General features: G+C 56.4%; 5 protein-coding genes and 1 long non-coding RNA gene across 20 annotated transcripts; 3 read left to right on the top strand and 3 right to left on the bottom strand.

The window, feature by feature from the left end:
- The first annotated feature begins 14,105 nt into the window (after window positions 1–14,105).
- Window positions 14,106–45,131, top strand: TOP1MT (DNA topoisomerase I mitochondrial). 6 transcript variants are annotated; one of them, XM_054497913.2, is made up of 14 exons: window positions 14,106–14,269; window positions 17,637–17,752; window positions 19,576–19,697; window positions 22,821–22,943; window positions 23,612–23,799; window positions 24,504–24,648; window positions 24,991–25,134; window positions 26,033–26,218; window positions 29,506–29,574; window positions 29,769–29,883; window positions 31,827–31,954; window positions 32,132–32,226; window positions 37,665–37,814; window positions 38,341–38,533. In XM_054497913.2, exons 1-14 carry the CDS (start codon window positions 14,148–14,150, stop codon window positions 38,441–38,443), a joined length of 1,806 nt encoding a protein of 601 aa, XP_054353888.2. In that variant the 5' UTR covers window positions 14,106–14,147; the 3' UTR covers window positions 38,444–38,533. The 6 variants fall into 6 exon arrangements, with proteins under 6 accessions (XP_054353888.2, XP_063525245.1, XP_063525244.1 ...); XM_054497912.2 differs by having other exon boundaries at window positions 14,259–14,574; XM_063669172.1 differs by lacking the exons at window positions 14,106–14,269; window positions 38,341–38,533 and adding exons at window positions 14,422–14,574; window positions 41,752–45,131.
- Window positions 45,132–47,204: 2,073 nt separating this feature from the next.
- On the bottom strand, window positions 47,205–55,863 carry ZNF696 (zinc finger protein 696). 2 transcript variants are annotated; one of them, XM_054497918.2, is made up of 3 exons: window positions 55,757–55,863; window positions 53,545–53,638; window positions 47,205–50,887 (listed from the first exon to the last, which is right to left on the bottom strand). In XM_054497918.2, exons 1-3 carry the CDS (start codon window positions 55,772–55,774, stop codon window positions 49,827–49,829), a joined length of 1,173 nt encoding a protein of 390 aa, XP_054353893.2. In that variant the 5' UTR covers window positions 55,775–55,863; the 3' UTR covers window positions 47,205–49,826. The 2 variants fall into 2 exon arrangements, with proteins under 2 accessions (XP_054353893.2, XP_063525246.1); XM_063669176.1 differs by lacking the exon at window positions 55,757–55,863 and adding an exon at window positions 54,837–54,871.
- An 8,123-nt stretch (window positions 55,864–63,986) lies between these two features.
- LOC134740053 (uncharacterized) lies at window positions 63,987–65,524 on the top strand. The gene is made up of 2 exons (XR_010127313.1): window positions 63,987–64,803; window positions 65,170–65,524. It is a non-coding gene; the product is annotated as an uncharacterized LOC134740053 (long non-coding RNA).
- A 3,192-nt stretch (window positions 65,525–68,716) lies between these two features.
- Window positions 68,717–77,554, bottom strand: GLI4 (GLI family zinc finger 4). Its single transcript, XM_054498575.2, has 3 exons — window positions 76,115–77,554; window positions 70,843–70,941; window positions 68,717–69,749 (listed from the first exon to the last, which is right to left on the bottom strand). Exons 1-3 carry the CDS (start codon window positions 76,236–76,238, stop codon window positions 68,842–68,844), a joined length of 1,131 nt encoding a protein of 376 aa, XP_054354550.1. The 5' UTR covers window positions 76,239–77,554; the 3' UTR covers window positions 68,717–68,841.
- Window positions 77,555–77,868: 314 nt separating this feature from the next.
- Window positions 77,869–87,342, top strand: LOC134739975 (uncharacterized). Its single transcript, XM_063668489.1, has 4 exons — window positions 77,869–77,891; window positions 77,980–78,491; window positions 82,214–82,410; window positions 82,853–87,342. Exons 1-4 carry the CDS (start codon window positions 77,869–77,871, stop codon window positions 83,303–83,305), a joined length of 1,185 nt encoding a protein of 394 aa, XP_063524559.1. The 3' UTR covers window positions 83,306–87,342.
- Window positions 82,825–94,820, bottom strand: ZFP41 (ZFP41 zinc finger protein). 9 transcript variants are annotated; one of them, XM_063669167.1, is made up of 4 exons: window positions 93,325–94,820; window positions 89,793–90,498; window positions 89,571–89,699; window positions 82,825–85,515 (listed from the first exon to the last, which is right to left on the bottom strand). In XM_063669167.1, exon 1 carries the CDS (start codon window positions 94,818–94,820, stop codon window positions 94,224–94,226), a length of 597 nt encoding a protein of 198 aa, XP_063525237.1. In that variant the 3' UTR covers window positions 82,825–85,515; window positions 89,571–89,699; window positions 89,793–90,498; window positions 93,325–94,223. The 9 variants fall into 9 exon arrangements, with proteins under 9 accessions (XP_063525237.1, XP_063525233.1, XP_063525236.1 ...); XM_063669163.1 differs by having other exon boundaries at window positions 90,447–90,498; XM_063669170.1 differs by lacking the exon at window positions 82,825–85,515 and adding an exon at window positions 86,570–86,995.
- Window positions 94,821–119,018: the final 24,198 nt, after the last annotated feature.

The following is a 119,018-nucleotide window of genomic DNA, read 5'->3' as shown; positions in this document are numbered from 1 at the left end:
GTCTCTACTAAAAATACAAAAATTAGCTGGGTGTGATGATGTGCGCCTGTAATCCCAGCTACTCAGGAGGCTGAGGCTGAAGAATTACTTGAACCCACGAGGCAGAGGTTGCAGTGAGCCGAGATCGTGCCAGTGTACTCCAACCTGGGTGACAAAGCAAGACTCTGTCTCAAAAGAAAGAAAGAAAGTGTAGAGATGAATCTCTAAACAAAATGTTTTATTTGGAAAAACAGAATTGCAGTTCAGGCATACACACAGACCAAAGTGGTCTTTGGTCCCAAGAACGAAGAGCATGCTGGGGGGTTTATTGGAAAGAGAAATGTTCCCTGTTGTTTTGAAAGAAAACACATTGGCACTAGTGAAGTTTTGGGGAGCTGGCAAGCTCAGATGGGTGAAAGACACAGTCGGTAAACCTAGTCTTTGAGTCAGGTAGGTTGTTCCGGCAGCCATTAGGTACATACGCCTGGTCGTAAGGTTGCAGCAGGTCATTTCTGCATTTAGACTTGTGGGGGGCGGGGGGCGGGGAGGGTGGAGGGGGGCTCTGGGAGCAGGTGCCGTGTGCCTGAGAGCTTTTCCTGGGTCCCTCGACTCTGATTTGGTTGGGTGTGGTAGAAAAAGCTCAATTTGTATGATGAGTTTTCATAAGCTGTTCTCTCTCTGTGTGTGCTTGAGATTTTCTGCAATGAAACATTAAACAGAAGAGACTCCTGGCCCGCCTGTTGGCCTCTGGTGGGTAGTTTTGTGGTGAGGAGCTGAGAACCTGCCTCCTGAGGAGAGGCTCCTCAGGTGATTTGGCTGCTGCCCTGGAGACCACGGTTCTGCCCTCTAAGCCAGCTACGAGCGTTCTGTGCAGGTGTTAAGCAACGCCTGGTCATAGCTCACAGTTCTGTAGGTCAGATGCTAAAGTGGGTTTGGCAGGATTCTCAGCTTAGGGTGAGATGGGGTGCGCTGAGCCAGGGTGCATTGGCCGGGCTGGGCTCCTGCCTCAAGTCACCAGGCTCCTGGGAGTTGGGTCAGTCCCTGTAGCTGTGGAACCAAGGGCTGTTTTCTTGCTGGCTGTCAGCTGGGGTCTGTTCTCCCGTACCCCTCCATTTGGCCCTTCATCCTCACAGCCAGCAGAGGCACCCGAATCCAGTCTCTGACTCTCCCTGTCACCACCTGGAGGAAACTGCTTTTCAGTGGCTCATGGGGCTAGATCAGGCCCACCTGGAGGGCCCCCCACCCCCACCCCCCCGGCTGTCAGTGAGTACAGGAGTGACACAGGGTGAAATGTGCTGGTCTTCTTAGGACCCTCCTGCCACACCCCTGCAGGGCACCCCTTTACGTGGCAGGATTAACAGGCTACACAGCTGGGCTTGTGGGGGGGGTCAGTGGGGGGGATGTCTGTCAGGTAAGTGTGGGACAGAAGGGCCACAGAGTCACGTGGAGTCCTGAGCCGAAGCTGCGGCTCAGGGCATGAGGTCCTGGGCCCTCTCAAAGCTGTGACTGGGTTTTTTGTCAATTCTCTTATTGCCCCGAGTGGTCTCATGGCCTTACCACTCCTCGTGCTGTCCTCTGTGTGGACATTTTCTTGTGATTTTCTCACATGTCTGCTGCTCACTATTTGTGACAATGACTGAGGGACTTTGGAGCAGGGAGCTGGTGGGAGTGTCTCTGGATGGGGCGGGCCTGGGTTTACCAGTGGGCTTTGTCCTGACTGGGGCCTCTCCAGGGTGGTAGGGCATATGGGGCAGGACTTTCCAACTCCAGGAACTCCACTCTTAGCACAGAAGGAGGCCCTGGGTGGAGGTTCCCTCCGGCTTGCAAGGCTGCTGTGGGATGCAGAGGCCCTGGTCAGGCCCCACATCTCCTGGGCACCTTCCATGGCAGCCACCCCTTCTCACCCTCCTCAGCGTGGGGAGACCCCTGGCTGCTGCAGCTGCGTCACAGAGGAGCCTGCTGAGCTCCAGGTACCCGTCTTCACCTCGATGCCTGAGCTTTGAGGCCTGGCCTGCTGTGGGGATCGAAGCGGTGGTCCCGCACAGCCCACCTTGGACTGAGGGTGGCTCTGCCCTCTCTCCCATTGTGCTTTATAAAGTTCCTGGATTGTTTCAACTCTTCCCACTGGCTAGCTGGCTGCTGTGGTTTCAATGTTCCTTCTAAAACTCAGGTTGCAATTTAGTTGCCATTTGTAATACTTAATACTAAATAGTAACTACTTTTAAGAGGTGAGGCCTGGCTAGGCATGCCTGTAATTCTAGCACTTTGGGAGGCCGAGGCGGGTGGATCACTTGAGGTCAGGAGTTCGAGACCAGCCTGGCCAACATATAGTGAAACCCCGTCTCTACTAAAAAATACAAAAATTAACCAGGCGCGGTGGCTCATGCCTGTAATCCCAGCACTTTGAGAGGCCAAGGCGGGCGGATTACGAGGTCAGCAGATCAAGACCATCATGGCTAACATGGTGAAACCCCATCTCTACTAAAAATACAAAAAAGTTAGTTGGGCATGGTGGCAGGTGCCTGTAGTCCCAGCTACTTGGGAGGCTGAGGCAGGAGAATGGCGTGAACCCAGGAGGCAGAACTTGCAGTGAGCAGAGATCGTGCCACTGCACCCCAGCCTGGGAGACAGAGCGAGACTCTGTCTCAAAAACAAAACAAAACAAAAATTAGCCGGGTATGGTGGCGCATGCCTGTAATCCCACCTGCTTGGGAGACTGAGGCAGGAGAATCGCTTGAACCTGGGAGGCGGAGGTTGCAGTGAGCCAAGATCGTACCACTGCACTCCAGCCTGGGCAACAGAGCAAGACTCCATCTCTCAAAATAAATAAATAAATAAATAAATAAGTGAGGCTTTTGAAAGGTGATTTGGCTCTACCCTCATGAATGGACAATGTTGTTATCTTGAGAGTAGATTTCTTACCATGGGAGTTGGTTCCTAATCAAAATCGTGAGTTTGCTCAGTATCCTCCCTCTGCCCTGTGCGCTAGTTCATCTTCTGCCCCTGGGGTAATGCAGCAAGAAGGTCCTTGCCATATGCAGCTTCTTGATCTTGGCCTTCTCAGCCTCTGGTGAGCCAGATAAATTTGTGTTCTTTATAAATTGCCCAGTCTGTGCTATTTGTTACAGCAGCAGAAGATGGACTAAAATACATCCTCCTTCCTTCTCTTTTTCTCTTTTTCTCTTTTTTAAGATGAGGTCTTGCCGTGTTGCCCAGGCTGGTTTCCAATTCCCGGGCTCTAGTGATCCTCCCACTTCAGCCTCCCGAGTAGCTGGGACTACAAGCATGCTGCCACACCCAGCACAGCCCCCTTTCTTATTCTCTTGTGCTGCTTTTTTTGTTTAAAATACATCTTTTTAAAAAAAATCCTTTTGTGGGATCTTGGCAAGGGAAAGCAAATTTGAGGGGCAATACCTAGTCCAAGAACCAAGTTTCTGGGTGTCTCAATATCCCATTAGTTGGGTGGTAAAAGTGCCCTGTGAAGATAACCCCTCTGGGTGTTCTGTTCCTGCATTGCCTGTGAGGAGTTTGGAGCAGCCTCATATTTAGGAACCTGGCATTTCCTCCTCACTCCTGAGCTTCAGGAGGCCTGGCATTGCCTTCGGAGCTGTTCTGGAGGTGAAACAAACCCTTGGCCAAGAGCCAGAAGAGCTTCCCATTCTCCTGGCCTCTGGAGTCACACAGGAGCACTTTGTGAGGAGTGAACTTTACAGACACATTATCTACACGTGATAAATTGTACTCGTTGACAGTGACCATTGGATGAGTTTTGGCAGAATTGTCCCTCTGCAAAGCCACTGCCACACTCAGAATACAGACATGTCCACACACACTTGACCATCACCCCTGCCCCCAGCATCTCCCTGGTTATGATTTCTGCAGCTGTTTCCTGCTGGTGCCGATAGGGCAGAATCAGACCCCTCCACGGTCTACCCCATTACCAATGGGTTGTTAGATGACGGTTTGTTTGAAAAGCAATGCAATAATAAATGCTTCGTGGGATTTCAATTTAGAGAAAGTGTTGATGATTTGGATTTTTCCATTTTACTGATGACTGACTTTATCAGTATAGTTTAAGTGTGAATTACTTTATCTCTTCTCTGTGTTCTGGTACTATGTAATGCGTTCTTGTATATTTTATGAAAGCCCTGAGTTGGTGCTAAACTTTTCTACTAAATTAATGCAAGCCTTATCTGTATTTGCATTTAAAACAGTGAAAAACTCTCTGCTGCAGTGCCAGCCAGAGGTGTGGGGGTATAGCCCGAGAGGCTCTGTTCCACGTGGGGTGTGAGTGACACCTCCCAGCCGCGCATGGCAGCAGGAGCTGGAGGGGCCAGTCTGCTTCTTTCTGTCTGTGTAGAGTTTGCAACTGTGTCCTCCAGAGACCAGCAGACGCCTCGGGCTGGCATTGCTGGGCTCCTGTGCCTAGTGCTGGTTCAGACCTTTCAGCCACCAGGGATGCCCTGTGGACCTGCCTCCTGCAGGGCTCTGCCAGGTCAGGCATGGGGTGACCTTGGCTGCCAGTGGGCTTGTGGGCTCTGCCTCTCAGTGCGTGGCTCTGCCCAGTACGGGTAAGCTCCTCGAGAAGAACTGGCTGGTGCCTGCAGTGTGGTGCGTGTCTGTGTTTGGGGACCGGGATCTGTCTATGGGGAGTCTCCCACGGGTACCCTTTTTACAAGCCCCGGTGCTGGCCCAGGTGGAGCCAGAATTGTGTCATTGAGTTGGGATGAGGTAGAGAATGAGTTACCTTTTCTTTTTTTTTGAGATGGAGTCTCGCTCTGTCGCCCAGGCTGGAGTGCAGTGGCGCCATCTCAGCTCACTGCAAGCTCCGCCTCCCGGGTTCACGCCATTCTCCTGCCTCAGCCTCTCCGAGTAGCTGAGACTACAGGCGCCCGCCACCACGCCCGGCTAATATTTTGTATTTTTAGTAGAGATGGGGTTTCACCGTGGTCTCGATCTCCTGACCTCGTGATCTGCCCGCCTCAGCCTCCCAAAGTGCTGGGATTACAAGCGTGAGCCACCGTGCCCTGCCAATGAGTTACCTTTTAACATGGCCCCTGGGTCTCTTATCACTTAAAACTTTAACGTTTCCTTCTTTCCGATTTTTCTACCCCAGACTGCAGCCTGTGCTGATGACTGTGGCTGTGATGAATTCGTGCCTGTGACCACAGCAGCTCTGCAGGTGCTGGGTGGGCTCCTCCCGTGGCGCCTGTCCTCCCGTGGCGCCCGTCCATTGTGTCCCCTGCTTGGCCTTGTTCACTGTTGCTCACCTCGCTCAGCTGAGGTCGCTCCTCCTCCGCTGTTTGGTGTCTTTGCCAGTTAATCACCCTTAGGTGCTGGGCCCTGCACTTACGGACAACATGGAGCCTGGCTTGTTGACAGGACAGTGTCTGCGCCTCTCCATCTGTACCCCCCACGACAGGGGTTACTGGGGAGGGGGCATCTGGGAGTGACAGGGATCGCTGTGGGGTCCAAGTGACCATCAGCTGTCCCTGTAGCTGGGGAATGGTGCTGCGCAGTGGGCGGATGGCACAGTGAGCAGCCGCGGGTCCTCACTGAGTAAGGGAGCGGCTGGGGAGTGGGGAGCCTTGCCTTCGTCTCCTGGGTGGGCATGGGGCTGGGGGAGTCACGGAGACCTGGAGGACCAGCTGCTGCTGGCCAGTGCGGGGTGGTGTCTCAGGGCCAGCCCAAAGCCTCCTGAGCTTCTGCCACTGCTCCTGAGTGCTTCCTAGCCTGTCCCTCTGGTGTACCCCGTCCTCCTTCTTCCTCAGGCAAGAGGGCTGGGCTGGGGCAGAGGGGGCCTCTCATGGCCTCCCTGTGGGATTCTAGGCCTCTGCAGTCAGCACATCCCAAGAGGAGCGTGGATGTCTGCCGCCCTTCCCTCCCTAGTCCTCTCGTTTCGGTGAAGTGGCTCCTTCTGTCTTCTCAAGCACAGACCTTGGTGTCATCTTTGAGGGCCCCATCCTTGAGGGCCTAGATTCCACGTGAAATCCATCTATGAATCCTGCTTTCCAGCTGTGTTACAACAGGGCCTCCTCTCATCTTTCTCGGCTGGCCCAGGCCTCTGCCTCCGTAGGGCTCTAACATGATTTTCAGAAATCTCACAGGTTTTTCCTTGCAAGGCGCGTGTTTCACTGTGTCTCCCGTCTGCATGGATGTGGGCATGTGTTGTGATGTTCAGATGATGGAGAGAGAGCAGCCGTAGTGTGAAGTGTGAGTGAGGATGGGCAGTCAGCTGATGAGTGGGCAGGCTCAGACCGGGGTGCTTGATGCCCCCATAATCTCCTTGGGGTTCCCGGGGACAGCGCCTCTGACCCAGCGTGCAGCCCGAGGTGGGCCTTGTGCCATTCCCACTTAAGCGAAGTGTCTGTTCCTCTCTCTGTTCAATGTGGGTTTTGTTTCTGAATATATTTTCTCACACTTCTTCTTCAAAAATTACAAGGCCACAAGGGCTGAAATCAAGAAGCCATTTTCCAAATTGATGATTTCTGAACTGCTGTGGTGTTGGTGGGGACAGAGATGGGCCTAGAGGGGACCTGGGAACTGCCTTTTACTGCCCGCCCACTCTTCCCGGGGGCCGGGAGTTGCCTGAGATGTGTTCGCAGCTTCTGGCCTCAGGCGGGGACTTCCCACCACCAGCTGGTGCTGTGCTCAGAGTCAGAGGCTCCTTGATGCCCCAGCGTGTGGGTCACCAGCAGCTTTGCCAGGTGTACTTTTTAAAAATGAGAAAAAAGGGTCATTAAGAGCTTGGGAGGCTTCCATGAGGTTGTTTTGACTCTCTATTGTTAAAATGGCAACCCTAAATGAGCTGCAGAGTTGCATATTTATGTATAAATTTGTATTCTAGATTTGCACAGATCACCAAGCCAGTGAAGACCAATAACCATGAAAAGCCACCGAAGAAAAAAGGCCAAGTCGGCATCTTAAATAGTAAATAGAGGTGTGAATGTGATTCTGATGAGCAACTTCACAGGCACTGATGCCTGGCAAATGCTTATTCTTGCAGATATGAGAAAACAACAAACGAACTTAGTGTCTGATTTTCTTCTAAGATTTTATTGTGAAATAAGCAGGCCGGGCGTGGTGGCTCGCACCTATAATCCTAGCACTTTAGGAGGTGGAGGTGGGTGGATCACCTGAGGTCAGGAATTTGAGACCATCCTGGCTAACATGGTGAAACCCTGTCTCTACTAAAAATCCAAAATTAGCTGGGTGTGGTGGTTGGGAGGCTGGGGCAGGAGAATCGCTTGAACCCAGGAGGCAGAGGTTGCAGTGAGCCGAGATCACACCACTGCACTCCAGCCTGGGTCACAGAGCGAGACTCTGTCTCTAATAATAATAATAATAATAATAATAATAATAGAGTGAGACTCTGTCTCTAATAATAATAATAAGAAGAAGAAGAAGGGGAAGAAAGAAAGAAAAAGGAGGAAGAAGGAGGAAGAAGAAGGAAGAAGGAGGAGGAGGAGGAAGCAGTGGATGGGGCAGTGGTGTCGGAATAGTGCAAGAAGAAGAAGGAAGAAGAAGAAAGCAGTGGATGGGGCAGTGGTGTCAGGATAGTGCTCTGTGACCTTCCCTTTCTGGTGTTTTGTGCCTAGGTCAGGGTGGACGCTGGCAGCGTGGCCTGTTGCGGCCTGTACCTGCTCCGGAGTTGGGAACAGCCCCAAGCTGACCCCTGACCCTTTTGTTCATTGCCCTTGGTTTCTGCTCCTGACAGAGGCCACAAGGGCTGAGATCAAGAAGCCATTTTCCAAAGCTCAGTTAAAAGCATCTGTTAGGCCCATGAAGGGCAGTCGTTGCTGGGGTGGGGAAGGTGAACCTTCCCTCCTCCTCTGGCGTCTCTGGGCGGGTATGTTGGTAGCCCTGTGGCTCCTCTCATGGTGTGTGCTCTTTATTCTGAGCAAGGTCCCAAGGCCACACGGAGGTTCCTGCAGACGAGATGAAGATGGCCCTTGGTGGATGTGCCCGGGGTCCTGACACCCAGGAGAAGAGTTAGAAGGACACGGCCCTGCAGGCGGTGCCCAGCCAGAAGGGGGCTCTGGAAGAGGACCTGGACTGTGAGCTCACAAACACTGGCCGGGTCAAGGGCTTTGTGGAAGAGAGGTACAAACCGAGAAAAAAGAAAGAATATCCGAAGAGAAAGGGGAGAAAGGGCTTCAGGACAGACGTGTGGGGAGATGCACTGGGGCGGCAGCACGAGAAGGGGGTGGCGGGGACGCGAGGAGCAGGCCTGAGACCCTCAGCTGTGGGGAGCGGAAGAAGGCAGGGGCCGCGGTGGGAGCTGGGGAGGAGTGTACTCTGGGTGGCAGGGATAGACAGAGCGGCCCCCACAGGAGAGGTGCGAAGCGTGGCCATGAGCAGGTGCACAGTGAGGGCATGGTGCTCACCCCAGCACAGAGGACGAGCCGGGGCCACACTGAGGAGAAAGGAGAGTTACGGGCCAGGAGACGAGCACAGAACGAGGATGAGGAGGAAAAAGAAGTGTGGGTGGGAACAACCAAGAAAGAAGAAAGTGACAAATTAGGTAGTGGCATAAAAGTGGGACAGGAGGCCTTGGTTTCCAGAAAAGAAAAGAAGAGGGAGACAGACAAAGCTGGGGAAGAAGGGACTCGAATACCAAAGAAATGAAAATTAAAAGCTCAGGACCTGGAGGAAGACAGACAAGTGCAGTGTGGGAGTGAGCTGGACAGGACACCACTGCCAATGAGGGACCTCGCCATTGCCCTGGGGCAAAGGGCGACTGGGAGGTGGGGGGCCTGGTGAAGAAGCCCCAAGAAGAGAAAGCTTGGGGCAGCCGGAAGCCAGCCAGAAGCAGACAGAAGTGGAAGGAGGAGGAGCCAGTTGATGCTGGGGTGTCCAGAGGGAAAGAAGAAAAACGGCCAGGAGGCAGCTAAGCCATAGGAGGAGAGCCAGAAAGGCTGGGAGAAGGCCGAAGGCAGCAGGTGGAAATGGTATGTACCCCAGTCCGCCCCTTCTCTCCCTCCATGTCCTGACGGGGTGGTGGGAATGCTGTGTAGACCAGTGCTGGGACGGGGGGAATGCTGTGTAGACCAGTGCTGGCCTGCCTCCCTTCCCTGTGCCTGGTGGGGGAGGGTGGGAATGCCATTGTAGACCAGTGCTGAGAGGGGAGGAATGCTGTGTAGACCAGCGCAGGCCCACCTCCCCTCCCTGTCTCTGGTGGGGGAGGGTGGGAATGCCGTTGTAGACCACTGCTGGGAGTGGGGGAATGCTGTGTAGATCAGCCCTGGGAGCAGGGGAATGCTGTGTAGACCAGCGCAGGCCCACCTCCCCTCCCTGTCCCCGGTGGGGGAGGGTGGGAATGCTGTGTAGACCAGTGCTGGGAGTGTGGGAATGCTGTATAGACCAGTGCTGGCCTTTGCCTGCCCACTGTAGGTTGCCAGGGAGCCTGGGTGCCCCCCAGAGTGCCCTCTTGCATCGGCAGCTTTGAGCTGTGGGTTGTAGGGTACTGGGAGCAGCCAGCAGTAAGTGAGTGAGTGCTGTGTGTCTGGCATTGCTTTTGGTCAGTCCTCTATGAAGTAGGTACTGCTATGTCCATTTTTCGATGAGGAAACTGAGGTACAAAAGGGTTAAGTAACCGGCCCAAGGTCACACGGCCACAAGTGGGCCACACTACAGTTGTAGCCGTCACCCCTGCTCTGTGCTGTACGCAGCCACGAGCTGCGCAGCTCTCCCAGTGGAGACGTGCTGGGGGTGTGACACGCACGCCTGCTTTGAGAAGAACGATGTGTACCATCGCATTAGCATATTATGTTGAAATGACAGTATTTTGGTTGAAATAGTTGGAAATAAGTATATCATTAAGGTCAAAGTCACTGTTTCTTTTGCAGTGTGGCTTCTGGATGGGGTAAACTCCACCGCTGCTCGCAGCTGTGTCTGCTGGACAGCGCTGCCTCCCACCTGGGCAGTCCCTGCATAGCCTTGGAGCTCCGGCTTCGGGTGGGAAAGGTCTTTATGGGTATCAGCTCCTGCATTCAGCACCTGTTTGATTCTGGGAAAATTCTTTAAATTTTCTAAGCCTAGTTTCTCTCATGCAAAACAGGGGTCCTCCTACCTGCTGTGAGGAAGAGTGCGTGAAGCCCTGTCTCCGCTCCCTTGGGCAACCCCTGAGTGGCCTGGGGAAGAAGAGGGCACAAGGGGAGGAGGCCGCCAACCCCAGGAATATTGGCAGACAGTTCATAGAAACCCCTTCTGGTCTGCAGGCCCAGACTCCCCAACTGTGTCTCTGGCCTTGTGCAGTGGGTGCCACTTTTCCATGCCCTCCCCAGCATGTTGACTGCAGCCACCCAGGTGTGAGGTGACCTCACTGTGGGTTGGATTTGCATTTCTCCCATGGCTGATGATTGTGGGCATCTTTTTACAGGATTGTTGGCCTTTTGTATCTCGTCTTTGGAGAAATGTCTATTTAGATTATTTATCCCCCTTTTTTAAATTAACATTTTTTTTTTTTTTTGAGACGGAGTCTCACTCTGTTGCCCAGGCTGGAGTGCAATGGTGCGATCTCAGCTCACCACAACCTCCACCTCCCAGGTTCAAGTGATTCTCCTGTTTCAGCCTCCCGAGTAGCTGGGATTACAGGCATGCGCCACCACACCTGGCTAATTTTGAATTTTTAGTAGAGACGGGATTTCTCCATGTTGGTCAGGCTGGTCCTGAACTCCCGACCTCAGGTGATCCGCCCACCTCAGCCTCCCAAAGTGCTGAGATTACAGGTGTGAGCCACCAAGCCCAGCCCAAAAAAAATTTTTTTTAAAGAGATGGAGCCTGTTGTTCAGGCTGGAGTGCAGTAGCCTGATCATAGCTCACTGCAGTCTTGAACTCCTGGGTTTAAGCAATCCTCCCACTCAGCCCCCTGAGTAGCTAGGACTACTGTAGCAGGACAGGTTGCAGACAAAACCTCTCGGACACCGGTTTTAGGGAATAAGAGGTTTTAATCAGCTGGGAGCATCAGTAGAATCGCTTCTCAAGATCTGGGCTCCCCGAAGTCCAGATTCCTGTCCCTTTTAAGGGCTTACAACTCTAAACGGTCCATGTGAAAGGGCCGTGATACATTGTGCAAGCGGGGGCTATGTAACTGGGGCCGCATGCACTGGTGATCAGAACAGAACCAAACAGGGAGTTACACAGTGCTTCCTCATACAATGTCTGGAATCTATAGATAACATAAGCGATTAGGTCAGGGTTCGATCTTTAACTACCAGGCCTGGGGTGTGGTGCCGGGCTGTTTTACTATTGAATTTCACTTCTGCCTTTTCTTTAACTCCTACTTTTTCTTTTCTTTGAGGCAGAAATTAGGCAGAAGACAATATGAGAGGTGGTCTTCTCCCTTATTACAGGCGTACACCATCATGCCTGGCTAATTTAAAAATCTTCAGTACAGATGGGGTCTTGCTGTGTTGCCCGGGCCAGTTTTGAAGTTTTGAAATCACCAAGTATGAATCCTCCAACTTTGTTAGTCTTTTTCAGACATTGTTTTGGCTATTCTGGGTCCCTTGTATTTCCCTGTGAATTTTAGGATCAGGTTGTCAATTTCTGTAAAAACGCCAGCTGGAATTTAGTGGAGATTGTATTGAGTTTTTAGATCAGTTTGGGGAGTATTGCTGTCTTTTTTTTTTTGCGACGGAGTCTCGCTCTGTTGCCCACGCTGGAGTGTAGTAGCGCGATCTCGGCTCACTGCAAGCTCTGCCTCCTGGGTTCACGGCATTCTCCTGCCTCAGCCTCCCAAGTAGCTGGGACTACAGGCGCCCACCATCATGCCGGGCTAATTTTTTTAGCAGAGACGGGGTTTCACCGTTTTAGCCAGGATGGTCTCGATCTGACCTCGTGATCCACCCGCCTTGGCCTCCCAAAGTGCTGGGATGACAGGCGTGAGCCACCGTGCCCAGCCAATGCTGTCTTAACCATATGAAATCATCCAGCCCATGAACATGGGATGGCTGCTCATTTATTTAGGCTGTCTTTAATTTCTTTGGGAAATGTTTTACAGTTTTCGGAGTATAAGCTTGATACTTCCTTTGTTAAATTTATTGTGCAGGATTTTATTTTTTGATGCTACAGTAAATTATTTTCTTAATTTCATTTTCAGTTTGTGTATGGCTACTGGTTAGAAATAAAACTCATGTTTGCATATTGATATTGTACCCTACAATTGTGCTGAATTCATCTATTAGCTCTACTAGTTTTTGTGGATTCTTTTTTTAAATTTTATTTTCTATAGAGATAGGGTCTCACTATGTTGCCCAGGCTGGTCTTGAATTGGCTCAAGTGATCCACTTGTTTTGACCTCCCAAAGTGCTTGGATTACAGGCATGAGCTATGGTGCTCAGCCAATTTTTGTGGATTCTTTGGGATTTTCTATATACAAGATTATGCCACCTGCAAATAGACATAATTTACTTCTTTCTTTCTGATCTGGGTGTCTTATTTCATCTGCTTGCCTGTTTGCTCGGTTAGAGCCTCTGGTACCATGTTGAGAGGCAGTGGTGAGAGTGGACATCCTCGTCTTATTCTTGATTTCAGCGGGAGCGTCCAGTCTTTCTTCTGGCATATGAGGTTAGCTGTGGGGTTTTGTAGATGCCGCTTTTCAGGTTAAGTTTCCTTCTGTTCTGTTCTTGAGTGGGTTTTCCATTCTGTTTATCATGAAATGGTGCTGGATTTGTCTGCTGCTTTTTCTGCATCTATTGAGAAATCTTAGGGTTTTTGTCCTGCCACACTCCCTCTTACAAAACCTGAAGAACCAACTGGGCATAGTGGCTCACACCAGAAATCCCAGCACTTTGGGAGGCCGAGGTACTTGAGCCCAGGAGTTTGAGACCAGCCGGGGCAACATAGGGAGACCCCATCTCTACAAAAAGTAAAAAACAAAAAATCAAAAACCCTTAGAAACCTGAACTGGAAAACACATTGACCTCAGGATTCTGTTGAAGGAATGGTGGGCCTGGGCCAAGGCCCTCTTCTGGTTTGTAGAAAGGGTTATCTGAAAAAATATGCATCACTGTTCCGCAGCCCCTGGGAGGAGGTGGCCCACCCAGGAGTCAGCTGCTGTGTCCTGGTGTGTGTGTACCTTCAGTTGCTGAGCTGCTCATTCTGAAATGATGGGACACCTACCAGGTCTGCCTGGGCCCTGAGAGCCAGCAAGTGCAGCCCTCGGTCTCTGCCCATGGCTTCCAGCAGCTAGATGACATGGACACTGAGTCAGTTGGTGGCAGGGGAGGGTCGCTGAGGGCATGTGGTGGCAGCCCGGACTCCTTTCCTGCCTGCGTCCACTGCATTCCCACCAACGGTCACAGTGAGAGTGCGGAATGCATGTGAATTCATCTGCTTCCCACGGTCCTGGTGTCAGGATTTTACCGGGGAAGACCAAGGCTGCAGTGCTGCCAGAGGTGAGCAGTGTGGCCTGTTGTGGCTCAGGGCCTGCCGCCAAGTGCTGGTCTAGAGGTTTTGCCCCTTGGCCATGCTCCCCAGTGAAGACACGGGGGTTAAACCCTGGTCAGGGTCAGCAGTCACGCTGGGGACTGAGTGCAGGAAGGAGGCTCCAGCTGTGCCTGGTCTCTGGTCTCTTTGGGAGTGAGAGGCTGGTTGGCAGGGATGATTTCACAGGACTTCCTGTGACCTTTGTCCAGAGGCACCACCTCTGAGGGGCTGCTGTGGGCTGGATAGCAGGTGCTTCTGCTGGTTTCTGTGTCCTGGAAGTGCTGCTGTTTGTAGGGGATGAGGTAGGGGGCCATCTGAGCCTGTGAGGTCCCTTCTCCCGAGCAGCAGAGCATGTACTTAGGAAGGACCTGCCAGGTGCCCCTGCCCTCAGAGGCTCTGGGAGAGAGCTGTGTGCAAGCCCTGGGCAGGAGTTCACTGGCCTGGTCGTGTGAGCTGTGGGGCATCCTGACAGCCAGCCCTGTGCTGCAGAGGTCAGTGGGACTGGGTTTGGATCTAGGTCCCCGCCCCAGCGTGAAGGGGCGCGGCGCTGGACCACGAAGGCAGGGAAACCGGGGGGAGGCCGGCAGGACAGTCAGTGGTCCCGCTGCCGCAACCTCGTGCAGGCTTAGACCGCCCAGCCTTGGGATGAGCGCCGCTGGGGGCGGAGGCCGCGCTCGGGGGCGGGGCCGGCCGCCGGGGCGGGGCCCAGCTTGTCGCCCTTTCCCAGAGGCTGGCAGATGCGCGTGGTGCGGCTGCTGCGGCTCCGGGCGGCTCTGACGCTGCTCGGGGAGGTCCCCCGCCGCCCGGCCTCCCGGGGTGTCCCGGACTCGCGCAGGACGCAGAAGGGCAGTGGAGCCAGGTAAGGTGGCCCAGTGAGCAGGGGCGAGGGCCCTGAGCACCGGGCTGGGGTAGGTCCAGAAAGGGGAGTGACAGACCTCGTGGGACGGCCTTGCCCTGCTTCCGGTTTTCCCAAAAGTCGGGCCAGGAGAGCATGCGTGCCGCGGTGTGACCGGCCCGCCTCCTGCCTGGGATGTACAGGCCCCGCCATGACGTCGCCCCTGCTTCCCCAGGCACCACCCCACCAACCCTATTTGGGGAAATCTCCCCTTTTTTTTTCCGCTTGTGGTTTCATCATTTGTGTAGCTGTGCCTGGGCCTCAACACGGTAGGGTTTGGTTAGGTACTTTATAAAAAGCTTATGTTGCTGTGCGTGGTCTTCTGAGACCCGCTCTTTCCTGGAGTCGGTTCCCGGGTTGTCTCCAGGACCGATTCTGCATGACCGCGGGCACTCACTGTCATATCTACATCACCCGGCACACGCCGCATGGATCCAGTGGCCCTGGTGGCCGTTGGTGGTCCCAGGCGCTTTCCTGGGGGACATGTGAGAAGCCCTGCCGGCGCATACTGGGCCTGGGGTAGCCGCATGGGGATGGGTCTCTGCGCATGAAATGCTGGAGGTTTCCGAAGAGCTGGAGAGTTGACAGCCTCACTGGTGCGTGGGAGATCCTGCAGGAGTTCCCGCCAGTTCTCGCGGTTTACCATCATTCACTTAATGCTTCCAGCGTGGCATGTCTCTGTGACCTGGTGGTGCGCTATCAGCATACCCATTCACAGCTGAGGGCCTGCACAGCTACCCAAGGCCATGCTGCAGAAATGTCCTGTCTGCCTGCAGGAGCTTGGGACCCAAAGAGAGCCCAGATGGGGGAGGGTGTCTTGGGAGGAGGGAGTTCTGGCCTGCGTGTGGAGCTGGGGCTGGCTGTGGGCCCTGCACTGAGGCATATCTCTCCCAGGGTGCACAGGCAGGTAGGTGCTCTCCAAAAAGTGCTGCTGAGCTGCAGTCGCCTGGGTGGGACAGGTGGGTTTGGAGCAAGGTCTCTGGCTTTGAAAGCCAGCTTGCGTCTGATGGTGGTGCTTGGTACCCTGATCTCTGCAGGGGTGAAAGAATGTCACTACAACGTGCAGCCCTCAGTTGGGCTTGAGTGCACACGCAGCGCTGCAGCCCTGCCTGGCCGCTGGCCAGCAAGTTGTTTCACCTCAGTGTCTTCATCTCACTACCCTAGAGGCTTTGTGAAGAATTTGGCAGTCAGGGTTACTGTCAGTCAGTTCTTTATTTTTATTTTTATTATTATTTTTTGAGACAAAGTCTTGCCCTGTCACCCAGGCTGGAGTGCAGTGGTACAATTTCAACTCACTGCAACCTCTGCTTCCTGGGTTCAAGTGATTATCCTGCCTCAGCCTCCTGAGTAGCTGGGATTACAGGCGCCCGCCACCATGCCTAGCTAATTTTTGTATTTTTAGCAGAGACGGGGGTTTTGCCATTTTGGCCAGGCAGGTCTCCAACTCCTGGCCTCAAGTGATCCGCCCGCCTCGGCCTCCCAGAGTGCTGGTATTACAGGCGTGAGTCACTGCGCCTGGCTCTTATCAGTTAGTTCTGAGATACATGTGGTTTCACATTTTCTCACACCCGACATGATCCATCTTCCCTTATTCTCTAAGAAGGCGTTGTCTAGGTTTGCATCCTTCAGGGCACTTAGTGGTGCAGCCTCCTATCAGCCCCACCCTAGACATGCTGTATTAGGGCTGGTGGGCTCTCTTGAACTCCTAAAACCTGTAAGAAAGGTGAGGCTGGTCTCACCTGACGTGGAAAAGCTCTGCAGAGTCAGCAGAATCCCCCTCCGCCCGACTCTCCCTCCAGACTCCAGCTGCCTGCAGTATCTGCCAGCTAGTTTTTTTGTACTTTTGCCATGTTGGCCAGGCTGGCCTTGAGCTCCTGAGCCTGCTTCAGCCTCCCAAAGTGCTGGGATTACAGGCGTGAGCCACTGTGCCCGGCTCCACCCTGGAAGGTTCTTGAGCCCATTAACTTCTCCCTACTTTATCAGCTCCGTCTCTACCTCTTCTAACCTTGCCCATTCCCTCCTCTGAAGAAACAGCCAGAAAGACCCTTTCAGAAATGTCTGTCGCACATGCTTTCCCCTCTCAGACCCTTCAGAGACTTCCCGTTGCTCTGAAGACACTCATCCCAGCCGACCAGGCCCACCAGGCCCCCAACAGCACTACCTGGGTGGGGTCACGTGCAGGTCTCCTGGCTCTGGCAGGTGGGGGTGTGCTCTGGAACCTTCTGTCCTTGTGCTTCTGGGGGAGGCTCAGAAGGCGTGCCCATCTCACTCTTCTCCATTCTGATGGCGCTCCCACCCTCCCGCTAAAGCCTCTCCCACTGAGGCCTTTGCACTGGCCATCCTGGGTGCTGGACTTGCTCTTTCCGCAGGCCTGCTGACTGAGCCTGCCCACTGCCTGCCAGCCACGCCCCGTCTCGCTCCTCTTCTCCCAGGCCCATCTCAGTGTCTAGGTTCAGTTGAGCCCTTCGTATGGATGGGTTTTGGTGATCTGCATCCACAGGACCCAGTGCAGTGCTGGCTCAGGGCAGGCTTGGGCTTGCCTGGAGCCTCAGTGGATAGATGATGACTGGCCTGGAGAGTTAGGATGGGCTGTAGTCGCCACGCTGGCTGTGTCCCCTCAACCCCCCAACCCCCAACCTCCAGAGCTGGGCTTGCCAGGAGGGGGCGCCCTGGGGAGGGGGACCTTGGCAGGGAGCCCCGTGGAGCCTCATTGTGTTAGTGCCTTACAAAAAGGAGCCCTTCCTTGAAAACCCCTGAGGCTTCTGGCTTCAGGGCCTGCCCTCCCTGCCCAGCCTCCTCCACCCTGCCCGATCCTCTGTGGGCAGCGGTCCTGCGCCCTGCTGTGGTGCCTCTCCACTGGCTGCACTGCTGGCCCCCCGCTCACCCAGCTCCTCGGAGGCAGGGCTCTCTCCTAAGCAGCCAGGTCCTTTATTTAGCAAATGAAACGGTCCCATGGAGAGGTTCCCGAGGATTCTAGACCGGCTCTGAAGGGACCCAACTGGGGAGAGGCCCTAGAGCCTGGGAGAGGCACGTTGCCTTTCCCGCTTAGCTGGGCTTGGTGGGATCCGTGACTCAACAGCACACGGGCCTCTGCGGGTGGGGGCATGGGTGGGTGCACGGGCACGGGGTCTGAGGTCAGGTGGGGTTGCCTCCCTCTGCAGGCCTTGTTTTCCTCCCCCGTGAGGTGGAGGCCACACTGCTCGCCTGCCGTGGGGTGGAGGCCACACTGCTCGCCTGCTAGGAGCCACAGGGAGGGGCTACCGTGGGAGCGGGGAAGAGGCTCATGCAGGGCCTGGCCCAGGAGAGTGACACGTCCTGTCTCCATCTTTAGGTGGGAGGAGGAGAAGCACGAAGACGGGGTGAAGTGGAGGCAGCTGGAGCACAAGGGCCCGTACTTCGCACCCCCATACGAGCCCCTTCCCGATGGAGTGCGTTTCTTCTATGACGGTAAGGATGCAGGGAGCCGCTCCTCCCCAGCCTGCGCTTGGCTCCCTGGCCGTGGGCTCCTGGTGGGCATCCGGCTCACTCCCTCAGCCCCGCTGCAGGTTTCGGCTATGAGCGCTCTGTGCCTTCTTCTTGCAGGTGATGCGTGGGGGCTGCTGACCGACTGACCCATGCTCAGAGGGCAGCAGTTCGGGGGCTCCTGTCCCTGCCTTTCCTGCTGAGCCTGCACTGGCTGTACCTGTTGTGTCCAGGACCCTCTGGGCAAGGCCCACCTCCCCTTCCTCCCCCTGCACCACTGTGTTCCCTGTGTGTTCTGAGTATACACAGTACGTACACTGTGTGTAGGCAGTCACTTGACCCCAGCTTGTGATTCTCAGCAAGAAGCGGAGCCTGTGGTTGACATGAGCACTGAGCCACCCTCAGAGGCAGGACCCCAGGGCTCTGGGTCATCAGGGCCCACACACCCCTCCTGCCCTTGAGCCCTCCTCTCTACCCCAGGGCCGAGGAGCTTCGGCTTGGCTCTTGTGCTGCTGATTTTAGCTGCTTCAGCCCATTTTCTTCATCTCTGCTAGAAGGCATCCTTCTAAGAAAAGCAAACCTCTTCTCCCCCAGGGTGGGCCCCCACGCCATGCTGTGCCCCTCGAGCCAGTCCTCCTGTGGGCCCCCTGCCCAGTCACATGCACACCTGAGTTCGCTGAGCTCCTTTGATGCAATTTTTTGTTCAAAGCCTGTTTTTCCGAGCTGGACTGGAGCTTCCACACATGCACACCTGAGTTCGCTGAGCTCCTTTGATGAAATGTTTTGTTCAAAGCCTGTTTCTCCGAAGCAATACTGGAGCTTCCACAGGGACAGAGGTTCTAGCTGTGCCTGTGGGGGCTGCCCATGGGAGGCCATGGGGCCTTACTAGTGTCTTGTGCTGTGACCCTGGCCTGGTGTAGTGGCCGCCTCACCTGCCCCACAGCGGCCCTGCAGGACCTCCCTGGCCAGGAGGGACGTGGCAGGCGAGGGCTGCCTGTGCAGGGCCATGGTGGACAGTCCGGGGAGCAGTGGTGTTGCGTGGGGCCCAGTGGGGCCAAGCCTCCACAGAGGGGCAGCGGGAGCTGAGCCCCTCGGGCCTGTGCTGCTGGCCTCGGGGCCTCTCGTCCTCTGTCCTGAGAAACTAGTTTGGGGAAGGATTGCTGCTGTTTATCAGGAATGCCTTCTTCCTTGTTACCAAATGATTACACATTTATTTCTCTAAAATCTTCTTATGAAAGCTTTTCAGACGTGCAGTTGAAAGAATTCCTGGTGAACACCCTCGTTCCCGCCACGAGCCTCTCACTCTGCTCGCCTGGTCCCAGCTCACCCCCCGCATCTCTAAACCACACTGATCTTACAATAAAATGCAGGGAATGGTGGGACAGAGGCCGGCAGAGTTGTAAAATGTTACACCTACAGTTATTCAGTTTTCTGCTTTGAAGCCTTAACTTTTATTTTGCTTGTGTAATTTTGTGGAAATTGCTGTGTTTTAAAATTGTACGTGTTCCATTTTCATGTAATATAAATGTAGTAGCAAAGTTAAGTACTAAAGGAGGAGAAATCAGTAGCGCCTGAAATCTTCTGCAGCATTCTCACGACCCACTCCAAGATCACTGTGGTTGTCACCTCCACGCAGGTTGATTGTCGTGTGTCATGCAGAACATGCTTCTGAACTTACACAATAAGGCCTAGCTTCTTGTTTTTGGCATAGTACGCACGAAAGCGTAGTTTAAAGCAATGAAGTCATGTCAGCTGGAGGCCGAGCCTGTGGCCGCTCTCTCATGCGATGTGTCTTTGGATGCCTGCAGGAAAGCCTGTGAGATTGAGCGTGGTAGCGGAGGAGGTCGCCACTTTTTATGGGAGGATGTTAGATCATGAGTACACAACAAAGGAGGTTTTCCGGAAGAACTTCTTCAATGACTGGCGAAAGGTAGGTACCCTGGGCGGCCGCCACAGCTGTCCTGGACCTGGCTGGCCAGGCGCCTGCGGTTCTGCAGTGCTGCCTCTGGACGCCCCTTGCAAGTTCTCAGTGGCCCCTGTGTGACCACTCACAGGTGCGATCATGGCTCTTTGCAGCTTCGAGCTCCTGGGCTCAAGCCATCCTCCTGTCTCAGCCTCCTGAGTAGCTGGTACCATAGGCGGTACCAGTGTGTCCAGCCTAGTTCACCTCAGACCTTTCCCTTCCCAGGCAGGCTGTGGGTGTGGAGCCTGATTTGTGGTCGCTTTACCCCATGGACCACTGAAAGGACAGGGGTCTGGCATAGAAGGAGAGTGGAGGAGGCCGCATGCCATTTCCCAGCCCCCAGGAAGACACGTTTGGCGAGAAGCTGTTTGGAGGGAAGGGTGCTGCCTCAAGGTTTTTTCCTTGCTCATTTTCAAGGTGACTGCCCTTCGCCCACGGCCTGACTGGTTTTATGTATGTGCCGCGGGCTCTGTGCCCTCCGGGGTTTCTGTCTGCACCACACCTGCGAGGCTCGCCCCTGACTTGCTTGTCCCGCAGCATCTGCCTGGCTCTGGCTGGGTCGCGTTTCCTCTGTTGTGTGACTCATGCTAGTCCATTTCCCTATTCGTGGGTGTTCGATTAATTCCTGTTTTAGGCCTTTGCATGTGTAAACCTGCCATGAACATTCCCACATGGGTGAGGGCACATACGTGTGAGTTGCCTCTGACAGGACTTGGGGTGAAATTGCTGGGTCACGGGCTACACGTGTGTCCAGCTTACTAGAAACACCAGGCTGAACCGTCCACACGCCTGCCACGGGTGTGAGGCACCTTTCTAGTGGGCACAAAGTGACACCTCACCGTGGGTGGGGTTTGCATTTCCCTAATGACTAGTGATATTAAGCATCTTTTGGTGTACCGATGTGTCATTTCACTATTTTCTTTCGTGAACTTTTGTCTGTTTAAAAAATTGAGTTGCTTGCATATTCCTCGCTAATTTATCGAAGTTCTAAAAACGCATTCTGGATGCGGGTTCTTTGTTGGATGCACGTGCTGTGAATATCATCTCCCAGACTTTGCCTTTTTGCTTCTCAGTGAGGTCTCCAAACAGAAAATCGTAACTTAGTTATTCAGTTTATCGATCTTTTATGGTGAGTACTTTTGTGTCCTGTTTTAAGTCCATTATCAGAAATATGATTTGCAAAAATCTTTTACGGTGTTTGTAGTTTCTATTTGCGTTCTCTTAACAACGTCTTTGGAAGGTCAGGAGTTCGGAATACTGATGAGGTCCCACATTTCGTGTTTTGTCACAGGTTGTGCTTTTGTTGTTTTGTCTAAGAAATCTGCTGAATTCAGCAGCACAGAGATTTCCTCCTGTGTTTTTCCTAGAAGTTTCGGTTTTAGGTTCCCATCGAGGTCGGCTTGGTTTAGGTGCAACTCTGAGTTAATTGTGGTTACGGTGTGGGGTAGAGGCCGAGGCTTGTGCTTTGCATGTGGGTGTCTGACTGTCCCGAGCCAGCTGCTGGAGCCTGTGCTTCCTTGTCCCCTGTGTGGGCTCCGCTTCTGGACCCTCTTCCTCTGTCCTGATGCCACCCCCCTGCCTGTCACGACAGCTTTGTGAGGTGGCGCCAGCTGCCCGGCGTCCTCATTGTCCCCCTGGTCAGCACTTCTTTCAGTCACTAGCAGAGCTAGGAAGGGAGGCAGTGTCACACAGCAGCAGAACAGGAGTGGGTGGCAGATCCGACGGCCCCGGGAGACACAGGGACGGACCCTGAGCCCGTGGTTGTGGCCGAGCAGGGCTCCATCCCGGTACAGATGGTGTCGTACCTGAGCTCCTCGGAAGAGGCGAATCGTCCCCATCCCACAGCGAGACACGTTTAGCAGCAGCTCCTGAGGTCTCACATGCCTAAGTGGCCGAGCCTGGACTGGGACCGTGAGCTGGTGCCCGCAAGCCTGGGCTTTTGGCCATGGGCTGTGCAGAGTTTTTGTTGTGTAGGAAATGAAAGGAGAAACAGTTGCCTGTGATCTGCGGCTCTCCCTCAGGTCAGTGTCTCCTGTTCCCGTGTCCTGGCTTTTCCTGGGCACTAGTTTTTGTGTGAGTGTGATCAGTGTGCATGTAATGTTTTCCCCACTTAGCATTTTATCCTGTTTAGTCTCCACACGGGTAGATCATCATCGAGCTGTTTTCTGCTGCGCTTTCCAAAATTCACCTTGAAACTGAATCCCAGCACCACAGGACAGAGGGAGGGCCTTTAGGAGCTGATTGGGCTGTGAGGACTCCGCCTTGCTGCAGCCCTTAGGATTAATTTAGGGCCTTAGGGCAGGGCTGGGTGGAATTAGCTGGGCCCCTTCTAGCTTCTGTCCCCCTCCACTGTGTGAGGACAGCCTTCAGGGCACCCTCTCAGAAGCAGGGACTGGGCCCTCCATAGATGTCAAATGCTGGGACCCTGATCCTAGCCTTCCAGACCCCAGAGCCGTGACTGTGATTTATAACTGACCAGTCCCCGAGGTTTTGTTGCAGCAGCACGTATGGACTGAGACTTTGCCCTTGGTAATCCCGTCACATTCACCAAATGAGCTCCCGACCATTTATCCTGCTCTGTCCGGTCATGGAGTTTCTGCAGTTGCCCTTAGTGCCGTCGTCATCCTGGTTTTCATACCGGAGAGTTTATTTAGGATGGATCTCAAAGTGGAATTACTGGGTCAAAGGTTTTAGCCAGTTTTACTACCGACTTGTTGTGAAGTTGCTTTTGGAGAACTGTGCCCTCAGCTGCCCCACCCCACTCCACGCCTGCAATAACAGAACCAGCTCTATCTGTGGGGTCTGCGGGGAGAGGCTCTATTCACGGGGCCGCAGGACTGTGTGCACGTTCTGCCTGTCACACGCATGCCTCCGTCAGACATGGTGAGAGCGCGTTTCTGTCCGTCAGACATGGTGAGAGCGCGTGTCTGTCCGTCAGACATGGTGAGAGCGCGTGTCTGTCCGTCAGACGTGGTGAGAGCGCGTGTCTGTCCGTCAGACGTGGTGAGAGCGCGTGTCTGTCCTTCAGACGTGGTGAGAGCGCGTCTGTCCTTCAGACGTGGTGAGAGCGTGTGTCTGTGGTTTGTGCAGGAAATGACGGTGGAAGAGAGGGAAGTCATCAAGAGCCTGGACAAGTGTGACTTCACGGAGATCCACAGATACTTTGTGGACAAGGCCGCAGCCCGGAAAGTCCTGACCAGGGAGGAGAAGCAGGTCGGGCTGCCTCGAGCGTTGTGTGACCTGAAGTGGCCCCTGGGAATGAGAGGCCGGCCTGGCCCAAAGGCTGAGAAAGGCCTGTGGCCTTAGAGAAGCCCCTTCTCACAAAGCTGCTCTTTTCTCGTCAGCCTTAGTGCCCCTGCGTGTGCTTAAGTGTTGTTCCGCTTCCCCAGAGCACATTTGAGAGTAAACCTGGTTTGAAATGGATAATTTACCATCATTGATCAAGGGTGGGTTCCCAGACGGGCCGTGGGCTGAGGGCGGGGCTTGTGCGGGCCAGTCGGCTTCTTGCTGTTCTGTGCCATGCGCCTCCCTACATCTAACAGGAACCTGCCGTGCTGTGATGTCCACGTGACCTTCTCAGGGATCCCCTTAGCCCTCCTCCTCCATGGTGGGCAGCCACGCTCCCTCCACCTGCCTTTACTGCTCAGGCCTAAAACAGCCGAAGCCTGTGCAGGGGCCGGGGAGTCCAGGCCATGGCTCTCGGTGCCCCCTGCAAGCCCACCTGCACTGTCCCCTGCCCCTGCGACCTCCATGGATTGTGAAGGGCTTTGAGGGTCCAGCTGAGTTAGCCAGAGCAGGGTGGTCCCGGGTTAGCAACAAGAGACTGAGGCCTGTTCTCTTCTCTTCACTGCTAATATCCACTGACTGTTTTATTAACTCAGAAGCTAAAAGAAGAGGCAGAAAAACTTCAGCAAGAGTTCGGCTACTGTATTTTAGATGGTCACCGAGAAAAAATAGGCAATTTCAAGATTGAGCCGCCTGGCTTGTTCCGTGGCCGTGGAGACCATCCCAAGATGGGGATGTTGAAGCGAAGGATCATGCCAGAGGATGTGGTTATCAACTGCAGCAGGTGTGTGGCCGGGTGGGCAGCAGGCGGGCGCTGGACCCCCGCCACCTGGGTGAGGCTGGCTTTTCTTCACCTCCTGGGAGAGGGAGGCACACCGAGAAACGTGTGGTTGGTGACCCCCACACCATTCCTGTGGAGCTCAGCCTGCGGGTGTGGCCGGGCAAGGGCGGCCCTCCCAGGGTGCTTCCCACGGGGTCGGAAGTCCTCGCCTTGCAGTGGCTGAGACTTTCTCCCGCCAAGGACACCTCCGTGTGGTTTTCATATCCCACACCGTCTGGATGACCCAGTAGCATTAGGTGTTTTGAACTTATTGGAGGGACATTCCAAGTGGTGGAGAGGGGACCGCTGGGCCGCGTGTTGTACTGTGTGACAGCAGCGTGGAGTAGGAACCCTGCCTGCAGGACCCCCAGTGGCCAGGCTGTGTGGAGCAGGGCACTCGTCGTCCCAGTTGGTGCTGAGAGGTCCGTGCAGAGCAGTGCCGTGCTTGGGTGGCCACCCAGCCTCCTGGTGCACTGTGGTCTTCCTGTGTGTGCAGAGGGTAGACTGAGCAGCTGCTTTTGTCTGAGCTGCCAGGCAGACCACCTCTGATGCTGGACTCGGTCAGGAGCCTAGCCACCACGTGGGATGGTTGACCAGAGCAGCTCCTTTTGCTTGCATTCCAGAGAAAAAGGTCTCCAAGTTATGTTTGGGTCATTGTTCTGCTGCAGGGACTCGAAGATCCCCGAGCCGCCGGCGGGGCACCAGTGGAAGGAGGTGCGCTCTGATAACACTGTCACGTGGCTGGCAGCGTGGACCGAGAGCGTTCAGAACTCCATCAAGTACATCATGCTGAACCCTTGCTCGAAGCTGAAGGTGAGCGCAGGGCTTGGCAGGGTGTTTCCTCCCCGGGAGGTCCCCCTGAGGATGCCGGCAGGGAGGTGAGTAAACTGGGCGCCGGCAGAGGCTTCTGAGATGGGCTGGGAGTCGGCCAGCCCGCGCTGAGGTCATGCTGTGCCAGCAGCCACAAACGCCAAAGCCAGGAGTGGGCATGGGTGCTCACTGCCAGCGTCACCCAGCTGGATTTGCTGCCCCAGCCCCTGACCACACCACCACCTAGTGGAGAAGCGCGAGGTTTGGGGGAGGGAGAGTTGACAGCCTCCTCCATTATTTAACAGGAATGCAAATGTTTTCTTTCCTGTTATTTTCTTCGTTTAGGGGGAGAAAGCTTGGCAGAAGTTTGAAACAGCTCGACGCCTGCGGGGATTTGTGGACGAGATCCGCTCCCAGTACCAGGCTGACTGGAAGTCTCGGGAAATGAAGACGAGACAGCGGGCGGTGGCCCTGTATTTCATCGATAAGGTACGCGGCCTTCTCGCTTCCTGGCGGCTCTTCGTCCTGGTTCTCCTGGCGAGGACGCCCAGTTGGATGGTGCAGTGTGGCGACGTGGGCCTGTGTGTGGGGTGGAACCTCATTCTGATGGGAGTGTGTGTGCATGTGCACACGTGTGTGGGTGTGAACGTGTGTGTAGGGTGTGCATGTGCATTGTGTGTGTGTGCACTTGTGTGGGGGGCGTGCACGTGTGTGTGTGCACGTGTGTGTGTGGCTTGCCTGTGTGTGGCATGCCTGTGTGTGTGGCTTGTGTGTGTGGTGTGCATGTGTGTGTGTGCATGTGTGTGTGTGCATGTGTGTGTGTGGCGTGCCTGTGTGTGGCATGCCTGTGTGTGTGGCGTGTCTGTGTGTGGCGTGTCTGTGTGTGGCGTGTCTGTGTGTGTGGCGTGTCTGTGTGTGTGGCGTGCCTGTGTGTGGCGTGTCTGTGTGTGGCGTGCATGTGTGTGTGGCGTGCATGTGTGTGTGGCGTGTCTGTGTGTGGCGTGCCTGTGTGTGGCGTGTCTGTGTGTGGCGTGCCTGTGTGTGGCGTGCGTGTGTGTGGCGTGTGTGTGGCGTGCCTGTGTGTGGCGTGCCTGTGTGTGGCGTGCCTGTGTGTGGCGTGCCTGTGTGTGTGGCGTGTCTGTGTGTGGCGTGTCTGTGTGTGTGGCGTGTCTGTGTGTGGCGTGTCTGTGTGTGTGGCGTGTCTGTGTGTGGCGTGTCTGTGTGTGTGGCGTGTCTGTGTGTGGCGTGCGTGTGTGTGGCGTGTCTGTGTGTGGCGTGCCTGTGTGTGTGGCGTGTCTGTGTGTGGCGTGTCTGTGTGTGTGGCATGTCTGTGTGTGTGGTGTGCATGTGCACGCACCACCCATTTTGACCATTCCCCACCAACTAGCTGGCGCTGAGAGCAGGAAACGAGAAGGAGGACGGTGAGGTGGCTGACACCGTGGGCTGCTGTTCCCTCCGCGTGGAGCACGTCCAGCTGCACCCAGAGGCCGATGGCTGCCAACATGTGGTGGAATTTGACTTCCTGGGAAAGGACTGCATCCGCTACTACAACAGAGTGCCAGTGGAGAAGCCTGTGAGTGCCCTCGCGCTGGCTGCCCCTGCTACGTGACATGTATTTGCTCTGGATGTCTTTGGGGGCGTGCCGGAGCTGCTGTGGGGTCTGTGGCCCGTTTGCCACCGCCTGTCTGCTGGGTGAGGCCTGCTGTGCTGGGGCTGATCAGGGTGAAGATGAAGGAGAGGCTGTGCACCACGGTAGACCCAAGGGGTCACAAGGGAACTGGTCAGGGGCTGAGCAGGGCGCGTGTGTCACGCCAGCTTCGTCTCCTGCCCCCAGGCCGGAGCATCTCCCAGGGCTGCTGGAGGAAGGCACTGCAGACCCAGTGGTTTAACCACAGACGTTTATTGTTGCTCAGCCCTGGGGGCCAGAGTCCAAGTCAAGGTGCTGGCAGAGCCGCATCCCACCCACACTCGGGGAGGATCCTCCTGCCTTCCCAGCATCTGGTGGGGCTGTGGATCCTGGATGTCCTTGGCCTGAGGCCGCCTCACCCCAGTCTCTGCCTCCATTGTCACATGGCCATCTTCTCCCTGCGTCTCTGCCTCTGTGTGTTCTCACAAGGACTCTGTCGTATTGGAGTTAGGGCCCACCTCACTCTTTCTATGACTTCATCTTACCAGTCTCTAAAGACCCTATTTCTAAATAAGGTCAAGTTCTGGCCAGGCATGGTGGTGCACTCCTGTAATCCCAGTGCTTTGGGAGGCTGGGGTGGAAGGATCACTTGAGCCCAGGAGTTTGAGACCACCTGGGCAACATGATGAGACCCTGTCTCTAAAATAATAATTTAAAAAAACAGCCAGGCATGGTGACTCACGCCTGTAATCCCAGCACTTTGGGAGGCCAAGGCAGGCGGATCACGAGGTCAGGAGATTGAGACCATCCTGGCTAACATGGTGAAACCTCGTCTCTACTAAAAATCCAAAAATTAGCCCGGCGTGGTGGCGGGCGCCTGTAGTCCCAACTACTCGGGAGGCTGAGGCAGGAGAATGGCGTGAACCTGGGAGGCGGAGCTTGCAGTGAGCCGAGATCGTGCCACTGCCCTCCAGCCTGAGTGATAGAGCGAGACTCCGTCTCAAAAATTAAAAATAAAAATTAGCTGTGCATGATGGTGCATGCTTGTGGTCCCAGTTACTCCAGAGGCTGAGGTGGGAGGATCGCTTGAGCCTGGGAGGTTGAGGCTGCAGTAAGCCTTGATCACTCCACTGCACTCCTGCCTGGGCGACAAAATGAGAGCCTGTCTTTTTAAAATTTTTTTTCTTTTTTCGAGACAGTGTCTCGCACTGTTGCCCAGGCTGGAGTACAGCGGTGCGATCTCGGCTCACTGCAACCTCTGCCTCCTGGATTCAAGCGATTCTCCTGCCTCAGCCTCCCGAGTAGCTGGGATTACAGGTGCCTGCCACCACGCTCAGCTAACTTTTGTATTCTTAGTAGAGACAGGGTTTCACCATGTTGGCCAGGCTTGTGTTGAACTCTTGACCTCGTGATCCACCTGCCTCAGCCTCCCAGAGTGCTGGCATTACAGGCATGAGCCACTGTGGCTGGCCGAGACTGTGTCTTAAAAAAAAAAAAGGTTACATTCTGAGGTTCTGGTGAGGATATGAATTTGGGGAACACTTTTCACCCCAGTACACCTGGGAGGGGCTGCCCTCTTTCCTCTGCTGCAGGGGCTAGTGGCTGCCCACCACCCCCACAACCCCTCGCTCCACCAGCATCGATGCCCAGAGGGATGAGTGTGGTCGGGAAGGGCTGGGTAAATCTCTGGTCTCCAGGCTGGCTTGAAGGAAGATTGGAATCTGGGGAGCATCCTCACCTTTGAATGGCTGTCCTGAAGAGTCACGGTGTCCCCTGTCTGGGTGGGCGCCACATCGTAGTGATGTTGGACAGATCCACGTACGAACTCCCTGCACCTCAAAAGCACAAATGTGACTCAGGCTGGGCTCAAGGCCCACGCCTGTAGTCCAGACACCTTGGGAGGGCTAGGTGGGTGGGTTGCTGGAGCCCAGGAGTTGGAGGCTGCAGTGAGCTATGATCATGCCACTGCACTCCAGCCCAGGTGACAGAGCCAGACCTAGTCTCTTAAAAAAAAAAAAAAAAAAGAAAAAAAATTAATGTGACCCAACCGTAAGATGGAGTGGAGCCGTTCAAAAACAGAGATGGAAGTTTGGGGACAGGTGTTGAGGGCAGCAGAGAAACAGGAGTCCCTGGCAGGGCCAGGCCTCAGGCAGTCTGGTTGGGAAGTCAATCCTAAGGAATGAATTAATCGGAGGTAGGAGACAGAAGCCAACACACAAAAGGAAGAGGCGAGGAGGTGCTCACCACAGCGCCCCTGCCGTGGTGAAGCGTTGGCCGCGGTGCAGGCCTGGGCGGGGAGTCGCACTCTGTCCAGACAGAGGACTAGCCAGCCATTTACAGTGCTGTCAAGGGGAGCACTCAGTAACGGAATGCATGTGATGTAAAGAAAAAGGCAGGATATAAAGCCTCGTCAAGATCAGCGGTGTGAAACCAAATGTGTAGAGGAAGATGAGGGAAGAAGCCAGAAGTTGGGAGCTGTGGGCCAGGGCTTCCCGCTGTGTCCTGGCCTGTGGGTTTGTAGAATGGGGTTCCTCAGCCGTGGTGCCAGGCTGGTGAGGGGGCCAGTTGGGGGTGCGGGGCCTCCTGCCCATGTCTGGTGAGGGAGGGCTGCCATGCTGGTGCTGCAGAGAGCAGTGCAGAGGCCACGGCAACCTTCGCCCTGGAGCCGATGCACAGTGCTCAGGGAGGCCACCTGCCACTTGTAGGAGGACCAGCAGGTGAAACCGAGGGGAGGGCAAGCATGGGTGCAGGTGCAGGCTGGCATTTCCTCGGAGCAGGGTTGGTCTCTCCAGAAGGGAATTAGTGTCCTCTCCCCAAAGGGACTGGTAGAGGGAGGTTGGACACAGGCACCCCAAAGGCCCTGAGGTCCTGTGATGTCAGATGAGTGTCCCATGACATTACAAGGGTGTGGGCTCACCTGGTGGAAATCCGGCATTGGTGGAAAAAGGAGCCGGGGACTCCTGGCCACCTGCGGTGGTCACCCAGGGGGTTTGCAGGGCAGGAGTCACACCCACCTCCTGAGCACGCCACCTGTGCACGTGGTAGCGGTGACTGCCGCACTGGAGGGCGGGGGCCGTGTCGGGGGAGGATGCTGACAGGTGACAGCGATGCTGCTCGGGCCACCTTCCTCAGGGAAGCCTCCCGTGGGCTCCCAGGCTCTGCGTAGATGCCCTTCGGGTCCTCACTGGATTCGAGTTTTTTCTGTCCTCTGAAATTCCTTCTTTCTCCTTCAGGTGTACAAGAACTTACAGCTCTTTATGGAGAACAAGGACCCCCGGGACGACCTCTTCGACAGGCTGACCGTAAGCCGGCTCGTGTTTCCTCAGCAGTGGGTGGCAGCAGGACCCAGCGAGAGGGCGTGGGCGCTGAGTCTGGCTCCATCTCTCATAGCAAGGCCCAGGGTTTTGTCCTGATCCAACAAATGCCCTTTCCTTCCCGCGGGAGGCTGGGATGGCCACGCAAAACCAAGTAATTATAGAGACCATTTCCTCCCCAGACGACCAGCCTGAACAAGCACCTCCAGGAGCTGATGGATGGGCTGACGGCCAAGGTGTTCCGGACCTACAACGCCTCCATCACTCTGCAGGAGCAGCTGCGGGCCCTGACGCGCGGTGAGCAGGCCCCATACCCACACTCAGTGTGGGGGAGCATGGCCCCTGCCCCAGGCAGGGCTCCCTGGCTGGCCCTTGTTGAGTGAGCTTCGGGGTGGGGCCGCTTCTTTGGGAAATGGGCTGAGGTGGTGGGCTGGCTGCTTGGCGGCCTGGGTGGCCAGAGTCCTGGGGAGGAGGAGGGAGGTTCTGGCTCTTGGGACCCCAGGCATCCCAGCCATGTACTCTCTGCGGGGTGGCCCCTACTGCTGAGCCCTACTCAGGACCCCGTGGCCAGGCATTGTTCTTTGGCTGCATTCCAGCCAGGTGCTTCCTGTGGAGTGGCCCCTGCTGCTGAGCCGTACTCAGGCCCCATGGCCTGGTGGTGTTCCTCGGCTGCATCCCAGCAACGTGCTCCCTGTGGGGTGGCTGCTGCTGCTGAGCACTAGTCAGGCCCCCGTGGCCAGGCCTGGGGTTGTTCTTCAGCTTCTCCTCAGGGTTCTTTCTTGAAGGCCCAGGAGGCCTCTGCACTTTCCAGTGGTTCTGCCCCTCCCGCCCTCAGCTGTCTGAGCACCCCGACCTCTGGGCCTCTGTCCACAGCCCTGTCTCAGCTTTAGGGCCCTCTGCTCGTTGTCCCTTGCCATCAACCTGGGGATGCCGTCTAAGCTTGGCGAGGGCCTCTCCTCCCTCTGCCCTTGGCGCTGCCCCTGCTCCGTGATGCCCGGGCTGTTGCGTGATGTCCGGGCTGTTGCGTGATGCCTGGGCTGTTGCGTGATGTCTGGGCTGTTGCGTGATGTCCGGGCAGATTGGACGTGCAGACTCTGTCCAGAGGGTACCTCCCACACCAGTGCCCACCACGCTCCCCAAGCAGGGCTTCCTGGAGGAGGCGCCGAGGCCGGGTGTTCAGGGGCGCTGATGCTTGGCATGTGTTTTGTGTGCACCCATGGGCCTCAGAGGCCGGTGCTGTGCTGCCCTGGGGACACCCTTGGAGCTGGGGCAGCGTTGGGGCTGTGGGGATGTGGAGGAGCTAGCTGGCATCCAGGTGAGAGCCCCAGCAGAGGAGACGCCCCCTCCACCGAGGGAGGCAGAAGATTCTGGGTGAGGGCGTAGGGGCCGAGGCCGAGCCTGGGAGAGGAAACGAAGGTGCTGGGCCCACTGCGGATGCGCTTCCAGAGCTAGGTGGGCCATGCAGGAGGGGCATGAAGGAGTGGCCGCTCCCGTAGGTGCCTTGGGGCTAGTGCTTATGTTCTCTGAACCTCGTTCCTGACTGGAAAATGGAGACAACATGGTACCTTGAGGGGATGTCGCCAGGGGAAGCTGGGTGCTGGGGACTTGTGACAGACAGGGACTCCAAAGGCGCGCCAGGGGAAGCTGGGTGCTGGGGACTTGTGACAGACAGGGACTCCAAAGGCGCGCCAGGGGAAGCTGGGTGCTGGGGACTTGTGACAGACAGGGACCCACAGACTCGCCAGGGGAAGCCAGGTGCTGGGGACTTGTGACAGGCAGGGACCCACAGACTCGCCAGAGGAAGCCGGGTGCTGGGGACTTGTGACAGGCAGGGACCCCAAAGATGTGCCAGGGGAAGCCGGGTGCTGGGGACTTGTGACAGGCAGGGACCCCAAAGATGCGCCAGGGGAAGCCGGGTGCTGGGGACTTGTGACAGGCAGACTCACCTTTCTAGGCGGCTGGGCCTCCTCCTCGCCATGGGGCCTGGGAAGGCCCAGGTGGTGCTACCTGTGCTGTGGCCCCACCTGAGGCCTTGTTGTGGTTAAAGACGCTGGGCCCTGCTCTCGGGGCCACCTCGGAGGGTCACTGACCTTCAGCCCTTGTTCTCCCCATCTCCCAGTGGGTGCCTATGTGAGTAGAAGGGGCTGCGCTGTGTGGCGGGTTGAGTAAGTCCGGCTCAGGGCAGACAGGGAGGGTGGCCGGCCCCGTGGGTGCTGCTTCTGACAGCCCATGCCTCTCAGCCGAGGACAGCACAGCAGCTAAGATCTTATCCTACAACCGAGCCAACCGAGTCGTGGCCGTTCTCTGCAACCATCAGCGAGCGACCCCCAGCACGTTCGAGAAGTCGATGCAGAATCTCCAGACGAAGGTAGCAGCTCCCAGGAGAGCCCCCAGCCCAGCCCTCCAGGGACCCCTCCCCCTCCCTGGAGCCTCAGCACAGGTCGGGGAGCCAGCTGCGGTGGGCATGTGGGGTGTGGGAGGGTGTGAGCACAGGGGCTGGTGTGGGATGGGGAGGGGCAGCCCTGTCTGGACCCTTTCCCTGCAGATCCAGGCGAAGAAGGAGCAGGTGGCTGAGGCCAGGGCAGAGCTGAGGAGGGCAAGGGCCGAGCACAAAGTCCAAGGGGATGGCAAGTCCAGGAGGTGAGTACCTGTGCCCTCAGACGCCTTCTCCCGGGGCCCTGTCCCAACCTGTAGGGTCCAGCCCCACAGGGTCGGTGGGTTTTTCTCTCCGTGTGCGGAGACGAGAGATTGTAGAAATAAAGACACAAGACAGAGATAAAGGACAGCTGGGCCTGGGGGACCACTACCACCAAGACGCGGAGACTGGTAGTGGCTCCGAATGTCTGGCTGTGCTTTTATTGGATACAAAGCAAAAGGGGCAGGGTAAAGAGTGTGAGTCATCTCCAATGATAGGTGAGATCACGTGGGTCACATGTCCACTGGACACGGGGCCCTTCCCTGTTTGGCAGCCGAGGCGGAGAGAGAGAGAACAGCTTACGCCGTTATTTCTGCACATCAGAGACTTTTAGTACTTTCACTAATTTGCTACTGTTATCTAAAAGGCAGAGCCAGGTGTACAGGATGGAACATGAAGGTGGACTAGGAGCGTGACCACTGAAGCACAGCATCACAGGGAGATGGTTAGGCCTCTGGAAAGCTGTGGGTGGGCCTGACTGATGTCAGGCCCTCCACAAGAGGTAGAGGAGTAGAGTCTTCTCTAAACTCCTCTGGGAAAAGGGAGACTCCCTTCCTGGTCTGCTAAGTAGCGGGTGATTTTCCTTGACACTGATGCTACCGCTAGACCACGGTCCGCTTGGCAACGGGCGTCTTCCCAGATGCTGGTGTTACCGCTAGACCAAGGAGCACTCTGGTGGCCCTGTCCGGGCATAACAGAAGGTCTTCTGGTCACTCCTCACTATGTCCCCTCAGCTCCTATCTCTGTATGGCCTGGTTTTTCCTAGGTTATGATTATAGAGTGAGGATTATTATAATATTGGAATAAGAGTAATTGCTACAGACTAATGATTAATGATATTCATATATAATCATATCTAAGATGTATATCTGGTATAACTATTCTTATATATTTTATTATACTGGAACAGCTCCTGCCCTGGGTCTCTTTCCTCAGCACGTAGGTAGCTTGCCGCCCACACCAACCCAGATGTGGCAGCTTCAGATGTGCCTTCCCACGGCCAGTTTTGTTTTCCTCTTCAATTGTTATTTTGTGATTTTTTTTTTTTTTTTTTTTGAGACGGAGTCTCTGTCGCCAGGCTGGAGTGCAGTGGTGCGGTCTCAGCTCACTGCAACCTTTGCCTCCCGGGTTCAAGTGATTCTCCTGCCTCAGCCTCCCGAGTAGCTGGGGTTACAGGTGCCCACCACCACGCCCGGCTCATTTATTTATTTAGTAGAAATGGGGTTTCTCCATGTTGGCCAGGTCAAACTCCCGGCCTCAAGTGATCCTCCTGCCTCAGCATCTCAAAGTGCTGGGATTACAGGCATGAGCCACCACACCTGGCCAACTTTGTGGTTTTTAAAAATACAAACTATATGCCTCGTGGACAAGAGTGGGACATATGGAGCTGGGGGAGGAGGAGACCCTGGCCGCCGAGGAGGTTTGTGATTGTCATTGTGGGGTCAGGAAGTGAGAAGAAGGTGCCAGACTCTTCTCCGGGGCGGCGGCACCATCCCCTCCCCACCAGCAGCATGTGAGGGCTCCGATTCCTCTGTCCCGGCACCACTGTAGGGTCAGTTTTCCATGTGTCGATTAGAGCCCAGTGGCTGTGAAGGAGCGTCTGATCGCGGGTGCTCTTTGAAGGTGCTTGTTGCCCATTTCTGTATCGTCTCTGGAGAATGACTGCTCAGGTCCTCTGTCCATTTTCCGGTCGGGTTGTTGTTTTATTATTGACTTGTAAGAGCTCATCGATGTTTCTCCCACTCTTGGGTTGTCTTTGTTCTTTTTTTCTTTTTTTTTTGCTTTGGAGACAGAGCATTGCTCTGTCGCCCAGGCTGGAGTACAATGGCGTGATCTCAGCTCACCGCAATCTCTGCCTTCAGGGTTCAAGCATTTCTCCTGCCTCAGCCTTTTGAGTAGTTGGGATTACAGGTGCCCGCCACCATTCCTGGCTAATTTTTTTGTATTTTAGTAGAGACGAGGTTTCACCGTGTTGCCCAGGCTGGTCTTGAACTCCTGAGCTCAGGCAATCTGCCCGCCTCGGCCTCCCAAAGTGCTGGGATTATAGGTGTGAGTCACCACTCCCAGCCTTTTTTTTTTTTTTTTTTTTTTGTGATGGAGTCTTGCTCTGTCACCCAGGCTAGAGTGCAGTGGCGTGATCTTGGCTCACTGCAACCTCTGCCTCCCGGGTTCAAGCGATTCTCCTGCCTCAGCCTCCCGAGTAGCTAGGACTACAGATACACGCCACTATACCTGGCTAATTTTTGTATTTTAGTAGAGTTGTCGGCCAGGCTGGTCTTCAACTCCTGACCTCAGGTGATCCACCCACCTCGGCCTCCCAAAGTGCTGGGATTACAGGCATGAGCCACCACACCCAGCCATATCTTTGTTCTCTCTTGTTGGTGTCCTGTGACACATTTAAGATTTGGATAAGTCAGCGTGTCTGAGAAGGCTTTGCCTAACCCAAGGCCATGAAACATAGATTTCTCTGTTTTCTCCTAAGAGGTTTATTGGTTTACTCTTACATTTAGGTCATTGGTTCTGAGTTAATTTTTGTGTGTGGTCTGAGGGAATGGCCCAGGGTCGTTCTCTTGCATGTGGGCAGCCAGATGTCTCAGCATCCTAGCTCACCATAGTCTCAACTTGCTGGGCTCAAGCAATCCTCCCACCTCAGCCTCCTGAGTAGCTGGGACCACAGGTGCGAACTACCACACCTGGCTAATTTTTACACTAAGAAGATTCTTGTATGTTGCCCAGGCTACTCTTGAACTCCTGGCTTTAAGCAATCCTGCCTTGGCCTCCCAGAGCTCTGAGATTACAAGTATGAGCCACCGCGCCTGGCCCTTAGGACTGTATCTATAAAGGCCATATTGTATGCAAACAGAGACTGTTTTACTTCTTCTTTTCCAATCATATGCCTTTTATTTCATATTTTTGCATTATGGACCTGGCAGGAATCTTCAGTACACTGGACGTGAGTGGGCAGCCTTGCCTTGTTCCTGATACTGGGGGCAAAACTCTCATGCTTTTATCATGGAATATGATGTTAACTGTAGGTTTTTCACAGAAGCTGTTTGTCAAGTTAACAAAATTTACTTCTATTCCTAGTTTGTTGAGGTTTTTTTTTTTTTTTTTTTAATCATGAGGAGCATTGGATTTTGTCAAATGATTTTTCTGCACCTGTTGAGATCTTGTTTTTGTCCCTTCCTTATATTGATAGGATGTATTATACTAATTGATTATCAGAAATGAAACCATCCTTGCATTCCTGGGATAAATCCTACTTGAGCAATTGTGTAATCATTTTTGTCTGTTGCTGGATTTAGTTTGCTGATATTTTGTTAAGGTTTTTGCGTCTGTATTCATGAGCATGTTAGTCTATAGTTTTCTTATGATGTCATTGATTTTGGTATCAAGGTAATACTGGTAATGAGTTGAATAATATTTAATATCTAATATTTCATGAAAGTTTATGAAAAATTGGTGCCTTTTTAAAGAGAGAGTCTTGCTGTGTTGCTCAGGCTGGTCTTGAACTCCTGGGCTCAAGCAATCCTCCCACCTTAGCCTCCCGAATAGCTGAGACTATAGGCTTGCACTGCTATGCCTAGCTAGGGTCAGTCTGTTAAATGAATTCACCAGTGAAACCATCTAGGCCTGGGCTTTTCTTGGGAGAAGTTTAAAGTTACTGATACAATCACTTGTTATAGTTCTATTCATATTTTCTATACTTCGTGAGTCGGTTCTGGTAGTTTGTATCTTTCTGGGAATTTGTTTAGTCTAGGGTGTCTAACTGGCCGGTGCCCAGTTATTCATAGTATTCCCATATTATCTTTTTTCTTTCTTTAGTGATGTTCCCTCTTGCATTCATTCCTCATTATTGTGGCTGTGGTTCTTTTTTTTTTTTTTTGAGACAGAGTCTTGCTCTGTTGCCCAGGCTGGAGTGCAGTGGCATGATCTCAGCTCACCACAACCTCCGCCTTCTGGGTTCAAACGATTTTCCTGCCTCAGCCTCCTGAGTAGCTGGGATTACAGGCGGACGCCAACATGCCTGGCTAATTTTTGTATTTTTAGTAGAGACGGAGTTTCACCATGTTAGCCAGGATGGTCTCAATCTCCTGACCTCGTGATCCACCCGCTTCGGCCTCCCAAAGTGCTGGGATTACAGGCATGAGCCACTGCTCCTGGCATGGCTGTGGTTCTTAAAGGGTAAAAGTTTTCTCTTCAGGACGAGCATCCTGAGATGCAGGGGTCTGTTTTTAATAGTGGCATGTGCAAAGGAATTGTCAATTGGACCAAAGGGTATTCAGTGAAAAATAAGGCTGTGACCCACCTCTGACCTTCTGTCCCCAGCGGCAGCTGCTGTGAAATTTCTTTAGCATTTCCCGGCCAGGCACGGTTGCTCACGCCTGTAATCCCAACACTTTGGGCGGCCGAGGCAGGCAGATCACTTGAGGTTGGGAGTTTGAGACTATCACGGCCAACATGGTGAAACCCTGTCTCTGCTAAAAATACAAAAAAAAAAAAAAAAAAAAAAAAAATTATGTACGTGGTGGTACATGCCTGTAGTCCCAGCTACTCAGGAGGCAGGAGAATCACTTGAACCCGGGAGGCAGAGGTTCCAGTGAGCTGAGATTGTGCAACTGCACTCCAGCCTGGGCGACAAAGCAAGACTCCGTCTCAAAAAAAAAAAAAAAGACAAAACAAATTTCTTAAGCATTTCCAGAAGGACTGTGTGTGCGTGCTGGCTCTCCCTCTGTTTTCCCTCATGTGCTTCTCTGCCCCAGGGATGTGGCTCATGCTGGGAAGGCACTTCGCGGGGCCTGTGCTTCCGGCCCGGCAGGCTGCCCCGTTCTCGGCCGTATTTCTGCAGGCGCAAGTGTCTTTCCACGCACATTCGAGTGTTTGTGGCACAAATTCCTAGAAGAGTTGGGGTCAAAGCTGGCGTGCGTGGGTGATGTTGTGGCGTTGGAGGGTGCGAATAATGTGGAAAGGGCACCTCTGTGCTGAAATTTGCTTTCCCTAAGGAGGCAGGAAGGAGGGCTGAGCGGCTTCCTGGAGGTTAAAGGGCATTTGTGTTTGCTTTCTCAGGCTTGTCTCGCTGCCCTCTTCCTGTTTGGGCCGGCCTCAGTCTGTTGTTTCGAGCATCTCACCCTCCTGCGAGTCAGGTCCTGATGGGCTGCTCACCCTCCGCCCAGGGCCCTCCTCTGTATCTGACTTGGCAGCTGGAGTGAGGCTGGGCTTCCACCTTTGATCCTGGCTGGTCTTTTGCTGTGACGGATGACTGATGACAATGACAGGGACGGGGCTGCACCGGGAGGGAAGGCGGCAGGGCCGGAGAAGTGCAGGTCTCCTCAGGTGGCACTAGTCCAGAGCAGGGCCTCGTGGCCTCCTCTTCTCTTGCCAGTGTCCTGGAGAAGAAGAGGCGGCTCCTGGAGAAGCTGCAGGAGCAGCTGGCGCAGCTGAGTGTGCAGGCCACGGACAAGGAGGAGAACAAGCAGGTGGCCCTGGGCACATCCAAGCTCAACTACCTGGACCCCAGGATCAGCATTGCCTGGTGCGTGTGCCTGGGGTCTCAGTTCCCACCTGTGGCCTATGGGGGGCCTGGGTTTTCCAGGAGGCCTCTGTTCAGTCCCAGCATTGCCCCTGTCCCCTGTGTCCCCTGGGGTCAGCACAGGCCCTCCCTGTGACAGGGACCCCTGATGTTGAGTCCTGTGTCATCAGCTCTCCCTGCCCTGAATGTTGGGATGGACAGGGTGAAGTGGGGGTGCTGACAGTGGCCTGGGACTCGGAATCATCAGGAGGGCCTGTGGAGCTCAGTCTGCCCACTGGGAGTGGGAGGTGGCTGAGCGCCCTGCTCGGTGGACACCTGGGCCACAGCAGGTTGTCTTTGACACCTCGCTGATGCTCCAGGGTGGCGGCGTGCATGGGGTGGAGTTGGCCTAGAGGAGCAGGCCCCAGCTACACCAGGCAGCTCTGGTGTCTCTGCTGCACGGAGGACGCTTGCCCTTGCCGAGCGCCCTGACCTGGCCTTCAAGGTGGGTGAGTTGCCCGCTTGCCTGGGCTGACGCTGTCTCCCACAGGTGCAAGCGGTTCAGGGTGCCGGTGGAGAAGATCTACAGCAAAACACAGCGGGAGAGGTTCGCCTGGGCTCTCGCCATGGCAGGAGAAGACTTTGAATTCTAACAACGAGCTGTGTCTGTGTTGAAACTTCTTGTGTGTGTGTGTGTGTGTTTTCACTATTAAAGCAGTATTGGGGAATTTTGTACAATAAAATGTTGTGTGCAAGTGTTTGTACGTCACTATAGAAAAAGTCCCCAGGCCGGCCAGGCGCGGTGGCTCACGCCTGTAATCCCAGCACTTTGGGAGGCCGAGGCAGGTGGATCACGAGGTCAAGAGATCGAGAGCACCCTGGCTAACATGGTGAAACCCCGTCTCTACTAAAAAATACAAAAAACTTAGCCGGGCGTGGTGGCAGGCGCCTGTAGTCCCAGCTACTCGGGAGGCTGAGGCAGGAGAATGGCCTGAACCCGGGAGGTGGAGCTTGCAGTGAGCCGAGATTGCACCACTGCACTCCAGCCTGGGCAACGGAGCGAGACTGTCTCAAAAAAAAAAAAAAAAAGAAAAAGTCCCTAGGCCAGGCACAGTGGCTCATACCTGTGATCTTGGCATTTTAGAGGCCTGAGGCTGGAGGGTCGCTTGAGCAGACGTTGAGGCTGCAGTGAGCTGTGATCGCGCCACTGCACTCCAGCCTGGGCGACAGAGCAAGACCCCATCTCAAAGAGAAAGAAAAGTCCTCGACGCCTGCCATGTCCTTTGAAGCCTCCACCCCAAGCATGGAGTCTGCTGGGCTGTCACATCCAATCAGCGTCCCAGCCTGGACCTCCGGTTCCTGCTCGACAGGAGGAGAAACACCTTCGTGTGCTCTGAGGCTGAGGACCTTGGGTGAGGATTCCACATTTGCGCACGTACCACCCTCTCAGCAGGGGCCTGGACTCTTCACCAAGTTCTTTAGCACCTGGAATTCAGCAAGGGCACAGTTGCTGCCTGGTCACTAAGCCCAGCGGCCCCTGTTCAGTTCTCATCACATCCATACTCTCCGTACGTAGCTCTTAGCTCTTACGATGGCCTTCTGCCTCAGTTTCCCAACCCTGTATCCTCCCAGAGCTGCCTGTCGGCTGCCCTCTCCTCTGCCACGCGGGATCCTCTGCCATCTGCTCCGCGCTTTGCTTTCGGGGCTGCCTCTGCGGCTGTCTCCCTCACGCCGGGGCTCCCGCCAACCCCATGAGGCAGCCCCCTGTGTAAGGCTCCTGGTCAGCTGAGAGGACCCCAGTGCCCTGGAGGCTGCACCCCCACCCCTCCTGCTGTGGGGCCCTTGGTGCTCCAGGCCTGAGTCTCTCACACTGAGGCTCACCCGCTGCCCCAAGGGGCTCAGGCAGCAGGTCCAGCTCCTCCCGGGGCCTGTGACAGAACAGTTCCAGGGGCCCTGAGGCTCTCACGTCCTCACCTGCTCCCAGAGAGGCGCTTCTGTGCCCAGACATGGAACAACAGCTCCACAGAAAATGAGGGCACTGGCCGAGCAGGCCGACTCCAGACAGGAAATCACTGAGGGTGCAGGCCCGACCCACGTCACCTCGGAGTCTGTCCTTGCGGAGACGGTGGAGATGAGCCCTTCAAAGCCTCACTGTACAGATGAGGACACACAAGGAGCTGACTTCATGCCTGGACATTAAGCCCAGGAATTCCCAGCCTAGAGCTGGCTCTCCAGGTTGCGGGGTCTGGTCCCAGTCCAGAAACATCTCCCAAGCCACAGCTCAGGACAGAGCAGGGTGGGGGGTGAGGGGGTGAGTGGGAACTCCAGGGAGAGGCCCCTAAGGCTGTTCCCTGTCGTCAGAACTTGCAGGCCAGTGGCCTCTAAAGGTATTCATTAGAGGGCTGTGGACCTCACTTGCCCAAAACCCCGGGCCTGCTCAGCACATCCTTCTGAGACGTGAGGCTGTGACCACCTGCTGCCTCAGCGTCCCCGTCTCACCCTGAACAACCCGCCTTTAACCCAACTCTCTCCAGACTGACACGATCTCTGCAGACTGTGAGAGCCTCATTTGGATAGTCACAGACTACCTGGATAAAAGATGAAACATGGCCGGGTGTGGTGGCTCATGCCTGTAATTCCAGCACTTTGGGAGGCCGAGGCGAGCGGATCACCTGAGGTCAGGAGTTCAAGACCAGCCTGGCCAACATGGTGAATCCCCGTCTCTACTCAAAATACAAAAATTAGCCAGGCATGGTGGCGGGCACCTGTAGTCCCAACTGCTCAGGAGGCTGAGGCAGGAGAATCGCTCGAACCTGGGAAGCGGAGGTTGCAGTGAGCTGAGATCATGACATTATCCTCCAGCCTGGGCAACGAGTGAAACTCCATCTCAACAACAACAAAAAAAGATAAAACATGCAGAGTAGAAACCCCAGGTGCATAGATACCCATCTCAGGCAGAGAAAAGCTGGGTGGTGCCATTGACGGGCAACAGTAGTGGAAAAGCCAGCTGCGTGTGCTGGTGCGAGACGTGTTTCTATGATGGAGGATGCCACGCACTCAGCCTCTCCTGTTACCCTGTGGCCTGGCGAGCCCTCTCTTAAGTGCACCAACAGCAGCGAGCGACTTCGAGCAACTTCATTCACTGCTGCCCAGACGGAAATGGGCGCGCAGGCCCTGCAGCCGGAACTGGGTAACAGGCCGGGTGGAGACTCACACTGGATCCCACTCAGCCATGATCACAAGAACAGAGCGACTGCTGCTCGGGTCTCACGGGTGACTGGCAGCAACCGGGAGCCCCGACGCCTTCCCGACACCTCCTGTTCCATCCACGAACAGGCACGCCCGCTGTTGTTTGAGTTTTTACATGTCTTTGAGTAATGCTCCATCTCCCCGACAGCCCCTCTTCCGTCCACGAATGGGCACGCCCGCCATTGTTTGCACGTCTGTGAGTAATGCTCCACCTCCCCAACACCCCCTGCTCCATCCACGAACAGGCACCCGCCGTTGTTTGAGTTTTTACATGTTGACACCCCCTGTTCGATCCACGAATGGGCACACCCGCCGTCGTTTGAGTTTTTACATGTCTGTGAGTAATGTTCCATCTCACCAGCCTGGGCAACATAATGAGACCCTGTCTCTACCAAAACAAGCAAACAAAAACCCCCAAAATTAGCTGGGCATGGTGGTGCGCGCCTGTAGTCTCAAGCTACCCGGGGGGCTGAGGCTGGAGGATGAGCCTGGGAGGTTGAGGCTGCAGTGAGCTGTGATTGTACCACGGCCCTCCAGCATGGGTGACCCTGGCTTAGAAAAATTTGTAATAATAACATCCCATCTCTTAAGTTTACATGTAGAAATCTTACACATCTTTCCTAAATATCATCTAAGTCAGTGCCAGGTATGTTATGTCCTCTGAGTCTATTCTAAATGGTTTCTTTTGGATTTTTTTTTCCTTTTCTGTCAGATGCTTTAGGTACTGATTTTCTCCTCTCTGCCTGGCTGGAACGTCCGTCTGCATCGGATGGGCTTCCTTCTGCATCTGTGACCTCAGAAGGGCTCTCCTTGGGGATGCAGGACCAGAGCAGCCCTGAGCAACCGAGCACAGCCAAGGAACAGGCCCCAGGGAGGCCAGGACCCGGGTCCTCGCGCCTGCGGCCACAGGAGCACCGTATCCCTGCGGTTCTGAGCCACCAGGTGTTTGGGTGGCTTATTACTCAGCAAGTGCTAATAGAGAAACTGGGTCCCAAAGGGGGGGCTGCTATAGACTAGATACTTGTCCCCCACCTCCAGTTCACATGTTAAAGTCCTCACCCCCAGCAAGATGGTGTTGGAGGTGGGGCCTTTGGGAGGGGAGCAGGTTTAGAGAAGATCCTGGGGGACCCTCACGATGAGATCGAGCGCCCTCATGGGAAGAGACACCGGAGCCTCCTCTCCAGGAGCACGCACGGGGACGGCCACGTGAGCAAGAGGCTGCTGTCCGTAAGCTGGGGGTGATCCCTCACCAGGAACTGGGTCTGTGGCACCTGGAGGCTGGACTCCCAGCCTGCAGAGCTGGGAGAAAGAAATGTCTGCTGTGAAGCCAGTCGGTCTGTGGAATTTTGACACAGCAGCCTCATCTAAGACAGGTGCTGGCAGAACCACCTCATCTAAGACAAGTGCTGGCAGAACCAACAGCTAAGACGCGGTGCACTGGCTGTGAGTGCAGTCTGGGGCTGGAGGCCAGAAACACGGGGAGGAGACTGTTAGCAGAGGAAACCATGATTAGGTAGTAGTGAAAAAATTGGGTGAAAAAAAATTGCCTTTGGACGGGCGCTGTGGCCCGTCTCTAATCCCAGCACTTTGAAAGGCCAAGGTGGGTGGATCACCTGAGGTCAGGAGTTTGAGACCAGCCTGGCCAACATGGCAAAACCCTGTCTCTACTAAAAATACAAAAATTAGCCGGGCATGGTGGTGCGTGCCTGTAATCCCAGCTGCTCAGGAGGCTGAGGCAGGAGAATCACTTGAACCCGGGAGGCGGAGGCTGCAGTGAGCCGAGATCGCGCCACTGCACTCCAGCCTGGGAAACAGAACCAGACTCTGTCTCAAAAAAAAAAAAAAAGAAAAAAAAATTGCCTTCAGTAACTTGGAAATTAGAAAATGGATCCGGCTAAGCAGAGCTCCAGACAGAGTGGCAAAAATGTCAGCAGAACGCTCCTCGTGGCACTGGTGAGGCCTGTGAGGGTGAAATGTGTCAAAGGAGGGATCGTCTAGTCTGCAGGTGGAATCTGGAGGACATAGAGCAGGGGCCTGAACTGGCTTGGGAAACAAAACCATCTCACATCTTGTCTCTGCAGTCAGCAAAGCATTTTCTTTTAAAAGTTGTTTTAAATTTACTTTTTATTTTTTAGAGGCAAGATCTCCCTATATTGCTCAAGGGATCCTCCTGCCTCAACACCCTGATCAGCTGGGACTATAGGGTGTATCACCACTGCCCGCAAAAAATTCAAGTAATAAGTGGCCTCAGGATAAAGACAAAATCAAGGTTGTGGCCATATCCATTGTTAAGGCCCCAGAAAGGTTTACTATCTTGGGGCTGGGTGTGGTGGCTTGCACCTGTAATCCCCGTCCTTTGGGAGGCCAATGTGGGAGGCCACGAGTTCAAGGCTGCTGTGAACTGATTGTACCACTGCACTCTAGCCTGAATAACAAAGCAAGACCCTGTCTCTAAAAAAAAAAAAAAAAAAAAAAAAAAAAATAAATAAATAAAAAGATAGAAGACAGTATATAGTACCAATCCTCTCAGCTAGACAAAAGTGTTTCTAAGACCCTAAAGGATGTTTTCCCACAACATGCTAACACATCATACAAAACAGAGAAAACACTGACAAATGTTTAAGTATATTTTTTGTCTAGTGAAGAATATAATCTAAGAAACCCACAAGATTTTGTTTGTTTGTTTTTTTGAGATGGAGTCTCGCTCTTCTGCCAGGCTAGAGGGCAGTGGCACGATCTCGGCTCACTGCAACCTCTGCCTCCTGGGTTCAAGTGATTCTCCTGCCTCAGCCTCCTGAGTAGCGGGGACTACAGGTGCGCACCACCACACCCACCTAAATTTTGTAATTTTAGTAGGGACAGGATTTCACCATGTTGGCCAGGATGGTCTCGATCTCCTGACCTCGTGATCCACCCACCTCGGCCTCACAAAGTGCTGGGATACAGGCGTGAGCCACCGCGCCTGGCCCAAAACCCACAAGATTTTTAAGGGCATTGTATCAGTTTAAATGAACAGAGATGGAGACGGTTGAAAATGAAGCCCTTGGGTTCCCGCCTTCTACAGGCAGTAAGCAGCTGAGAAAGCTGCTTAGCCTCAAATACAGGCTATCGGACATCTAAAAACACAGAGGAGAGAGACCAAGGGCAGAGCCAAAATCTGAGGGAAAAAAAGGATAATAATGTCACTTCCAGGGAAAATGGGGCCCTAAAAAAGACACAGACTCTGCCCCCTTAATGAGGTCCCTTGGCAACATGCTGCTGACTGAGTCACAAAAGTACTACAGACTGGGGTCTGCAGTGAATGAGCCCCCACCTCTCTCTTTTTCAAACAAGAGAGTTATTGTGCTTATCCTGGGCCTGTCTCAAAATCCTGTGCTGGGGCAGAGGCAGGTAATTTTTTTCTTTAGTTTATAGCCTCAAGAGGCATCTCACACACATCCAGACCAGAGGAGAATCATGAGCTGACGGCCTCTGAGCTGACACAGCAGCAGGAAGAGACCTCTGGGTGGCTTGAGTGGGGGGTGGAGAGCATATTTCACTTGTGGAAGGAAAGTAAGTCACTGTGGCTCCAGAGTGGACTGTGGGAAATATCGGACGGTCCCAGGACACGCGGCTCTCTCTGCCCAGCCCTGGGGCTCCGTTGTCACGTGGGGATGCCCCTCACCACTTTTTTTCTATGAAACCCCATTTATAAGATTCCACTTCTTCCTTTTTTTTTTTTTTAGACGGAATCTTGCTTTGTCACCAGGCTGGAGTGCAGTGGTATGATCTTGGCTCACTGCAACCTCCGCCTCCCGGGTTCCAGCAATTCTCCTGCCTCAGCCTCCTGAGTAGCGGGGACTACAGACACGCGCCATCACGCCCAGCTAATTTTTGTATTTTTTAGTAGAGGCGGGGTTTCACCATATTGGACAGGCTGGTCTCGAACTCCTGACCTCGTGATCCGCCCACCTCAGCCTCGCAAAGTGCTGGGATTACAGCACAGTGGCCAGCCCCACTTCTTCCTCTTTCTTGGTTTGCTCCCTTGATTTGGAGCTCCTCCTTTAGTAGGCTCCTGAAAACATGTATTATGAAAATGAATTTTTAAAAGTTTGCATATCTGAAAATGTTGTCATACTGTCACACTTGACTGACAACTTGGGTAGGTATAAAATTCTAGGTTGCAAATTATTTTCACTTGTAATTTTCGAAGCATTGTTCTGTCGTTTTCTAACTTCCAATCTGCCCTTGGGAAGGGATTTATTCCTCAGCCTCTGTGTGTGATCTGCGCTCTCAGATCGTCCCTATGTCCTAGACTGTCTGGTGTTTCACATCGTGCCTGGATGTAGGTCGTTCCTTCCATCTTTGTGCGAGATATTGGTAGGTGCTTTTACTCTGGAGATTCATGTTTCTCGGTTCTGGGGGAAAATTATTTCTCTAATCACTTCATTCCCACCATTTTCTGATTTTGTTTTTCCCCCCTTGGAATTCCTGTTAGTCTTAATCTTTCTATCCTGTCACCCACCTTCTTGTCTTTTCATTCTTTCATACAGATTTTCTCCACTTTCCACCTTCTTGCTAATTTAATTTTGCCCATCACATTTCCATTTCTAAGACATTTTTATTATTTTTTAATTTTTTTTGAGGTGGAGTCTCACTGAGCCTGAGTGACACCCAGGCTGGAGTCAGCGGCGTGATCTCGGCCCAGTGCAGCCTCTGCCTCCCAGGTTGAGTGACGCCCAGGCTGGAGTCAGTAGCGCGATCTCGGCTCACTGCAACCTCTGCCTCCCAGGTTGAGTGACGTCCAGGCTGGAGTGCGGTGGCGCGATCTCGGCTCACTGCAGCCTCCGCCTGCCAGGATGGTGACATCTAGGCTGGAGTCAGTGGCGTGATCTCGGCTCACTGCAACCTCCACCTCCCAGGTTCAAGCGATTCTTGTGCCTTAACCTCCCAAGTAGCTGGGATTACAGGCGCAGACCACCACACTTGGCTAATTTTTGTATTATTAATAGAGATGGAGTTTTGTCATGTTGGCCAGGCTGGTCTTGAACTCCTGACTTCAAGTGATCCGCCTGTCTCTGCCTCCCAAAGTTTTGGGATTACAGGGGTGAGCCACTGTGCCCAGCCCATCATTATTTTTGAGTTTCCTTTTTAAAACATGTTCTGGGCTTCACACGGCACATGACTGCCTCTTACCTCCAAGGCACCTGAGCTTGCCTTTCCTCCCCTTGGTTGACTCATGCCTCCCTCCTATCTGTCTTCATGTGTGTGACTCTGCGTCATGGGTTTTCCTCCTAACCTTTACGTGTGTGTGTGTGTATGACAGAGTCTCACTCTGTCACCCAGGCTGGAGAGCAGTGGAGCAATCTTGGCTCACTGCAACCTCCGCCTCCCAGGTTCAAGCCGTCTCCTGTCTCAGCCTCCTGAGTAGCTGGGATTACAGGCATGCACCACCACAACCAGCTAATTTTTGTATTTTTAGTAGAGACGGGGTTTCACCATGTTGGTCAGGCTGGTCTCAAAGCCCTGACCTCAGGTGATCTGCTCGCCTCGGCCTCCCAAAGTGCTGGGATTACAGGCATGAGCCACTGCACCCAGTCCTAACCTTTACCTGTTAACCAGCAATTCCATACAGCTTACTATGGTTAGGGACATATTTAGTTTTGTTTCCACCATCTTAATTTGCGCAGTTTGTTTCTGATTTTTTTTTCTTTTTTGAGAGAGGGTCTCACTCTGTTGCCCAGGCTGGAGTGTAGTGGCGCGACTACAGCTCACTGCAGTCTCGAGCTCCCAGGCTCAGGTGATCCTCCCACCTCAGCCTCTTGGGTGGCTGGAACTACAGGCATGCTCCACCATGCCCGGCTTACTTTTTGTATTTTTTGTAGACAGGTTCTCCCTATGTTGCCCAGGTTGGTTTCAAACTCCTGGGCTTAAGTGATCCACCCACCTTGGCTTCCAAAGTGCTGGGATTACAGGTGTGAGCCACAGCACTCAGGCCCAGCCTGTTTTTTTTTATTTTTTAATTGACAGAAGTTTGTGTTCATTTATTTATTTTATGGGATCTCACTGTGTTGTCCAGTCTGGAGTACAGCGGCACAATCATAGCTCACTGCTGCCTCAAACTCCTGGTCTGAGGATCCATGCTGAGATCCTCCTGCCTCAGTCTCCCAAGCAGCTGAGACAACATTTTAAATCACAGCGTTTTATTCTTTTTATTGGATTAGAGATGTATAGACTGGTTACACTCTTTTAGTAATTAACATTAAATTACACTATGCACATTTAACTTATCAAAGTCAAATTAAACACTGTCTTACACCCGCTTCCCAACAACCGGAGGGTCTTAGAACATTTCTGTCCCTTCTAATTTACAAGCTATTGTTGTCTAGTATTTTAGTTGACACTATTCTTTTATACATACGTATATATTCATATTTATAATTTTATTTGCTTGCCATTCCATTTTGTATCTAAGACCATCACTCAGATCATTTTCCTTTTTTTTTTTTTAAGACGGAGTTTTGCTCTTTTTGCCCAGGCTGTTGTGCAATGGCGTGATCTCGGCTCACTGCATCTTCTGCCTCCCAGGTTCAAGGGATTCTCCTGCCTCAGCTGCCCGAGTAGCTGGGATTGCAGGTGTGGGCCACCATGCCCAGCTAAATTTTGTATTTTTAGTAGAAATGGGGTTTTGCCATGTTGGCCAGGATGGTCTCAAACTCCTGACCTCAGGTGATCCACTGCTTCTGCCTCCCAAAGTGCTGGAATTACAGACGTGAGCCACCGTGCCCAGCCCTATGTTGCCTAGGCTGGTCTTGAACTCCTGGGCTCAAGTGATCCTCCCTCCTAGGCCTCCCAAAGTGTTGGGATTATAGGCATGAACCACTGCGCCTGGCCTGTTTTTCATTTCCAAAAGTTCTTTAAGAAGTCCTGCCTATTCACGCGTGACAGTATGTATCCTACAGCTTTCTCATCACTGTGACTGCGCGACGTCTTTGAACACCTCACACATAACTGTCTTCTCACCTGTATGATGACAGTTTCAGGATCTGCATTTCTTTGTGGCTGACAGCGGCTGCCTGCTGTTTCTGTTGGCCCTCAGTCAACTGACTCTCATTGTGTGCTTGGGGATCTTTGCAAGCTGAATGCCTGACTTACGAGCAGGGATGAGGCTAAGCCATGTAAGCTTCCTTCAGGCAGCAGGTGCTTTGACTGCTACTGGTACCTGGAAGGTCACCTTCAGCTGACCTGAGGATCTTGGCGCAGCATGGGAGACACAAGCTCATCTTCCCACCTCACCACGGGCCCAGGAGTCAGGAGCTCAATTAACTGTGGGGCCACCAAATCCATTCTGAGAGCACCCCTGCCCCACAGGCTGCACAACCCTAAGCTCATGCATTTTAACGAAATCGGTGCCAAGAGCCCTCAAAGCGACTGTCTTGGAAGCGGCAGCCAGCTCAGGACCCAGAATTCTTCCCAGTCAGTCCTTACCTGGGCAGAGAACTGCAGGAGGTGGTCACAAGCCACGCCCAGACCAGGATGGGCGAATCCTGCAACCGCGCCCCAGGGCTCACGGCCAGTGGGCGGCCCACATTTCCCTCTGTCATCCCAAGAAACTCAAAGCCCACCTCGCTTAATTCATGATGACAGAGCTTTACCATATGCCCCCAAAAACGGACCCCAAAGAGACACTTCTACTTTTCTATCTAGAAAATAACATTTTAAAAAATGAAAATATTTTACAGGAAATAACATTTGTACATACTCGTAAGTCTCAAAGAGAAAACGATTCCTCTACCCAAAGAAGGCTTCTGAAATCACGTGTGTGTGAGCCTTTCCCTCCACACCAACCAGCTCTCCAACTCTCAAGACACCACCGAGATGCCCTACAATTTAACTTGATTCTGACACCAATTGCCCGGAGCTAGTGCAGAACCCACAGGGTAAGGGGTCAGTCTCACTCTGTCGCTCAGGCTAAAGTACAGTGGCCGGATCTCCGCTCACTGCAACCTCCGCCTCCCGAGTTCAAGTGATTCTCCTGCCCCAGGCTCCTGAATAGCTGAGACTACAGGCTCACAGCACCATGCCCAGCTAATTTTTGTATTTTTAGTAGAGACGGGGTTTCACCATGTTGGCCAGGATGGTCTTGATGTCTCGAGCGTGTGATCCGCCCGCCTCTGCCTCCCAAAGTGCTGGGATTACAGGCGGAAGCCACCGCGCCAGGCCAGATTCCATAATTTTCTAAGCACACAGAAGTCGGGACCATATGAACCGGCTGTGAAAAGGCGTTGAAATACAGGATGAACCACTGACCGGCAAGGAACGGGGGAGGACGCGAGGCTTCCATGCCCTCTCTGGGCGCCCCCTTCCTAACTGCCCCCCCACCCCGCCTTCACCAACCCGAAGCTCGAGGCCCTCACCTCATGCAGGGTTTTGATGGAGGCCTGGTTGCAGAGGACTGACCGATTCAATCACCGGCCACTGCCCCCCGGCAGGAAATGAGATCGTCGCTGCAGCTGACCGTGGGAGGCGGGGCGTCTCAGCAGCGGGCGGCTGGCCCGGGACAGACCCGAGACCTCCCCGCCTCAGGGAATCGCCTCCCGCGGGCAGCGCTCGCCTTCCCCGAGCCCTGTCTCTCCTGACTGCTCCCGAGCCAAGGCGGATGCAGGCCTGGCGAGGCTTTCGCAGCCCGAGAACCAGGCGCGCGGCCGGCTGTTACTTCCTCACCGCGCGCGGGGCGGACAGGAGCCTCTCCCGGCCTCGGCCTCGCTCCCACCAGGCCGCCGGCATCTCCTCCGCCGCAGCCCCGGCTCACTCGACGCCATGCACCCGCCGGTGCTGGATGAGGTGGAAGCTCAGGCGGAAGGCGCGGCCGCACTCGGTGCAGCGGAACGGCTTCTCGCCCGTGTGGAGCCGCTGGTGCCGGAAGAAGCCCGACAGCGCCCGGAACGCGCGCCCGCAGTGGCCGCACTGGTGGGGCTTCTCCCCGGTGTGGATGCGGCGGTGCTCGCGGAGGAAGGAGCTGCGGCTGAAGGCGCGGCCGCAGTCCTGGCAGGCGAAGGGCCGCTCCCCCGTGTGCACACGCTGGTGCTGGAGGAGGTTGGAGCTCTGGCTGAAGGCCTGGCCGCACTCCCGGCACTCGTACGGGTTCTCCCCGTGGTGGGTCCGCCGGTGCCGGACCACGTTGGAGCTGTGCAGGAAGCGCTTCCCGCACTCGCCGCACGCGTACAGCCTCTCCCCGGTGTGGGTGCGGCGGTGCTTGGCGGCGTCCGACCTCTGGCCGAAGGCCTTGCCGCAGTCGGCGCACGCGTAGGGCTTCTCGCCCGTGTGCACGCGCTGGTGCCGGAGGAGGTTGAAGCTCTGGCTGAAGGCCTTGCCGCACTCGGCGCACGCGTAGGGCCTGTCCCCGCTGTGCGCCCGCTGGTGCCGGACCACGTGCGAGCTGTGGATGAAGGCCTTCCCGCAGTCGCTGCACTCGTACGGTTTCTCCCCCGAGTGGATGCTCCGGTGCTTTGCCGCGTCCGAGGAGCACTTGAAGCTGCGGCCACAGGCGCTGCACGGGAAAGGCCGCCCCTTCCAGCTGCCCCCGCCCTCCGCCCCGGGGCCTGCGTTCGGAGGGACGTCTGACTCGCGGCCACTCTGTCCTCCAGTTTTCTCAGAAATGACCGGGCCTCGAGGGGAACCTCCGGGCCTCTCTCTGGCTTCCTCGTTTTCACAAAGGCCAAGAGACCCCAGCACCCGGGGAGGCCCCCCTCTGTGGCCCTCTCCCTCGGGAGCGCCTGCCTCTGAGGCAGGCTCCGTGCTCTGAGCTGCCTGCACCTCGGCTGACCGGCTGCCACTCGGGGCCTGCGCCAGGAAAGCAGCCTTCACAGCTGAAAAAGAGGCCAGACAGGAACGATTTTAGATGTAAGAGAAAGTGAGTCGAGGGTGGCTCTGGCAATCGTGGTAACGACAGAGTGACAGTGATGGTGACGTCAGTGTGCCACAGACACCTTCCCGCCTAGTTTTTTTCAGTTTTTTCTCCTCCCCACCTTCTTAACCCCTATGGTTATGAGGTGGACGAGAATCCTGCACTGCCACTCCAGAAACGGGGCTGTGGGGCGGGGTGTGGTGACTCACACCTGTATCTCCGCACTTTCGGAGACTGAGGCAGGAGGACCACTTGAGACTTGGAGTTCGAGACCAGCCTGGCCAACATAATGAGATCGTGTCTCTTAAAAAAATAGAATTTTAAAAATATACAAACAGAAACGAGGCTAAACGGGGCTAGAAACAGGGCGAAACCTCTAGCCTCATCCCACCCAGTCCTGGGAGGGGAGGGGACAGAAACGCAGGCTCTGGGCACTGCCTTGCTCTTCGGGGCAGCTGGGAAAACAAAGGAGGCTGGAGACAGCTGGCAGCAAGCCAGGACGGGAGCGAGGCAGATGCAACAGGAGGCCCGGGGACAGTGGCACCCAACAGAGCCCACGGCCCAGCTCTGCCTTCTGTCTGTCCTTCCTTCTTTTCTTTTTTGTGAGCCAGGGTCTTGCTGTATCACCCAGGCTGGAGAGCAGTGGTGCCATCATGGCTCACTGCAGCCTCAGGGCTCAAGTGATCCTCCCTCCGCCTCCCAAGTAGGTGGTGGACCTCCAGGTGAGCACCACCACACCAGGCTATTTTAAAAAATGTTTGTAGAGACAGTGTGTCAATGTGTTGCCCAGGCTGGTCTTGAACTCCTGGGCTCAACCCGCCTCCCACCTTAGCCTCCTAAAGTGCTGGGATTACAGGTGTGAGCCACACCCAGCCACGGCCCCAGCTCATTCCTTTCACCCTGGACTCCCTGAGACAATGCGGCCTCCTTAACAACTGCCCCCAAACACCACACTCTAAAGGCTTCTGTTACGTGCAAACAGGAGCGTCCTCACTCAGACAGAAACCCGGACCAAGAGGCCAGTCGCGGTGGCTCACGCCTGTAATCCCAGCACTTAGGGAGGCTGAGGTGGGCAGATCACGAGGTCAAGATATCAAGATTAGGTGAAACCCTGTCTCTAATAAAAATACAAAAATTAGCCGGGTGTGGTGGCACACACCTGTAGTCCCAGCTACTTGAGAGGCTGAGGCAGAAGAATCGCTTTAATCCAGTAGGTGGAGGTTGCAGTGAGCTGGCGCCACTGCACTCCAGCCTGGCAACACAGCAAGACTTTGTCTAAAAAAAAAAAAAAAGAAAAAAGAAAAGAAAAATCCGGACCAAGAGCTGGAAGCAGCAACCCACGTGGGCTGGGCGGGCTGGCCAGGCTGAGCAGCCCCATCCAGGCTGCATTATCAATGGCCCTTGTCTGGCAGTCAAGCCACTGGTTAGATTTGGCTGGCTCACAGGGACAGACCATGTGGCCATTTAGAAAAAAGGCTTAAGGGGTAGGGGTAAAACCCTGGGACACGAGAAAGCTGGCAACTGAGCTTGCCCTGCATAGGAGGCAGGAGGGCTCAGCAAGGAGGGGCAGCAGGAGGAGGGGGGCCGCCGAGGCCAGCGCAGCAACTGAGCGGGACTTCTCTGCTTGCAGGCAGTCCGCTGTGGCAGCGGCGGAGAAGCGGCTGAGTCCCGGCTGCACGTCTCAAGAACGTGGAGGGTGCAGATGTGACAGAAACTCTTGTGGAGGTGGGGGTGGGGCAGGGATGTTCCAGGGCAGATGAGAGCAGGCTGCTGTCAACAGTCCCCACCTCTCTCTGCCCTTGCAGACCATGACACTGAGCAGCCAGGGGGCGGGAGGGGCTCAGGGTGGCGTGCAGAACAGAAGCCCCTTGGCAGAGGCCCAGCCCTGGTTTTGTGGTTTGCAGACTTGGAAGTTCAAGAACTGACTCAAAGGTATTGCTTATGAGGAAGAAGAACCAAAACTACAATGAGAAGGGGCCACATACATGGTGGAGCTCTACTGGATCCAGCCTGCAGGCCCTGAGGACGCCTTTCTGATGGAGGCAATCCCAGACCCCACAGCAGGGCCTGCACTGCCCACTCCACCTCCCTGGCTGTCGCTGTGACACACTCTCAGGGTGGCCCCGAAACATAAAGGAGTGTTCTCATGGGGGCGATTCTGTCCTGAGGGCACATTTGACAATGTGTGGAGATGTTTTGGGTTGTCACAACTGGGAGGGGGCGCTACTGACACCAAGTGGGCAGAGGTGAGGGTGCTGCTGAACGTCCTACAACGCACAGGATGGCCCCTCAACAAAGACTCATCCATTCCAAAACAGCCACAGTGCCAAGGTTGAGAAGCACTGAGAGAGAGACCTTCCCAGAGGCAGAGCCTGGGGCTGCCAGACTTTCTAACCAAAAGCTCTCAGTTCACTGGCAAAGACAGTCACCAAACAGATGCCCAGGAGATCTGACGAGCCTGTGTTTACCTCCCTCCCTCACTCTGCGCCCGAGGACACAGTATATGCTCTGCATCAGTGACCGAGACTGGTGTTTTTCCTGTATTCCTGTTCAATTCCTGTATTCCTGTTCAATTCCTGCCCTGGAACTCTGGGCCCGACTGTGGACATGTCCCCTCACCTGCAAGGGACTCCATCAGGGTACTGCTGTCTTTAGCACCTGCGGGCTCTCCTCCTGGCTCCATCTTGCAGAACACCAGCCGTCGGAACAATTTCTGCTTAGGTAAAAGAAAAGGAAAATAAATCACAGCCAGGGCTAGGTACAGGGGCCAGGGGCAGTGAGGTCAGAATGCCTTCAGAGGAGACGGTCAGATTAGGCCCTGTGGGAGCTGCATCACCCAGCTGGGCCCACTCCTGTCACTAGCAATCAAGGTCCTGGCTCAACAGACACTCCCAGAAGCAGGTGTTCTGTGGGATGCCCGGGAACTCTGGTCCAGGCTCTGTGGGTCCCCCTCCACCCAGGGCTGACAGAGCACAGGTGGGTGTGGCCACAGCTTCCTAGCTCCATGCTGAGCAAGCGCGCGCCCTCCAGCAGTCTTCAGATATCTAGAGAAATTCCCATGGGTTTTAACATTTTCTTGGTAGTTATAAGGATTATGAATATAAAAATGTTAAACCAGAAAAAAAGAACAAATTATTTGAATGGTAAAGTTTTGGAATGAGGGATGATTTTTCTAAGCCTGACATCAAATATCTGACAAATTTAACTACATAAAAAAATTTGATGTAAAAAAACAAAAACCAAAAAGGGAGGAATACGTGCAATGCAAAGATTCATCCCTATCTGATAAAGACCTCTATATATTAATGAGAAAGGAAGGAAAATTGGCAAAGATCATGAATAGGTAACTCACAAAGAAGAAAAACCAGTAGGCGATACATTTTTTTAGGTCTCACCTCAAGCGCAATTAAGAAATGTAATTTGGCTCGGTGCTGTGGCTCACAGTTGCAATCCTAGCACTTCAAAAGGCTCCGGATGGAGGACTGACTGAGTACAAGAGTTCCTGACCAGCCTGGGCAACATAGTGAGACCCCGTCTCTACAAAAAATCAAAAAATTAGCCAGGTGTGATGCTAGGCGTCTGTAGTCCCAGCTACTAGGGAGGCTGAGGTGGGAGGAGTGCCTGAGCCCGGGAGGCCTAGGCTGGGGTGAACTGAGATTTCACCACTGCACTCCAGCTGGGCGTTGGAGTGAGACCCTGTCTTAAAAAAAAATAAGTAAAGTGATTAATTAGTAAATTTAATTTAAGCCGCCTGTAATCCCGCCTGCCAGGGAGGCTGAGCGGGAGCGATCGCTTGAGCCCAGGAGTAGGAGGCCAGCCTGGGAAACACAGCGAGACCCCGCCTCTTTTACAAAAACGTAGTTTAAAATGCAATTTTTTAGTCTGGAAGCAGATTTTTGAAAGTACCTTACCGGCAAGAATTAGGGAACAGGCCCTCCTGTTCACAGCTGGGAAGAAGCTCGATGAGCTGGGCCGTTGGGAAATTTGACAACTTACAAAGGCCTGAAGACGCGCAGCGGGGACTCAGCTCGCAGGAAGCCCCGCACGTGTCGACACCCCGGGGACGCACCTGCAGGGCCGCCTCCCCCACGCCGCGCCCGCGAGCGGCTGGGGCCTGCACTGCAAGGGGAGGGCGGGACGCGCGGGCCAGGGCGGCGGTGACAGCCCCGTTCTCTCGGCCGCGCCCTCAGCCCTCCCGAATCGACGCCCTAGCAAGAGAAGCCGGGGCCGCAGCGTCCAGAGAAGCTGGACTGCACCCGCTACGGTCCCCGCCCCGTCGCGCGCCGGAAACGCCACAGTCCCCACACCTGGCCCGCCCCCTCGGCACTTCCGGCGACGCTCTGGGCAGCTGGAGGGCAGCGCGCTCTGTGGCGGGAGAGCGAGACGGCCCAGCCGCGGCGCTTTCAGCTCCGCGGTTGCCCGCAGGCGCCGGCCGAGTCCTTCCTGCCGGGCAGGACGCCCCGCCTCGTGGGGGGCTAAGGTCGAGCCGTTGGCGCGCCGGGATCCGCCTCGAGCCAACTGAGGACCGGGCCCGGGCACCCGCAGGACGTGTCAGGAGGTGTCGAAGGCCCGCTGTGGGGAGACCACGCGCGTTCCCGTCCGTTCCCCGCGGCGCCCCGCGCTTGTCCCGGGTCCTCCGCTCGGCTCACGGGCCCCTCCAGGCCCCCGGGGCTGTGGCAGCACGCGGGTCCCGAGCGTGGGCTTCCTTGGGGCCGAGAGCTTGGAGCGCCCCAGGCGCTGCCCCCGCCTCCCTGCAGGACGCCGCCCTAGCGTCTCCCCTGCAGAGAAGCCCTTGCTGCCCGGCTCTCGCATGCTCTGGGCTCTTTCTCACCAGGGATCGAGCTCTCATTCGTTCAGCCTTCCCCGGGCAAGATGCACCTCCTGTCCAAGTCTCTCGCCCTTCCGCCTGCCGCAGACCGAAGGTCACGCATCTCCAGCTGGAATGCTGCAAAAGTGACGCTTTTCATCATGGGTGCAAAGTGTACAGCTGCAATGTGGACTTGTTCCCTCTTACAACGAGTAGACAGACCCTCTCTGGGGAGAAAAGAAAGGCTGAAGAACCGATCCCCATGAAAGAACCCTAAGAAGACAGCAACAGAGGGCCAGACGCGCCCCTGGAACTGGACCCTGGACTGGGGCGGGGGGGCCACAGCCTTGGGAGCCCAGGTCCCTGCCCGCGTCTCCGACAGTCCCGCGCCGCCGCCACTGGGCTTCTGCCTCTGGGCCTCCATATCTCGTGACTGGAAACGCGTTCATTGCGCACTGCACCAGTAAATACCTGAACACTCTCAGCACATGCTGCACGTTTATTTGTAACAAATTAGAAGCTGTTGTAAAAGATAAAAATTAAAACAGACTGGGTGGGCGAGAGGCTCATGAATGTAATCCCAGCAGTTCAGGAGGCCAAGGCAGGAGGATTGTTTGAGTCCAGGAGTTTCAGACCAGCCTGAGCAACATAGTTAGACCCGTGTCGACTAAAAAATTTTTTAAAAAATTAGCCGGGCGTGGTGGCCGGCGCCTGTGGTCCCAGCTACTTGGGAGGCTGAGGCGGGGGGATCACTTGAGCTCGGGAGGCGGAGGCTGCAGTGAGCCGAGATTGGCACTGCACTCCAGCCTGAGTGACAGAGATTCTGTCGCAAAACAAGAACAACAACAACACACACCACACACACACACACACACACACACACACACCCCTGAAAGAGATGATGTTGAAGTACAAATAACCGTTTCCCTCTGCACCCCGGTGGAACGTCGTGGGTCTTCTGAAGACCCTCTCTTGCCCTGCAGGCTCCGGTACAACAAGCACGCGAGCCTGCGCAGGAGGCGCTTCGCTCTCCGGAGCCCCCCACTGCCTCCTAGACACAGCCCCGGCTCCTTACGCCGGGCGGAGGCTCTTCGCGACGGGGCGTAAGACTGCCTCTGCATGCCCACTGCTGCCGTGCCAGAAGCCACTGCCCTCTCCTCGCCCTTTTCCAAATGCGCCCTGCCTCAGGCCCGTGTCATGCTGTTCCCTGTGCCGCTTTTGCCCGTCCCCTCACTCCCCCCCACCAGAACAGGGAAGGCGGTGCCCCCTTTCCAGGCCCAACTTCGGGCTCGCGCACTGAACCTCTAGGAGTCCGCAGCCTTCTCCGCCCGGGCCTCTCGCGTCCGGCTCAGACCCCAGGGCCGGCAACTCCGCCCACACGGAAGCCCCGCGCATCAGAGCGACCCCGCCCCTCCTGCCTCGGCTTCGCCCTCGCCTCGGCCCCGCTTCGTCGCTGGCAGCCGCCAGGCGCAGTCGGGGTCCTGGGACCCAGGCGAGGCCTCCAGCAGGTGCCTTGGCGAAGATCCTGGACTGCATCACAGCCCAGGGTAGCCGTCCCGCGGCCCGGCTTTGGAGCTTCCCACGGACACCTGGGGCTCTGCCTCCTCCGAAATAACCCCTCACCGCTTCCCTCCTGCTCTCCCACAGTGGGAGGCCACACGCTAGGGCCCCTGAGAAACAGAATCGAAAACACAAGGCAGGACTCGGGCAGGGACATGGGGGTGGGGGAGTGAACCCAAGCAACTCAGGACGCACGCGAATAGCTCAGATCCCGCGAAGAGCCCGCGCCCTGGAATTCTGTTTGGTAAGGGGGTCCTCACAGTGTGGGGTGAGACAGAGAACCGCTGGGCAGTTGCACGTGGTAAATGTCTATGATAAAGGGCAAGTTCACAGTCTAGAAAATTCTGGATTTCTTGATCCAAAAGTAGCCGAGTCCAGGCCGGAGAGGTGGCTCACACCTGTAATCCCAGCGCTCCGGGAGGCCAAGGCAGGAGGATCACTCGAGGTCAGGAGTTCGAGACCAGCCTGGCCAACATAGTGAAACCCCGTCTCCACCAAAAAAAAAAAAAAAAAAAATTACAAAAAATTAGCCAGGCATGGTGGTGCTTGCCTTAGTCCCAGCTACTTGGGAGGCTGGAGCAAGAGAATTGCTTGAATCCAGGAGGCGGAGGTTGCAGTAAGATTTCACCACTGCACTCCACAGCGAGACTCCGTCTCAAAAAAAAAAAAAAGTAGGTGAGTCTTAGAATCTTAGAATAACACCCCTTCAAGTACTGTTTCCATGAGCCTGTCCACTGAGTCTCTTACCTGCTACCCTGAAAAAAAAGTACGAGGAAGAAATTACCAAAGGCACCCCTGAAAAACAAAGACAGCTTGGCCAGGCACAGTGGCTCACACCTGTAATCCCAGCACGTTGGGAGGCGGAGGCGGGTGGATCACCTGAAGTCAGGGGTTTGAGACCAGCCTGGCCAACATGGTGAAATCCCATCTCTACTAAAAATAAAAAAATTAGCGGGGAGTGGTGGTGTGCGCCTGTAATCCCAGGTACTCGGGAGGCTGAGGCAGGAGAATCGCTTGAGCCCGGGAGGTGGAGATTGCAGTGAGCTAAGATCATGCCATTGCACTCCAGCTTGGGTGACAGAGTGAGACCCTGTCTCAAAACAAACCAAACCAAACAAAAACAAACAAAAAAGAGCTCAGAGAAAGAGAACCATTGTTCAAAGAAGAGGCTGTGGGTCAACTGAAGCAAGTGGACACGGAGCCAGGACACAGGTGACATGGAAAGGAAGGACTCCCGGTCTCCTGGCAGAAGGAGCAGAGGAGGCAGAGACCTCTGAGTTACCCCTGGAAGCCGAGGGCCTGACCCCCACCGCCGCAGGATAGAAATCCTGCCATGGCCCGAATGGTCAGGGAACGACCTCAAGCTCCACAGGAGATCGGAGCCCGGGACAGCTTAATGGCAGCCCCAGGAGACCGTGGCAGAGACCTCAGCCAAGCTGTGCCCGGCTCCTGCGTGGCAGGATGTGCGAAGTAACGGACTGGTTTTTGGTGAGCAGGTTCCAGGTGAGACACACCAGTGGCCCTAAGAGGAGAAAATGCAAGGGTGGTAGGAAGTGGCGGGCGCACCAAGACCTAGCGGCCGGCCTGACCAGCACTGACTGGCACCTCAGTGCTGTGCAGTCAAGGAGAACTGGCCCAGGACATTCAGTCCTGCTGCACTGGGCACCAGGGGCATCCCCAAAGATGGACAGAGCACCACGGGGGCTGCCCTGGGAGCTCATGAAAGAGAAGGGAGAAACACAGAGGCACAGCGGGCACCGCCTGCCAGGTGCCAGAAAGCAGCGTGTGGAGGCCTCATTAGAAGCAGAGACCAGGGAGCAGTGACTCGAACAGCACTGACAGTGGGTCCTGAAGTGTGAGCAGGAGTTTGGGAAGGGCGCTGAGATGGGGAGGCCGCTTGGCTCTCAGGGAGCCCAGCCTTGTCACACGGATGCTGGGCTTCCTACTCTGGGGCCCTTGTAGCCACTAGGGTGTTCTAACTCAGAAAAGACACCACAGGTTTGGGACTGGAAAAGGGCATGAGAAGCACACAACCCCAGCAATAAAAATGGGGTCAAAGCAAACACTCAGAATGGGAAACCACATGCCGGCGCGGACGGGGCCAACAGACACACGGAACCACCTGGAGTGACCTCTAGCACATCGTGTGGAGCAAAAAGGGTGCCAGGAAGGTGGGTGGGCGAATCAATTCCTGAGATGCTCGATGGCAGACAGGGCCCTCCAGAAGCTAGAATACCCATCAGCTTGGGGAGGGGAAAGGAAGGGGAGGAGAAGCTCTGGAAAGTTCCATGCTGTGACCTGGGTGGATTAGCAAGAGTGTAAACATGTAAACAGTCAAGCCGAGTGCTTAAGATTTGGGCATTTTCGCTATGTAAATTATACCCTAATTCAAAAAAATCAAGAACACCATATCCCAGGAAAGCTTAATATAAAATATTGACACTAGCATGGATCTTGCTGAAGCTATTCAAGGTTATGGATGAGGAAAGAATGACCAAGGCATCCAGGCAGAAAAGGCACGTTTCAGAAAAAGGGCAGAGGCCAAGGGCTTCCCAGTGGTGCAGGCTCAGCACAGTCCTGCAAGGAAAAACCCAAAACCCAACCACATGCCCCAAGCTCTTGCTATTCGCCATGCCCTCTGTCGAGTGTAATGGCTACAGATGGCATTCTAGAGCTTTCAGGAGCTGAACATGCAGCTCCTCTTGCCTGCCCCCGTGGAGCCCTCTCCCCAGATGGGAGCTGGGCTCAGGGTCCTGCATAGGACCATAGGCATATGGACCGAGGTCCTGGGAAGCCGCCTGCTCCCACTTGCATCCTCCCTGCTACTCTCGTCACCCAGACGCTGTTCACCCAGGCTCTGCAGCAGGCGCTGGGCTGGACGCTCTACCGTGTAAACGAGGGGATTTCCCATCCCACGGGCTGCTTGAGGAACAGCAGCCTCACAGAATGGCCACACACAGAGTGCAGGGCGGCAGGACGGGAAGGCCCTGCCTGGAGTCAGGCACACGAGTGCCGCAGTGGTGGCATGATTTTGCCCACCTGAGACTCAAGGACTGGGAGTTCCCGGCTCATGTATACGCATGTCTGGACACCTGTCCCTCCTCCTCCACCCACGCTGCGGGGAACTGCATGGCTTCTCCGGGTGGGGACCACAGCTTTCCGCCTCAACGTACCTGGGGCCCGGCATGCTGCGTTGAATTTTGGAGTGGATGAAGAGTGAGGGTGTGGCAGGGCGGCTGGAGCTGTCCAATTGCTGAAACTGCTGCAGGTGCCACAGCGGCCGGCTCCCGGAAAGCGTCCTCCTGCCTCTGAGACCGTAGCGCAGGACGGTGCGAGTGCACCTCCGCAAGGCCTGACGCCGCTGATCCACTTCCTCTCCCCACGATGGGGACACACTTGGCGACAGTTCCAACTGGGGTAAAAGACCCACCAAAAGGTCGCTGGCATGGGCACTCCAGGGACACCAAAGTGGAGTCTAGGAGACCCTGCAAACACCTCGGCTTGCTCCCCGCAATGCTCGTCCACTTCTGGTTACAGCAATCTTTGAGGGCAGGGAGGGTGGCCAGCAGGAGGCACTGTGGAGCAAGCACGTGGGCCTCGGAATCCAAGCCTGGGTTCAAATCCGGGCTGTGGGACGTCCTCACCAAGTCCCGATTTCCTCCTGTAAATGAGGGATGCTGGCGCCCCTCTCGCTGTGGGAGAATAGGGCTTCCAGCACTGCTCCCAGCGGATCTCAGACCTCAGGACGTGAAGGTTATTTTAGGGACAAGTTAACCATGAAGTCTATTTAGTGTAACAGCAAGAGCTGCTAAAAACGTGCACAGACGTTCCTTGTACAGCCTGAGTATCCCTTATCCAAAATGCCTGGGACCAGAAGTGTTTTGGCGGCCGGGCACGGTGGCTCACGCCTGTAATCCCAGCACTTTGGGAGGCCAAGGCGGGCGGATCACGAGGTCAGGGGATCGAGACCATCCTGGCTAACATGGTGAAGCCCCATGTCTACTAAAAAAAAAAAAAAATTAGCTGGGCGTGGTGGCGGGCGCCTGTAGTCCCAGCTACTCTGGAGGCTGAGGCAGGAGAATGGCGTGAACCCGGGAGGCGGAGCTTGCAGTGAGTCAAGATCGCGCCACTGCACTCCAGCCTGGGCGACAGAGCAAGACTCCGTCTCAAAAAAAAAAAAAAAAAACAAACAAAAAAACCAACTTTGGCTTTTTTTTGGGAATATTTGTACCATAGTTAGCAGGTGAGCCTCCCAAATTCCCACATCCGAATTCTGAAGTGTTCCAGTGAGTATTTCCTTTGTGCGGCATGTCGGCTGCTGAAAAGTTTTGAATTGGGGGTGTTTGGATTTGGGATACTCAGCCCGTAGTGATGAGGAGAAAATTTCTGTCTCTTCTATTTTTCCTACACTTCCCAAATTTCTTTAAAGAGTATGAATAAATGCTATTGGGTAAAAAGAAATCTGTTTAAAACCTGGGATCTTTAAAGACTTGACCAGGGGATCCCGCGCTTGGGGCACTACCTAGGCCCAGTGAGCTGAGCCCAGCCCGAGTCGGAAGCGCAGCCCCGCCCCCGCAAGCCCCGCCCCGTGCCGAGGGCATTTCCGGGCGCTCTAGGCAGCTCGGAGGACCCGTTCGGAGGACCCCGGGCGAACCCAAGGGTGGCGGGCCGGGGGCGGGGGCGTGCCTGGCGTTGCTCGCGCGGCTGGGGGCCGTGGTGGTGGGGCCTCTCTGGGAGGGGTCGGGAGGCTGTGAACCAGCACGGGGCTACGTTGTGGAGAGAGATGGGGCGTCACGGAGACAGGGGGCGCCAGGCAGGGCACGGCTGCCAGAGGCCCAGAGGCCGAGCTGGGCCCTGCAGGTCTGAGGTGCAGGACCCGATTCTGGCCCAAGCAGGGGCGTCCCACGGCTCGAGCTGCCCGTCCAGGTGGTGTCTGAGGAGGGCCTGGGCAGCGGCCTGTGCAGAGGGCCAGCCAGCAGCTCCTGCTTTGAGGGCTTGGAGAACAGATTCCCGAACCTGGCCCATGATCAATGTATTTGGGTATCTGAACTAAATCCAGATTCCCTGGCTTCCCCTGAGGCCTGCTGAATCCCTTGGGGTGGGGCCTGGGAATCCACGTTTTCCAGCGGGCTTCTCAGGTAGTTGGGTGGTCCCTGAGTGGGTTCCCATGACCCCATGAAGCAAGACCTAGAAAACGCAAGGAAAGTGGCCTGGTGAGTGGCCAATGGTCCACAGGAACTGGATGTGATCAGAGCGAGACCTGCATCAACTGGGCAGGGGAGGCGCGGAGCCATTCTGAGGAAGAGACCCAGCCGGAACCCACGGAGGAGCGGGCTGTGAACACTGGGCAGAAACGTGCGGCGACTCCGAAGACACTGCCAGGAAACCCTCCCCGGGCCTCCTGTGGGACCTGTAGCAGCAGCAGGGGTCGGTTCTCACCCTCTGGTCCCAGCCAGGTTGTCTTGGAGTCAGCCAATGGGCAAGGCCCCTACCTCTCTTAGGATCTGAGGATGGGAGGGGCTGCGTTTTTCCAGAGGATCTGCATGTGTGCAGGCTGAGTGTCGAGACTTGATTGGTGTCAACTGGCACTGCCTGCCCGTGATGCACAGAAGCTGCTGTAAGAAACAGGGTCCATGTCTCCAGGGAGCAGGCCCCCGTTCTGAGGCCACAACCCCGAGGGCAGTCTCCGCCTGCAGAGTCCTCCCTCTCGCACCGGCTCACCTCGTGGTGAATCCCTTGGGTACGGTTTGGTGTGAGAAAAGAGACGGGTGTTTCGCTCCCTGTTGCATCCCTGGTGACGGCCCTGGCATTTCGGGGCATGAGATCTTTGCTTAAAGGTTTTGCTGTGGTCACTGCACAGGGGGTGGGGGTGGGGTCCCTTGGTGCAATTTATCAGATTCTGCTGCGTGGATGACATCCGCAGCGTTCCTCTCCAGTGGGGATTATCTGAGACCTTTCCACATGCCCGCACCCACAGTCCGCTCTCTCACGGCAGCATGAACTCAGGAGGCAGGCGTTCCCACAGTCATTACATTTTCAGGGCCACTCTATATCCACTCTGATGCCTGAGGACCAGCGCTTCCACGAAGGTGTGGCCACGTCCAGTGCTGCTCATTGGCTTCTCTCCTGCGGGAATGTTCTGATCCCGAACGGAGCCTGAGCATGCGCGAAGCCCTTCCCACGTTCACAAGGTGCTTCTCCCGCGTTCCATTACATCTCACCTATGCACACTACATGCATATGGTTTCCACCGGCTGTGCGTGTCCCCAGAAGTCACATTCACGGCGTTTCTCCCTGGGAGGAATTCTCCCGTGCATGGCTGCTCTGAGCTCTGAGACCGTTTGCACCTGTGGCCACGCGGGGGCTCCTCGAGGCTTACAAACCAGGCTGGACTCCTGAAGCTGTAGCTGCACTTGGCACACGGCGAGGTTTTTCTACAAAATCTCATCTCAGCCATCTGAGTCCTTCACCATTTATCTTATGAATCCGCTCGAACGTACAAGGAAGGCCTCTCTGCCCTCCTGCTCCAGGGAGGAGGTTTTGACCTCCACCTCTGAGGCTGGCCCGGTCTCCGCAAACCTTTTTCTGCTTGGCCAGCTGGTGCCATACTAAGCTTTCCCACTAGGGGCGCCAGAGAAAGCGCGCGAGGCTGCGGAGGAGAGAGGGGCACACTCTTTCCGGGTTGCTTCCGGTTTTTTCCTCAGGCTTCCGGTCTGTTTGGTGCGCTGGTCGCGTGTCTTCCGAACTCTGCTGCTTCGCCCCGGCAAGAGCACTTCCTTCGGCGGCTGTTAAAACCGGCGCGCGGGTTCCCAACTTCGCAGAAGCAGTTCATCGGCCCTCCGCTGGAGACCTCAGACCGCAGCCATCGACGCCCCGCCTCGGGGGTCTGTCCCCACCCTCGGGGCCAGGTCACGGACCAGAGACCTGCGAAGCCCTCTCCTTAGGGGTTTAGTTCCCAGGCTTTCTGACCCCAGTAATTCCAAACGCTTCCCTTTGTTTCCACAGCCCTAGCGTAGCAGCTGCTCCTTGCAGTTTTTGCTTCTGAGATACTTAGAGTTCTCTTTTCAGCTCCTTCGGTAGTCACTTCGTACATAGTGATTCATGATGCGAAGTCCCTCTGTTGAAATAACTGACGAGGCCTCTGTCTTCTGACTGTACTCTGACTTCCATGCTCTTTCCACCCTCACTCGAGTACATGCCCAGTCCCCAATCTGTGGTGCTCCAGGCGTTGCCTCTGTGGCGCTGTGTCCCCTCCTTTGAACTCTGATCCTTCTGCTCAGGCCCTTTCTCCCAGTCTGAAGTAAGGAGTGAAAAAATGTGAATTATTCTACTCATCTGGAAAAGAGAACCCTGAGGCAGGAACAAGTCGTTAATTGCATGCGCGTTTGTCCACAGCTCACCAGGAGTCAGGCCCTGTGCTAGGTGCTGGGATGAAGCAGTGACTGACACAGGCCTGGACCTGTCATTGTGAAGACTGCGTCTGTGACACAGATACTGTGCCATGTGGCAAAGTAAGCGCGTGGGACAGCAGAGCCTTGTTTGCCGTTAAAGTAATATCACAAGTCTGTTAAGGTTGGAGAATCAAGCGAACATGCTGAAAAGTTATGGGGAACGTAGTCTCATAGCTGGGGGAGCTGGGGGCCTTGTCAATTGGTTTCCCCAGTCTGGAGAGCAGTCCGAGAGTAAGTAGTGGCACTGTGTGTGCTGAGTGCGTCTGTGGGGGTGTTTTTGGATAAAATTAACATTTGAATTTGTGAACTGGATGAAGCAGAGTGCCCTTCATAATGTGGGTGGGCCTCATTCAATGAGTTCAAGGCCCGCATAGGAACCACCTCCTGCCTGATTGAATCGGGACTGACGTCTTTTCTTGCCTTCAGACTTAAATGGAGACATCAGCTCTTTGTGGGTCTCAAGTCTACTGGCTTTCAATCAGCTCTTCTGCTTGACAGCTGCAGGTCTTGGGACTGCCCAGCCCCCATAACCCTGTGAGTACATTCCTGATAATAACCCTCTTTCTCTTGCCCTGCCCCACCCCACACCATTTGTTCTGTTTCTCTGGAGAACCCTAATACATCATTTACTAATCAGGAAACAGATTCAGAGACATTAATAACTCATCCAACCTCACAGTTAACTGTAGAGTTGGGCTTGAAATTCCAAGGTCGACTTTCTTACCCAATACACCATGCTACATATATGTATGTAAAAATAAAAACCCCTGTGAACTGAAAAGGGTCCAAACTTAAGCTCATTTTGGTCCTTAATTGCTAATCCATAGGCATGTTTTGGTCCTTATTTGCTAATCCATAGGCGTGCACACCTGCCCCCAAGGCATGATTAGGTCAGCACTTGGCCCTCCCCTTGTCTGGGGCTGCCAGAAGCTGCTTCAGAAGACCTCTCCCTGCAGCTCCAGTGCTTTAGGGTTCAGCGCCCCTCCAGGGCCTTTATTTCCTTCTGGGCTCAAAAGCAGATACTGTGCCAGATACAGATGACCACTTTCTGGGCTCCAAAACTCACATGCACCCCTTTTCCTGGTCCCTCACATTTGCTGTGACCAACCCAAGCCTCAGGTGGTCGTCTGCTAAGACTATCCACTCACACTGTCGACAGAGCCCTTCCAGGAGCTCTGTTTATGGGGAATTGCTGTGTACTTGGCACTGTGCAAAGAACCCCCCCCATGTCGTCCTTCCAGACGCCATGTGCGGTGCCGAGCGGGCTGCGCTACCACCATTGTCAGAGACAGAAACAGGCTCCGTGAGGAAGGATAAGTGTGGGTTATGGAATCAGGGCTGGCAGATCCCAAACTTTGGCTCCCAGATACCATGGGGTCTTTAGGAAGATCCCTGGTCACTTCAGGGAGGAGGGAGAGGGCGAAGGCTGAGAATCGGGGTCCTGGGTCGGAGGAGGGAGAGGGGTGGTGGTGTGGGCTTGGAGGTGGTGTGGGTTGGAGATTGGCCGTTGAGCTGGAGATGCTCCAGGTGGTCTGTGTCCAGGTTCCTCTGGGGGCGGGGGGGGGCAGAGCCGGCAGGGGTGGGTCGGGGCTCCAAGCCAGCCCCGGGGGCGGCCGCCCCGACAAGCGGCCCTCGTGTGACGCAAATCGAAGGAGGATGGGGAGAGGCGTGACCAAGAGGCCAAGCACAGCTCAGGGTCGCAGGCGTCCCAGGAGGGCTCAGGAATATCATGTCCTGTTCAACTGCACGCTGATAAACCCGGCAGCCACCACAAGGTAGAAAAATGCCCTTAAAAGTCCACGCCTGGGTCCTGCCGGGCCGCTCTGGGGTTCCCGCGAAATGTTGAGTGGATCAGATGGCACGTTCGAGAATCAGCCCCGTGCCCGCGGGCTTGGAGAAGGCACTGAGGACACTGGGAAAGACGCAAATGCCATTTCAGCCCATCTCGCGGGCCCTGCCCAACGAGGGAGGACACAGAGACCTTGCAGAGGGTTTACGACCCGGCGCGGGGGAGCAGCCCTGCTGACCCGGGATCCGCCGCACCGCACTTCCTCCTCCGGGAAACCTCCCGTGAGCTGCCGCTGCTCGAGTCCCGTGCGGGCGGCGGAGACTGCGCCTGGCCCCGCCCCTCCCCGCTCCTCCAGGAGCTGCGGCCACTTCCGGGACTATCTAGGAAGGCGTGGAGGACCGCCGGGCTCGCCTCTCCAGTCGCAGCGGGCGAGAGTCCATCCCGGGAGCCGGGGGCGCCCTCTCCAGGTCTCATCTCCCCTCCCGTTGTGACTCATCCAGAACCCCGGGCCTGGCCCCCAGGCGTGCCTGTGGCGGGCCTGTGAGGTCACTGTCCTGGTGAAGATGAAGGCTACCGTCCCCGCTTTTTGGCGGTGTCTGCGGGGGCCTGCGCAGCGCGCATCTGATGTCATCAGCCCCCAGCAAGCCCGTTTTCCAGAGAAGAACCCGGAGGCTCCGAGGTGACTCGTGGCTTGCTCAAGGTCACACGATCAGTGACGGCACCAGATGAATCCCCGAGTAGAGCCAGCACCTCGGCCTGGCTGCCCACGCGTGTTACTGAACAAGGAGAATGCAGGCGTCCTCACCCTTACCTTTCAGGCAGACAGTCAGAATCCCAGGCCCACCGCACACCAGCAAGGACGCCTCAAGTAGGCGCCTGCCTCCCAGCTGACTTCGGACAGACACACTGACCTCCAGCCAGCACCCCTAAACTCGTTCTCACCCGGCGGAGTGGGGCGTCCAGAGCGCTAGTGGCCATAGGGCCCCCAGAGGATGGCCTGGAGAGGGTGGCGGGGGCTGGCGGAGCCTGGGGCCGCCTTCCCCAAGGGGCTGCACAGGGCCCTGTGCCGCAGGCTCCCAGGCCGGGCAGCCGCATTGCTGGGGCTTCTGAGTTGGAAACGAGGGCCCGCTGTCTCAGCAGGGGCCTGGGTGGATGGCTGGTCAGGGAGCTCAGGGATTCATCTGGTGCCGTCACTGATCGTGTGACCTCGAGCAAGCCACAAGTCACCTCGGAGCCTCCGGGTTCTCTTCTGCAAAACGGGCTTGCTGGGGGCTGATGACATCAGATGCGCGCTGCGCAGGCCCCCGCAGACACCGCCAAAAAGCGGGGACGGTAGCCTCCGTCTTCACCAGGACAGTGACCTCACAGGCCCACCACAGGCACATCTGGGGGCCAGGCCCGGGGTTCTGGATGAGTCACAACCGGAGGGGAGGTGAGACCTGGAGAGTCTGGGCAGCCTCGCAGGAGCCAGGCTGGGGTCCGGGGTCTGCCAGCTGTCCCGGAGGGCACAGGCAGGGCAGGGAGAAAGCACTGGCAGAATCACTGGCATTCAGCACTTGGAGCCACCCCGAGCTGAGCTCTCTCAGAGCTTCGTGGCCCAGACTCCCCTGCCCAGAAGCAGTGTCCCGGCAGCTCTGAAGAGGGCCCGGCAGGCCCAGCTGTACCAGCCCACACCTGTCAAAACCTGAACACCCTGGGTCCCCACACCCCAGGGCAAGGGGCTGGTGCAGAGGAAGCCCGGGCCACTGCTGCCCAGCAGGCCCCCCGCTGAATGGAGGCAGCAGAGCTGACAGGGCACGTGGGGAAGCCTGCTCATTTACAGAAGTAGAGGCCTCCCAGATACATAAGGGAACCGAGTTGCCAGAGACCCCTCGCCGAGGTGGCAGACAGGCAGCCTGGCCAGGCCTGTGGGCACTTCTAGACTGGCCCTGTCCTCGACCCCTGCTCTGGGTGCGCCCCCCCGCCTCCCGTGTTGACGATAGGGTATCAGTTCTGGGCAAGTCAGGACACCTCCAGGCCTCAGATCCTCCCCTAGGACACTCAGGCCGCCCGCCAGGCCCCAGGAATCCCGTGGCCCCATATGGCAGGTCTTGGTGGAGCAGCCCCACCATCCCTATCCCGCAGCGGGTCCTTGGGGATGGTAAGCTGCCCCAAGGCCTCACCCAGGTAGGTGCCGGCTCCCACTTCCAACAATCAAAAAGAATTTATTCCGGACACGTGGCATGCGGTGCTGGGCAGTGCCCACCGGGGGGGTGGGTGGGGGGCGGGTGCGGGGCAGGTAGGAGGCCGAGCCCCGAGCCCCCGCCCGGCTACTCGCGATAGTGCACCCGCTGGTGCTGGATGAGCTGGGAGCTCTGGCCGAAGGCCTTGCCGCAGGCGCCGCAAGCAAAAGGCTTCTCGCCCGTGTGGGTCCGCAGGTGCCGGAAGAAGTGCGAGCGGCCGCGGAAGGCTTTCCCGCAGTCGGCGCACTCGTAGGGCTTCTCGCCAGTGTGGATGCGCTGGTGCTCGATGAGCACGGAGCTCCAGATGAAGGCCTTGCCGCACTGGCTGCAGGCGTAGGGCTTCTCACCCGTGTGCAGCCGCTGGTGGCGCACCAGGTTGGAGCTCTGGCTGAAGGCCTGGCCGCACTCGCCGCACTTGTAGGGCTTCTCGCCGTTGTGGATGCGCAGGTGCTGCGTGAAGTGTGAGCTGTGACTAAAGGCGCGGCCGCACTGGCCGCACTCGTAGGGCTTCTCGCCCGTGTGGATGCGGTGGTGCTGGATGAAGCCCGACCAGCCGCGGAAGCGCTTGCCGCACTCGTGGCAGGCGTAGGGCTTCTCGCCCGTGTGGATGCGCTGGTGCTTCAGTAGCAGCGAGTTATACTTGAAACTCTTGCCGCAGGCCTCGCACCTGTGCGGCTTGGCCCCCCGCGCGCTGCCCTGCCGGCTCCGACCGAAGTTGACTCCCAGCTCGGCGGCCCGCTCCGACGCACCCTCGGGCCCGGCCGCAGCTTGCTGCACAAGCGTCACGCGCCAGGCGCCCCGCGGCTGGGCGCAAGGGACGGCCCCAGGCGGCTGGCCCGCCGGCCGCTCCGCGCTGGATTCAGGCCCGAAGCCGGCGCCGCACCGGGCCCTGCGGGGAAGGCTCCTCAAGAGGCTGCGCAGCGTCCCGCCCGCCCCCTCGTCAGGGGCCTGAGAGCCGGGGGAGCGTGGAGCCTGCTCCGGCTCGGGCGCGGAGTCTGAAATGAGAAACGGCAGAGGCGGATAGTACCCGCGTGCCCCCACTGTGGCACGGAGGGACGGGGACGGGGAGTGAAAGCAGAGCTGGACAGGGGGGCTCAGAGGGGACAAGGAGGGGCCGGGCACCCAGTGGATGGGAGACAAGCGGAGAGGGGCTCGGAGTGCCGTGCCCGGGAAGGCTGACATAGACACAGGGGTGGGGGGCGTTGCAGGGTGACCCAGAGCTGCTGGGACCATCCGCAGTCACCACGGTGGCCGTGCCGGTGCACGGAGCCACAGTGGCAAGACCGTGGGGTCACCCTTAGCCAGGAGGAAGCACTAAGTGTTGGTGAGGACCTGGAACCTGGGGGACTCCAGAGCTCCAGAGGGCGCCTCGAAGCCCTTGCCGAGGATGTGGTGCACAACTCCTCATGGGGCTGCCCCAGGCCTCGGTGGCAAGGGCGCTGCCGCCCAGCTCCCATGCCCACCCCAGGAACTTCCCACGCAAATCTCTGGCCCAGGGTCTCTTTCCAGGGACCTGACCTCAGACACCTGCTCCTCAACCCAGGGCCACCCAGGTGTGGGCGAGGGCTCAGCACTGTTAAATCCAGCCATATCACTAACATCGCCCAGAGGGAACCCTGGGAGCTTCTCAAAGGGGAGGTGCAGGGGACCTGGACTAACACAGCTCCAGCCAGGCTGAGGGGAGGCCATCTAGGGGATGCAGGAGGAGGAGGGGACCCAGGATAACTCTGGTGGATCTGGGGGGACAATGGTGCCCTGAGCCAGAGGCCCCAGCCCAGGCAGGTGGAGGGGAGGGAGGAGTTCCTGATTCACTGTGTCCGGCTGGGGCCGGCAGGAGTCCACGTGGGGCCACTGGGGCCGGTGGCCATGGGCTGCTGTCACCGCCTCGGGAAGCATCAGTGACTGGACTGGCATTAGAGTGGGGGAGGGGCCGCGGGGCAGAGGTGAGCTGGTACCAGGGAAGAAAAGGGGCCCCAGGAAGAGGGTGGGTGCCAGCACTGGGGATGCCACAGCGGGGGGGGGGGGGTTGTGACGAGCCTGGCACACGCAGAGCTCTGGTCCCCCAGTAACCCGATTCTGCTCACTCACCGGGCCAGAAGGTGTCTCTGCCGATCTCCACTTCCTCTACGTCTTGGAGATCCAGGTCAGACGGCTGGGAGAGCACCTTAGGGCTGGAGCCAGGGGAGCCTGGGGGTCAGGGAGGTTGGGGCTCACCTCCACCCTCTGGACCACTGCCTCCGCTCCTCTCTGACTGCCACGTGCTCCCGGACTGTGGCCCTGACACAGGACACCTCCTGGCCCTCCCAATCCCAACAGCAGACCCGCTGCTTGGGCTTTTCTAGTCACGAATGCCCTTTACCTTCCTTCCCAGCTCGTTTCAAGAGCCTCCTCCTCCAGGGACCAGCATTGGGAGCTCATTCCCCTTCAGCCCAGTAAGCAGAGCCAAAACCTGGGGTGGCTTCAAAGCGGCCCTCCTGCCGCTGAAGGCGGCTTTGTCACCTTGGTGGGCTGTGGCCGGCGCTCCTCCCTGCCCCACCATCCTGCAGTGCTGCTCTGGAGCGGCCTCTCAAAGTGCTGGCCCTGCGGGCTCCCACACTGGTACCTCACAAACCCTCCCTCCCTTGGCCCCAGACCTTTCTGTCCCTCCGGGGCTCTCGGCTGTCCTTGACGAGCGCCCACAAACAACAGAGGCAGCTGCTTCCAGCAGGCCCAGCGCACTGGCCCCTGGCTTCCTCAGGTGGAGACTGAGGAATGGGCTGGGCCCATCTATGAGTCCCTCACCCCTGGGCACACCAGGCTTGGGCACCCAGGACCAAGACCCCCCTCCTATCCAAGACTTGGTGGGGGCAGGGTGGGGGGATGGCCTTAACGCTCAAGGAGCACAGACTCAAAAGGGAGGGGCGTGGGCTCTGCTGCCTGAGGCCAGTGGTCAACTCTCCTCAAGCCGGCAAGGGCACCAGGCCCCTTTGGGGGTCTCACCTGTCTCCTCAGTGCTGTGCCACCCTGGTGCCTCACCTGCCCTCTGCCCACAGCAGAGAGGGTGGCTGGGGGCTGTACTCAAGGACAGGTGTGTCTCTTAGCCCCATGAGGCCAAATCTGGGTGTCCCCAGCGATGACAATGCACAGATGGGCACAGAAAGACACAGGGCTGGGGTGGGCAAAGGCTCCTGTCCACACCCCGTTCATAACACAGTGCCTGGCTGTGAGCTTCTCATGGGGCTTTCCAGCCTCAGGCAGGCCTGCCCCGGCTGTGGTGGGGTGACCAGCTTGGCCCAACACGGAGGGCGGACCTCCCCAGTCTGGCCAGCCACTCACTCACCCGACACGCCCGCCCGCCCTCAGGTCGGCCCCTGGGAGACCTTCCAAGCCCAGGCTGAGGGGTGAGGGGGGGCCTGACACAAAGGGCTGGGAAGTTCAGCAGGTGGGGGCAGCTGTGCGACGTCCCTTCCTCGAGAGCCGAGGGTCCAGAGCTGCTTGGCTGCTCCAAAGCAGGATGTGGGGGGTCCCAAACCACTTTTGGGCCTTTCGGATACACTCCCCATTGTGGAGACAGGCCTGGGGGCACTGGCCTCTCTGGGCTATGACCCTCACCCCCAGCTTGTGGCCACCATGTCACCGTCCCCTGGCAGCCACCATGTCACTGTCCCCTGGCAGCCAGGGGAGCTGGCTTGTTCCACAGATGGCCAAATGCAGGGCAGGCTCCAGTGTGGTGCTCCTGCAGAGGTGGCGGTGAGGACATCACCTGAGACAGCCTTGCCACCTTTGCCCTGTGCTGGGACACAACTGGAGGGGATCTGGCAGCACTTTGAGAAAGAAAGCGACCCCGATTCCAGCTTTGTTCCTGGGGCCATGCCCCGGCACTGACAGGCGGGATGTTCCCCCGGCTGTCACTTTAAGAGGGCCAGTGACATTACCAAGATAGGAAGCACGCCAAAGCCACTGCCAGCTGTAGGGGTGCCCGGAGCCACCCTCAGAGTCAAGCAACGCCAGGTGGTGTGCACCGTCTCCACCCTGCTGCGGAACAAGCCAACTCAGGATGGCCCCCAGCTCCCTGGGAACCTGCCCTGTTCAGGTAGCAAAGCACTTCCTAGGACCTTCTCTAGGGGAGGATGGGGGTGGCCTAGGGTCAGGTGTGGGCCGCACACAGTATGGGTCACTGTCATTCCACTGCCTAACCCTGGCTCCTGACACCTGCTCACATTCGGGCCATTTCTGCAGAGCTCAGTCACCTGCCACCTGCTGGCTGTGCCCGGGCCGTGCCAGGTCTCCACGGGGTGCACACCCAGACCCTGCTCCCCAGCCTGCTGGCTCTGTGCAGAAGTACCCCTGCCTCAGTTTCGCTATCCCTCACCTGGCCAGCGCCCTCCTACTGCTGTGCTGCGATACAGGGACAGTGTGGCCCGAACTGGAGAAACACCAGGGCTGCCCACCTGCTGGGGCTGGTCTTCCAGGTGGGGCGAGGTGGTTGTACACATCTGGGGACAGGCGGGAGGTGGGTGCTTTCCTGGCTGGAAGGGCCTTTCTTTGTGTATAAAATGGCACAGCAAGTGCTGTGTGCCCGGGCCCGGACCAGGGTGAGTTAGGGGAGCAAGCTAGGCGCTGGGGGGTGGTCAGTGGGCACCTAGCGTCCAGATCTCAGGTGCCAAGGCCAGGCACTCCATGTGGAAGATGCTGTGCCTGTCGCAGGGTGGCCCTGCCCTGCCCATGGGGTCCTCCCTAACAGCCTGGGCACTCAGTAACCCCCACAGGGCTGCAAGCCCCCAAGGGTCCCAGGCCTCCCCTCCCTCACTTCCTCCTGCCCACAGACTGCCCCTCCACCTGCAGGACCCCTAGGTAAACCTTCCAGAACCAGCCCAGGCAGTGCTGGCTCTGGTGGGCGTGGTCTTGGGGCACAACACAATCCCCGAGAAGCTGTGTGGGGACCCTCAGTCCCCCAAGCCCAGCCCAGCTCCTGATCTGCATCTCAGTGGGGACCACAGAGGTCCTGGGAGATGAGGAACTGTGTCCTGTTCCCACTGCCTGGTCTCCCTGCTCTGCAAGGCTTGGGCTAGGCCATGGCCCAGGTCCTTTGCTGTGGGACCCCAGCTTCATGTCTGCAAGGACCACCGCAGAGAACCTTACCCGGCGGCTCCCCATGCCCCTCACGGCCCTCCCCACTGATAAACGGCTCCTCCTCGGGACCTCCTCTGCTCCCCGACACCTCACAGCCCGGTGCCCAGCAATGCACCCACCAGAGGCTCCTGAAGTGACCACGTGTGCCTGTGGTGGGCCCCAGGAACCTCGGTCTGGCCCACTGCAAACTTCTTTCTGGAAGTTGGGAGGCTGCGGCTCCAAGTCCTGTCTTGATCCCTAACTGGCAGGATGGCCCTGGGCAAGTTCCAGAAACACCGAGGTCTCCCCTGCTTAGGAATCTGTGGCCCCGGGGCATTCCCAAGGAGCAGAGGAAGCTGGAAATGCCCAGAAGCAGCCCCTGCCTTCACCCAGTGCTTGGAAGTTAGGACAAGAGCTGCCCATTGCTGCGGCCTGGCCCCGTTCTCTCTACACCAAGCCTGTCAGCATGAAGACGGGATGAAGGCCACCCCCTTATCTGGCTCTGGCTACCTGACAGCCTTCCCAGGCCCCACTGTGCCTCAGCCACAATCTCCTCCTGCCACAATCTCTTGCTGGGGGCAAGCAGCCACACCTGCTGTTCTCAGGGCCCAGCTCGTCTGTCCTCCCTGGATGTTGTTTCTAGCACAGCACAGAGAGGGCGGAAGCTGCTGGTGCAGCCCCCACTCCCTCCCACGGGGCAAAACCCCTGGGGGTTTCAGGGCACTCGGACGTGGCTCCAGTGCCCAGGAGGCTTCCAGGCTGGGGCTGGGGACTCATGCCTGGCTTTCTGGGCCTGGCTGCCCACAGCTGGTGGAGACAGGGCCGGGGGTAGCGCAACCCTGCAGGCTCAGGGGGCCTGGCCCCAGGCCCCTCCATGCTCCCCAGGCCCACCCTCCACCTGGGCATCAGCTTCTTATCCTGCAGAAACTGGCCTGCAGCCACCTCAGCGTGTGTCCTGTGCTGTGCCAAGATGATCTGCTGGGCTGTGCCCTCCTTCAGAAACTGTCCCCCTAGAGAAGTCACACCTCACCAGGCCTGGGGGGGTGCCAGGGTGTGCCCTGAGTCTGCTGACCTCCTGGCCTTGTCTATAGGCTTCTGTGTCCCCACTGGTAACGGGACAGGAGGACTCCTCTCAGCCATTGTACAGGTGACATGAGAGGGCAAGGGTGAGGAGCACAGCCTTCGGGGGCATGGGCTGGAGGCCCAGCCACAGCGTGTGCTGCGGGGGCTTGGGATCCTTCCAGGTAGCCCCTGGCCAGGCCCACCAGGACAGGCAGCCCAGGCAGCCCACGGGCGCCCCTTCCCAGCCTCCTCGTAGTCCCTGGGGAGTTGCTCGGCACACAGCAGCGGAGACGGCAGGGCTGCAGGCTGCTGCTCCTCGGGGGAGTGGATGCCAAGCCGCCTGGCTCCCTGCTCCTCTAACTCACCCTGGTCCTGGCTCCTTGGGGGAGCCCCCTGGCCTCTCTGTTCCCATCTGAGTGCCCACCTGAGGGCCCCATGCAGCACAGCTGCTCTCCACAAGCCTCAGTGGTCCCTTCAGCCACCAGGACTTTGACTCCCCAAGAGGGAGAACCCTGTGCCAGGTTGACCCCATTCCTGGGCCAGGCACGGGCTCTCCAGGCTTGATCTATGTGGGGCCTTGCCCCTGCTATCAGCAGCTCATGTGCTGGGTTGGGCCACAAGGGCCGAGGCCAGGCCTCCTGTGGAACACCCAGCAGAGACGGAGCCTCAGGATCCCTGACCTCTGGGAGGGAGTAGAGCCAGGGGCACCATGGGGCTGGGACTCCCCCACACCTCAACTCCCAGAGCCTGCCACGTGACCATGAGGCCACAACATCAGGGGTGGAGCACGGCCGGCGCTCTGTCCCTGCGAGTCCCGGGGGATCACACCCAAAACCAGCTTGGCAAGGACTCTGGCTGCTCCACTTCCTGAATGACAACACACATTCAGAGGGGCGATGCCTTGCTCCTCATCACGCTGGATCCAGATTTTGAGGCCGCTTTCCCTCCTATACCTCAACTCAGGAAAGAAACAATGTGGGGAGCCGTCCCTAGGGAGCCAGAGCTCAGGCTTGGCCCCAGCCTCAACCACTGCTGCCCCAACCCAACCTGCGCCCAGCCCCTGGCCTGAGGGTGCGGGAACCCCAGCTGCTGAAGGAGCTGCATACAGGTGTCTGGAGGCGCCTCTCAAGTCAGCCAGGGTGGCAGGTCAGGAGGAGACAGGGCGGGGGATGCAGGGTGGAGGGTGCACAGCGGGCTGGGTGAGTACCATGTTGATGCCCATGGAGGTGAAGCTGAGGCTCGTGGTGCTGGGCTCCAGGTGTCCCCGGTGATGAGAGACTGACAGGGGACGGGACAGAAGGGGACTCCTGAATGTCCCCTAGGGCTGCCATCTTCCCTGAGACCTGCTGAAGGTGTCACACCTGGGACCTGGGGAAAATGAAAACCATGGCAGATGAGGGGATTGAGAGGAATGTAGGGGTGATGGTGCAGGAGGAGGCAACATGCCAGCTCTCCAAGGGGAGATGGAGGTTTATCCACTCCAGGAGGAGCAAGGATGGAGGGTGAACCCACAGAGACACACAGGCCTGGGGTGAGGCAGTCGGGGGACCTGGCACGTTTATTCAGTAAGGAATGACGCTTTGAGTGGCTGGGTGCGGTGGCTCATGCCTGTAATCCCAGCACTTTGGGAGGCCAAGGCGGGTAGATCATGAGGTCAGGAGTTTGAGACCAGCCTGGCCAATATGGTGAAACCTCGTCTCTACTAAAAATATAAAAATTAGCTGGGTGCAGTGGCAGGCGCCTGTAATCCCAGCTACCTGGGAAGCTGAGGCAGGAGAATCACTTGAACTCGGGAGGCGGAGGTTGCAGTGAGCCATGATTGCACTACTGCACTCCAGCCTGGGCAACAGAGCAAGACTCTGCCTCAAACAACAACAACAACAACAAAGGAGTAATGCCTTGGAAGGAGTGCTTAGGAAGTAGCCACCGCCTGGGCAGCACAGCAGACACCTGTGGGGGCTAAAGCGAAGCTCCTGTCCCAGCAGAGGCTCTGGCATCTCCTTCCAACCCGTAGCATCACCCCTCCCCCAGAGAAAGGCATAGAGAGTCTTCCAGAAAAACCTCAGCTGCTGGCCCTGTGGGAGGGCTGAAAACCGAACCGTGCCTGCTGCGCATGAGTGTTTTGGAGGAAATCTTAACAAGGCTTTTCCTGAACAGCAGAGAACAGACATTTCCAGAGAGGGGAACCCTCTTCCTCAGACCCTACAGAGCCCTCAGAGACTGCTGGCTGGAATCCCCTAGTCCAGCCCTGCAGCAGCACTGGGAGACTCACTCAGGGCTCCAAGATACTTCTTAGTTTACTTTGCAAAAACGGCTTGAGTCCAATGTGAAAAGTGACTTTTCTTTCATACTGTGATAGAGTAGGAACTCCTAATCTGCGGCAGGGAGTGAAGAAAGGAACGGGAAGAGAGGACAAAAGTTAACGGATACTCAGATCTAAGGACAGCAGACAGTGCCTGCTTCGAGGAAGTGGGAAAGGCAGCTCCCACACGGCCGCCACCCCAGTGCCCGGCCTTCTGGGCCAGCCTCCATCCCCTAATGATGGGAAGGGTCGGGCCACCAGGTAGGTGGCCACTGGGTGCAGGTCCTCCACCCTGAAGTCACATCTCAAGTTACTTAGTTAACTTACTGGGCACATCTGGTAAAAGGGCCTGCTCGATCACCCCGACCCTGGCTTGGCCCCCAGGACTGAGCGGAGGCGGCCATCACAGCGTGGACGCCCCTTCACCCCTAGGGACGCACAAACTCTGAGCTCCAGGCTGAAGGGGGAGGGGCACTTCTGCCAGCGGCTCGGGGGAAGCATCCTCTGCCCCTCTGTTCCCAGCCCCGTGGGAGCGGACCCGATCGCCGGGAGCTCGGCACAGAGCGCGTCCGCCCGGCGGTGCGGCGCTGGGGTCCGGCGGCTCCACGCTCCCGAGTGGCCGGACCTCCGGGCCTCAGTTTCCCATCTGCAGAGTGGCGATGACGACAGCTGCCATCACTGGGTGCCTGGGAAAGGCGCTCTGCGAACGGACACCCGCGATCGCCAGGGCCGCTGGGCGGGGCGGTCCGCTGCTGCCCCGCGACCCCCAGGAGCCCACCCCACTCCCCGGGCCTGGCCCGAGGCCAAGGTCACGGCGAGCGGCGGCTGCAAGGGCCGCACGGCCCGGCTGGGCAGGGCTGCACCGCGGAGTACGGCGCACGAGCTCGGACTGGGCTGGTCCCCGGCGCCCGAAGCCGCCGCCGCCGCCCGCGCCCACTCACCTTCCGAGCGGGAGGAGGACGCCGCGCGCCGGACGGAAGTGCCCGGCCCCGCCCCACTCCGCCGGGCCGGCGCGCACTTCCGGGACGCTCTGGGCCCCGGGAGGACCGCACGCCTCCGTGGCCGTGTGGGGGCGGGGCCGGGAGCGAAGAAGAGGCCTTTCCCCGCGCTGCTCCTCCCCTCGTGGGCTGCGCCCGCGCGTGGCTTTCGCGTACACGCTGGCCCGGATCCCGCCCGCGCCTGCAGAGCGCCCGGGCGCGGGGAGCGGCGCTGCGTGGGGCGCAGAAGCCGGCGCCTCGGCGCCTCGGAGCCTCCTTCCCGACGCCGGCCCTGCACCGCCCAGGTAGCCAGCGGGGGGCCCGGGCTTCGGGAGATGACGGCGCCGTCCCCACGCTGCCCGCGGCCCCTCCGTGCACTCCAGGCCCCCGGGGGTCCTCGGCTGGAGTTGCTTCCACGTTCAGCTCGCGAATCCACCCCGCCGCCCTCTTGGATTCCCTCCTCGGGATGTGTCCGCAGCGATGGCCACCGGCCGCCGGGAACCGCTGCAAGACGCGCGACCTCCCGCCCCCCTCGCGGGGGCCCCAGCGCCCTCGATTCTGCCTGCTTTCCAGGGGCGTCCCCGGGAGCCTGAGGAGGATGTTACGGGTTCCCCAAAGCCCCTTCATGGACTCCTTCCTCATTTTCCTCTTGTTCAGCCACAGTTTCTCCCTCAGTTCTGTGCTTACGACCCGAAAAGAGAAAATTGTCACTTTCTGGGAAAAATAAACGGCCAGGGGAGGGTTCTTTGACCGTTTTGAGCAGGGGTGCAGAGAGCCAAGGCGAGGGGACCCCTGAGCTGGAGGGGCGCGCGGAGCAGAGGGCGGGGGGCCCGCAGATGGGCAACAGCTGCCTGTGCCAGGGTGGATGCTCAGGGCTGTGTGGGTGGAGAACGAGCCCCCAGGCCGATAATATATAAAAATCTCTAAACTCTACCGTAAGAAAACAAACATTCCAGTTAGAAAATTCGCAAGAGCCCCAACAGACATTTGACCGAAGAGAGCACAGAGATGGCAATAGGCTCGGGAAGGGATGGCTGCCAGAGAAGGGCCAGCCAGCATCGCGGTGGGTGCCACTGCACACTTGCCAGGTGGCTCAGGTAAAAACTGCTAACAAGTGCCAAGCATCACTGAGGTCGCGGAGCAGCTTGGGACATCGCCAGTGGTAAGGCAAAGTGGTGCTGCCATTCTAGAAATTGGCTTGGTAGTTTCTTAAAAAGTTATAAGTAGCGCCGGGCGCAGTGGCTCACGCCTGTAATCCCAGCACTTTGGGAGACTGAGGCGGGCGGATCACCAGAGGTCGGGAGTTCGAGACCAGCCTGACCAACAGGGAGAAACCCCATCTCTACTAAAAATATAAAAAACTACCTGGACACAGTGGTGGGCACCTGTAATCCCAGCTACTTGGGAGGCTGAGGCAGGAGAATCGCTTGAACCGGGAGGCAGAGGTTGCAGTGAGCCGAGATTGCGCCACTGCACTCCAGCCTGGGCAACAGAATGAGACTCTGTCTCAAAAAAAAAAAAAAAAAAAAAAAAAAAAAAAGAACTAGTACTGTATCTGATACTGTTTGGAGGTGAGCCCCCTGCACATCTCATGGAAATGTAGCCCCTGATGGCGGCGGTGGGACCTCGTGGGAGGTTATTTGGGTCATGCGGGGGATTACTCATGAGTAGCTTGGTGCCCTCCCCTTGGTGATGAGTGAGAGCTGGCTGTTAAAAAGAGCCTGGCGCCTCCGCCCCTCTCTTGCTCCGGCTCTTACCAAGTGATGGATGCCCTGGCTCCCACTTTGCCTTCTGCTGTGAGTAAAAGCTTCCTGAGCCCTCCCCAGAAGCCTCTTCTTGTACAGTATGACCAGGGACAGCAGCACCCTCTGAACCCTGATCTGAACTGTGAGCCAAACAAACCTCTTTTCTTATTTATTTACTTTTGAGATGGAGTTTCTGCTCTTGTTGCCCAAGCTGGAGTGCAGTGGCGCAATCTCGGCTCACTGCAAGCTCCGCCTCCCGGATTCATGCCATTCTCCTGCCTCAGCCTCCCGAGTAGCTGGGACTACAGGCACCCACCAACTTACCCAGCCTCAGGTATTCCTTTATAGCAGTGCAAAATGGACAAACAGAACTACATCAGGAGAGCGGCAGACGACAATGCAATTGACTTGATGACAGGCTGCAGCTGCATTGCACCAGGCTGTGCAGACCCATTTTTGGGGGCAGCTGTGTCTTTGTATGTAGTTCTTGACGTTCTGCCACACGCATAGCTGTTCTGTCACACACACACAGGCTGTTGTCACCAGCTCCCTGTACATCCAGCGCATCACGGGAAGCTGAGTCACCGAAGCTACCGTCCATGTGGGCTGACCCATGGGAAGCTGTGGAACGTCTCACTCCCCAGGCCCTTTGGACAGATCCTCAGCCTGGCCGGCTCACAGGAGTGAAGGGAGAAGGGAACGGGTGTAATCAGAGTGGAAGAATCCCCTTCCCCCACTAGGGAGGCGTGAAGGTGATGGGCAGGGCTTTGGAGGGAATGCAAGGGTTGCTGATTTAATGAGCTTGGAGCCGGAGTGCAAGGGTTGCTGATTGAATGGGCTCGGAGCCAGCAGCCAGTCTGGTCTGTTGGAGCAGCAGGTCCCCACTCCTCACCTCGAGCAGGGTTTTGTTGGGTATTCACTGTAAATAATGAGCTGGTGTTCGTTATGCTGGGGGGGGGGGGGTGGTTTGAGCCTAAACAGCCCCAGAGCCCCTGGTCCTAAGACGTGGGAGTTGGCCCACAGCCCCCCAGCCTGTTGTCTTGATTTGTCCTCTTGGGCTGTGGATTAGAAAAGGCCTCCATGGGCTTCTTTTGTTGAGATCAGGGAATTCAGTGCCTGTTCAGATACCCACACAGGCATGGCCTGCTCCAGCCAGTGCTGCTGGGGTTGGGGTGAGGATGCCATCTGGACGGGCAGTGCCCTTGTCTCTAGGGGTCCCTGTGGGAACCTTCAAAGCTTCCCTGGCAGGAGGGCTGGTCAGAGCCCCCGAACCACTGGAGTAGAGAGGCTGAGAGCACTTCCTAGACCACACCTGGAGATGAGGGGCTTAGAGGAGGGGCCACCTGGAGATGAGGGGCTTAGAGGAGGGGCCACCTGGAGATGAGGGGCTTAGAGGAGGGGCCACCTGGAGATGAGGGGCTTAGAGGAGGGGCCACCTGGAGATGAGGGGCTTAGAGGGGGGGCCAGGCTTAAGGCCCAAGAAGGCTTCTCTAAGGGGCAGCATCAGAGAGAGATGGGGGTGGGAGCAGGAAGGAGGGAGAGGAGGCAGCAGAAGGGAAGGGCCAGCCCATCACAGAGAGGCGGGAGGGGCGCAGGGGCAGAGGTCTGATGCCTGAAGGAGTTGCCTGGGGTTTGAGTTTGGAAGACCAGGCAGGGGAGTGTGGTGAGCAAGAGGAGGACAGAACGGGATGGGGACAGACCGAACAGCCTTGACACCTCCACTGGGGGCTCAGACGTCATTCTCAGGGCACTGCGGGGCACAGGGGTCTGCAGGGAGGGAGGGAGGAGAGCTGACACGCACTGAAGACCTGCCTGGGGCTGTGGGGTAGAGAAGAGCAGGACAGAAGGGAGGGGGTCAGTGGCTGTAGTCCCCTGCACATGACACAGCTGGCAGAAGTCCGCCTGAGTCCCAGGCCGGGATGCGGACGATGAGGAAGCTTTAGGCCTGGGCTGGTAGGGCAAAGACGGGGCCACTCTGGGTGTTGTCCTCAAGAGTGGAGAAAGGCAGTCGAGCACACTTGCCTCTCGCCAGCGCCAGCCACCGTGTCGCCTTGCTGGCTTGGTTGTGGGGGAGAGCTGGGAGGGTTCTGGTTAAGTGTGTGAAGGCATGACCAGTCCCCACATCTCCAGCCACGGCAGAGGCTTGTTTCTGCACCGCTCAACGCCTTTCCAGCTTCTGGAACCCCAGGTGTCTCTGGGCGGTTCCCTGGGGCCTTGAGAGGCATCTTTCCCATCCTTTTCTTCATCGTCACTGGGTCTAAATCTGTATCTCTCACCTGCAGCACCTCTGGCGTCTGGGCAGGACCCCCGCACACCCCCGCCTCTGCACACCAGATTCCGATGGTGCCCCTGCCCAGCTGTGACCGCCAACACAGTCCCGGACATTGCCGAGTGGGCCCCAGGGGCAGAAGTGCCCCTGGTTGAGAGCAATTGCCCTGACGAAGGAGGCGCGAGCCAGGGAACAGAGGACCGGACAAAAGTGAGTGCTGTTTGGAACTCAGAGGGCCTGGAGAGGGGCTGATGACAGGGCCTGAAGAAGGCGTTCAGGACCCCTGGGGCCTCCTCTGGGGCATCCTGAGTGCAGGCACTAGGCCACCGAATGAACCCTTAGCTTCCCAGGTATCTGGGGTGAGAAAGGCGTGAAGGCATTTCCACACTGCAAAGGGTTGCTCCCATCGTGAGTTAGTGAACAACTTTCTCATTTATGTGTCAGTCTCCTGTGAGTCTGGCTAATGGGGAGTGGTCTTGGGGAGACCTATCACAGGCAGCGACCAGCCAGGGTCCTGTGGTCCTGGGAAGCGGCACCTGCACTGTTCCTCGAGAGGAAGCTGGTAGCCTTCGTGGGGTCGCTGACTGCATCCCCAGAGTGCAGAGAGCTCAATGAAGACAGCACTCGAGTCAGAAATCAATGTTTACTGCAGAGAACACAGAAGCCAGCAAGCAGCAGGGAAGGGAGGCGTCGCAGTGAGCGTGTCGGGCAGGCTGGGAACCAGCGCAGTGGCCCACGCGGACCGAGGACACACGCAGAGCAAGTCACAGAAAGTGCAACTGAAAACAAACGGATGCTTATCCCAGATGCACAGGACACTTACCAAGGACTGATGGTCTATCAGAGTAATGCTCAGCAGCTTTGGCTGGCAGGACAGTTAAACTTTTGGACAACAGAAAGTAACTGGGAAATGGGACATCTGCCACCAACACGAGAGGCCAAGACCACAGCTGTTACAGGAGGGGTCAGCGCCACAGTACACGGGTGGCGGCGGCTGCACATGCAGTGCCTGGGGAATCTGAGTGTTCGGACATGCCAGGCGTCCAGCCTCACCAGGAAACAGGCACACGGGGACATAGGCGCAAACACTGAAAACTCTCGCTGAATCCACTTGGCTGAGGGGTGGCCACAGGAGCACGGTGCTGCCCTCCTCACAAACTTGCACCTGGGCCCCAGGGCAAGACGGGCATGGAAGGTGCAGGGGTGCGGGTGCGGGTAGGGGCTGCTGGAGACGGGCGTGGGAGGTGCAGGGGTGCGGGTGCAGGTGCGGGTAGGGACTGCGGGAGAGGGGCGTGGGAGGTGCAGGGGTGCGGGTGCGGGCAGGGGGTGCCGGAGATGGGCGTGGGAGGTGCAGGGAAGCCGGCGCGGGCAGGGGCTGCCGGAGACTGGCGTTGGAGGTGCAGAGGTGCGGGTGCGGGCAGGGGCTGCTGGAGACAGCCGTGGAAGGTGCAAGGGTGCGGGTAGGGGCTGCCAGAGACGGGCGTGGAAGGTGCAGGGGTGCAGTAGGGGCTGCCGGCTCAGAGGCGTGTCCAGGAACCCCCGTCAGGCCGGAGCCCTGCCCTGAGCCGCCTGCAGGGGTGACTGCGGGACAGCAGCATTAGGCCCGGTCTCAGCTGTGAAGTCGCCCCCACCGCCACGCACGACCCGGGGGATTCTGTCAAGTTGGGGGCCGTCTGCTTGGCCGGGCTCCCTGACCACGTGGCTAGGTTTGCCGAGGAAACCAGGAGAGTGCCAACACCAGGCTCTGTAAGCATGAGGCTCCCTGCTGGCCCCATCCCGGAGTTCACCCCATCCTTCCCGCGTCCCTGGGCCTCAGCTGTTCCTCACTGACCTCAGACATACCCTGCCCCACACCGGCTCCACAGGAGCCCTGCCCACCACCGCCTCAGCTCTGGGGACACGGCCTTTCTCCCGGTGCAGAGGCGCAGCTCGCTGCCTCCAAGGCCCGTCTTCCTCCACAGCATGTTTTTATGTCACCTCATTCACAGGAAAGAAACGATCACATCTCAGTGCCCCAAATGGGGACCAATAAGAGAGGTCACTGGGAATGAAACCCAGGTACACCCCAGGGTCCGTGGGCTCCCCAGAAACGCAGGTGGACCCCACCACAGCCAACAGGCCTAAGTCGCTGATCGGCGCCCCCCTGCTTCCCTGGGTCGAAGAGGAAACAGAGGCCAGGACGAGGAGGGCTGGCCGGCTGCGTCCCCAGACCTCTGATTCCAGGGCTGGCTGGGAGCACCCCTCCCCTGCTCTCTTCCTGCTCTCCTGAGAAATGGCTCAGGGATGGGGCCCGCGGGGACAGATGCTGGCATGTCTCTCAAAATGCTCGCACAAGGGACACTCCATGGTAGGTTCCTGCAGCAGAGCAAAGTCACAACATTCGAGGTTCTCTGCACTCTGAGGCCCACAGAGCTCGGCTGGCCGAGTGAGGCTGGGAGGATGATGCCTGCTGGTCAGGGCAGCTGAGTGGGGCTGGGAGGATGGTGCCCGCTGGTCAGGGCAGCCCTCTAGGTCAGGGTGGCTGAGCAAGGCTGGAAGGATGGTGCCTGCTGGTCAGGATGGCCGCGTGAGGCTGGGAGGGTGGTGCCCGCTGGTCCAGGTGGCCAAGAGAGGCTGGAAGGATGGTGTCTGCTGGTCAGGGCGGCCCAGGAGGTGCTGTCCAGGCGGAGCCCGGGGCTGGTGTGGGTGCGCCATGCTCCTGAGAAGTTTCTGGGTTGTGGCTTTAATGTTCTCCTGCAATGAGAACACTGACACTTGGCTGAAAGGTCCTCACGTCTCCCCCAGTACACTTCTGAGATGCCAGGAAGGCATTCCGAACATCAGGCTGATTCCTGGGACTCCCCTCCAGGGTGGCCTCACCGGGGTCAGGAGCCCCCGCCCCACGCCCACTGCCCCACTAGGATGGCTCTGCAGTGGCCTGAGGACAGTGAACACTGGGGTCACTGGTGTAAAGTTGCCCACTGTGATGGTTTTGACCTTCTTCAAAGAAGTTTGGGAACCAAGTGAAAGCCCGGCAGCTACTTCTAGGCATTTCAGAGGGTGCTTCCCTGCACGACTTCACAGGGTGCTTCCCTGCATGATTTCCGAGGGTGCTTCCCTGCACGCACTCTGCTGCACACCGCCCTCCCTGGGCCAGGAGCCTGCTGCACAGAAGGAGGCTCCTTTTCTTCTCTTTCCAGCACTTTTCTCCTTTTCTTCATCTCTGCTCCTCCTCTAACTGAGGAATGTGCGAATCTTTTTTGTTAGTTTTGAGGTTGCTTCTTATGCATATTTCATCTGGAACTTCCTGCTTTGGGGGTGATCTGCTCTACCAGCCTGAAAAGGACGAGAAATATCTTCTTAGTACATGAGAAGTGCGGTGATTACCCGGTTCCTCTGTTGGTAAAGACCACACTCCGAAAGCAAGAAGATGGCTTAAATTTGGGTTGAGTGGAAACAGGCACCTGCAGGCAACGCAGGCCAGGGTTGGGGGCGGGGGGGCCTCAAGATCAGTGGGGGGTGTGGAAGTGGGCGTTAACCTGTGCACCCCAGGGCTGGATGGCACCAGGTTCATGAGGAAGTGCTTCCTGTTTTCTAAAAATGTTAAGCAAGGTGGGAGGGTGTCAGATGTGTAAGCTGAGTGTACATGACATGATCCTTTAACCGCGCTAGAGCAAATGCCCACTCACCCCCCCATCCGGTTTCAGCGCAAGATACCACCCAGGGCGCATGCCCTGTGCCGACCCCTCTCTCCTGAGTTCCGTGTGAACCATGCCTTTGCTTTTCTCTGCAGTTGGACCACATGTATCCCCAAACACCACACTGTTTAGTTTTGCTTGTTTTTGAACTTCGCGGTGGTTAAAATCGTGCCGTGTGACTTCTGTGCCTTACATTCTCTGCTCAGTGTGTGTCTGACACACATAGGTGTTGACGTGGGTCCTGGCTGGCTGCGCAGCCAGTATGCCAACAACTTCCCTTGACCAACAGACCATGATTTACCTGCTTTGCTACCGACAGGCATTTGGGTTCTTTCCGGCTTTCCTGACAGTGCAGGCCGTGAACGTTGTTGTGTCTCTGGCTGAGCGCACACACGTTTCTCAAGGGGAAGTAAACAGGTGGTTCCTGGGTCAGCAGGAACACACATCTTCGCCTTTGCCAGAAAATGCCAGGCTGCTCTCCAGACTGTGCTGCTGCCCAGTGCCACAGCAGCAGAGGAGGACTCCTGCCCATCCCGTGCAAGGATCCGAATCAGACTTGGCTGTCTTTACCACGCTGTGGGGCACAAAATTGGATCTCTTTGTTGTTTTAACTTGTGTTCTTTGATTTTTAAAGAGATTGAGCATGTTTTCAGGTATTTACGAGCCATGGATTTTTTTTATGATTTTGCCCATTTTTCTTTTTTTCTAGAGATGGGGTCTCGCTGCATTTTTCAGGCTGGTCTTGAACTCCTGTTTTGGCCATTTTTCTATTTAGATATTTGTCTTTAAAAATCCTGGTTCCTATGAATGCTGCACATATTCTGAAGGTTTGTCATCTGTCGCTACAGTGGTCAGGGTAAGTAATGGTGGCTGGGACAATGAAGAACCTCCGCATCTCAGCGTCTTGCTCAGGAGGCCTCCCCTTCTTGCTCACACCATGACAGGGTCTTGAGGCTCTCCCGAGGGCGACTCCAGGACATGGCTCCTTCCCTTGGTGTGTTGCTCTGCCATCTCTGAGTCCTTCTCTTTCAGTCACAGGAAGGGAGGACAGTGGATGATCACAGGGAAGATTTCAGGAGGCCAGGCCTGGAAGAGGCGTCCATTACTCCTGCTCACGTCTGCAAAACAGAATGCAGTGATGCAATCCCAGTTCGCTGAAGCGTCAACCTTCTGGGCTCAACTGATCCTCCTGCCTCAGCCTCCTGAGTATATGGGACCACAGGCGCACGCCACCATACCTAATTTTTAATTTTTATTAAATGAAATCTCACTATGTTGCCCAGGCTGGTCTCAAACTCCTGAGCTCAATCGATCCTCCCACCTCAGCCTCCCAACGTGCTGGGATGACAGGCGTGAGCCACAGCGCCTGGCCTGCAAGTGCTTAGTACCTTTGTTCATGTATATGTGTATGAGTGACACTGAACTGTAATTTTGATATCCAGATTATACTCACTTCAGAAAATAACACAGGGTGTGTTTCTTGTCTGTCTCCGAGTCTGGGTAAAACTGGAGCTGTTTCTTGAACTCATGTGCAAAGCACCTGGACTTGGCGTTCTTTGGCAAGACTGAGAATCATCCACACAATCTCTGTCATGGCGATGGATTCTGCGTGCATGTCTCCTCGAGCTGGGCTGCCGCGTGACTTTCCTCCCGATGGTCGAACCCTTTCAGTGGAGTTCTCTTTGTCAGTACAGGCTTTTCTCACCTTTTCAGCACTGGATGTGGCTGAACTCTTCCCTTCTCATTCCTGATGGCTGATTTGCTCTTTTTTTCGTAGTCATTTTGCTAGAGGATGTCAATTTTGATAGTCCTTTCAAAGAACCAACTCTTAGCTCTTTTGTCCTCTCAATGGTGTCTGTTTCCATTAATTGTATTAATAAGTGGCTTTATTTACTTATTTATTTAATTATTTTTTTGAGACAGAGTTTTGCTCTTATTGCCCGAGCTGTAGTGCAATGGCACGATCTTGGCTCACTGCAACCTCTGCCTCCCAGGTTCAAGCAATTCTCCTGCCTCAGCCTCCCAAGTAGCTAGGAATACAGGCATGCGCCACCACACCCAGCTAATTTTTTTCTGTATTTTTAGTAGAAATGGGGTTTCACCATGTTAGCCATGACTTGTCTTGAACTCCTGTCCTCAGGTGATCTGCCCGCCTTGGCCTCCTAAAGTGCTGGGATTACAGGCGTGAGCCACCGTGCCCGGCCTGGGCCTTTCTTTTTCTAACTGTTACACTGGGTGCTTCCCTCCTGACTTCCAGCTCCTCTCCTAACAGCAACAGAAGCACGCAGGGCTGGACACTGCCCTTGGCTTCCGCTGCCCCCAGGTGCTCTGTTAAGTCGTATGATCACTGAGTTTTAAGTGTCTTATCTTTGACCTGGGTCATGTAGGTTTTCTCTTCCTGGAATAAGAGCTTCATGTAAACAAGACACCGAAGCAGAGGTCAGCCTAGACGGCCGCCGGCTTCAGCTCTTGGTCTTGCTGTGACATCAGGAGTTCATCTGTCTGTGCCTCCGACTTCAGCTCTTGGTCTTGCTGTGACGTCAGGAGTTCATCTGTCTGTGCCAAATGATAGGGGCAAAAAAGATGGCAGACTGGTTTTGGTTTGGTTGTGCGATTTTTCTCATAACCATAAACGTTAAAAAAAATTTCCAAGTGGATTTAAAAAAATGTATCTTTTATTTTTGAGACAGGGTCTTGTTCTGTCATCCAAGCAGGCCTTGAACTCCTGGCCTCAAGTGATCCTCCTGCCTCGGCCTCCCAAAGCACTGGGATTACAGGTGTGAGTCACCACATCTGGCCCAAAAAATGTATCTTTTGTTGTTGTTTTCCACGCTGATATTGTTGAAGCCAGCTCTCTCATCTTTTCCTTGGCGAGGTATCCAAGGCTGTCAGTTTGCATGGCCCCCATTTCATGTGTAAACCAATATCTGATCTCACTAACACCAGCACGCGGGGCAAGCCCTGATCTCACTAACTCCAGCACGCAGGGGGAGCTCTGATCTCACTAACACCAGATGCGGGGCGAGCCCTGATCTCACTAACTCCAGCACGCGGGGCGAGCCCTGATCTCACTAACACCAGCACGCGGGGCGAGCCCTGATCTCACTAACACCAGCACGCGGGGCGAGCCCTGATCTCACTAACACCAGCACGCGGGGCGAGCCCTGATCTCACTAACACCAGCACGCGGGGCGAGCCCTGATCTCACTAACACCAGCACGCGGGGCGAGCCCTGATCTCACTAACACCAGCACGCGGGGCGAGCCCTGATCTCACTAACACCAGCACGCGGGGCGAGCCCTGATCTCACTAACACCAGCACGCGGGGCGAGCCCTGATCTCACTAACACCAGCACGCGGGGCGAGCCCTGATCTCAAGAACACCAGCACGCGGGGCGAGCTCTGATCTCACTAACACCAGATGCAGGGTGAGCTGACACGGCCACACAGTTAGTAGGATCCAGCACTGTGCTTACGACACCACGTATTAAGGCTCTGGTTCTCGGCAACCCTGTGGGGTTAAGCACTGTCAGCATCGCCATTTCACACCTGGGAAAACTGAGGCAAAGGTCCCAGAGTTCCAGAGTGAGGGGTCAAGTCCACAGCCCCTGACTTGAGAGCTATGCTCTTGACCGCCTACGTCCATCCTAGAAATCAAAGACATCGGATTAAGGTGTGAGTTTAGGAACCCACCTGCCTGCTGCTAGAGTGGCCGAGGTGGTCCTGCCAGCCGTGCGCTGCTGCAGGCGTCTCTGTGGGCGTGACCTGGGGCCGGCGTTTGGTGAGATGTCATTCCACACCTGGGGGTCCGTCCTATCGGCCCTAAATATGGAAAAGATATTTATTGTGGCATTATTTATAATAATCTAGGTCGGAAACAGCCCACATGCCCATGCTGGGAAGTGGATAAGTCACCTGTGCCTTTTCGATTCAACTGGTCATTGTGCAGGCATTAAAAGTAATGCTTCCTTCCCAGCCAACCTGGTGAATCCCTGTCTCTACTAAAAGTACAAAAATTAGCTGGGCATGGTGGCACGCGCCTGTAATCCCAGCTACTCGGGACGCTGAAGCAGGGGAATCACTTGACCGTGGGAGGTGGAGGTTGTGGTGAGCCGAGATCGCGCCACTGCACTCCAGCCTGGCAACAGAACGAGACTCTGTCTCAAAAAAAAAAAAAAAAAAAAAAAAAAAAGTAACACTCCCTACTGTCAGTAACGGGTAAAAGCAACGATCATACTATCATAAGTAAAATCAAACCAAATGCAGACACCACCAGGGCATGCGTGCCATCTCCTGGGCCGTCCTAGACAGCTGTGCCACACTTGCCACCCTCCCTGGCACATCCCGACAGACAGCAGAGGATGCCTGCCCTGAGCAGCTCCCTGTCCCGCCCCTGGTTTCTTTCTTGTGTCTGAGTTCCTGACTTCTGACGCCGGCTCTTCCAACAGCTAATTCTGAAGGACACTAAGACACAGAGACACTGTGCAAGGACTGGGAGTTGTGTTAGTTCATTGTGTGTTACTATAAAGGAACACCCGAGGCTGGGTAAGTTTTTGTAACGAGGCTTACGTGGCTGGCGGTTCTGCAGGCTGCACAGGTATCTGCTTGGCTTCTGGTGAGGCTGTAGGGAGGGAGTAAGAGATGGGAGGAGGCACCAGGCTCTTTAATGCAGGAGTCCCCCACCTCAAGACGGGTCCATGGCCTGTTAGAAGCGGGTCACACAGCGGGAGGTGGGCGGCAGGCGAGCGAGCATTACCGCCTGCGCTTCACCTCCTGTCAGATCGGCAGTGGCATTAGATTCTCACTGGACCGTGAACCCCACTGTGAACTGCGTGCGAGGGATCTAGGCTGCACGCTCCTTATGAGAATCAAATGCCTGATGATCTGAGGTGGGACAGTTTCATCCTCAAACCATCCACACCACTCCCTGTCCACGGAAAAAACTGGTCCCAGGTGCCAAGAAGGTTGGGGACCACTGCTTTAAACAACTATCTCTCCCGTGAACCTAAAGAGTGAGAACTCACTCATTACTGTGAGGAGGGCACCAAGCCATTCTCGAGGGATCTGCCCCCATGACCCAAATACCTCCCGCCAGGCCCCCTTCCCACACTGGGGATCACATTTCCACATAAGATCTGGAGGGGACAGACGTCCAAACTATACCAGGAGCTCTAATGCACCCTTCACCTAGGACAGGATCGCAAGCAAATCCGGCCCACTTTCTATGTTTGTAAATAAAGTTTTATTGGCACAGCCGTGCTCGTTCATTCATATGCCATTGACATCTGCTGTTGCCCTACACAGCAGGGTGGGGACCTGCTCTTCACGGGAGAGCTAGTTGTTTAAAGCAGTAGTCCCCAACCTTCTGTGGTGCCCTGTGGGTGCTAAGGCACAGGCTGTATGGCTGCAGTGCCAAGAATATTTCCTGTCTGACCCTTCATCGGAGAAGTTTGCCAACCTCTGTTCTAGATTCCCCATGACTGACATTTAGCCAGTCTCCTCTGTCACTCTCCGGTGACATGCACACACTGTTGGCATGAACTGCAGATGTCACGCTCTGCGGCTGAGAGCCTCAGTGTGCATCTGCAGTAGGAGGACGTCAGTGAGGACTGCCCTGTCCCTGCTGCGCTGGTGCCGACTGTGCCTACAGTTGACTGTGCCTAGAGTCTACACTCCAGGTCGGCCAAACGTCCCAGCAAAGTCCTTCAAAGCAACTCTTCTGATCCAGGATCACACATCACATGTTCTCTGATGCCTGCTTCTGAACAATTTAACCTCCTGAGATGTCCATTTCTGGGAGTGCAAGTCTTCCTCTCCTGGTGACAGCTGGCTGAGGCTGTCCAGCCTCAGGACATACCGGGAATGGCTGCATAAGGAGATCTGGGCCAGGGGGCCCACCAGGATGTTCTGCCCTGTGGGGGTCAACACTGGCCGTGGTCCACCGGCGGCATCCAGGGACAGTCTATCTAGGTGAGGCTGAGGCTGCCCGCCCCCTCGTTCCCTCATCCCCATGCTGACGGCAGTGGGCTGACCACAGCCCCGGGGAGCCCCACGGGAAGACTGACCTCCCCAGCACACGCCCAACAGTGTGAGACACAGTCATCACAGAGGCAGGTACACGACACCACGGGACTTGCCACCTACCTACCCCCATTGGGACCACGGGCCATTGAGAAGCCACGAAGGCCGTGCTTCCAGCAGCGACTGCGGCGGCAGGACCATCAGGAGGCCACAGGCGCCACAGCTCCCCTCTGGTGGTTCACCTGCTCACCTGCGCCGGGGAGGCCCCTCCAGTGCGTGCAGTCCCGAGAGCAGACCCCCCCCAGGCAACACGTCTGATGAAGGCCAACACAGCCTCAACCCAAACAAGGCAGGGCCCGCAGGCGAGCACAGCCGCACCAGCAATGCCATGGGGGCGTGGCGGGGTGGGGCCTTCCGGGTGGACCAGCCTGCCTGGGTCCATAGCCAGCCCAGGCACTGAGTGTCACCTGACTTCAGAGAGCCCTACAGCCATCTGGGAGATGCTGCCCTACGGGTCAGGACCCAGTGCGAGCAGGTGACGGGCTGGGCTCTGGGACCTGCTATATAGAAAGTTAACCAGGCCAGAGGCAAAGCTAGTGTGGGTGACAGTGTGGTTCTGGGATTTAGGGGAGTTTTATTTTCCAGTTCTAGGCTATTTCTATTTCTGCGGGGATGGGGAAGTGAGGAGACACATCTGTCAGTGCAGCCCACGGGCAGTGTGCATGAGAGAGGCTGGGAGCTGAGCAGCCTCCCCACGATACTACAAGTGGCAGCACTCAGGACCCCCTGCCATGGAACAGGCTCCTCTGGCCAGGCCAGCAGCGGGAGCAGCCGGGAGAAGAGACATACTCTGCATGTGGAATGTGCTTCCAACACGTCTGAGTGCAGAGATTGAAGCATCCTCCTAGTGGGAGGGGAGGCCTGCCGAGAGGCTCCCTTTCCAAGTGACCCCACAGTGGCCAAGCTGGTATGGGGCCTATACAGACAGGCAGGAATATTACAGCCCTCAGAAAGACCGCGGCAGGAAAAATGTGTTAACCCAGTAAACGTTTCCACCCAGACATGACTGCTCTCCATCATCCGGGCAGTGTGCCCTAGTCCGTTTCGTAGACTGCTCAATGGACAGGGCCAAGGCCATCTCCAGCTCGAATCGGGACCCTCCTTCCAGGACAGAATCCCCAAAGACTAGGGCCCTGATTAGTGTTTCACATCTAAACAGCTGAAAACATAGGCGCCAACATTTCCCAATAAAAAACCTTACCTCCTGGTTTACAAAGTCATTTGCTACCTCTTATAAACCACAGTCCCCAGAGAGCACAGGGTCCCGTTCACACTGCTCCTGGATGGACACAAGGGTGGCACAGGCCTGTGAACCTGTCGCGGGGTGGGACAGGACTGGGTACAGGCATGAAGAAGTAGAACTAACCTGAATGCCGGACTGGTCTGTGGGGCTGGGTCCCACCGCCCATGTCGGAAGGCCGAGGGGCAGATGCAGGCTGGACTGAAGCTGCCGAGGGCACCCCAGGGGCTTCACCGCGTGGCTGGGGCGGGAAGCTCAGCAGGTGGTGGTGTCCAAGGTCCTGAGGAACCTTTGTCCTGAGTCCATCCAGGTAAGTCAGGCCGCCTCTCTGGGAGGAGGGCTGGGCCAAGAGGACGTGTGGTGTGGCCCAGTTCTGGGGATGGGGGTCTGAGCTCAGGGACTGGCGCTCCAGCAGGAGGAGAGAAGCCAGAGGACCAAGCACAGTTGGGGCACAGAGGCCGGGCAGGGACGAGCTGCCCCCGGCACTGAAGCTGGCTGGGCAGGGACGAGTGGTCCCAGGGCTCGCTGCAGAGCTCGGGGACCCAGAGGGCAAAGAGTCCAGACTGGGGCCTTCAGCGGCAGATGAAAGGCTTAAGCAGAGAGGACATCACAGGCAGGTGGCAGCGGGAAGTGCTGGGCTGCCCACCACACCAGGAGGCTCTCCTGCTGGGTGCTCTGAGGTGACCCAAACACGTCCAGTGGATGGCAGTGAATACACCCTGGTCTCTGGTGCTGAGCCCCGTGGGCCATCGGGAACTTGGAAAATGGTCTGTGGCTGCAAGGAGCCTCTGTGGCTTCTACATGACTGCAGTGTCTTGATCAAAGAGATTCTCTGCAGTGGAAAGGTCTCTCACTCGTTGGCACGTTCCCACATCTGACTGGGCTGATTTTCCGGGGGTCCCCAGGGCACGGAACACAGTGCACACAGCCCTGCGCCCCCATCAGACGCTGAAAACGAGGGAGCCATACAGCAGGTGTCCGGCGAGGCTCACACTGCAGGGCCCGAGTCCGCAGATGGCCCCAGCTCAGGGCTTCTTCCGAGGGTGGCATTTCCGATGGCGGATGAGACAGGAGCTGTAGGCAAAGGCTTTCCCACAGTCCGTGCATTCGTAGGGCTTCTCCCCGGTGTGCGTCTTCTGATGTTTCAGGAGATTGGAGCCGCAGTTAAAGGCTTTCCCGCACTCCCTGCATTTGAAGGGCTTCTCTCCCGTGTGAGTCCTCTGGTGTTTGGTGACATCAGAGCTGTGCCGGAAGGCCTTCCCGCACTGCACACACTTGAAGGGCTTCTCTCCAGTGTGGACCCTCTGATGGCGAATGTGGTCTGTCTTGTGCTTAAAGATCCGCCCACACTCACTGCACTCATAGGGTTTCTTCCTCTGAAAAGGAATGAACACGGGAACCCCCTCAAAGTCATCTTTAAACGAAGCGTCGAAGGCATCAAAGATGTGCTCTTCGTCTTCAGGACTCAGGCGGGGCTCTGTGCGGGGCTTCCTGGGCACAGTGGGCCTCTCAGGTGGCTTTCTGTCCCTGGACACCCTCTCCTCTCTGAGGGCGCTCTTCTGCACATCTGCTTCCTCCCTCGGGGTCGGCGTCTTCTTTTTTCTGCCTGCAGGCTTCTCCATCGTTCTGTTCCTTGGAACCGTGAGGGCTAAGGGGCTGCTGACCTCTCTGTTGGCCCCACTTCCTCAAGAATGGCTTGCTTCCCACACACCTCTCCACACTCCCAGCGCGGGACTGATGCTCTGCACCAGGAGGCCGAGGGCCACCATCCTCTTGGTGCTGGGGAGGAGCAAGAACATGAACCTCAGATTAAAGGTTTGCCTTTCAGGAGATGTGGGATTCAGGTGTGGCCCCTCCGTTCCCACGTGTTCCCCCACCAGTGTCTCAAACGGAATTGCTGATCTCCCCAGAGCTCCACCTGACTCTCTCCCAGCCTTTGCTTGTCTCGATGAAGGGATCAGTTGCTCACCAAGGAATCCTTGCTCCTCTGCCAGGGTTCGGGGTCTGTACACCGTGTCCACAGGATCCGATGTGCCCACCAACTGCCCTGCGGCTTCCCTCCTCCACCCCTGAATCCCCCTGGTTCCTGCCCTAGTCTCCTTCTCCACCATACTGGGCTTGGAACCAGTCACCATGCTTTGGAGTTACAGGCTGCAGGGGCCACACGTGCCCAGTGGAGGGTGCTTCCATCCCCCAGAGGCTGGGTTCTGAGTTCATGAAACCAGGGCTGCCCCCTGCCATGGACCACAGCAGCCAGCAGACCCCCTCATGTCACATCCTTTCCACCTCAGCTTCCTGAGTAGCTAGAACTACAGGTGGGAGCCACCATGCCCAGTCATATTCTAAGAAATAATATTCCATACCCTTTGTATTAGTTCTTGGTCAACCAGGCTGAAGTTTGAGGCCAGGGTTGAGCCTAGGTAGAAAGTGGAGGTGACATGCATGTCGTAAGTGACACATCTCAACACATAAATACTTTGAATTCTCTTTGTTAAGTCGAGAGGAGGTTGGTGGCCTTCCCTCCTCTCCCTCATGAGTGCAGGTAACACATAAACTCACTACAGATTTCCTATCGCAACAAGGAGAGGGTCTGGTCTTTTCTACAGGAAAATGTTTAGATGAATGTGGCTCAGTTTCAGGCCAACATCACTTTCTAGGGCTCTATCTAGAGGTGGCGTGTGGGAGGAGACAGATCAGGTGGGTGCCGGAACTGAAGATGAAGGCCACGTGTGCTGAGGGAGGATGCAGGCATAAAGCAGCATCTCTGCTGGGGTGGGCAGGGGGAGCCCTGGTGCCCACGACAGAGGATCACAGCCCAAGCTGGCTGGAGTTTGAGGCCGGGGTCCAGCTCTGGTAGGAAACAAAGATGAGAACCAAGAAGCAACACAAAAGACCAGTTGACCAGCTGTTTGCCTCATTGGCAGGGCGGAGCTGGAGAAGCGGCAGCTCTCCAGGGCATGGTGGGAACCTGTCTAGCTCTCTGCAGACTCCACTCCACGGCGGGGCGGGGTGGGGGGTGGTTTGTGAACCCACTGAGCCTAACGCCTGCTGCCTGAGGCCTGTGTGGGGGTCCTCCGTGCTGTACAGCCCCTGACGCCTGCTGCCCCAGGCCTGTGTGGGGGTCCTCCGTGCTGTACAGCCCCTGACGCCTGCTGCCCGAGGCCTGTGTGGGGGTCCTCTGTGCTGTACAGCACCTGACGCCTGCTGCCCGGGGCCTGTGTGGGGGTCCTCTGTGCTGTACAGCACCTGACACCTGCTGCCCGGGGCCTGTGTGGGGGTTCTTTCTGCTGTACAGCACCTGACGCCTGCTGCCCGGGGCCTGTGTGGGGGTCCTCCGTGCTGTACAGCACTGTTCCTTCTTCCAGACACTTGTCACTGCACGTGTGGCTGGTCACTGACACGGCAGTCTCCTTATGCGGCAGGGGCTCCTGAAGGTGAGGATCATATCTTTTTTATCTCCAAATCCTGGTCACATACTGTGCACAGGGAACATTCTCCATAATGGCTCTGTCGACTCAACCTAGGCTGGCAGGTACTAACCGGCAGAGACTGGAATGACTCACTTCTCTACACGCTGCCCACCCTGAGAAATAAAATACTTGTTAAAAACAGAGTGGACTGGCCGGGCGCGGTGGCTCACGCCTGTAATCCCAGCACTTTGGGAGGCCGAGGCGGGCGGATCACGAGGTCAGGAGATCGAGACCATCCTGGCCAACATGGTGAAACCCCGTCCCTACCAAAATACAAAAAATTAGCTGGGAGTGGTGGCACGTGCCTGTAGTCCTAGCTACTCGGGAGGCTGAGGGAGGGGAATTGCTTGAACCCAGGAGACAGAAATTGCAGTGAGCAACGGTCGCGCAGTGCGCTCCTGCCTGGCGACAGAACAAGATTCCGTCTCAAAACAAAACAAAAATCAAAAAACAAAACAAAAAACCCCACACGCAAAAAACAAAAACGGATTGAACCACAGCGATTTTCTTGGCCTCACCTCACAAGCCTGTAGACAGGAGTGATTAGCTAGTTACAGACAGCGCAACCCACGCTTGCCACACCCCTAAAGACTGGGGTTCTGGTTCTGTCGTGCAACTCCAGCGTAGCTCCGTCGCCTCTCTGGGCGGAGGACCCTTCACTTGTAATATGAAGCTCTGGGTATCCGTGGGCGGTAACGGCTGCCTAGAAAACCTCACACACCCTGGCGCCTCCCTCCACTACTTTCAGGGATCTGGGTCTCATGGAGCGACTGGAACATTAGTGGGCTTGAGATTCAGGGGCAATCTGCACTAAAACAGCCTGCTGGGTCCACGGCCTGCCAGGGGCCTGCTAGCTGTGCCAAGGCCTGAGATGCCAGGCATCTGAGCCAGGCGGAGGGGCCCGCCAGGGTCTCGTGCGTGCTCCTAGTTAGAGGCTCCCCTTCCAACGGCAGAGCCCCCCGGCCCGCGTGCGGAGCTAGGTCGGCCTCGGGGCCGGCGCCCGGGAGGCACTCAGAGCCGGGTCTTGCCACATCCCTAGAGCGCCGGGGTGCGGGGAGGCGGCGGGGCCCATACCGACGCTGCGCGTCCTGGGCCGGAGGCGGCGGGCAGGAGCCCAGTGAGTACCTTGGCTGGAGACGAGGGGCGACGAGGACCTCCCGCTGCAGAGCGCGGACGCGCCCCGGCCCTACCAGGACTGCTGGAGGGCGGGGAGAGGCGCGCGCCCCTCGCGGGGGCCGGAAGCAGAAAAAGAGAGCCCTCGATGCGGGACGCCCCCCACCGCTCCCCGCCAGTGCCAGCGTCCAGGTCGGCCCTAGGCACCGGCAGGAAATGCCCGCCCGCTGACCCGCCCCTTCCGGCGGCCGCGCTAGGAGCCTGGGCCGGACTCGGTGATGGTGGGCGGTGGAGGGCTTGGCCCGAGCGGCTCCACCCCCAGCCGACTCCGCCCCCGAAGAACCCGCCCCCATCAGGCCCCGCCCCCTCAGACTTCACCCATAACTGCCGCCGCGCCCGCAGGTTCCTCCCCGAGCTGACCCCGCCCCTTCACAGTCGTCTGTGGCAGGCGCTCTACTGAAGGCTCCGCCCTGATCAGGTCCCGCCCCGAGCGGGCCCCGCCTCCGAAAGTTCGTTCCCGAGCCGGCTTCCCCTCATGCCCCGCCCCCTCAGGCTTTGCCCTCGTTCCCCGCCCCCGAAAGCTCCCCCCTAGCCACCTCCCCTCATGCCCCGCCCCCATTCCCCGCCCATGTCCCGCCCCCAAAAGCCCCGCCCCGAACCGGCACCCTCATGCCCCGCCCCCACCGGCCCCGCCCCGCTAAAGCCCAGTCCCCAGCAGCTCCGTCCCGAGCCGACCTTGTCAAGTAGGCTGCGCCCACCAGACTCCGGATCCGACGCGCGTGGGCTCCTGGCTCCAGACCCCCAGCGGGGAGGTCGCGGCCGCGTGCTGGGAGACTTATCCCTGAGGACGCTCCCCGCCGACCCCCAGCCCCCGGCGACCCCCAGCCCCCGGCGACCCCCAGCCCCCGCCGACCCCCAGCCCCCGCCGACCCCCAGCCCCCGCCGACCCCCAGCCCCCGCCTCCGCTGACGCCCACGGTGTGCCTCCACGGGAAGTCGCTGCCTCCGCCTTCAGCGCGGAAGGAGAACCGACGCCTCTCCAGGCCGCGGGGCCCTAGCTAGGCGGGCACCGCCTCCACCACCGCGGCCACCGCGTGCGCGCCCGGGCGAGCCGTCCCCCAGCACGGCCCCTGCCGCTCCTCCCGCCGCAGGCAGCCCCTCCGCGATGTGCTCCCAGCAGCTGGCTGTGCTCGCTCCACCTCCTGCCCGCCCAGATGGCACTGGGCCGCCAGGCTCGCCAGAGCCCCGCGTGTTAGTTCCCTACGTACCGCAAATTGGGTGTCCTGAAACGACATCCGCGTATTATCTCAAGGCTTCTGTGGGCCAGAAGGCCAGGCTTAGCTGGGTCCTCAGCTCAGGTCAGCCGCTGTGTTCTCATCTGGGGGCTGGACTGGGGAAGGATCACTTCCCACCTCATGTGATTGCTGGCAGAAGTCATGTCCTGGTGCCTGTAGGACCGAGGGCCGGCAGGAGCTGCTCTCAGCTCCTGGAGGCTGCCTGCCAGTCCCTGCTGTGTGGCCATCTGTGAGGGTGGGCGGTTCCCCAGGGTCCGTGGGAGAGCCCCACCCCCAGATGGAGTCCTATGGAACAGAACCTAATTGTGGGTGACATGCCACCCCCTCTGCCCATTTCTACTCAGATTCAAGTCACAAGTGCCACCTGTAGCCAACGGAAGGATGCGCATTGGGCTGGCTGTGGGGGATCGCCTTAGGATATCCACAGCATTCTGCCCCCCCAACACTTTCCATTTCCACTTTCTGTATGATTTCCTTATTATATTTATTATTAATTATCCCCCACTCCCATGCAAATCAGCTCTTGGAGGGCAGCCACCTGTTCTTGTTCTGGGTGCTTGATGGGTGCTGGGCCCTTGTGTCGTGTGGACTGAGTGAGCGTGGGTGGAGATCTTAGGTGCTGCTGGTGCCGTGGCACCCTAGGAACTGCCAGTCCCCACCCAGCCCTCTCTCCAACTGCCTCCTGGACTTAGCAAGGTGTTGAAAACCAGGCAGTTCTGCTCCCTCCTCCTCCCACCCCCCTCTTCCATCCTGTTGCTTATACCTCCCAATGTTTTAAACCACCCGCTCTTGTCCAGCCTGCTTCCTCTGTCCAGGCTGCAACCCCATCTCCTGTCACCAGCACTACTTCTGTGCCCTGCCCTGGGGTCTCCCTGCCTTCATTTGGGCCCCTCTGTCCACCCCTCCTACAGCAGCTGGAGGAACTGACTTACCGGGCAAACCCGCAGTGGCCCTCCCAGCTTCACAACTATCCGGCAGGATGAGGTCTGGGCCCCCTTAGCAGCTGCAAAGGGGCCTGCACGGACTTGCAGGCCGCCCCTCTCACCACCCTTTCCCCTTCCAGGAGACTCAGCAGCAAGTGCTTGCCCTGCCACACACCATCGGCTGCATGCCTCAACCCTGGGCCTTGAATACCCCCGCTCCGCCTCCACCTGACGGACCCTTTCCTGCTTTTTAAGACTCCACCTGTTCGAGCTCCTCTGTGCCAGCCCCGGCCTCGCCCCTGCCATCCTCAGGCCAAAGCTGCGTGGGTAGCTGTCCTTACGGGTTACATGCCGCACATGACCCTCGGTCAGGGCTTGTCTTTTTCATGTTTGTATTATTGGGGGCCAACACATAGCCCATAGCAGGTGCCTAATCCATATTTATTGAGCAATTGATGACTGATGGGGCTGGGACAGAGAGAATGAGACTGAGAATAAGAATGGCAGGCTGGGCGCGGTGGCTCATGCCTGTAACCCTAGCACTTTGGAAGGCCAAGGTGGGTGGATTGCTTGAGGTCAGGAGTTCGAGACCAGCCTGGCCAACATAGTGAAAACCTGTCTCTACTAAAAATACAAAAATTAGCCGGGTGTGGTGGTACGTGCCTATAGTTCCAGCTACCTGGGAGGCTGAGGCAAAAGAACTGCTTAAACCTGGGAGGCAGAGGTTGCAGTGATGCTGAAATCATGCCACTGCACTTCAGCCTGGGTGACAAAGCGAGACTCCATCTCAAAAAAAAAAAAAAAAAGCAGAGGAAGGAGAAAGGTGTCCTTCCCCTATCTCAAAAGAGACAGCCCCTTGCCTTCTAAATGAGCCTGGTGGCCCCTCCAGTCCCTTCAGGCATGGTGGTGGCTGGGCCGGCCCACCAGAGACTCCATTTGGTGCCAACACCATTGGTATATAATACGTGGGCAGAGGCTTGTTTCCCTGACCCGGAATCTCCCATTGTCACCAGACTTCCCCCTCCAGCTGCCCTGTAAATATGGAAAGAAGCTCCAGGGGCTGAGGACCCCTTTCCTGCAGAGCTTCCCACAGAGGCAGCCTCTCTGAAGAGGGGCTAGGGGCCCCAGGCTCTGCTGTGTCTCTGCTCCTCATTTCTCTCGCACATCCCTGTTTTGTGCCCTTCCTGCGTGCTGCAAAGGCTGGAGCTGCCCGGAAGCCCGGGCCTCTTGTTCTGGGTGGCGGGCTGCCTTCTATGGCTGCTTGGGCACCTCTGGGTCACCATCCCGTGTTCCGATGTGGGAGTCCTATTGCTAGTGAGTGGGGTCCCAGTCTGCTCTGCAGGGGACAGCCACCAGAGAAGAGGACTGAGGACAGGAGACAAGCACTTCAGTCTCTTAGCTTAGAGAGGGACAGAGAACTGCTTTCCTCCTGAGTGGTTTACTGTCTGGCTTGTTGGATTGAATGGTGCCCTTTCACTTTTCCCTACTGCCTGCACAACCGTCCGGGAGCTTTTCCCTTTTCCTCCTCCCCCTCCTCCTCCCCCGCTCCTCCCCCTCTCCCCCTCCCTGTGGGTGGCAAGCCACCCAGGTGCCGAGGCAAGAGACCGAGAACACGAGCTGTTCCAGTATAATAAAATATAAGACAAGAATAGTTATACCAGATGTAGATCTTAGGTATGATTATATATGAATATAATTAATCATTAGTAGCAATTACTCTTTATTCCAATATTATAATAATCCTCGCTCTGTAATCATAACCTAGGAAAAACCAGGCCATACTGAGATAGGAGCTGAGGGGACATAGTGAGGAATGACCAGAAGACCTTCTGTTATGCCCAGACAGGGCCACCAGAGGGCTCCTTGGTCTAGCGGTAACACCAGCATCTGGGAAGACGCCTGTTGCCAAGCGGACCGTGGTCTAGCGGTAGCATCAGTGTCAAGGAAAATCACCCGCTACTTAGCAGACCGGGAAAGGGAGTCTCCCTTTCCCCGGGGGAGTTTAGAGAAGACTCTACTCCTCCACCTCTTGTGGAGGATCTGACATTAGTCAGGCTTGCCCACAGTCATCCAGAGGACTGTCTCCCTGTGATGCTGTGCTTCAGTGGTCATGCTCCTAGTCCACCTTCATGTTCCATCCTGTACACCTGGCTCTGCCTTTTAGATAACAGTAGCAAATTAGTGAAAGTACTAAAAGTCTCTGATATGCAGAAATAATGGTGTAAGCTGTCTCTCTCTGTCTCCTCTCTCTCTCTGCCTCGGCTGCCAGGCAGGGAAGGGCCCCTGTCCAGTGGACACGTGACCCACGTGACCTTACCTATCATTGGAGATGACTCACACTCCTTATCCTGCCGCTTTGTCTTGTATCCAATAAATATCAGTGCAGCCTGGCATTTGGGGCCACTACCGGTCTCCGCAGCTTGGTGGTAGTGGTCCCCCGGGCCCAGCTGTCTTTTCTTTTATCTCTTTGTCTTCTGTCTTTATTTCTACACTCTCTCGTCTCCGCATAGGGGGAGAGACCCACCGACCCTGTGGGGCTAAACCCTCCCCCTCCCCTCCCCCTCTCCTCCCCTCCCCCTCCCCCTCCCCTCCCCTCCCCCTCCCCCCTCCCCCTCCCCCCTCCCCTCCCCCTCCCCCCCCCTCCCCCTCCCCCTCCCCTTCTTCCTCCCCCTTCTGCTCGTCCCCCTCCCCCTCCTCCTCCCCTTCCTCCTCTCCCTCCCCCTCCCCCTCCTTCTCCTCGTCCCCCTCCCCCTCCTCCTCCCCCTCCCCCTCCTTCTCCTCCCCCTCCCCCTCCTTCTCCTCCCCCTCCCCCTCCTTCTCCTCCCCCTCCCCCTCCTTCTCCTCCCCCTCCCCCTCCTTCTCCTCCCCCTCCTTCTCCTCGTCCCCCTCCCCCTCCCCCTCCTTCTCCTCCCCCTCTCCCTCCTTCTCCTCCCCCTCCCCCTCCTTCTCCTCCTCCTCCCCCCTCCTCCTCCCCTCCCCCTCCTCCTCCCCCTTCCCCTCCTCTCCCTCCTTTTCCTCCCCCTCCCCCTCCTCCTCCCCCTCCCCCTTCCCCTCCCCCTCCTTCTCTTCCCCCTCCTCCTCCTCCCCCTCCTCCTTCTCTTCCTCCTCCCCCTTCCCTTCCTCCTTATCCCCCCCTTCTCCTCCCCCTCCTCCTCCTCCTGGCGTTTTTTTTGAAGTCATGCTATTTCAACTTTGTCAGAACACACCCAGCACATATGGTTCTTCCCCTCTCAACTGCACTTCTCTTTCTATGTTGAGTCTGCCATTCAATGTATCACCCCTGTGCGTCTTATGGCTGAGGTTCTCCCAGCAACTTGTGGTTGGAGGAAGCCCATCTAGGAGGTTCCTCCTGATGGGCCTATAGTTGCAGGACCCCTGAGCTCTGGCAAGTTTAAAACTGCTCTCCTGGAGCTGTAATTCCTTGAAGGAAAGATTGAATGGCTGCACAGTTCGTGGTTTTCTTCCTTTTCTTGAGATTTTTGAAAATGCTGCTTCATTGTTGCTTTGTTCATTTTTATTGATTTTGAGGAGTTTCAGGCCCATCTAATTCTCATGCTCCTGAAAGTTATTTGATGTTTCTGCCTGGAAGCCCTGATTTTTACAGTATATTGTGTAGGGTCCAGCCCCACAGGGTCGGTGGGTTGGGAATTTTCTTTTTCTTTTTTTTTTTTTTGAGATGGAGTTCCATTCTTGTTGCCCAGGCTGGAATGCAATGGTGTGATCTTGGCTCACTGTGGCCTCCACCTCCCGGGTTCAAGTGATTCTCCTGCCTCAGCTTCCCGAGTAGCTGGGATTACAGGCATGCGCCACCACACCCGGCCAATTTTGTATTTTCAGTAGATACAGGGTTTCTCCATGTTGGTCAGGCTGGTCTTGAACTCCTGACCTCAGGTGATCTGCCTGCCTCGGCCTCCCAAAGTGCTGGAATTACAGGCGTGAGCCACCACACCTGGCGTTATTTTGGGAATTTTCATAAACTAAATCATCTTTTCATTTTCCCCTTTCTTTTTATAGTGGTTTTAAATAGATGAAGATACCCCTTAGCATGTCTGTGGACAAAATTTTCGGTTATTTTATGAGATTCTTAGTCCAAGAGGGACCTTTCATGTCAGGGTAGCAAGGTATGGTTTCTTTACTTAGTGCCTGTTGTTTTATTTATTTCTCTATTATTTATTTATTTTTTGCAGGGGGTGAGGGGAGTCAGTGGGGAAGGGTGCTGTGATGTTTGATTTTTTTTTTCTTTTTTTTGAGATGGAGTCTTGCTCTGTCGCCCAGTCTGGACTGCAGCAGTGTGATCTCGGCTCACTGTAGTCTCCGTCTCCAGGGTTCAAGGAATTCTCCTGCCTCAGCCTCCCGAGTAGCTGGGACTACAGGCGTGCACTACTATGCCCGGCTAATTTCTGTATTTTTAGTAGAGACAGGGTTTCACCATGTTGGCCAGGATGGTCTTGATCTCCTGACCTCGTGATCTGCCTGCCCCTGCCTCCCAAAGTGCTTGGGTTGCAGGTGTGAGCCACTGTGCCTGGTCGATGTTTGACTTTTTAAAAAGGTCTTTTGTCTTTCAGCATCTTAATTTCCCCTTCTTGCTTCTTTTTCTCTTTATAACATGGCTTTCAAAGGCTGTACCTCCCTAACTTTTTTTTTTTTTTTTTTTTGAGACAGAGTTTCACTCTTGTTGCCCAGGCTGGAGTGCAGTGGCACAATCTGGGCTAACTGCAACCTCCGCCTCCCGGGTTCAAGCGATTCACCTGCCTCAGCCTCCCGAGTAGCTGGGATTACAGGCACCCACTACCACGCCCAGCTAATTTTTTGTATTTTTAGTAGAGACAGGTTTTCGCCATGTTGGCCAGGCTGGTCTTGAACTCGTGACCTCAGGTGATCCACCCACCTTGGCCTTCCAAAGTGCTGGGATTACAGGGATGAGCCACTGCACCCGACTACTCCTGCCTAACTTTTAACCCTCTTCTCTCTTGCATTACCTTCCCAAGACTGTCCTCCTGTGTCCCACAGTCTTTTACTTTTTTGGCTACCAAGTCTCACTCTGTTGCCTCAGCTCGTCTAAAACTCCTGGGCTCCAGCAGTCCTCCCACCTCAGCTTCCCAGAGTGTTGGGATTACAGTCGTGAGCTGCTGCACCTGTTCCATAGTCATTTTAAATTTCTTTCCAAAATGCAGACACTTTTCTGTATTTTGGCACTAAGATGGACTTTCTTTTTTCTGGAAAATGTTTTGAGAACAACCTCAGGCCCACAGCCAGTTCCTTTTCTCTCTTCTATGCAGTTTTCCTGGGTGGCCCTTACTTTGTGAAGGTCTGTGCAGGGCACTGGAGAGAGAGCTCACTGGGATTTTGTGTTTTCTTTTCTTTTCTTTTTTTTTTTTTTTTGAGACAGATTTTCGCTCTTGTCCGCCAGGCTGGAGTCCAATGGTGTGATCTCGGCTCACCACAACCTCCGCCTCCCGGGTTCAGGAGATTCTCCTGCTCCAGCCTCCCAAGTAGCTGTGATTATAGGCATGCACCACCACATCTGGATAATTTTGTATTTTTAGTAGAGATGGGGTTTCTCCATGTTGGTCAGGCTAGTCTTGAACTCCCAATCTCAGGTGATCCACCCACCTCAGCCTCCCAAAGTGCTGGGATTACAGGCGTGAGCCACCGCGCCTGGCCTGCGTTTGCTTCTTTTTACCTTTTTTAATGCGGCTACGAGAACCTTAGCAGTGACCCCAGGGCTGCAGTGCTGAACTCCTGAACCGCAGTGTCCACTTCTTTACTGCCCAAGGATAACAGCGTCAGCTCCACGAGGGTGATTCACAGATAGCGGGCGCTCACTTAGTGCCTGTGGACTGACTGACTGGCTAACTGATGAGCGGACACTCTCTCAGCCCTGGGTTGGGGGTCCTCCTGGGGCCCAGGACTTGCACTGGAACCCCTGTGGGCATTGAGCCTGGGATACCAGCCTCAGTGGGTGACTGGGCCGCTGACACTGCCCCTGGAGAGCCCAGCGCCCTGGTGCCCTGTGCCTGTGGCATCCTTCTCCCCAGCGGCTGGCACAGGCGACAGCTGTGGCTGAGATCCTCCTGGAATCCTGGGCACAGGCATCAATCACCTCGTTTCGTGCTTGACTCACTGCTGGTGGTGTCTCCACATTGCAGATAAAACAATCAAGGCTCAGAGGGTTTAAGAAACTCGCCAGTGTCAAAGCACTGGGCCTGGACATCAGCACCACTACTGGCTGTGTGCCTTGGGATGGTTAGTAGATTTCCTGTCAAATGGGGCAACATGATAGCACCTGCCCTGTGGGGTCATTGTGAAGGCTGTGTGAAAAGTCCTCACAAAGCCCTTAGCACAGTACCCACTTGCGAAACTTGGCTTGTAATTTATAAGTTATTTTAAAATGGGGGCAATGTGCCCACTGGCTGCACCCATGGCCGTCTCGGGAGCTGCCATCCGGAGTGACTGGTATGGGGCCAATCAGCACCTCTGCCCTCATTTCACTGTCTCTCCAGCCCAAACCTTTGAGGGGCTTAAAGAATCTTCCCACTGGATGGACCGAGCCATCCTAAAACCATCCTAAAACAGCGCCACACTTTTAGAAGCCAGAATCCAACTTTTAGAAGTTAGAAAGTTTTGATTCCGGTCAGGCGCGGTAGCTCACGCCTGTAATTCCAGCACTTTGGGAGGCCAAGGCAGGTGGATGATGAGGTCAGGAGTTCAAGACCAGCCTGACCAACATGGCGAAACCCTGTCTCTACTAAAAATACAAAAAAAATTAGCTGGGCATGGTGGCGGGTGCCTCTAATCCCAGCTACTTGGGAGGCTGAGGCAGGAGAATCCCTTGAACCTAGGAGGCAGAGGGTGCAGTGAGCTGAGATTGTGCCACTGTACTCCAGCCTGGGCGATAGGGCAAGACTCTGTCTAAAGAAAAAAAAAAAAGAAAGTTTTGATCCCAAAGACTTTCCAGTCATACTAATGGATCCGTCAGGGTTGCATCAGAGGAGCAGAGCCCACAGAGACGGGTGTGCAGACACAGGCCCGTGCTTTGCTTTGTTCCAGGGCTTGGACCTCCCAGGACTGTGGGGCCTGCTAAGCGGCGTGCTGGAGCCTGGATCCACAGGCAGGTGCCCAGAGTCTCGGACAGCAGGTGGCATGGAGCCAAGGCAGGCGGGTCTGGGTCTGGATTCCAACCCCTGCACCCCACTGCTGATGCGGGCAAGCTCCTCAACTTCAGATGCCCTTAGCGTTCCCTCCTACACGATGTTCAGATGCCCTCAGCGTTCCCTCCTGCATGATGTTCAGATGCCCTCAGCGTTCCCTCCTGCATGATGTTCAGATGCCCTCAGCGTTCCCTCCTGCATGATGTTCAGATGCCCTCAGCGTTCCCTCCTGCATGATGTTCAGATGCCCTCAGCGTACCCTCCTACACGATGTTCAGATGCCCTCAGCGTTCCCTCCTGCATGATGTTCAGATGCCCTCAGCGTTCCCTCCTGCGTGACGGGGTAGGAACTGGATCTCATGGGATCTTCAATGAAGACCAAATGGTGTGAAGATAGAGGATACCCAGGATGGTGTAGGGCATGGCAGGGCCTAGGGAGTGCCCAGGTCTTCCCTGCCTGGTGGGACAGCTGCTACCTTGGTTTTCACGCTTTTTATGGCACTGGTTCCTAAACCTGCTCATAATCAGAATCAGTTTGGAATCCTTTTAAGAAATAATAAAAAAAGGGGATTTCCAGACATCATCCAAGAGCTGGTCAAACAGAATTGGGGTTAAGCCTCATAACCTGTAATTTTAGAAGCTTCCCAGTGACTCTGATGATAAGGCAGGGCCTAAGTGGCAGCAGATGGCACAAGCTCCCTAGTGCAGCGGGGCACAGCTCGGGCTGTTCATTTGAAACTCCTAAGAGCTTGGAGAAATGCTGACCAGGCCCCCACCTCTAAGAGATCCCACAGTAGCTGGGGTAGGGGCAGAGGGGCTGGCATCTAACATCAGCGTTTTGAAAAATCACCCCCAGATGATTCTTGTGTGCGGCTGGGGTCCAGAATCTCTGTTTTGGAGCACAGGCGAGGAGACTGCGTGAACATGTGAACCGGTGAGGCTTTTGGATGCAGAGCAAGCAAGAGACACAAAAATGTCAGGCCACTAAGCAGAATCATTCTTCCAAGAAACCTCAGCTCCTTACCTGTGGGCACATTCCTTAATTATATGTCACACCAATTTAATTGGAAAAATTAACACCTGCCCCTCGGGCTTATAATCTATGACAAGACATTGGTGGTAAATCCATTTATTCTCCAATTATGTAATCTTTCCCATGTTCACCCACTAACGGACTCACTTGGAGGTAACTCATCCAGTGTGGCACAGGCTGGGCAGTAGAGGAAGCTCCCTTCCAGCATAAACCCACTCTCTGAGCTAATTCTAGAACTTACATGGACATACCAAAAGGCTGCAGTTTGTCCAGCTCTTCCACGCCACATTTAAAAGTCCATTCTCATGATCATTGCAAGCCTTCTTTTTTCTTTCTTTTTTTGAGACAGGGTCTTGCTCTGTCGCCTAGGGTGGAGTGCAGTGGCTCCATCTCTGCTCACTGCAGCTTCAGCCTCCCTGGGTCAAGCGATCCTCCTGCCCCAGCCTCCTGAGTCGCTGGGACCACCATGGTCCCATGCCTGGCTAATTTTTTCATTTTTTTTTTTTTTTTGTAGAGGCAGGACCTTGCTATATTGCCCAGGCTGATCTCGAACCCTTGGGCTCAAGCCATCTGCCTGTCTCGGCCTCCAAAAGCATGGGATTACAGGCGTGAGCCGCACACCGGGCCAGGGCTTCTTCCTGTGCAAATTATCTGTGTGGATTCTCTGGTGTTGGTAACAGGTTACCTAGACCTGAACGTTTCTGTGAGTTCATTGCACTCACAGGGTGAATGTTCTCCCCTTGGGATTTCATGGGGTTTCTCTGCAGGATGAATCTCCTTACGTGGACTGGGGTCGGAGCCCCTCCTAGGGCACAGCCCACCCACCACATCAGGGTTCTTCCCAGGATGAAGTTTATGATGTTAAATAAGGCAGGGCAGGCAAGAGGAGCGGGCCCTAGGCAGGGTATGAGGGCATCCGCCGGCCTCAGGCCAGCCCTGGGAAGCAGGCTCATGGCCTGGCTTGGAGAGTCCCCACTTCTCACTGCCCATTCAGTTGAACTCCTAGAAGGGGAGGCCGAGGAGCTGGGTCTGGGGTGGGCAGAGTCCTCTCACCCCACCACTGGTCCACCTAGAGCAATGGCTGCTGGGTGCCCAAGGAGGCCCCTGTCGAGCTGGTCTTCTGGGAAGCCAGAGAAGAGGATGTGAAGGCTCTGGGGCCCGTGGGTCCTGACTAGGAGTGAGGATTCTACTTTAGGGTCGTCAGAAGCCAGTTCTGATGGTCACAATGAAAATGAAAATGGAAAGACACCATTCACAACATCAAAGGCATAAAGTAACTTGGAATCAATCCAACAAAACATGTGGAGGATCTTCATGGGGAAAATTTATAGTGTTTTTGTGAGACATTAAACAAGACCCAAATAAATGGTGATAAAGCCCAGGCTCATGAATTGCCTGACTTAATATTTTTAAAATGTCAGCTCTCAATTTCACCTTACAGATGCAATGCAATTCCGGTCAAAATCCTAGCAAGACTTTTGTAAGCTTGAAAAGCTACAAAAGCTACAAAAAGCTACAAAAAGGCTGGGCATGGTGGCTCACATCTGTAATCGCAGCACTTTGGGAGGCCAAGGCGGGAGGATCACTTGAACCCAGAATTTTGAGACTAGCCTGGGAGCATAATGAGACCCCGTCTCTACCAAAAAAAAAAAAAAAAAAAAAATTAGCTGGGCATGGTGGCACATGCTGTAGTCCCAGCTCCTCGGGAAGCTGAGGCAGGAGGATCACTTGGGCCTGGGAGGCTGAGGCTGCAGTGACCTATGATTGTGCTAGTGCACTCCAGCCTGGAAGACAGAGTGGACCTTGTCTTTAAAAAAAAAAAAAAAAAAAAGGAAGAAAGAAAGTTAAAGAAAAAGGAAAGCTAATTCTATAACTTACACGGACATACCAATGGTAAGACGCAGCAGCTGAGGAACCAACAAAGAACACTGGAAGAGAGTTTGCTCAAGCAGACACAGCCCTTCAGAAGCAACAGTAACTGGCACAGCCTGGTCAGCACAGGAGGAGACAAGCAGCCCAGAGGAAGAGTGGGCTGCACGCCTGGGCAGACACCTGACCGTGGCAGTGGTGGGGATGTGGGGAAGGGTAGGCTTCTCCATTCGAGGTGCTGGAACAAAGGACATGTGTCCATGCTTCGCTTCACACCAGCAGCAGCCCCCGTCATTCACGGTTTGGCTTCCTGCAACCCTCAAGCACTACGGCATGGCCTCAGGGAAGCCTCCTCAGAAGCCTGAAGGAGGGATGGTGGGTGTGCCATGCTGTCTACAGCAGAGGGACTGTCCTGGCAGAGGGACAGACAGCAAGTACCATGGCCCATGGCTGTGTTCTCACTCATGCAGACATGGCCATGGAGCATCTGTCCGTGAGGACGCATAGTCAGGAATGTATTTTGGGGGTGTGTTTCTTTACAACCTTCTGTTTCCCATCTCTCTGTCATCTGGCAGCAGCCAGGACCTGGGACACGAACACGACTTGTCTTACAGAGCTGTAACGAACAGTGAATGGAAGTGGTCAGTGAAAACGAAATGGTTCTATTTTAAAACCTGGGGCAAAACTCTTGGCCACTCCTCCTATCCAGAGACAGAACCTCATTTGCCTCTATGAGTGTGGCCTGGGCTGAGTGACTCACTTCCACAGATGGAATAAAGTGAGGTCCAGACAGAGTGACTTCAGACACAGGTCCTAAGGGGCTCCATGGCGTCCGACTGCTCTCACCCTATGGTCACTTGCTCTGGGAGAAGCCGGCCACCAGGCTGTGAGGAAACCCAGAAGCCTATGGAGACGCTCATGTAGTAAGAAACAGCCGCCTGTGGAGCCATCTTGGGAGCCAGCCCCAGACGACACAGCTCCGGCCGACAGCACGGCTGCAGCCCCACGAGGGACCCTGAGCCTGAGGGACCTGCTGAGCTGCTCCTGTGAGCCTGAGCCACAGAAGCCTGAGAGAAGCGTTTGCTGTTCCAGCCAGTACATGTCGGGGGAATGGGTTTTGCAGCATCAGATAACAAGTGCAGTTCCGTGGCCGTTTTGCGAGCGGTCACACTGGCTTTGGTGAATTGGCCATTTGGATAACTGCCAGGACTATGTTAGTCCTGCACCACGTGCCTTGTAGGCAGGTGCTGTGTGTAGTCCTGCCAGCTCAATGTGGTAGGAGCCATGAACATCATCATTTTACAGATGAAGAACCACAGCTCAGAGAGGGCAGGGGACCAGGCTGATTTGCACAGCAAGTAAGCTGTTGAGCCAGCATTCGACATCAGCCCACCTGGCCCTGGAGACCAGTGCTGCCTCATGATTCTCCAAGGCAGAGACCATCCTGAGTATGGTGCATGGCCAAGGCCTTGTCCCCACCTGTTCTGTGCCGCTGGCAGAGGTTGGAAGGCCACTGTGCGTGACCCACCATGTTGAGGGGCTGTGGGTAGGGATGAGTGTGTGGACCCAGGAGTCAGGCCGCCTGTGCTTAGATCCCAGCACTGCCTCAGAACTGCTGTCTGGTCCTGGACAAGGCACTTAGCCTTCCTGTGCCTCAGTTTCCTCATCTGTAAGATGGGAGTGATGAAGGTCACAGTCATCTCCTCCCAGGGATGTGAAGAGGTCTGTTCTAAGATTATTTTTGTCATAGCTATTATGCTCCTTGGAATCCTCAGTGGGGGTGAGCTGTGGTCTTGAGCCAACCGAGCTGCACTGCCCTGGGTCCAGGGAGCCGGCGGGGAAGATACGAGAGTCCTGTGTCTGTGGGGAAGGCAGACACCTGGTCTCATAGTGCTGAGGCCGCCCACATCACAGTCCAGGAGAGACGGGCTCCTGGGTAGAAGAGACCTGGCCCAGGAAGAGATAGACCCGAACCATGGTGCCTGGGGGAGGGTGATACGAGTCCGCCAGAGATCTCAGCACTGGGGTGCATTGCTGTGGAGGAGTGTGGGCAACGGGCAGGGGGTGGCTGGACCAGGCCCCCCCGCACCTGAGGGAGGTCTGTGTGATACTAGGGTTTGTGTGTGGCCTTGGGACTGATTTACAGGACAACTCAGCATATGGTTAAGACAGAGCTGCTATGACCCTGGTAGTCATGCAGCGCTGGCTGGGGGTCCCTCGGGAGTGTGTGAAGGTGGACCTCACGGATGCCTGACCTTCACTGCACGCTCATGTGCACCCAGGGCCCTCAGTTGTAGCTGCTGTCATGGCACGGAGAGAGAACTGGAGCAACGTGGCCACCTAAAGTGCACGCCAGGAACGTGGCAGATCGAAGCCCAGTCTGTCCGGCCTCATGGCCCCAGGGTGCGAGGGCAGAGCGTGAAGGTGGGTGACCACAGGGAGGAGAACCCAGCAGCTGGCATACAGGATCTGCACTGGCTGGGCACTGTCTCGGCCTTTTGTGCGTCTTCCCTGTGTCCAGAGCTGGCCCTCCCGCGGTGGTACCAGGCACACCCTATCCGCTGGGTGCTCATGAAGCTGGTGGCCTGGGCACCTTTAGGGAAACACAGGAGAGAGTACCCAGGTTTTCCCACGCCAGTTGAAACCAGTCAGTACATACCTATCTTCTGTTTTCTGCAGGGTTTGAGCAAGGGCTGTGCCAAAACACACAATAAAACCAAACCAAACCCAAACTACGACAACATGGCTGGGCACTGTGGCTCACGCCTGTGATGCCAGCACTTTAGGAGGCCAAGGCGGGAGGATCACTTGTGCTCAGGAGTATGAGACCATTCTGGGCAACACAGCGAGACTCTGTCTCTACAAAAAAACACCAAAAAATTAGCCAGGTGTGGTGGTGGGTGCCTGTGGTCCCGGCTACTTGGGAGGCTGAGGTGGGAGGATGGCTTGAGCCTGAGAGGTCAAGGCAGCAGTGAGCCGAGATCACGCCACTGCACTCCCACCTGGGTGGGAAGGTGAGTCCCTGTCTCTGAAAAAAAAAAAAAGAAAAAAGAAAAAAGAAAAAAACAAAACAACAATAGCAAAACAGCACACAACCAGCTTTGTTCGCACGGAGCTCAATCACCTTGACTTTTCTTCCAAGCTGACTCAGCCTTGAGCTCTCAGTCCCTCACATTCTGCCCACTCTTGGGTCTCCTGGGCCTCAATCCTGACATGTGAGCAAGGGCCTCCTTCTCTCTCTTTTTTTTTTTTTTTTTTTGAGACAGGGTGTCCGTCTGTCACCCAGGCTGGAGTGCAGTGGCGCGATCTTGGCTCACTGCAACCTCCACTTCTTGATTCAAGCGATTCTCCTGCCTCAGCCTCCCAAGTAGCTGGGATTACAGGCGCCCACCACCACGCCTGGCTAATTTTTGTATTTTTAGTAGAGACCGGGTTTCACCATGTTGGCCAGGCTGGTCTTGATTTCCTGACCTCAGGTGATCCGTCCACCTTGGCCTCCCAAAGTGCTGAGATAACAGTCATGAGCCACTGTGCCTGGCCAAGGGCTTCCCTCTCTAGGGGGCAGAAGGGCTGGGGCCCGTGCGCCCCCCAGCATGTTCCCACTGCATGACAGGCCCTCCCTCCAGGGAAGATCTTCAGTGCCCAGCGAGGGCTGATCTGCGCAGAGCCTTCCATGCTCCCTGCCACAGCTTCCCTGCACTGGGCTCCAGGGGTCCGGTGAGCACCTGGCACCCAATTCTCCCCAGGACGCCCACAGGCTCTCTCTCCAGCGGGGCTCCCTGAGGCTTTGGACACCTGCTTTTATTAAAAATAGTCTGCCTTTAGTTTTTAAAAAATATTTTATTTTATTTTATGTTTTTTAAGGTGGAGTCTCGCTCTGTCACCCAGGCTGGAGTGCAGTGGCGCGATCTCGGCTCACTGCAAGCTCTGCCTCCCAGGTTCACTCCATTCTCCTGCCTCAGCCTCCCAAGTAGCTGGGACTACAGGCGCCTGCCACCATGCCCAGCTAATTTTTTTGTGTTTTTAGTCGAGACGGGGTTTCACCGTGTTAGCCAGGATGGTCTTGATCTCCTGACCTCGTGATCTGCCCATCTTGGCCTCCCAAAGTGCTGGGATTACAGGCGTGAGCCACCATGCCCAGCCGCCTTTAGTTTTTAATTAAAAATTATAATGAGGTCATTGTTGATTCACATATGGTTGTAAGAAATAACAGAGAGACATTCATTATATGCTTTGCTTGGTTTCTTCCAAGGGTAACCTTTTCTTTCTTTCTTTTTTTTTTTTTTTTTGAGATGGAGTTTCACTCTGTTGCCTAGGCTGGAGTGCAGTGGCGTGATCTCAGCTAGCTGCAGCCTCTACCTCCTGGGTTCAAGCTATTCTCCTGCCTCAGCCTCCCAAGTAGCTGGGATTACAGGTGCCTGCCACCACGCCTGGCTAATTTTTTTTTTTTTTGTATTTTTAGTAGAGATGTGGTTTCACTACGTTGGCCAGGCTAGTCTCGAACTCCCGACCTCAGGTGATCCGCTGGCCTTGGCCTCCCAAAGTGCTGGGATTACAGGCATGAGCTACCGTGCCCGGCCCAAGGCTATCATTTTGCATAACTGTGGTGCAATATTACACCCTCCACTGTGGGGAGGGGCATCTGGGATCCCCTGTGGCCACTCATCGGTTCTCTCCGTTTCCAGAATTGTCACTGCAGAGAGCTGTGCGGAGGAAGTCGTCCTGGAGGTCGCCTGTTGAGAAGCCACTTTCACTCCAGAGAGTCTCTGTAGCTCCCCTTGGCGGCTGTGCCGTTCAGCGGTGCCGCCTTCCTGTGGCTGAGCTGTCTCCCCTGGTGCCCATGGAACCAGCTGAACCCTTTGCCATTGAAGGACATCTGGGCTGCTTCCCAGGTTTTGGCTAAAACAAGTAAAGCTGCTGTGAACACTCATGCGCAGGTTTTTGTATGAACATGACTTTCATTTCTCTGGGGCGCATCAGGGGGTCGTGGGAGTTGCATGTCTAGTTTGATAAGAAACAGCCAAGCTGTCTTCCAGAGCAGCTGCTCCATCGTCCACTCCCAGCAGCAGCAGGTAGGTGACCCAGCTTCTCTGCCTCCCCATCAACATGTGGGGTGGTCATGGTTTATTTATTTATTTATTTGATTTATTTTTATTTTTTCAGATGGAGTCTCTCTCTGTCACTCAGGCTGGAGTGCAATGGTGCGATCTTGGCTCACTGCATCCTCCACCTTCTGGGTTCAAGCAATTCTTCTGCCTTAGCCTCCTGAGTAGCTGGGATTACAGGCGCACACCACCACACCTGGCTGATTTTTATATTTTTAGTAGAGACAGGGTTTCACCATGTTGGCCAGACTGGTCTCAAACTCCTGACCTCAAGTGATCCTCCTGCTTTGGCCTCCCAAAGTGCTGGTATTACAGGCATGAGCCACCGCAGCCAGCAACGGTTTATTTTTTTATTTAGCCGTTCTGATAGGTGTATACTGAGATCTCACTGTGAATTTTTTGTTTGTTTAGAAACAGGGTTTGCTATGTTGCCCAGTCTGATCTTGAACTTTGGGGCTCAAGTGATACACCCCCCTTGTCCTCCCAAAGTCCTGGGGTTACATGAGTGAGCCATCGCTGCAGCCTCGCCGTGGTTTTAGTGTTGGAACGCTGAGGGTGCATGGTGTTGACCATCTGTTCCTGTGCACGTTTGCCTTCTGCGTGTCCTCGTCAGGGAAATAGCTCTTTATGTCATTTGTCCATGTTGTAAGCGGGTTGTTTTTGTGCTGTTGAATTTTGAGATAAGGTGAATAGATCGTAGATTCCAGTCCATTGTCCACAATTTGCAAACATTTTCTCCCAGTCTGTGGTTTGTCTTTCCTTCCTCTTCCCTGGGTCTTTTGTGGAGCAGTTTTTATGTCGAGGAGGTCATCCTCTGCTGGGTCCCTACCCTCCTCCTGTTCGTGGGATGTCCCAGCCGGGAGCCGGGTCCAGGCTTCCTTCATCACCAAAGCAGCAGTGAAAGGGCTCACCCTCGTGAGGTCTCTGCTGCTGGAAGCCTGAGTGTCAGGCAGTGCTCCCACCTCCTGACGTCTGGAAGCCCCTACACCCCGTGGTATCCAGTGTGGAACTAGCTGAACCCCCTTCCCCTCCCACCTGCGGACCCTAGAGGGCAGGAAGCCTTGGCCCTGCCCTGATCTGAGGCCAGCCTGAAGGTGCATGACCTGCTTCCATGACAGGAGCTGGGGACGCCTCCCTCCTCTGGAAAGGTCCCGATATGGGCATCTCCTGTCAGGGACCTGGGTGCAGGAGCCATGGCTTCGCCCTGCTTCCTGCAGAGCTGACCCATCCCGGTGACCATCAGCTTCTGCAGACCTCAGTGGTCTCAGGAAGGCATCCCTAGGGTCTGTCTGGGACCGAAGGCAGAGGTTCCTTCCTCAGGAATTTCCTGCTTTGGGGACACTGCCTCCTTCTCCAGCGAGTTCCCACAGACTAGAACAAGGAGCCGGAGGCCCAGCCGTGGATGCCCGCTTCCTGTCCTGGGGGACAGGAAATCCCCAGGAAGACATCAGATTAAAGCAGATCCCCACGTTCTCTCACCTTCCTCTGGGTGAGTGGAGAAGGAACAGGTGACCCCGGGGAAGGGGCGTGGGCTTGGGATATACTTCGTCTGAGCAGGTGACCCGGGAAATGGGGCGTGGGCACACGACACAGTCTGGACACGCGACCCGGGGGGATGGGGTGTGGGCACGGGACACACTCGGTCTGGACAGGCGACCTGGGGGATGGGGTGTGGGCACGGGGCACATGGTCTGGACAGGCGACCCGGGGGGACGGGCAGGACACACTCGGTCTGGACACGCGACCTGGGGGGATGGGGTGTGGGCACGGGACACACTCGGTCTGGACAGGCGACCTGGGGGATGGGGTGTGGGCACGGGGCACATGGTCTGGACAGGCGACCCAGGGGGACGGGCAGGACACACTCGGTCTGGACACGCGACCCGGGGGGATAGGGTGTGGGCACGGGACACACTCGGTCTGGACAGGCGACCTGGGGGATGGGGTGTGGGCACGGGACACACGGTCTGGACAGGTGACCCAGGGGGACAGGCAGGACACACTCGGTCTGGACACGCGACCCGGGGGGATGGGGTGTGGGCACGGGACACACTCGGTCTGGACAGGTGACCCGGCGGATGGGGCGTGGGCACGGGACACACTTAGTCTGGACAGGCGACCCGGGGGGATGGGGTGTGGGCACGGGACACACTCGGTCTGGACAGGCGGCCTGGGGGATGGGGTGTGGGCACGGGACACACTCGGTCTGGACAGGTGACCCGGGGGACGGGGCGTGGGCACGGGACTCACTTAGTCTGGAGGCTGCCATGCTGGAGAGAAGGAGCCCTCAGGGTCTGTGTGGAGGAGGGAGGCAGGCCCTTTCAGACCCGTCCAACAGACTCGAGCAGGGTCAGCATGCTGGGCAGGGCCCTCTCCTCTACTCCTGGAGCCAGGCCCAAGTGCCCCTCACTCCAGCTGCAGGTCAGGGCCGCCCTGAGCTAGGAGGAAACAGGGTGTTCTCACTGCACTTGCTCCTGGGGCAGGGGCAGTTCAGGGTCACAGGAGCCAGATGGTGGCCCTAGGGCTGGGTTCTGGGTGGGCGGTGAGCCAGCTGGGGGTGGGGCTTGGTCCCCGTGGGTTTGCTGGTCCCTCCCTATTAAGGGTGTGTAGGTGTGGCAGGGGTGTGTGAGGAGCTGGGCCTCGGGCAGACTCCATGCGGGAGGAGGGTCAGAAACACTGTGGGGGGTGGGGACGAGCAAGGAACCAGAACCCCGCTTGGGAAACAGGCTGCAATGAGGCAGGGCAGGGGTCGCCCAGCACACACCAGGGTGTGGTGGCTGAAGGTCAGAAAGTCTCCACACCAGTCCCATGAGATGGGCTTAGTTTTTCCCAGTGTTGTGGATGACAGACCCGAACACAGAGCGGCTAAATGGCCAGCCTGAGACGGCACAGCTGGCAGGCAGCAGGTCCACACTCCGGTCCCAGTGGGATCTCATTGCAGGCCACACAGGTCCCTTTCTCACCTCGGGGCCCACACAGAGGCGTTGCCCCAGGCTCCAGGCCCCGGAGGTTTCCAGGGAGGGGTGCTCTCTGGACAGGCCCAAGCCCCTGCAGGTGTCAGGGCTGAGAGGCGTTGCCTGGAAGGTCACCAAGGCCTGACCGCCAGGCGGCCAAGTAGGGTCAGCGGCAGAGCCCAGCGAGAGCCCGGCTCACTGGGGCCTGTGCCCGGACGGTGCTCAGAGCCACAGCGAACAGGAGACACGGGGGCTTGGGAGGAAGCCAGGAGCAGGGTCCGACCGCAGGAGGGGTGCGCGTCGACTGAGCACCAGCTCCGGGCTCCGAATGCCTTCGAGGGCTCCCTCCATGATCCCACCTAGGGCCCACTGGGAAAGGAAGCGCCCTCCTCATCTATCTGTGCAGGCATCCACCGCCACCAGGACAGAAAAGGAAGCAGCGGGATCTGAACTCGCTCTCACCCCCACCTCCCTCTCCCACGGGCACCAACACTGGGCACAGGCTGCTACACTCCAGAGGGGCAGGGAACCCACTGCAGCTCCTGGTGCCCTGAGTGCTCCTTGTGGAAGGTGAGGTACGTTATGATGGAACAGGAGTAGAGAGAGGAACCCAGCCCAGGGGGACCCAGGTGGTCAGGCCTGCAGAACAAGGTGATATTTGGATTTAAATGACAAAGGAGGCCGGGTGTGGTGGCTCACACCTGTAACCCCAGCTACTTGGGAGGCTGAGGTGGGAGGATCGTTTGAGCGTGGGAGTTCCTGATGAGCCTGGGAAACATAGTGAGACCCCATCTCTACCAAAAATAAATAAATTAGCCAGGCATGGTGGCATATGCCTGTGGGCCCAGCTACTCAGGAGGCTGAGGTGGGAGGATCGCTTGAGCCCAGGAGGTTGAGGCTGCAGTGAG

Source organism: Pongo pygmaeus, chromosome 7 (genome assembly GCF_028885625.2).
Source record: "Pongo pygmaeus isolate AG05252 chromosome 7, NHGRI_mPonPyg2-v2.0_pri, whole genome shotgun sequence".
Taxonomy (NCBI): domain Eukaryota; kingdom Metazoa; phylum Chordata; class Mammalia; order Primates; family Hominidae; genus Pongo; species Pongo pygmaeus.
Note: the sequence above shows the minus strand (reverse complement) of the source record. Positions and strands in the feature narration are given on the sequence as shown.

Coding starts and splice junctions, on each gene's coding strand:
- GLI4 (XM_054498575.2), bottom strand. CDS start 76,238: ATGGCAGCCCTAGGGGACATTCAGGAGTCCCCTTCTGTCCCGTCCCCT. Junction 70,942..76,114: donor CCTCCATGGGCATCAACATG/GTACTCACCCAG, acceptor CCTGACCCCCAG/GCTCCCCTGGCTCCAGCCCT. Junction 69,750..70,842: donor CAGAGACACCTTCTGGCCCG/GTGAGTGAGCAG, acceptor TTCTCATTTCAG/ACTCCGCGCCCGAGCCGGAG.
- ZFP41 (XM_063669167.1), bottom strand. CDS start 94,820: ATGGAGAAGCCTGCAGGCAGAAAAAAGAAGACGCCGACCCCGAGGGAG.
- ZNF696 (XM_054497918.2), bottom strand. Junction 50,888..53,544: donor CCTGATGGAGTCCCTTGCAG/GTGAGGGGACAT, acceptor CCTCTTTTTCAG/CTGTGAAGGCTGCTTTCCTG.
- TOP1MT (XM_054497912.2), top strand. CDS start 14,441: ATGTACAGGCCCCGCCATGACGTCGCCCCTGCTTCCCCAGGCACCACC. Junction 22,944..23,611: donor TGACCAGGGAGGAGAAGCAG/GTCGGGCTGCCT, acceptor TTATTAACTCAG/AAGCTAAAAGAAGAGGCAGA. Junction 29,884..31,826: donor GCTGCGGGCCCTGACGCGCG/GTGAGCAGGCCC, acceptor CATGCCTCTCAG/CCGAGGACAGCACAGCAGCT.
- LOC134739975 (XM_063668489.1), top strand. CDS start 77,869: ATGACGACAGCTGCCATCACTGG. Junction 77,892..77,979: donor ACGACAGCTGCCATCACTGG/GTGCCTGGGAAA, acceptor CGCGACCCCCAG/GAGCCCACCCCACTCCCCGG. Junction 78,492..82,213: donor GCCGGCCCTGCACCGCCCAG/GTAGCCAGCGGG, acceptor TCTCACCTGCAG/CACCTCTGGCGTCTGGGCAG.